At 38.1% G+C, this 144,179-nt stretch overlaps 1 protein-coding gene across 1 annotated transcript; it reads right to left on the reverse strand.

Moving 5' to 3' along the window:
• Window positions 1–33,591: 33,591 nt before the first annotated feature.
• Window positions 33,592–117,746, reverse strand: LOC117403006 (ephrin type-A receptor 7-like). Its single transcript, XM_034004814.3, has 17 exons — window positions 117,568–117,746; window positions 115,530–115,591; window positions 112,885–113,554; window positions 91,804–91,959; window positions 86,381–86,716; window positions 59,268–59,392; window positions 56,325–56,493; window positions 51,995–52,103; window positions 51,328–51,383; window positions 49,201–49,326; window positions 48,574–48,759; window positions 47,778–47,839; window positions 47,267–47,476; window positions 46,867–47,016; window positions 43,532–43,725; window positions 37,208–37,363; window positions 33,592–36,385 (listed from the first exon to the last, which is right to left on the reverse strand). Exons 1-17 carry the CDS (start codon window positions 117,659–117,661, stop codon window positions 36,271–36,273), a joined length of 2,976 nt encoding a protein of 991 aa, XP_033860705.1. The 5' UTR covers window positions 117,662–117,746; the 3' UTR covers window positions 33,592–36,270.
• Window positions 117,747–144,179: the final 26,433 nt, after the last annotated feature.

Consider the following 144,179-nt stretch of genomic DNA (forward strand, 5'->3'; position numbering starts at 1 on the left):
ACATCTGCGCAGCCGAAACGCTGTATTTAAATGAACAATTAAACATAAAATGAAAAGCTATAATAAAATAAACATTTAAAAAGAAACGAGTGTGTAAACAGGTTAAACAGGTATATGTACAGACAAAACTGTAAAAATGAAAGTAGTTTTTAATTTAAAATGAAAGTAACATATGTTTTCTCGTGTGTGTGCTTTGCAGTTTTGTCATCAAAATCTTTCCGCTGAAGCGCTGTGGCTAGCTTAAAGATGAAATCTCTCCTACTGATATTTTCCCTGGTGCATTCCTTGTACAAAATGAAAGAATTGATGGCTGTCAGGTCCAGTAGCGATAACAACAGGCTTGTATATAAAAATAAAATAGAATACTGTAGGTTATATTTAAAATAAAAAGATGTATTGTAAAAGGCAGTCAAAATTACGGCTTTGGCGGTTCTAGGCGGATGGGATTATAACTTCCTTATTTTCATGATCCTGTCTTTCAAGTGCCCTCAACCACATAACTATCAGACACGCAGAGTAATTTTAAATTTTAAAACCTCAAACTGTCAAAATGACTGCCGTGGCAGTTCTAGTGTTAAGAGAGGTAATTTCTCAAACAACCTATGGTGCATGGCGTATGGTTTTTGAAAAATCGTGATAATAAATGAGGCATGATATTAAGCGTGGTGATATAAAACGGGTTCATCTGTGTGTGTCTGTGTACATTATATATATATATATATATATATATATATTATTGTAATAAGGTGTGTGGAATGGTGTTGGAAAGTAGGTATATCAGCTTGAGAATGAAGAGGGCACTGTTCCCAGAAAGCCCCTGATCTTAAAACTATTTAAAAAGAAAGGATTATGTGTAGAATGTCCACTAGGGGGTCGAGAGCCAGTTCTCTCTCTCAAATGCTTAACTAGCTGATTAGTTGGAGCAGCAGAAGTCAAGCTGTCTCCAATTAAGCTAATCAGGCAGAGATATAACCTAATCAGGCAGAGATATAAGCTAATCAGGCAGAGATATAAGCTGTCTCCTGGTCAGTGCTCAGTGATTGTGAGTGGAGAGAGTGTGGAAGACTAAGGGCAAGTAAAATTGGTCTGTGAAAAGGGGGAAATCCCTTACTAAAGAAAACATCCCTGTGTTTGGTTACGGTTTGATAATTGTTTTGTTTGTTGGATAAGCGGCTTATCTGTTCCAGCCGTAGTTTAGGAAAGCCTGTGTTTAGTTAGTGCTCAGAGCTAGGCCTTTTCTTTTGTGCCCTGTGAGGTGCCGTGTTCTTTTTGTTTGGCCTGTGATTAATTAAAACCTCTTCATAGGAGGAAAAATAGATTTAACTATTGCCCTAGCATCCTTACCCATCGGTCAATAGTCTTGGTCTGTCATGTGATTGGTTCACATCACTGTCAGTTCTGCCCCTTTTCAAAGGAATGCCTTTCTCCCCTGCACTTTTCACAAGAGAAAATGGCTGAACACAGATTCTGTGAGTTAACAGAAAATTAATTACAAAACCTTCTGCAAAAGAAAGATGCTCCAAACACTAAAATGGTGATTAAAACGTCTCTGTCACTGTTTTTTGACTCTGAAATTCAAACAAATTCAACTCGATGATGTAAACAAATATGACAGGTGGGACTGGATTATGCAGTAGTCTGCAAAACAGACTGAGATGGAAAAAAAAAAACTTAACTATACAGTATGAATTGTATGTAAATCCCTAATGAAAACCTGGGGATTGTGTGAGACAGTGGGTTGTGTTTGCAGAGCCTTACAGACAATGCCACACCTGCTTGCTGCCCATTTGCTCCCCAGTGTGCAGCAACAGATTTGGCTTCTCCTACACCAATGGTCCTCAAAGTGGTGCCCATGGGCAAATTCGTGCCAGCGAAGCCAGGCCATTGTGCCCGCGGCAGCTGTTCTTAAATTATGGGTTGTGAACACATTTCTGGCGGGTCGTAGTGTGGGAAAATAAATAAAGCTTTAAACACATTTTCCAACAAAAGCATCACAGCAGTCTGTTGACAGTGCTGCTCGCTTATGCTGTGCTTGTATGTACTCTACATATATATATATTTTTTTTTTCCTGAAGGGCCTCTGCTATACGATCAACCAATTGAATATCTGCATTTTCTCTGTGGTAGCCCAATCATAAGTTAGCTCGGTGGGACATAAACTGTGTCTGTTTCAGTTGCAGGTACTGACAGTAAGTTTAACCAATAGAAGAGTCAAATATCTGGCAAAAGTTTTATGCAGCTGTCCAATCATAAGCAAGCAGAGGTCGTTCACGTTATTCTGCATGAAAATTGAAGGCGAGTGAGTAGCCAATGGGAACGTGAAAGATCTGACAGCTGTCCAATCATTCGTGAGCAAAGGCGGGGTGTTAATATCCCGGGTAAGCACTGAATTTCGCCGACTGTTATTGAGAATTAATACATTTCAGTATTAGAATTACATTTTCTCTATATATATATTTTAATTTCTCATTAAAGATGAGCGATCTTTAAAAAAAAGAGTAGTGTTGGCACATTTGCCAAATTGAAACAAAGCGAGACGCTATCTATCCTCTTTTATTTTAGGCTATTCACGGTTATCTGTGTAAACATACTATTTAAAAATATTTGCATTGCGTATTTTATATAAATTATTTAAAGAATAAGCGCAGCATGCACAATTACCTTCTGAGACTTGGCCTTATCAGAGTGAGCCAAGTGTGTGGTCCAGTGGTTAATGAAAAGGGCTTGTAACCAGGAGGTTCCTGGTTCAAATCCCACCTCAACCACTGACTCATTGTGTGACTCTGAGCAAGTCACTTAACCTCCTTGTGCTCAGTCTTTCGGGTGAGACGTAATTGTAAGTGACTCTGCAGCGGATGCATAGTTCACACACCCTAGTATCTGTAAGTCGCCTTGGATAAAGGCGTCTGCTAAATAAACAAATATATAAACGTTATACTCTCTGTGATTTGAATGTGTATGTTTTTAATACATATATATATATATGTATATATATATATATATATATATATACACACACACACACACACACACTGTATATGTCGCGGGAAGGCAGTGTTTAAGATAAGAACCTATGCAATAGTCAGCATGCCCGCAGCAACCAAGTAAGATCAATATATGCCCGTGCCCAAATTACTTTAAGGACCACTGCTCTACACCTAGGGCAGTAGCATGTACAGAATTCTGGGAACTATCCATGTAGTTGGTGCCAGAGACTCGACGAAGAAGTATTAACTACAGTATGAACTTAAACATTTTCTGTTATTTATTTATGTTATTTATGTATGCTGCATCTGCTATATGATTGTGTGATTTCTATTGTTTTTGGTATCTTTAAACAGCTTGTTCAGTATTAACAACACACTGGATACTGAAGTAAACTGCAGCTACGCTTCAACATGAATGTGACAGTGCACCTCGTTCAACCTTCACCTCTGTACACCAGAAGCAGTTTTATTGAACAAGTATGTTTATGTAAATTGAAAGCAAAATTGCCTGTGCTGATGATCATATATGATAAGTGTATTGATTTGGTGTGATGGGGTGCCAGCTCGCCTCTATAATTTGTGTTTCATTATTATTATTTTTACTGTTTTCATCATTAGTTTTTTATTATAATTCTTGTTTGGTTTGGATCGGCAGGGAGGGGGTTAAATTCCTCCCTGCTAAATTACATGTGAGAATGTGGCTGGAGCCTTAAGTGCGTAATTGTTAATTATTGGTTAATTGGGCTCCAGCCACAGACTATAAAAAACAGCTGAAACCCTTTGTTTGAGGAGTGGTTTGGGTTAGAGAGACTCACAGAGTAAGTGGTGTCTGTAAAAATATGTATAGATACCTGTTTATTTTGAGTTATTTTGTTCCAGTGTTTTGTTTGAAACCTTTTGTTTTGTGTTTATAACTTTTGTTTGGCCCTCGTGCTTGTTTATTTGTGTTTTTGTCAATTAAAATATTTTGTTTCACTGCATTTTCGGTCTGAGTCTTCCCTCTGCGGCTATCCTGACGCATTTGGTTATCAAACAAACAAAAAAAGCCTTGCATGTTTTTTTTGCCTCACCCCAAGTGTAAAACTAAAAATTCTCCACCAGCTTTGAAAATGTGTGTTATTCCACAGCAAACTGATTCCTAGGATCCCTGCTTATAACCAATACAAAGACAAGGATTATTCTGTTTGAAACCATGTGAAATTCATGTAAAACCAAAAGAATCATTTGCTAGCAATTCTGATTCCAATGCTCTTGTTCCTTGTACACTCCCTGTTTACACTACTTCTTAACTGCTTCTCATTACTCTATTCTTCACTCGCCTGTTTGTTAAATGTCTGGTGTAGATTTAGACTGAGCAAATTGTTCCCAGCCTTCTTTAGCCTTGGGTCATGAGAAAACATCACTGCCAAAACAAAGTCATGTTATTGAGGTTTATCACTGTGTAATTAAATGGTATTAATTAATTGTAAGTAGAAGAACATGGCACGTAATACATGTAAATGATTAGAACCATACAGCTTAATTTGCTTTCAATTTTATGAGAACAAGCTTGAATATTCCTGTGTTTGAAAGCCTTCAGAGTGAAACGCTAGGGCGTGGTTTTAGAAACAGAGAAAACACTGCTTCAGACAAGACATTCCAATCCTAGCTGCAATGCCATTTATAACAATATTCACTGGTAACAAAAAGCATATTCTTCACAGAGGAGTAGTTCAGTTATTTTACTCAAATAAAGTCAACAAATACACAGAGCTCAGTACGTATTTTCTCATTTGTGTCCAAATACCCCTTTTATAATGACTTTATGAAGACTTGACTGATTGATTCTTTTCTTTAAAATAAACAACTGTAGCCGTGCATTTTCATTTGGTAATTTTCAAAGTTAGTACCTCTTATGTGATGAATGCATTATTTTATTTTATCCCACAATTAGTCAACTAACCACAAACCGTAATCTGACATGGTGTCTCTCCTTTACATTTTTGCACTCTAGACAGCATGTTTTGAGTAACTGAACACCCCGACTTAAATAGTCATGCTAGTCAGTTACAATCTTGTCATTTCTGAATGTAATGACTATATGTGTGTCCCTGCTTGCTTCAGATATTTATTTTGGCTGATCCCACAGGTTTTTGCTTCAGGATACTGTTTCAGCGACTAAGGAAAGTGCAGTGGTTAGCAAGGGCAGCAGGTAGCATGAGACTGAGATCAAAGGCACGGAAGATAACATAGCTAACAGACTATGCTTGAAGGCAAGTCAGTTAACACTAGTGTAATATTAATATTGAATAGATTGGTTTCCCTTTGATGTGCTTTCACACTTATTTTAAAGTAAAGTTGTCTGCTCATTTATCATTATAACTAATAAAAGCGGGGGCTCCCGAATGGCGCATCCAGTAAAGGCGCTCTGCGTGGAATGCAGGATGCACCCTATAGCCTGGAGATCGCAGGTTCGAATTCAGGCTATGTCATTGCCAACCGTGGCCAGGGGTTCCTGGGGGCAGTGCACAATTGGCCGAGCGCCGCCCGGGTAGGGAAGGATTAGGTCGGCAGGGGAATCTACGGTTCACCACGCACCAGCGACCCCTGTGGCTGATTGGGTGCCTGTGGGTCTGCAGTGGAGCCATTCAGATCTGTGTTGTCCTCCAGCACTATAGGTCTGGTGGCTTCGCTGTGGATCCGCAATGAGAAAAATGATGGATGGGCAGGAACATGTTTCAGAGGACACGTGTTTCAGCCTCCGTTTCCCAAGTTGCCAGGGGGTTGCAGCGGTGAACCGGGATAAAAACAATAATTGGGCATTCCAAAGGGTAGAAAAGCAGGGTAAAAACCATTGGAGATGACTAAATTAAAAAAAAACAAAAAACAAACTAATAAAAGCAATATATACATACAAAAAAAACAATGTTTATACGATGCTGACTGTATCTACTCTGAGGTAGCATGGAGGACATACTGTATGCACTGTTTTAAAAAGTCACCAGGATGTGGTGATGAAAACGGGAAGTGAATCTAAACAAGAACAATACATTAGTTAAAATAATCCTACACCCAGGGGTTCATTTGTAAACAAAAAGACAGCATTTTTGTTTCTAGACCTAATGTACAAACCTTGATTTGCAGTAGCTTCCTTATATGCTTCAAGTTCTCATCTGGTTGTTGGTTTCGTGCCTTATTGTTGGTGTCGGTAGCTGCATGACAACCTTTGCCTAGCTGTGTTTTAACATAATCTTCAGGTCTGAACAATACCAGTGGTGGGCCGACTAATCTGATGAACAGGAGTGACAACACTGTTAAGGCGCTTTGTTGTTTGGGTTGTAAAAATAACTAGAAATGTTCTTACTCTTTTAGATGTTGGATCCTAAAATATGTTACAATACACCTTTGTAATTCAATTCATGGAATTCATAGATTATTATTGCCTGTAAGTCTGACAAAAAGGTACCAGATATGGGATCCTGTGCGATCCAGCACGAATTGCATTAAATTGACCCCTTCTCTTACCTATACCAAGTTGCTCTTTAAGGGACTAAGTTGTGTACCACAGTGTTTGAGGAAGATCACACAATGGACTTTTTAGCTCTGCTCAGTGCTGGCCATTGCTGGAATTTCCAATGGGCGGTCTCAACGTGCCCTCCCCTGTTCAGTAAATAATCACTGTAACTAAAATCACTGTAGCTCTCAGCACTCCCTAACTAATCAAATAGAGAAATTGTACTGAAGCTGAACTTAGTTACAGGCACTTTATAAATGAGTGACATTCATAGTTATAACAATATCCTAACAATGCTAGATGTTACATAGAAATTGGTAAAGATTTTAAACAAACCATGTATATGGGCTTATGTAATTATATTGATCAATACAATGAGAACTGGAAAATGTCAGTTCTGATATTATTTGGCAACAATGGTGGTATTGTTAAAACATCCTCAGGGTGGCACAAACCAAATAACCAGTGTGTGATGTAATTCATAAAGAACTATCTAGAAGACCTGCTAAATGGTGATGCAGGCTATTACCCACAGAGACAAAGTGAATCAATAATTGTGACAAATTACAGCATCCCGTTTGTGTGAAGGAAATACATTATTTACCCAAGTTCCAGTACTTGGTCTTTTTGTTTAATAATTCTGTATAAACCCCTACTACTTTGTGGCATGTCATTCACATGCAGTAGCATTAAGTACATGATAATGCCAGATTATATGATATTTTAGCATTGATTTGGTACCAAACAAAAACCAAAGATACTGATAAAGTGCATGTATTAGGGATTCTAAATCTGTATATGCAAGTGACATTGCAGTGTACTCCTTTCCCCCACGATTATGAAGACATGTACACATTTTCAAATCAATCCAGCAAGTCATCCAAGAAAAGCTGTATACGAAGTATGTGAGCAGCAAGCTTACAGTCTTAATAACACTGGCTGTACGGTCCTACTATAATATACACCTCAGGTCAGTAGACATTGTCTGGACTGACCTTATCAATGAAACCTCAGATCATAGCACAGCTCTGGGTTTCTGCCTGTGGTGTGGTGTTTAAACGTTTTCTATAGCGCTCTCTGTCAGCAGGATTTCCATTCAGATGCCGTAATGTGTGTGTGTTTTTTTTCCCCCTAGAAAGGATCCTTCCAAGAATCATAATACACAGGAATACAGGAAACACAGAGATTCTTCAGCTAATTATCTCAAACCATGGATTTGTAGGCTTGCTTGTGATCTTCTCATGTACTTTATTTGGTTCCTTCATAGCTCAGTAAGTAAACCTGGGATTAAAAGCAACAGAAAGGAAAAGATTGAGTTGGGGGGCCCTACAAGCAAGCGCTGCTGTGCATTATCATTGGGTGAATGGAGATTCCTGGGATAATAACTGCTGCTGGGATGAAAAAGGTCTTGCCAGTGGTCACCCATTGTCCCCGCTTTTGTCAGAGGAAGAGTTAGAAAACGATTGTCTATCGGGGCCTAGCCTGTGAGGATAGCTGAGTGGAATGTGGTAAGAATCCCACTGAGTGATGTCTTCGTTGACCTGACCCTTTTCCATTCACATTCCTGCGAGGCCTGGCAGGAGAGTGAAGCTCTGATGCAGAAAGGGCAGCTTCTGAAACAACTAAGCTCCCCAGTAATGAGCAAGGGTGTCATTCTATTACATGAATGCACTTTTATTGCCATGGTAGAGCTAATAGAGTTGTGATGACTTCACACCTGCTGCAGCCAGACGAGAAAAGCCACAGTAAAATCTCCCAGAGGGCCCTCAGCTGTCTATGGGCAAGAGTGTGCCTGACAGATGAAGCATTTGACAATGACATATTACTTTTTAAACACCAATAAAAATGACTTGAGTTTTAAACCATAATCTTGCTCTCTCTCGCTCCCTCCCTCTCTCTAGCTTGCTCTAAAAATATGTGATACATTAAGAGACTGCAAATGAATAGATCAACCCAATTATATGCAGCTCTATCATTTCATAGTTGATGAAGGAAAGTTAGTAAACCCTTTGGAGATTCATCTCTCTGGGTTTCCTCTTTTTTTTCCTCTGGAATCAGATTTTTTTTAATTCTTGGTTGACTAAATGTGTTCAAATATTACAAAAACCCACCTCTGTGCTATCCATGCTTCAACAAATCATTCATTATTTGGTGTAGTTTCAGGAACAATGACAAAAAATACTCTTCTAGTCAAAACTTCAATTCAGCATTGATTTTATTTACTTACATGTCACAGTCCAAACAGTCCATCATCAATGTTTATGTAACTAGCAAACCATTTTCATGACGGTACCAAGTGTTGGGCCCTGTCATTATTATTTAAAGTGCCAGTGTATATATATATATATATATATATATATATATATATATATATATATATATATATATATATATCTTAAAACATAACATGCTTAAACATAGAAACTGAAATGAATTGGCATCTCAGTCCATTGAACTGAATGAAAAGGCAAGGACTGGATGAATGTCTTCCCATTCAAGTAAAGAGCCAAATCTGCAGTCGAGAGGTAAGTACAGGTCTGATGCTGATGTCAGTATTATTAACTCGTCAGCTGCTAGGATAATTAGTTACTTCACACATTTGTATTGTATGTAGGATTGGGATTATTGTTTTTTCAAGTAATATTACATTAACTGGAACTGCATAAAATAACAATAACCCAAACATAAGAAACTGGCATATAAACATTGTATTTCTTGCAACAAGAACTAAAATAAATACCATGGCAACTAAATGAGTTTTATTTTTTCATAAACTCAAACAGTGACCTTAGGGGCTTATCTGAAAAGTGCTTGTGGTAAACCATGTAACATCAGCTCTTTGCAGGGATATTTAGAAAATATGAAATGTCTAAACTATGTTGGTTTTTAGTCACCTTTAAACATATAGCAGATATTTAACCATTGTGGATGTTTCTATTTTAAAACATAAATTACAGGTGAAGCTGCTAAGCAGGTTATGTAAAGAAAATTGGAAGTTTAAATAGGGAAAGGTTTGAATAAAAAAGATTTGAGACACACTGAAGAAACAACAGCCACAGCACAGGGCTGGATCCTACTCTTCCTGTTGTTGAAGCTGACACCATGGGGTCCTTCAAGAAGCTGCTTGATTCTGGGATCAATAAGCTACTAATAACCAAACGAGCTAGATGGGCCGAATGGCCTCCTCTCGTTTGTAAATTTTCTTATGTTCTTTTCTAGCAGGCCACATTTTTTTTTTTTTTTTTTGAATAAAAAGAATAATTATATCAGTAAGGTTCATTTAAAGTAACTTTAACCAAGAAGTAATCAGTTTGAAATTAATTTAATCCCCAATCCCCAGAGTGAATATCTACTCAAAATATTGTCATAACCCCCACTGACATAATCTGGCTAATCTGTTTCTGTGAAAGTAGCCGTCAATGCTTTGAGATGAGTCATCATGGGTGCCCAGGAGACTGCTTCTAAACAAACCAGAGGAGGAATACGTAACTTTCCTCAAGGACTCATTTTCGAGACTCTTCCTATTGAAGTTTTTCACTTCTCAACCAGTTCAGAACACCGAATTTGATTCACACATTTCAATACAAATACCACAAACCTCGCTGCATGAGTGGTTTAAAGAGTATATCAGAGCCAAGCTTGTGCAAGGAAGGTACTGGCTTGTAGTACTGTTGTTTATGTTCTGGCCTTCACATACACTACTTTGTTTTCTTACTTACAAACTATTTAATTCTGTATTAAAAGTACCTCTGAGGATTAGATCATTTGATTTGAGTATTATTATTATTTATTATTATTTATTTCTTAGCAGAAGACCTTATCCAGGGTGACTTGCAATTGTTACAAGATATCACATTATATATATATATATATATATCTTTTTTTTTTTTTACATACAATTACCCATTTATACAGTTGGGTTTTTACTAGAGCAATCTAGGTAAAGTACCTTGCTCAAGAGTACAGCAGCAGTGTCCCTCACCTGGGATTGAACCTCCGGTCAAGAGTCCAGAGCGCTAACCACTACTCCACACTGCTACACTGGGGTTAAATCTGATCCCTGCCAACAATCATAGGTGTGGTCATTCCCCAATTAGGTAACTGAGTGGTCATCTGTATAAAGGGGTACAGAAATCCTTTTTGGGGGAGCGTGTTAGGTGAGTGTTTTTGACCTGTGTGTAGATGTTACTGAACCGTATAGTGAAGGTGAATGCCCAGCCTATATTGTATTGTTTTTGTAAGCTGTTTGTTTTGGCCCACGTGCCCTGTTTATTTTGTTCCTGTTTTTGTGTTTAATAAATGTGCTCTTTGTGCAAAAGGATTGTCCCTAGTTGCTTCTTTATTCAGCCCTATGTGAAAACAATACATTTAATTCAATTGAAGATATATTACAAACATTCATATTTTTAAAATTCAGCCAAGAAACGGAAAAAAACACAAAAAGAACCAGTATCTACAGTATAATATAATAATAATAATAATAATAATAATAATAATAATAATAATAATAATAATAATAATAGTATCTTTATTTTTATATAGCGCCTTTCATAGTGGACCACGATCACAAAGCGCTTTACAGAGGTAGGCTGTGAACTGTGCATTATACGCAGAGTCACTTCCATTAGGACATTGTATACAGCATATTATTTCATTTTAGTACTATAGGACTTCACCCAGTCTAACTTGCAACAATGGTGGTACTGTCTTATTCTTAATAAAATCAAAGTAACTTGTTAATGCAACTTGTTTTAGTCTAATTAGTCGTATTATCTGCATCTGGGTGGCCATTCAAAAAAATAACAGTGAAGCCTGAATCTCCTGAAACAAAAGAAGCCAAACTGCATATCAAAAGGGAACAGGGATGCTTTCAAAATAAAGAAATGTAATTAAAGGCAGATGAAAACCCAACAAATATATAATTATGTTATACTCAGGAGGCAGAAGTAACCCTCCTCCCCCCTACACAGTGCTTCCGATGACAATAGATCAGATGAAAATCTTTGTGTTCAAACAAACAGTGGTAGAGTGCTGATAAAGACTGGCCAGCCTTTAAAGGTGCTGTATGCTTATGTACACATATCAATGTTCTATCGTCATCCACTAGTGATTTGTTATTAAATTATTGTAGTCTTTTTAGATAGATAATCATCGTCTTGTGGACAGAGGTTCTAAGATTGGTCATCTACACAGATTACACTATCTATAGTGCACACATATGAAAAATCTTGCTTATGTTACGGGTCTCGGGCAGAGAGTCCATAAACAGAAGATAAAGTGTTTAATCTGTTAAAATAGGAAAAGTAAAGACAGGACTAAATCAGTTGTTGCTTGCAGTCTCTCGGTTTTACTACTGAAAGAAAGCACGATATCACTACTAACTGATAGCGCTGTCCTGCATTTAGACTGCTCCACCTAGTGGCTGTATCAAATAGTGCAGTTTACTAGGCTTTTCCTTTAGGTTCAAGGAGGACTTGACGTGTTCCTATTTTAAAGGTACAGGTAAGTGAAAAAAAAATAAAGTGTCCATACTTTTTCATGTATGAATTCTCACTTTTTGTGTGCGTCACACGCTCCCTGACAAAAATAAATGGCTCCTGACATTACTGAACAGTTTAAACTTATTTACAAATCTTATAGTGAAAAAGAGAAACTGAAAATTGCTGATGCTTTTAGCTTACTTTAGTATACACAAATAGGAAATGGAACTGATACCAGTGTATTGTAATAGCGTGTTTGGTATGGTGCAGTTCCCCAAACAGGTAGGGATGGAACAGTGTAGTGAGCTAGACCCATGGCATTAACCATGGTTTGTGGCTGAAATGATGGCTGTCCCAAATGATTGTAAGTGAAGACTTGTCTAGGTCTTCTTTCCCTAGTGGATCTTCTTACTTGATCAGTTGGACAATTTCCATGTGGAGACAATGGCACTGGTCTGCTTTGCCTGTCTTCTGGGGACTTGGGCCTTCCCTCGTGATCATGGTCACTTCCTGCATCTAACAGTTCAGGTTGAGCTGGGAAGTCCTCTCCATCAGACTGTCCTTCCTGTTCTGGTTCTGCCTCTTTCATCTCTGCATTGTACCTTTCTTGTAATGACGCTCTCCTCACCAGGTTTTCTCTGGACATGATGCTTCCATGTTCATTCATTTTCTGAGTCCTATTACCTTGCGGTGCTTGATCTCTTCGAAACCTCAGCCAGTATTGAGTGTTCGTGTCTTCCTCATCATCAGATGTGTCAGTACTCGGTGTCAGTTTTCTCGCTTCTTGATTTCCTCTATCTCTTATTTTCCTTCTCCGTTGTTCAGTCAGTGGTTTCTGTGTTTGCTGTGATGGTAACTCTACAGGAAGATCATTCACTAGTAATAACAGGTTCCGATGTAAAATCCGGATCCGGGGTTCACCAGACTCTGGCTGGATTTTATACACTGGGCTGTCATTGATCTGTTCTTTTACTTTGTAAATTGTTTTCTCCCAATAGGATCTTAATTTTCCTGGGCCACCTCTCTCACTCAGGTTTCGCACAAGCACTCTGTCTCCAGGCTTAAGGACTACTCCCCTCACCTGCCGGTCATAGTATTTCTTGCCCTTTGCATTTGAGTGTCTGCTATTTTCAGAAGCGATCTGATATGCCTCTGTCATCCTTTTAGCCCACTTTTCTGCATAACCCTGTGCCGAATCCTGTTCTTCTCTTGTCCCTAATCCGAACAGCAGATCAATTGGTAGACGGGGGTGTCGACCATACAACAAGTAGAATGGGGAATAACCAGTTGCCTCATGTCTGGTACAGTTATAGGCATGGACAACCTGTGGAAGATGGTCTTTCCACCGGTCCTTCTCTTTCTCCTCAAGCGTCCTCAGCATCTGTAGCAGCGTCCGGTTGAATCTTTCAGCCGGATTGCCTTGCGGGTGATATGGTGTTGTTCTTGAATGTCCCACACCGGAAAGCTGACGTAAAGTTCGGAATAGTTCATTTTCAAACTCACGTCCCTGGTCGTGGTGTAATTTAGATGGATATCCAAAGCGTGGAATAAAGTCACTGAAAATTCTCTCTGCTGCAGTTTTGCCTGACTTGTTTTTAGTAGGATAAGCCTGTGCAAATCGCGTAAAGTGATCCACTACTACCAAGATGTATTCAAACCCTCCTTTGCTAGGTTCTAAGTGGAGGTAATCAATCGAAACAAGCTCGAAGGGTGAAGTGGTAGTGATACTTCTCATAGGTGCTTTCACATGGGTGGTAGGCTTTTTCTGTTTAATACAGGAACATCTTCTTGTCACATACTCTTCAATGTCATTCTTCATATATGGCCAATAGAACCTGTCCCTGGCCAGACTTATGACCCTTTCTGTCCCGACATGACCCATGTCATCATGAAGATGCTTCAAGACCATCTGTTTGAACCTTCCTGGCAAGACTAGTTGTTTTCTCAGGTTGGTCTTTCGATATAAAAGTCCATCTTCAATGTGGAGCTTGCCCCACTCATGCAAGAGTTTCTTAGTAGTGCTGCTCACACCACGTCTTGTTTCACCCATCAGAGTCCTGCTCGTCTCTTTGAGCCGGAGTACTTCTCCAATAGCAGTATCTTCTCTCTGGGCAGTTCTCAGTTCACCTGGATCGATGGCTGACAGTGATCCACTGATACAGGGTCCTTCAGGTTGACTTGGGGATGTCATATTAATGACTGCAACCCACGGGACTTCCTTCCCTTGTGCCATGTGATGCCCTTGCCATGCTGCATGGATGACTTCAGGTGACAGCTCCTCTGTACATCCTGCCACATACCTGTTTATATCAAGAGGACACCGGGACAGTGTGTCTGCATCCACATTGACTTTTCCAGGGCGATATTTTATGTCAAATCTAAAATCAGCTAACTCCCCTACCCAGCGGTGACCAACAGCATTTAGCTTTGCTGTGCTTAGGATGTAGGTTAAGGGGTTATTATCGGTATAGATAGTGAAGTGGGGAGCATAAAACAAGTAGTCCCTGAATTTCTCACAGACCGCCCACTTCAAAGCTAGGAACTCAAGTTTTCCTGAGTGGAGGTGGTAGTTTTTTTCGGCTGGTGTTAGCGTCCGAGACCCATAGGCGATGACCCTCAACTTCCCGTTTTTCCGTTGGTATAGCACAGCTCCCAGACCGTCATTTGATGCATCGGTGTGCAATACGAAAGGCAAGCTGAAGTCTGGATATGCCAAAATAGGAGAGTTGACTAACATATCTACCAATCTTTCCACCACACTCTGATGTTCTTCGACCCATCCAACAGGGGCTCTTGATGAGAGTTGGCTTCCTTTCTTCTTTCCTTGGAGAGAGCCTCTTGTTGGAGTTTCAGGCTTGGTTGTTTTCACTTGAAGTAGTTCATACAGTGGTTTTGCAATTTTGGAGAAGTCTTGAATATAGGTACGGTAGTAACTCAGAAACCCAAGGAGCTGGCGGACTTCACCTACTGTGCTGGGCCTCTTATCTTTCAAACTAAGAACCGCTTCCAGATCTTTAGGGTCTATCCGTACTCCCTCCGCTGAGACTAACCGTCCTACATATCGAATTTCTCGCTTGAACAGCTCACATTTTGTTGGCCTCAGCTTGACACCATGGCTCATCAGTGATTTCAGCACCCGACGAACTCCAGCCACGTGATCTTCAAAACTTTTGGCATAACACAGAACATCATCCAGGTAGGGTAAGCAACACTCATCCCGTAAAGTGCTGAGCATCTCCTCCATGCCCCTCTGAAATGCCGCTGGAGCATTAGTCAATCCAAAGGGGATCCTTATCCACTCATACAGCCCCCAAGGAGTGATGAATGCGGTCAGGTGTCGAGAGCCCTCCACCATGAATCCCTGGTGGTAGGCTTTGCCCTGGTCTAAGATAGAAAACCAGCTGTAACCGCCTAAGGTGTCCGTAAGATCCTGAATCCGAGGCAGTGGATGTCGATCTGGCACCGTCTTCTGATTTAGCTGCCTGTAATCAATACATAGCCTCAACGTTCCGTCCTTCTTACGGACGCAGACAACTGGAGATGAATAAGAAGATTTGGACTTGACTATCCACCCTCTTGCCAACAGATCCTGTATGTAATCCTTCACTTCTTTATAAAGTGGTTTTGGTATGGATGCATACGTTCGCTGCACAGGGATGTCATCCTTCAAGTTGATCTCCATCTGTAAGCTTGGTATACATCCAATGTCATCTTCATCACGTGCAAAGGCTGCAGATTCCTCATACAGCATTTGGCGGACCATTTCTTTCTGTTCTTCGTCGAGGTGACTTAGATCTACAGGAGGGTTCCATAGAGTCATTGCTGAAACAGTGTCATCATCCCCAAAATTTGCTTTTGAGTCCATACCAATGGTATTTACATCAGCTTTGCAATCATTAACCTGGGCATCGGTCTGAGGCAGCATAGAGATAGGCTGGATACTCCCAATTACTGTTCGGCGAGGCAATGTTATATCGTGTCTAGTATAGTTGCCAATTGGCACCTCAATATAGGGGGCTTCTACATTGTGGATTTCAACAAGACCATCAACAATGTCTAATTGTTCTAGATGCATACCCTCGTCTTTAGGCTCAAACAACACGGCAGTCTTGTCGGTCTCTGGCTTAAAAGGCACTCTGCATTTAACATAGACAACTTGGCCTTGTGGAATCACAACATTCTGTCTCCCTATTTTTACCAAAGCGCACTCCTCATCTACAGTGCACCTGTTCTGTACAACATTTACTATAACACTGGCTGCTGCTTCTTGAATTCCCATAGCTCTGCTAAGGAGGTTGGCTAGCATTGTCATGGCTTTCTGTGTTCCCCCTGCATGTCTTCTAATCACTTCCTCGATTACATTGAATCCTAACAGTGGCCTTTCTAGCACCATGCGACTCACTAGAAAAGGTACCCGAATTGACGGATTGGAGTGGCCATCTCCTGGCAGGTCCACTTGCACCTCGATCCAACCATCAAACGGTATCGCTTCCCCGTTCACAGCAACCACATCAAGGCCTCTCTCGGCTCCCATCAGTTCCACCAACGGTCTTACTTTATGGTTAGGCAGGTATCTCTCCCTCCACGCATGATCCAGAATGCTAACTTGGGCCCCTGTATCAAGTAATACACTTACAGCATAGCCATTCATGTAGCATTTTAGCAGACATTTGCCACCAACAAGTTGAGCTATACTGTCGGGACACATCTGTGCTTCTACTGGGAAGACTTCAGCTACAGTATTACCACAGACTTGGTCATGTGTCCAAGCATAAGCACGTTCACACTGGAAAGAGCAATAAAGCAAAACCTTACACCTGGGGCACACCTTCAGCCTTGGTTGATACTGACAGAAAACACACAGCTGGGACTTCTCAACTATTCCGATCACTGTTTGTCCCGCCGCAGTGACCGGCTCCCGTTTCCCGATTTGCCTGGTGATTTGAGGCAACCAACCGCTCTGTGTCCCTCTTCTCCACAGGCGAAACAGTGGTTACAATTAGTGGTGCCTTGTTTCACACAATTTGGACAAACTCTACGGCTCTCCTTCTTCAGGGTTTGTAAAGTACTGGCGTTACACTGACATGAGTGTCCCGATTGTTGTGAATTTTTCAAGGTGTCTATCATGCTTGCCAAGGCTGCGACCTGAGCACTCAATTCTTCAATAGTTCTACCGGTCCTTTTGGAATCTACAGCTTCCTTCCCTACCTTTTCAGCATTACCCTCTAATTGAGCACTATGTGCATGTGCCATCTTGTTGCGAGAGACTTGGCCAAGCCTCCGCTGCCTTTCACTTTCCTCACTTGTAATCTTAATTACATGCCTCAATAGTGCTTCATCAGGAACGGCAACATCAGACAGAAGAGGTTTTAAATCTCTTCGTATATCGTTATGTTTTGTACCCAGCCCCTGGTAGATAGTGTGCAAAAACACGCCCTGGACTGTGGTGTTATCATACCTAATGTCTGTGTCAGCTTGTCTGGAAGCGAAAATGATCTTTTGTTTCAACCCAATCATTCTGTACAGAAATTGTTGGGGAGTTTCATGGTCATACTGCTTAGCGCACATCAGCTCCTGGAAAAGTTCAGTGCTATTCTTTTCTCTTAAGTGTGATAGGAGAAAGCTTTTCAGTTCAGTAAGTGTCATGTCATCTTTGTTTATCAGCATGTCTTTAAAGTTTCCTGGTTTGATAATACGAAAGACACTCCTAATGATCTCACTCTCACTGTAATGCTCTTTAACGCCCTCTCCTATTTGTTTACATAAGTTGTTGAAACTAATATCAGAGGTAGTGTCACCTATTTGACCCCCGTGTATCTTAAATTCCCTACGCTGCAGGAATGGGACCTCTTTTGCATACACAGTATTTTCACTCCTAGTATGTTGGTAATGTTCATTGCTGGGACTACTATCCATACTAGTGCGCTCCCTTGTAGTAGGGCGAACTGTTGTGAGTGTTGCTGTAGTAGTTTTGTACTGCTCCAATTTTCTACCTAGTTCTTCATAACTAGCTACCATTTGTTGAAGCTCAACACCATGAGACATTTCAGTGGCATCACCAGCTAGATCAATTGGTAAGGATGGCATTTGCTGGTTTTCGTTTAGCCCCTCAATCCCTTTAGTAGGTTGGATAATTTCTGGGCTTTTCTCACGGTTTGCGATCAAATCATGTATCAAATCTTTTAGAAAAAGCAATTGTGCCACTCCTTGATCCTCTTGGTCTAGCAATGCTTTGCTACATACATGACCATACACATATTCCAAACAACTTTCCTCATTGTTTTTATCTAGCTCATACAGGTTTCTGTCTGGTACCTGACCAATGTTTTCTGCAAGCTGATAGAGTTCATTGGCAGTCAGTCTGTGTAAGTCCTTCCGGATCGTCCACACCAACTCTATTCTTTCAGGATCGGCCATGTTGCGGTTCTTCAACAGCTTGGGTCTAGTAGCAGCGCTGCGTCTCTGGAGCCAGGGTCCCCTTTCACCTCGACGTTCTGCCAGTCAGGTCCTGATTGGTCCCCCCTCGCCGTCTGGATGCACACTGCTGCCACCCGCGTTGGTCTCGCTGTCTCGGTTTCTTCAAATCACTGAATCAGTTCCGCCAGGCGTTGGAGACTGATCCCGGACGAGCCCCCATGATTCTGTTACGGGTCTCGGGCAGAGAGTCCATAAACAGAAGATAAAGTGTTTAATCTGTTAAAATAGGAAAAGTAAAGACAGGACTAAATCAGTTGTTGCTTGCAGTCTCTCGGTTTTACTACTGAAAGAAAGCACGATATCACTACTAACTGATAGCGCTGTCCTGCATTTAGACTGCTCCACCTAGTGGCTGTATCAAATAGTGCAGTTTACTAGGCTTTTCCTTTAGGTTCAAGGAGGACTTGACGTGTTCCTATTTTAAAGGTACAGGTAAGTGAAAAAAAAAATAAAGTGTCCATACTTTTTCATGTATGAATTCTCACTTTTTGTGTGCGTCACACTTAACCAAACCAAGCCAGACATTATTCCTGTCACAGCTTGGATAACACCAACACTAAGCATTGGACCAGGTATTTTTTTTACTCTGGACTTGAATTCATGAAAGGACATGTACTTCCTGTATTTCCAACGGAATGGAATTCTAAAGCTTGGGAGTTGTGACGGTTGGGTCCCCCAGCGGGTTCAGGGTCAGGATCAGTCCGAGGCCAAGGAGTAGTTCCCAATCAACATGTTACACATAACTTGGGTTTGCAGTAATTAGCTGCCTGCTCACATACAGGATATTTGTATAGGCCTTTCAGTTATGAGATCGTCTGATTCCCTATGTGAGGTGAGGCCTGTCGCCTGATTCCCGATGTGAGGTGAGGCCTGTGGCCTGATTCCCTATGTGAGGTGAGGCCTGTCGCCTGATTCCCTATGTGAGGTGAGGCCTGTGGCCTGATTCCCTATGTGAGGTGAGGCCTGTCACCTGATTCCCTATGTGAGGTGAGGCCTGTCGCCTGATTCCCTATGTGAGGTGAGGCCTGTGGCCTGATTCCCTATGTGAGGTGAGGCCTGTGGCCTGATTCCCTATGTGAGGTGATGCCTGTGGCCTGATTCCCTATGTGAGGTGAGGCCTGTGGCCTGATTCCCTATGTGAGGTGAGGCCTGTGGCCTGATTCCCTATGTGAGGTGAGGCCTGTGGCCTGATTCCCTATGTGAGGTGATGCCTGTCGCCTGATTCCCTATGTGAGGTGAGGCCTGTCGCCTGATTCCCTATGTGAGGTGAGGCCTGTGGCCTGATTCCCTATGTGAGGTGAGGCCTGTGGCCTGATTCCCTATGTGAGGTGATGCCTGTCGCCTGATTCCCTATGTGAGGTGAGGCCTGTCGCCTGATTCCCTATGTAAGGCGAGGCCTGTCGCCTGATTCCCTATGTGAGGTGAGGCCTGCATACATGTAGCCTTGCTCTGGTCAGTTTACTCTCCCACTCTAGACTGTTATAGAGTAAACCACGGAGTGGAGCGTAAGCTTCACCATTAGGCAGTGATACAGAGTTTACAACAACAACAACTTTGATTTATATATAGCGCCTTATCTCAAGGCGCTTGTGGCAGGGCGATTGCCCTGCACAATGGGAAATTAGTGTTGGTGTAACTTGTATGGGAAAATGAGTTTTTGTGTGTGCTTAAATTATTGTTTACAGACGGGCACTCAGATGAGACATGCTGCCTGCTAGGTTTGGTTGAGAGGAAGGGCAGCGAGTGATTGGTCCTCAATCAGCAGGTGGGCGGGCCTCGACTTCCTGTCCGTCAGCATAAAAACATCTGGTGGGGATAACTCTTAAGAACTTTTTTAAACCTATCAACTGACTGGCAGGTCCTGAAGTCAGCAGGGAGGTCATTCCACAGCACAGGAGCCAGGTGGCTAAAGGAACGACCTCCAAGACCAACCTGTTTCACATCAAGAACAACCAGCAGGCCAGCCTGGGAGGATCTAACGGTACGAACCGGCTGGTAAGGACAAAGTAATTCAGTCAGGTAGCAATTGCTTTGGATGGAAGGCCTGCAAATGGGGAGTTACAATAGTCAAGCCTAGAGGTTACAAATGCATGGATCAAAATCTCAGCATCAGTGAGACAGAAAATGTTGAACAAAGACAATCTTCGTAAATGGAAAAAAAGACAACAGAAAAAATATGTGCCTCAAAAGACATGTGGCATCTAAGTGTACCCCAAGGCTCTTTATAGAAGCTGAAGGCTGCAGTAGATAGTTACCATAAGTAAGCTGAAAAGAAGTGAAAGATTTCAATTGTGTCTTAGAGCCAGTAAGCAGTAGTGTAGTTAAAGGAGTGAAATCATCACAGTGTGTTGCATAAAAAAAACATTGCTGAACAGATCAGACATTGAGGAAACCAGCACCCATAAATATAAGGTTGTGCCTTGAATATAACAAGCGACCAAGCCATTGAGACATGCTGGAACTCAAGGAACATCCTAAAAGTTGAACCATTGACTCAGAGTTGTATAATCTCTATGTCATTCAAAAAGAGGGCTATAATTAACAGTGCTCATAATTCATGTAAACTAGGGGTGGTCAGAATATGAATTGCTAAAGTCAAAACTGAAACCACATTTTGCAAAGCACTGATAGAAAGATTTGCTATAATCCAATGCACAAACCAGATATACTGAACGAAGGATGAAGCTTTGTGGTTTCTTTAGGAGACATTACTGTAAGTCATGTAAACAGACCTGATACACACATGACTATCAAAAGACAGTATATGAAAAGTTTGTTGTTGTTGTTGATGTGTACAGTTTATCTCCAGCATTGTTGGGCTGATGCTAATGCACATCCAGATTGGCATTCTTGTTTTGCTTTGTAAATGACTGTACCATCTTTATCTTAACCAGCTGGCTAGAACTCAAAACAAGATTCCAATCTAATCCTTCTGAGGTTTAGCCGTTCTTAATTGACATGTATTTGAAACGTGGCTCTTGGGGCCTTTAAATCTTTTCCAAACCTCTATTAACAGGCTACAAGTTGATTTATGACTATATTTTAATTACACATTAAAATGTAATTAGCATTTATTATAGGAACACAAACGGATGTCCCTCCAGTATACCAAGTCATGGCCTAAAACCTCAGAGGCCTGCCTCAGAATGCAAGACAAATGAAAGTCCCCTTGAGTCTTTAAAATATTCAGAAGGTACTGCTTACTGTTTTTGTTTCAAATGATTTTTTAATGCTGTTTTTTTTTTTGTTTTTTTTTGTCGAAAACAAAACATTTATGACTTGTATTAATCATTATTTTTTAGCTAAAGGAAAGGTTAGGGTTAGGGTTTAGGGTTTAGGGTTAGGGTTAACATAAAAAAACATGACAAACATAACAACAATGACTCAAACAAACCTAAACTGCTAACAGAACACAATTACTAAACATTTACAGATCATGTGAGCTTAAAAAATTTAAACAATTCTTTAAGTGGGATTCTCTAGGAATATTCCTTCAATCACAATAATTCTAACGAATGTACTGGAGATTCCTGCAACATCTTCCTATTAAATATTTTCTTACCTTTTCTTTTGGGTTTTGAAATTTAACAATCTGTTGCCCCCCCCCCCCCCCCAAAAAAAAAACAGTTTATTCTGCCCCTATATTCATCAGTGAAACCTTATCCTTGAAAACATTTTGCTTGAAGAGGAATTGTAATCAATGAGCAAATTAAAAGTCTTAAAAATAATAATAAATAAAACAACATATTCCTGTTATATATCTTGTTTATCGTATACAGAACACAACCTGTTGTTTGTTCACATTAGCCACAGACTGTTTAAAGTGACAATTAGGCCATACATTAATAATGGGATGCCTAGAATATTGATTCAATTTAAAGATGCTTGTCAAAATTAATAGTAGTTCCATCAGAGATCTATTGGCTAGGGCAAAAGGAGATAACATAATTAATAATCCGATTACCATTTTTATAGAGGTGGTTGAACTTTATAGATGTTATTCGAAGTACTGTACATGCCTCTGAAATATGGGTGAAGATTATTCCATTTTAATTTGTTTCAATATGACCCTAATAGCACTCTGTTTTTCTGATTTTGCTGACCCTATGTGAAATGCTCTGTGTATGACATGGCATGTGGAGGTATGTAATTACATTTTTTTTTTTTTTTTTTAGCAACCATTAGACCGTAAGGAACAATATTAGAATCTAGACGTACTGCTTAAAATCCAACAGGATTGCTCAGGCACTGAATGATACAAGTCATTAAGTTCTAAATGATCTCTGAGATGATTCTACTTTTTAGTTCCATTCCCAACAGCTTTTGACAGTACCATATAACAGTCACACACACACGCACACACACACATATCATATATCAAGCAAAAAAAATCAAAAACCTTTTCTTACAGGAATAGAACTAGTGTCTTGCTAGTTTCATACAGTTAATATTATTAAACAAACAAACAAAAAACATAATGAAATATGGACAGGATGAATTCATAACGGCTATTTTTTTTTTTTTTTTACTATTTTCTTATTTTTTTTTCAGTTTTAATCAGATTCCCTCTATTTAAATACAAATAAAAAATATTTAAATGACTTACCTGTGTTGTCTCTCCTGTGTGGATCTAGATAAAGAACCTGAAAAGAGAAACAGCAAAGGATAATGGTAAATGGTAAGATATTCTCTACAGTCCCTGCTGTGTTTGGTGGGAAGTATTTTTCCCTCCATAATTTAACGGGACCTGGTGCCTGTAGTTTCTCCACCAGTCTGGCTTTAAGTGGTGACATAATGAAAATATATATGACGTAGTATTTGTTGTCTAAGCTTTAATAAACATTGTTCTCTATCGTATGAGTTTTTCTGACTGAAACAGAGAGCGGTGCATTGGCTCTAATACTGGCGTTGGTAGGAAAGCAAAATCGTGACTGAATAGTCTCACCATGCTACAGTGGCCCCTACTAGCCAGGTACCCTGCGAGCTGAAGTAGGCACCTGCAGGGCTGGCCTCTGTTCTCCAGGGGCCGACATCCACTGTCAAGCTGTAAAGAGGCAGTTAGCTTGGCAGTGGGACTGGATGAATCCCATTGATCTTCAGGTGTCCTGAGCTGTTTAGGGGGAGTGAGGAAACATAAGTGGACAGTCTAAATTGGAGGTGAAAAACAGGGGCAAATATTTGGGCACTATGAATTTATATTATATCTTCCAAAAAAAAAAATCTAATTGTGAAGCATTCACATAGTCTCTTAATTGTTCTTTTGATGTTAGAAAACATAAATCAAGTCAATTGTCAGTTCCCTTTGCATTTTTTTTTTCAGTTTAGTCTTCCTCTAGAAATATCTGCACCGAACTACGTCTGAATCAATATAAACTCCATTAGGCACTCCATTGGGGGTGGGCTTCAGCATCAATATGCTTGTCCTGTCTGCTGGCTAGTTTCCTAAGCCATGTACAACTCATTTATCAAGGATGCAGTCCAGATTGTCAGCTGTGAATCCTTCAAGCATATTTTCTTCCATGCAATTTCTCATTTATTTTGGCATTTAAAGGTCATTTTGCGACTTGATAGCGACTTGATTGCACTCAAAATATTACAATCACTGTTGGCTTTTGTTAACTGTTCATTAGCTTTTCGAAGTGTTGGGCATGGCAACTACTCTGGAATCAATTACCAGACTTTCACTTCAAATTGCTGTTGTCATTGTGGTTTCTAGAATCATATTTACATGTTAATCATTAGTTAAAACTATTGTATATTGTAAAAGCATTGAACATGCTGTAAATGATGCCAAATCCATTGTACTTATTAGTATGCCTATAAGGAAGTTGATACACAGGTATTTTCTCCCCGGAGGCTTCTTCCTTGTATTTTGTTTTCTTTTCTCATTTATGTGCTTTTGCTTGATTTGCAAACCCATTATCTTGCTTATTTGATGTCTTGGATACAATTTACTATTCTTTTATAGTGAACAGGTTGCTGGAGAGGGGTAACACTTTTATGTATGGATCTGCTAAGAAATAAATAATATTACATACATAGAAAATGTATTTTAAAAAAAACAAACAAGTGTGAGAATGCCTAATTATCTTATGTTACAGCTATTTCAAAATATGATGGGGTATTAGTTTTAAATTCTCTATTTTCCTCCAGCCAAAGCAGACTCTTTTTTTCCCAGGATGGAGTATGTTCCATTATTATACTTATATAATGCTATACTGAGAAGTTCAGAAAGTACAGGCTATATGTTTTACTGGATTTAAGCAAGCATAATATTGTTCTACCTGACTTTAGATGGTGGCTTGAGATCAGTGGGTGGGGTAATGTAGTTTTGCACCAGTAGTCTTTATACTGTATTGAAATAGCACATTGACCTTAGTATACCAAATCATTTACCAAATGGATCTATACAAACTGGTTACATAAACATCAACAGAGGCTTACAATTAGAACATACTTTACTTGGTACAGGATTTTGTAATTTTTGTAATTTCTGCAGCACAGGTAGATCCTTTCTATGTCTATCTCTCATTATATTAGTAATAAATAAACCCATCAGTTTGGATTGGAAGCCTATAGGTGTAAACCTAATAAAAAAGAAGAGCAACACCATCCCGGTTTTGTCAGCAGGCATTTCCAAGGGGCTTTGTCAGGGCATGCACTAACATTTATTTTAGCAGCTTTTCTATATAGAAATTCCTGAAGAATAAGTACTATTACATGCTGAGATACAGACTGGAACAAAACATTGCATAGTCAGTTATAGGAACAAATGATTTGGCATTGCAGGTCTTTACTTATTAATACTTGTTCTTACAGTTTGTCACAAAATATTTAAATTACAGAAAGTATCACAAGAATCCTACTCTATGCTCTTTCTGTAAAAAACAAAAAACAAAAACAAAAACACTAGTCCAGATAATCAACACATTTTATTAGTAGATGTGGATGTGCCTCAGTCAATAGCCTAATTAGATAACATGTATAATTTAGGAGAATTTGGAATTATACATGTAATGTTTCTTTTCTTTAGAACTTTTATTTTTCATGAAGAATGATGTTTAGAACATTTAAAAAGATAACAGAAAAGCTAATTAAATGTGCTTTTCATAATACTCATAATGTTTAACGTTTTGCTGTACATCATTTCATTTTGCAGACTCAGATAAAGCCCATTTATCCAGCCATGCCTCAAGAGAAGACATTTGAGATTGACATTTGCTCTATATAGCAAGTAGTTTCCAGGAAGTGACATCATTTTCCTGAGATATTGTATTTAAATTGGAATCTGGGGCTGTGAATGCATTATATGAATTTATTCGAAAACAGACATTTTCTCATACTGCTTCGTGAAGTGACTGAAATGAAATTCAGTGGGGCAATTTCTAATCAAATTCCACATTTGAGCCAAGAACCCTCTTCCAATCTTCATGTTTTAGAATAGGGTAATATAGGAGGAAATCAATATTTTCTATTAAGAAGTAACATTTCCCAATCTTTTATGGGGTTGTAAACCTAACTGATATCTTTCTTGATCTAATTGGGAATATGAAAGACTGCTGGCTGGCATTTAAAGTAAGCCTTTCAAATCATGTGAACTTGCCTTGCATAGTGCTGCTGGAGCTATATTTGTACCAGTGTTTGTAAGCTAAAACTTCATTACCAGTCTGTTAAAATGTAGTTGGTATTGCATGCAAGAGATTTAATTTTGATGGAACTTGATTGCAGCCAAAAAAAAACGGATCACGTATTGAGTCTTTTCCATTGTATGTTTAATGTCTAATAAAGTTATGTTAAAGGAGTCCTTTACAATGGATACAGGACTACCTTCTCAGCTGTAAAAGTGTTAACGCAAAGGGCCTCATTTTCTAAGCAGCGGTAATTTGGCCAGAATTGCGGGAGGAAATTGAGATGAGATGTGCATGGAATTTCCCAGTGTCACGCCTTATTTACTTAACTAATTAGAAGCAGAAATACCAGCTGGAAAAATTCTAATTAGCATACAAATTGTGGGTGACAACAGGTATGCTGAAATAATTTAGTATCTATGCGTCCTACAACAATGTGAAGCCTACAACACATCAGCATGGTTTGTTTTGTACTTTATTACATGTAGGATAGACTTAAAAAAAAAAAAAAGCCTGCTAGGTATTCATTTAATTGTACTACTGTACTGTTTAAGCCTATTGTACATATAAGAACATAAGAACATAAGAAAGTTTACAAACGAGAGGAGGCCATTCAGCCCATCTTGCTCGTTTGGTTGTTAGTAGCTTACTGATCCCAGAATCTCATCAAGCAGCTTCTTGAAGGATCCCAGGGTGTCAGCTTCAACAACATTACTGGGGAGTTGGTTCCAGACCCTCACAATTCTCTGTGTAAAAAAGTGCCTCCTATTTTCTGTTCTGAATGCCCCTTTATCTAATCTCCATTTGTGACCCCTGGTCCTTGTTTCTTTTTTCAGGTCAAAGAAGTCCCCTGGGTTGACATTGTCTATACCTTTTAGGATTTTGAATGTTTGAATCAGATCGCCACGTAGTCTTCTTTGTTCAAGACTGAATAGATTCAATTCTTTTAGCCTGTCTGCATATGACATGCCTTTTAAAACCGGGATAATTCTGGTTGCTCTTCTTTGCACTCTTTCTAGAGCAGCAATATCCTTTTTGTAACGAGGTGACCAGAACTGAACACAATATTCTAGGTGAGGTCTTATTAATGCATTGTAGAGTTTTAACATTACTTCCCTTGATTTAAATTCAACACTTCTCACAATATATCCGAGCATCTTGTTAGCCTTTTTTATAGCTTCCCCACATTGTCTAGATGAAGACATTTCTGAGTCAACATAAACTCCTAGGTCTTTTTCATAGTTCCCTTCTTCAATTTCACTATCTCCCATATGATATTTATAATGCACATTTTTAATGCCCGCATGCAATACTTTACACTTTTCTCTATTAAATTCCATTTGCCATGTGTCTGCCCAATTCTGAATGCTGTCTAGATCATTTTGAATGACCTTTGCTGCTTCAACAGTGTTTGCCACTCCTCCTATTTTTGTGTCGTCTGCAAATTTAACGAGTTTACTTACTATACCAGAATCTAAATCATTAATGTAGATTAGGAATAGCAGAGGACCTAATACTGATCCCTGTGGTACACCACTGGTTACCTCACTCCATTTTGAGGTTTCTCCTCTAATCAGTACTTTCTGTTTTCTACCTGTTAACCACTCCCTAATCCATGTGCATGCATTTCCTTGAATCCCTACTGCGTTCAGTTTGAGAATTAATCTTTTATGTGGGACTTTGTCAAAAGCTTTCTGGAAATCTAAATAAACCTATATCTATATTTTTACATAATGTAATGTGTACAGAGAACACATTAATGTTATTTTAATATGCCCTCATATGTATTAAGCTATTCATATTATTATTATTATTATTATTATTATTATTATTATTATTATTATTATTATTATTATTATTTTACTAAAAAACATAAATAGATTGAAAATTAATTAATGTCAAAATAAATAAATATACAAATAACAAAAATACAGATAAATGCGCTTGGGGTCAGCGAACGTAATGCAGAAACAAATTAAAAAGCACTGTTGGGGGGGTACCTATAAGAGTAAAGTCAAATACAAGATACAGGAAGTAGTTATAATTAAGAGCAGTAGTAGAATTCAGCAAGGTATGGAGCAGTTCAGTGCAAGTACAAGCTGATGCAAGTACTTATACAATTGGGTGCCATATAGTCCAGTATAGTCGAGAGTTGTTAGGTTTACAGATGCTGTCTGAACAGGTGTGTCTTGATGAGCTGCCGGAAGTTGGTCAGGGACTGAGCAGTCCTGATATCCATGGGTAGGTCGTTCCACCACTGAGAGGCAAGGATTGAGAAGGAGCGGGCTCTGGAGGCAGGGGAGCGGAGGGGGGTACAGCTAATTTGCCAGGGGTGGAGGAGTGGAGGGGGTGAGAGAGGGTGTAGGGAGAAATTATAGTCTGGAGACAGGAGGGAGCAGAAAGGTCAAGACAGCGATAGGTGAGTACAATAGTTTTTAAGCAGCGATGTAGCGTGCAAGAATTGAGCAAGGGAAAAGACAAGCGAGCAGCAGAGTTTTGGATGAGCTGGAGCAGATGGATGGCAGAGGCAGGGAGGCCGGCCAGGAGGGAGTTGCAGTAGTCAAGGCGGGACAGTACCAGGGCTTGAACTAGGAGCTGTGTGGAGTAGTCGGTGAGGAAGGGGTGAATTCTGCATATGTTGCTGAGGAAGAAGTGACAGGAGCGTGCCAGAGTAGAGATGTGCTGAGAGTAGGAGAGGGAGGGGTTGAGGGTGACACAGAGATTCTTAGTGGATGAGGAGGGAGAGAGGGTTGTGGATTCAAGAGGAATAGAGAAGAGGGATCAGCGGTGGGGGAAGAAGAGGAGGGAAGGAAAGAAAATCTGACTTGGAGAGGTTGAGTTTGAGATGATGTGAGTGCATCCAGGAGGAGATGGCCAAGAGGCAGGCCGAGATACAGGAGGAAACAACAGAGTCAGAGGAGGGAAAGGAGAAGATCTGGGCATCATCAGCATAGAAATGATACGAGAAGCCATCGGAGGAGGGGGCCCAGGGAGTAGGTGTAGAAAACAGGAGGGGTCCCAGGACTGAGCCCTGGGGGACACCTGTCGAAAGAGAGCAAGAGACAGAGGGTGAGCTATGCCAGGACAGCCAATATGTGCGATTAGTGAGGTAGGAGGAGAACCAGGCAAGAGCAGTGCCGGAGTGTCCCAGGTCAACGAGGGATGACAGGAGAATAGAGTGATCGATCGTGTCAAAGGCTGCAGAGAGGTCAAGGAGAATTAGGACAGAGGAGAGGGAGGCGGCACGGGCAGAGAGTAGAGAGTTAGTGACAGAGAGAAGAGCAGTTTCAGTGGAGGGTGCTGGGCAAAAACCAGATTGGAGGGGGTCGAGAAGAGAATGTGTTGACAGGAAAGCAGAGAGCTGGTGATGTACTGCGTGCTCAATGCTTTTAGAGAGGAATGGGAGAAGGGAGATAGGATGGTAGTTCTGGAGGAATGAGGGATCAATTGAGGGTTTTTTAAGATGGGGGTGATGCAGGCTGGTTTGAAGGCAGAGGGGAAACAGCCAGAGAGGAGAGGAGATGAAAAGGAGGTGAGTGGGGTGGGGGTCCAAAACACACATGGTTGGTTTATGGCTGTGAAGCAAGGAGCAAAGATCAGGGTCCGAGAGGGGCGAGAATGAAGGTAGAATAGTAGGGGTTGCAGAGGATGATGGGGAGTGGGTAAGCAGAGGACATGGGGTGGGTGGGGAAGGAAGTGAGGCAGTGAAGAGTTTGAGGATGTCTGCGATTTTGGAGGAGAAGAAGGAGGCAAAGTCATCAGCCGAGATAGAGGAAGCTGTAGAGAACAATGAGGAGGAGGCGACAAGGGGAGGTGATTTCAACAGCATGAAACTCAAAGGTGCTAACACCCCATCCAGAGGGGCGAGGAGAGTGGGAGAGGACATAAAAAGAGGAAAGGGCATCTGGAATTGCAATGTTATCAGGGGAGATCCATACAACTCAAGTCATTGTATTTTATCTTGCTCTTAATTGTATTAATACTTGTACTGTGATTCTTGAAATGTATTTTTTGTTTACGACTGTAAGTCACCCTGGATAAGGGCGTCTGCTAAGAAATAAATAATAATAATAATAATAATAATAATAATAATAATAATAATAATACAGGTTTCAGTGAGAGCTCGGAAGTCAAGAGATAGGTGAGTATTAAAGTTAGACATGGTAGGGAGCAGTAGAGGAAAGGAAGTAGAAATGGCTACAGGAGAAGGTGATGCCGAAAGGGAGGCGAAAACAGACAGGTACAGGAGGAGTGAGAGCATTTAATAATAAAGAGAAAAGAAAAAAGAAAAAAATGTATGCAAACCTGGTCTGGAGTTGGAGCCTTCAGTTCGATGCTTGGATATAAAATTTTGCAGCCGGTCCTTGTTGGCCTGTCCTCATGTAGACTACCACAGTGTAGACTACTGGCCCTTTGGTGGTGAGGCCCTTCTGTGACTACCACTGTGTAGACTACCGGCCCTTTGGTGGTGAGGCCCTTCTGTGACTACCACTGTGTAGACTACCGGCCCTTTGGTGGTAAGGCCCTTCTGTGACTACCACAGTGTAGACTACCGGCCCTTTGGTGGTAAGGCTCTTCTGTGACTACAACAGTGTAGACTACCGGCCCTTTGGTGGTAAGGCTCTTCTGTGACTACAACTGTGTAGACTACCTGCCCTTTGGTGGTAAGGCCCTTCTGTGAGCTGGTGCTGAGTACTGGCGCACTACCTTAGCATCAGTGCTTATATAATGCCCTAGGTGCTGCAGACAATTGGTTGCAAATTATTATAAATCCAGTCAGCTGCACTCTGTGTGAGTTGGTAGATTGTTACACCAACACAACTTGCTCACGTTACAACCTCAACTGGCAATCATTCACGTTATAAATTCAATATTATTTACTTACAGAGCAAACTGATCGGTCGACTGCTAGACTTCTTGCAGTGTAGCTACAGCAGACCTCGACAGTTGCTGGGGTATAAATAGGTCCTAGCTTCAAACAGTTAAAATAACATTAATACTAGAACGACCATGGCGGTCAATTTGACCGTTTTTGGAATTTAAATTGCTCTGTGTGTGTTTAAGATAAGGAGCTGTGCTTTGCTGACTTTTCTTAAATATATGTACTAATTCCCCTGACAAAGAAAGAATTGCGTAGCTGCAAAAATTAGCGAGATAAAATACTGTCATACCTATTTTGACCAGGCGCAGTCAAATTGACCAATACATATTATAACAATGAAATGTTGCTGTTAATGTACATTTAGGTTTTTTATACATGACCTAGCTAAAATCACGCCCCCTTTAATATGTGATTTCTTTGTTTTAGTTCTTAGAGATTTTTTGTGTAATGTTCTCAAAGAGAAATAAGGCTTCAGTTTTTCAGCTCAGTTTGCTTTCATCACAGTCAGCCTTTAAAGTTGTATTTTTATTTAAAATATGCATATAAATAACTACTGTGTCTCTGACAATTCCTACAATAAATACATTATTTCTCATGAATAAACTTTTTCAGCACTATGTCCTGTGCTTCGTATTGTAGCACTTTATTCAAAATGAGCTTGATACACATGAGGCGTAGTTGGTTATTATATTATTGTGTTATTATGATTGTTTAACAATTTAATACAACATATTAACCACACATGTTAAGACTTTGCATCGATAACGCTCCATACTGTATTGTTAATGTTCCATGGTTCATTGCTCACAGTAGAATAATGATAGTCCTGCTCTCAGTGGATATGTGTATCCCACTGTACTGTTATAATATACAGTGAATTGATAAATTGGTAAAAAGACGATTCAGTCACTGTGGAACACCAAAGACCTATTCTGGATTCATACTGCAACAGAGGCAAAAGGTGTCATATCCCATTGCCAACCCACCTGAGCTTCTGCCTCTGCATAAGTTATCTGTGAAACAGTATTATAATTGTTCCATACCTGCCATTTGTAAAACTTAATGCACCCGGTCTTAACCCCCAAATGAAATCTTCTTCCTCACCATTCCTCAGAATTAGTAGTCTCATTAATGCTGTTACCTTGGGATCGGTCATGATAAATAGCACAGTGCCTAGTCAATTACAGCTATGGGATTGTTTTTCCTGTGCTGTGCCACAGCATTATGCATTTGCCCCCCCCCCAATCTGATTGCTTTAGATATGCCTCGGAACAGGACTATGTCAACACACTGTTCTTTTCTTAACTGCCTAGATGCGTATCAGGTATATGACACACAAGGCTACAAATTCTACATCTTATTTTCCAGTGATTCTTCATTGTCTTAGGGATCTGCTCCACACCCCTGTATATTTGAACAGGGCACTCTTCTTTAGGTTAACCAATAGGCTGACCAATAAGTCTGTGTATTTTTGATGGCCAGTAATGTTCACGTTTCAAATGTTCAGCTGTACACCTAAGTAGGGCAGAAACATGAGCTTTCTCTGTCATGCTCTGAAACAGCAGCATACAGTAATAATAACAATGCCATTATTAGACACATCATGTCCATCATTACCTGCACAAAAGCTAAATTATCAATGATGCACTAGTACAAATCATATTACTCATACTTTTGTTTCCTGCTGGTTGTTGGTAAGCATCTGTCATTGTGGTCTGGAGTTGTTTTCCTGGAGTACAGGCCATCTGGTAGCAAAGATAATATTGCTGTGCTTGCCTATTGAACCTCTGAATAAGTAGATGAGCAGAGTGGTTTGTGTGGTCCCAATATTGGTGAAAGGTGTAGGTCTGGAAACAATTGTACCTGGAACTGGGTTATATATAAAATCCCATTCTGTGAAAACTTTTCTAGGATTAATAGCTGCTGATTTTCTTTTATAAAAATGCCCTTGAACACATGTGGATGTCTATTAAAAATAATAGAAAGGTGTGAAAAGATTTAGCGTAAGAGAAATGAACACATGCATTCAGTGCATCAAAGGAGTTGAAACAGTCCTTATGCAAAAAAGTGTAACTCTTGAATGAATAGCCATACTGTGCCTACTGTCTCTGTTCAATGATAAATCATTCTTGGGTTTCTTAGTCTATTGCATCGACTTCATATTTTTGCGATGTTCCCAATGATTGTTATAGTTGTAAAAGAGCAAAATACACAATGATTTAGTAAATGTACATGTTTTGTTTTGAATTAAAACTTTTTTTTTTCGACAGTCTTTGTTTTGTCCTAAAATAATTTATTTTCAGTAGCAGAACATTATACTAGCAGAAAGGATAATGGTGATTAAATCACACTGCTGGCAACTATCAGATAGAAACAGACAGTAGAGGTCAAAATGACTCCACTATCCTTCTAAGATTTTTTGATTGTTCTAGTGTTAATCGGGGGAAGCCTCATTTTTGTAATAAGCACATAATAAATATATATATATATATATAGGCAGTTTGTTTTCTGTAGAGATAGTATTATATTTTCAAAAATATATTTACAGTCTATTACAAAGGTTACAAAGCAAAAATGTCTATGCAAACAAGAAATGAACTGAGAATATGATACTGTTAAAAAAGAAAAAAAAAAAAAACTTGGCCAGTGAAAATAATCAAATATTCTAATCCAACACAAATAAATAATACATTGACAAAATATAACACTGTACAACACACAACAAAAACAGCAATAAACAGCAATAAACAAAACAAGTAACCGATAGCCGTCTTTGGTCCTAAATGAGAGTAACTATGTACACCTGAAAATACATGGGTGAAGATAATCTGCAAGTGAGATAGAAAAATATAGTGCATTTCCAATGTATTCAGAGCTCACTACAGAGAAATGTGTGTACAAAAATGACAATATAAATAAAATGTACAAGTTTTACACAGGAACATTTACACATTTCCCTTTGATCCCGAAGGTCTTTCTGACACACTAAATTCTAAATTCTTTGGAATCATCAGCCACTCTTCAAGGGGGCAGTCCACCATGTTCTATATTTAGCTTTTACTTGTGCTCAAAATACACCATTATTGATCTCAATTTAATAAGTCTGTGAGGTTAAACATCAGATTTGGGGTCAATTCCATTTTTTCAATTCCAATTCAGATTCCTATTCCAATCATTTTACAACAAAGGCTTTATTGAGCAAACAAATACAGTATACAACTTAATGAACTTGTCAGGTAACCTGATGAAGCCAATGGCATAAACCCCAGTAAAGACTATGCCTTAAAACGTATAAAAGGGAACTGGGAACTGGGGTTGGAAATGGAATTGGAATTGAAAAAATTGAATTGACCCCAACTCTGTAAATAAACATAAAAAGTGCCCATTTAAGGTAAAAACCTTTTTTTAAAGATATACATTTAAAAAAAGATTAATTAATTTGTTATACAGATAATGAATGTGTTATTTCTGAATGATCTAAACAGACCTACCACCACTTAAGTTTGCATACCTGCTCTGCCACACACCTCTTTCCACCATATTTTGGGAGTTTAATAAGTAACCACCAGATGGACTGATTAAAACACAGCCATATTTAGATCATTAAAATGTACCCTGTGATCTTTTGTTGGAAGTAATGAATATAATTTTGACTACGTATTTAAGTGAGTAATGCAGTTTTACATGTGGTACACTATGGACAAACTGTGACTGAATACAGGGTGGGGCTTATTATTCTGATTTCTCTTGTGAAAATGGTTCCTTTATTCGCTACAGGTCAGACCAAATGCTGAAATACGTAAAAGGATGAAGTATTTGCATTCAATAGTGGGCACTGAGATTAGAAACAGGTGGTAAAGGGACAAACAATAGAACCGAATGTTTTGTCACACGACAAGGCCAAGCCACATATGATACTTATGGTTTTAGACAAATCTTCAACATGTGAACATTTTGGAGCAGCCCCTTTTTAAAATCCTATTATAAATCCTTGTCTTTACAATATACTGCAATCTGCAGCATGCCTAAGAAAGCAATGATAAAACATTCATTCCTTGTATAAATGGGAACAAATGGCACCAGTAACTGGCTGACAGCATGAGATTACAGAACACGTGTTTCATCATAGAGCCCTGTTAAACCAATAAACATCAGAAAGAACAAAAAGGATACGTTATAATTTTAATGGGTCGGAAAATCTGATAATGCAAAACAACTCTGTGACCACCAGCTGCTTCAATAACTCACAAATTCTCTCTCTTTCTGTTTTTATCACACCAGTGACTGAAGTTTTCCAAAGTATGGTCAGAACACTAAAGCACATCTATGAAACATAGAACGTTGACATTCTGAAAGATGCCATGTTCCATCAGGAGTAATTATTGCTTAAGTAAAATCATTGCAACTTTTAAGAAAGATATAACTGCAAACACATATAATAAAAAAGATTACCAGTACACTACGGTTATCCCTACAGGACAGAAATTTCAAAGTATGATTACGTACCTTTAATTGCTAAGCTTACGGAGGTCTATCTGCGAGCTTTATTCATGTTCCAGAATACAAAGTTTAAACCTTCAAAATATACTTTGATCAATTATTTAAAATATTGCAAGCAGTAAACATTATAAACAATTTGAAATAAATGAATCCCAGGCTCACTCAGACTGATTTAGTAACTCCACACTGCTACTGACTGGAAATTCATTAATATTGTCTCTGCTTCATCACACATTGGTAATTGTTCCTAATTACACCTGCTTGAAAACATTTTTAAAAAGACATTTCAAGATCACTGATTGCCTTTCCCTTTACCCTGTTCTCCGCTAATAAAAAAGGAAAATAATACACCACACATGAGCATAGTGTTTGGGATAAACTAACATAACTTTAACGAATACTGAATCAACCACTCCAAGGAATAATTATTCTATAAAGATAATTATTTTTCAGGAAATAGTTATCCAGAATAATGAGGAAAAATGCTTTACATATTTTAATGAGCAAAAAGGAGGAAGGTACAACCCCCCCCCCCCCCCCCCCCGACATTCTCAGTCACTCTATAATACACAGTTAAGAGTTCCTCAGAGGTTTCAGAGGTTTTGTATGTGCCAGGTAGTATTTCTTGACATCTTCTTAGCTGCTGATAATGGACCCTGCGTTAGCTCCTCCCACCTCTGGAAGGCGGCACTAAGGAATAAGGAATGTGTTTATCCCATGAGTCTTGATGCAAGAAGCAGCGCATTCAATGATTATCCTTAGTAAACGTCTCATTGTAGTTTGTAGAAGCCTGTTGCCTCCTAACTGGAGGAAGTGTTGCTTGTCACACCTGGACACCGGTGCCATGTAAGTGCAGCATCTGTGCTCTCATAGTCTGTATGCTGCTCATTATTTTCTTCTGATGGCCCACTAATGTGATCCCTAAGCTCAACACGTCCCTGGAAAAGACAGAATTACTTGTTACAAACAACAGCAACAGACTTAGGAAACCGTAAAGTGAGACAGAAAGATAGATATATTCATTTCCTCTCTCTCTCTCTCTCTCTCTCTCTCTCTCTCTCTCTCTCTCTCTCTCTCTCTCTTTCTAGAGACAGAGAGAAAGAGAGAGAATCTTTATATCACTTTACATAAAACGTATATATACAATTTACACCTTTATATGTGGCAATGTTGTACTGCAGTGTTTCAGATTCTCTGTAAAATAACACAACAGCCACTTACTTTTTGGACACAACAGCCAAATACCTTTTGGACTGTACACTGGTTCAGTATGACTGGATGAAACAATTCAACACAGTGTGTGTCAATTCAACGCAGTGTGGAGTAGTGGTTAGGGCTCTGGACTCCTAACCAGAGGGTCATGGGTTCAATCCCCAGTGAGGGACACTGCTGTTGTACCCTTGAGCAAGGTACTTTACCTAGATTGCTCCAGTAAAAACCCAACTGTTTAAATGGGTAATTGTATGTAAAAATAATGTGATATCTTGTAATAATTGTAAGTCGCCCTGGATAAGGGCGTCTGCTAAGAAATAAATAAATAATAATAATAATAATAAGAATAAGCAAACACTATAAATGGGTGTAATAAAGGAGGTATTGGCCAATGCAAGAGTAAATATCAAAAGATTTTTCAATCAATACACATTCAAGCCTCAGTAGTATTTCAGCTCGCTTCTGCAGTATGTACACAGCAGATACGCTCTATAAACACACACACACACAGAGACACACCATTCAATGACATAATGAAACAAACTTACTCAATAGTCATCCTGGCCACTGATTCCAATGAGCTGTACCCTGCTGCTGTGAAGTTATCATTGTACCTTTCCATCTTGATTGCTTCCAACCAGTCTCCCACTGAGCGGAAAGTAGTGAAATCTGGAGTGTTCTGATCTAAAAGTGGGCTAATTGGTCTGCAGAACAAACAAACGTCAAATAAAAATGTTAGTACATTACATCTGACACACAAAAATCATCTGGAATGAAAGCGCAAGGTATTGCTATACTCTAGCTACTGTTGAAATCCAAGGTTGTGAGCAATTAGCACAAAGAGTCAAACAGCTGGTACTATAATCCTCTTGCCCTGTATTTATAGAAAATTAAAATAATACATGGATTTTACCCTTTTTTGATAAAAGGTACTGCATTTTGTTCCAGCACCTAAAATTAGATCTAATGCGTCAAAAGCAGTTTTAAAAAACTTTGTATAGCTGCCCTTAGAGGAGGGCTGGATTTTCTGAAATGGAGACCTGTGAAGAGGCTGTGGTTCAGCTAAGGCCCAGTTGAAATGTCCCACCTTGTTCTGATAGTAAATAGATTTTGATTTGAAACATGTCCCAGTGGGGTTCTCTGTGCTAGGAGGATCACATTAATGTAACAGGCTTTTCTGTATTGAGTCACGTAATATATCTATTAGTTAGAGCCAGGCAAGAAGAGCCCTTCACCACACCCTCAAATAAATTATATGCATTGTTAAATACATTTACAATTTAGTCATTTTGATATGTAACATATCAATTGCTATATATATATAAATACATGGATGAAGGCTATATTTTCATCCTGAGCCATTCGAATAAAAAGGCATAATACCACAGTAGTGACGTCAGAAAGTGATAATTCCTCTAGAGGAAAATATACTCGAATTTTGACCCATTCGACTCCTTGAGACCATCACTTTCAATTCAAACAAAGAATGTCCCGTTTTCAATCACTCGACAACACACACAGTACAGAAATGTTCATTAATGACCAACAAAATGAGAATACGTTAAAAATAATGATGTAAAGCTGGTACATTCGTATCTCAGAGAAACTGGAGAGGAACGGGAAATTAAAACAAGGTAAAGGCAATCATCCAGATAAAGCTGAAGCACTAACAGATAACGACAGAGAATGTCTGTACAGCACTGAAACACGACATTTAAAAGAACCCAACTGTACTGCTGAACCTCGTCTTCTTTAATATTAGCATCACAGGGGTATCCATGTATTATTAAAAATAATAGATGGGCCTCTTCAGTGAGTTACAGGAAAACAATTCAATCTCAGGTTTCTGTGACAGTCACAGAAACACTAGATGAAATTATTTTTGTCTAACTCACTGAAGCTCATATATATATATATATATATATATATATATATATATATATATATATATATATATATATATATATATATATACACTGTAAAACTTCAAATAATTGCCTGTCTCCAATAAGCGGCGAGTCTGCTGGCAAATATTGTAAATAAACGCCAGGTTTCTATTAAATGCTGGGTCTCTGTCATTGCCATTGAAGCTGAGGAAGATGAGCTTGAACGTAATGAAGTGACAGCGATGAAAGTGACTCTCAGGATTAATAAATAATAAAAATAGAAAATGTATTTTCAGGTAGGCCAACATGTAATGCATATTTGTTTAATGCAGTTATTACGTTATTACAATTTTTGATAATTTTAAGCGTGCTGAAAGTAGGCCAGATATAAACCTTTTGGTGTATTTTAACATGTTTTGCTGTATTAACAAGTTTGTTGTGTACAAGTTTGAGATTAAACAATACATTATTTTTGATAATGATACTTATTGCTTTTATTGTTCATTTTAAAAAACATTTTAGATGTTTGTATTATTATTATTATTATTATTATTATTATTATTATTATTATTATTATTATTATTATTATTATTAACAACAATGTTAGATCTAATTCCATTTTTAAATATACTGAGCATCAAAAGAAACTTATCACTTATATTTGAGCATCAAAAGAAACGTATCACTTATATTTGGATAAAATTCACTAGATGAGTTTGAAAAATGACAAACTCTGTTTTAGAGCAGGTGCAGTGACTTTTTATTGTGCTGATTTAACAATTGACATCACAAAGAAGCTGCAAAATGATCTGTCGATCTTGGGCAGGTGTTGTGACTCTTGGTCTCCCAGTTCGTGGCCTGTCATTGACAGAGTTTGTCTGGTTATACCGTTTCGCCAGGTTTGAAATTGCTGGCTGTGAGCACCCAAGACGGCGAGCCACAGTGCGCTGCCCCAGTCCAGCCTCCATGTGGCAGTCTGGCTCGCAGTGGTGAGGGTGATGACGTCACGGACCAGGAAGTAACTGAATCACAAACAGTGGATGGGCGGGTGAAGCTGAGTGCAGTAGCACTCAGCGTATTTATTAACAAACAAAATATTAAACAAACCAACAAAACACAAAACAAAAGGGCACGAGGGCCAAACGAATGAACAAACAAACAAACAAGTAAGTGATGTGCTGGGTAATCCAGCACGTTTTAGCAATTGTTTTTCAAATGTGGCTTTCTCTCTCCGCTCTCCCGTACTCTCCTCTACACTCTCAACCTCAAATGCAGAGAGCTGCAGGTTTATATACTCTGGCCGAGGGATTAACTAGTTGGTAATTATCTTATTATCCCTCGGCCAGAGTCTGCACGCGTTTGGTAAGGATGCATGACTGTCAGCTAGTTAAATAATCAGTAGCTGATCAGCCATGCATCCTCACGGGGTTTTTAAATATAATAATAAAAGACGCGGCGCTTTTACCCACGCCGCTAACAAAAATACAAATAATAATAAATAGGGGCGGGACACTCCGCCACACTCCAACATGCTGATTGCACGAAGGCGCTGCTCTCTTGACTGACGTGGCATTTTTTTTTTCTGTGATTTTCTTTATTGCTTTTATTCAAGCTTACAATTCAACAGCTGAAATCACTCCATATCCTGTGTCCAATCAACTGCCTCGCTAATTAGATGATTAAGTGCATATACTTCAGTCATAGTCACTCAAGCGTGTCTTGGTCAAGGATGAATGATCGAGTGATTAAAAAGAAACCAAAAACATTTCGTCAATGTCCAACATTTATATACTTTTTTTTCCAAAAATAAATGTGTTATAATAGTGATATGTTTCTTTTGATGCTTGGTATACAAATTCGTACTTCTGCTTGTTCATTTTCAAATGTTTTGCATACTGTATCCTTGTTAACCAGTGCATATAAAAATACTGTAAAAATACTTTCGCTTCATACTTCAGGGTGTACAATACAATGTAATTTTGTTATAAAACAAACCTGCTACTTAGTTCCCACTGACACAACTTTAACAAAGTTGCTGGAATGTTTAAATTTAGTTATGATGTTGCTACAAGGTTGTGTGTTAGCAGCTTCTCAATGACCACATGAAGCATGTGAAGCTAGAGATCTAATATAAATGCTGATCTCAAATAATCACCGGTCTCCAATATGCACCCGGTCTGCTGGTAAATATTGTAAATAAACGCCAGAGGCGTTTAATTGAAGTTTTATGGTATATATAAAATGGAATGTTCAGATGCTGCACAATGATTGGTTGTTGAGGACTTTTAATGGTGCAGATATATAGCACAATGCAGGGCAGAACTTATTTAAGTACAGTTCGATTAATAAATGAACAATACACGCCATATTAAACTCGCAATAAATATACACATTGTTGTGAGAGGTCTTTTAAAGATTTTCAAAATGAGAGACATCCCTTTCTTCACATTTGATCTTTTCAGATTCATGACAGTAGACAAGTGTCTAGAATTACAAGAAAAACCTCAGCTGATCTAACAAGTCAACAACTTAATGAAAACAAAGAAAACAAAAATACAGCCTCATGTTAATGCAACACAATGCACACCCTGTCGTGTGTTATCCCTTATATATATATATATATATATATATATATATATATATATATATATATATTAGCTCAAAGAGCCAGCTGCCCAACGTTTCGATATGTTGTACATATCTTTCTCAAGGGAGCCTGTGTTTGAATCAAAACATTGGAGGTATATATATATATATATATATACATACATACAGTGCCTTGCATAAGTATTCACCCCCCTTGGACTTTTCCACATTTTGTAGTGTTACAACCTGGAATTAAAATGGATTTAATTATGATTTTTTGTCACTGATCTACACAAAATAGTCCATAATGTCGAAGTGGGGAAAAAAATCTACATATTTTTCAAAATTATTTACAAATAAAAAACTGAAACATCTTGATTGCATAAGTATTCACCCCCTTTGCTGTGACACCCCTAAATAAGCTCTGGTGCAACCAATTGCCTTCAGAAGTCACATAATTAGTTGAATGGAGTCCACCTGTGTGCAATTAAAGTGTCACATGATCTCAGATTAAATACACCTGTTTCTGGAAGGCCCCAGAGTTTGTTAGAGAGCATATCTAAACAAATAGCATCATGAAGACCAAGGAGCTATCAAAACAAGTTCGGGATAAAGTTCTGGAGAAGTACCAATCAGGGTTGGGTTATAAAAAAATATCCCAAACTTTGAACATCCCCCGGAGCACCGTTAAATCCATTATTAAAAAATGGAAAGAATATGGCACAACCGCGACTCTGCCTAGAGAAGGCCGTCCACCAAAACTCAGTGACCAGGTAAGGAGGGCATTAGTCAGAGAAGCAACCAAGAGGCCAATGGTAACTCTGAAGGAGCTGGAGAGAGCCACAGCTGAGATGGTAGAAACTGTCCATGGGACAAGTATAACCCGGGCGCTCCACAAAGCTGGGCTTTACGGAAGAGTGGCGAGAAGAAAGCCATTGCTGAAAAAAACCCATATCAAATCCTGTTTGGATTTTGCCAAAAGGCATGTGGGAGACACAGCAAACATGTGGAAAAAGGTTCTGTGGTCTGATGAGACCAAAATTTAACTTTTTGGCCTTAGCGCAAAACGCTATGTGTGGCGCAAAGCCAACACTGCTCATCACCCTGAGAACACCATCCCCACGGTGAAGCATGGTGGTGGCAGCATCATGTTATGGGGATGCTTTTCATTGGCAGGGACTGGGAAACTGGTCAGGATTGAGGGCAAGATGGATGGAGCCAAATACAGGGAAATTCTAGAGGAAAACCTGTTTCAGTCTGCAAGAGACCTGGGACTGGGGCAGAGGTTCACCTTCCAGTAGGACAATGACCCTAAACACACAGCCATTGCTGTTCACCAACGGTCCCCATCCAACTTGACAGAGCTTGAGCAATTTTGCCAAGAAGAATGGGCAAAAATTGCAGGATCCAGATGTGCAAAGCTGGTAGAGACTTACCCAAAAAGACTCACAGCTATAATTGCTGCCAAAGGTGCTTCTACCAAGTATTGACTCAGGGGGGTGAATACTTATGCAACCAACAAATGTCTTTTTTTTTGTTTAATTAACTTTTGTGTCACAATAAAAAATATTTTGCACCTTCAAAGTGTTAAGTATGTTGTGTAAATCAAATGGTAAAAATCCCAATTAAATCCATTTTAATTCCAGGTTGTAACACTACAACATGTGGAAAAGTCCAAGGGGGGTGAATACTCTTTGAGCTAAAATATATATATATATATACACCTCCAAGCGTTTCCTAGTTCCAACACACAGGAAGTGGATTTAAAATATGCGGTTGCGCTATTTATTTATGCACCAAAATAAATAAAACAAAACACAAACCTAGCTCCATTTTAGAGCACTAAACAGGTTTCCTAACTATGCAATCGGACGGCTAAGCTGTTTCCCGATTAAAACACAAACATGTTTTACACACAAAACGAAACAAAACAGTACACACAGTACCTTTTTCGTTGATACGATTGATTACACTCAGAGTCGGGCTCTTCACACAGCAGCCCTTAAGAGACCAGCTGCTCTCCTTTTAATACCCTGCACCTGGCTCCAATTTACAATAATATCCAGGTGCAAGTGATAATTAATAATTAAATAAATTAACAAATAATAATTACATTTGGCATGGTGATCTTAACCACTTTCCTGCCAAAACCACACATTCTGTGTTACAATATATACAGAGAGATTTCGATATGACCTACAATTTGTAGTTTTAGAAGAAATAACATCAGATAATGTACAAAATGCACATGAATAAATTTAAACAGATGTGAGTGTAGTTACCATGGCATCAAAAGCTTATTGGTACCTGCAGGTTTGTTTTCAAACACACTTTCCCTTGACAAAGGTATGTTAAACATACCGAAAAGTTGGCTTCTGACCATATCAAAGCAGTCCTTACCTACTACAGTGGCCTAGGGGAGTCTTTAATGTATTGGGGTTCCGAATCATTTTATCAAGGATGCCAACTATTTGGTCGAACTTTGGCCTTTCGCCCCGTTCCTTTTGCCAGCAGTCAAGCATAAGTTGGTGAAGACCAGGTGGACAGTCCATAGGCGCTGGGAGACGGTAGCCTTCCTCGATAGCTTTGATTACCTTGAGGGGACAAAACCAGGCAAGGTGAGCTTTCTGTACAACTGCAGTTCTTTAGTTATTATTATTTATTTCTTAGCAGACGCCCTTATCCAGGGCGACTTACAATTGTTACAAGATATCACATTATTTTTTACATACAATTACCCATTTATACAGTTGGGTTTTTACTGGAGCAATCTAGGTAAAGTACCTTGCTCAAGGGTACAGCAGCAGTGTCCCCTACCAGGGATTGAACCCACGACCCTCCAGTCAAGAGTCCAGAGCCCTAACCACTACTCCACACTGCTTTCCATTGGTGAGCGTCTTTCCATTTTTAGCACATGATATCTGATAATCCACCATGTTTTAAAAATGTATTCACTGGATAATTGTGCATGGCTGGCTGTCATATGTTTTAAAGGATAAGCAGACTACCCTGGTGCATCTGCTGGTTGTCAGCATATAACAAATTATTTTAAGCACAAGGTCACAGTGTCCAAGTGTTAATGAGACAGGTGTCTGCAACAATAAAAATGAGTCCTTATACTAGAGTTTTCAAATACACCAGACAATTAGACAAATACACCAGACAATTAGACAAATACACCAGACAGCAATAGTATATTTCAAACCAGACTTCTACTAACCAATAGTAAAAGACAGAGCAACTGCTATAAACAACCTCAGTGCTATAATGCTTAAGATTCTGTTAAATGAACAAGTTTGCCTTGACTTCTTTTAACTTTCTGATATGTGAAAAAATGTGCTGCTTCTTCCCTTCGTAGTCATAGTAAATTCTCGTCAGGCCAATTTAAATGTGAATAAAGTGTCAAAACACTGGAACTGTCTAGAAAATGTAAATATCTATTTTTGCGTTCCCCAATGTATTTGTTTTTCTACATCCTGACAGACCATAAACTCTTTGACATTGAAACCTGTCAAATATTAACCATTTTGCACGTCACTAAAATGACTTGTCATTCGGTTTTGTCTTTTTTAATCTTTGATGTCTATCATTCAACCAGCAAAGCTTAAAGGTTTAACTGTGATGTGAATGTTAAATGATACGTAGCCTTGTACGTGTATGCAGGGTTATCTGTTATGAATAGTTTCTCTATTTCCTAATATGGGAAAGTGCTCCCACAGACACAGGGCATCAGCCAGACACCTTCCAGACAAGACCTATTGAACTCTGCTGGATTAAAATTCTTTATTTCATGTTGCCCATCACTGCTTGCATGGAATTTGAATTCAGCCATACCCTAATAAAGCCACTTTTGTTAACAGAGCAATGAATAGCATCATAATTGTCATCCATCCCGAAATGAACCAAAAGAGCACTGTCGCTGTAACACTGAATAATTGCATGACTGGGTAAAATTCTCTGGTATGTAACAGTCATGCTCTGTTTCTGAAATGGTCATTTTTTTTGTAAAAATGTCCTGAAATTATGGTAGTGTTCTGAATCATACAAATACACTCCATTTCCTTTTCTGCAAAATTCAAGGCCAGTTTCATGAATATCAAACCTAACTTATTTATTTGAAAGCTATTCTCTAGAATGGTTCATATTATACATTTATATAAATAAATAACACAGAGGAGGGAAGTGAACAAAAAATAATCGGCACTGCCAGCCATGTTTAAATCTGTATGCTGTGGATTTTCACTGCCTGATTACACCGTAACAAATTTTTTATTTTATTTTGGTTCCTGGGTAGTAAGTGTTATTTCCTAATTGCTTATGCCTCAAAAGTGTAGAAAATGGCTATTATTCCCCACAAACTTTGCTTTTGTGACCAGGACAGTGATATTTTGAAATTTACCTATTATCCAGAACATTCCAGATAGATTCAGTGCTGAGTAAACTTGGAGTAACTTCTAGAACTTTCTAGAACTTTCCAGTAATATAAATAGTAGTATAAATACAGGGGCCTTAAGCCCAGCAGTTCAGTTTAGTTCCAGCTGCCTAAGTGGATACATATCTGCATTTTTCTGAGATGGCATCAAGGTCATAGGAGACTTCAAAATGGTGGCATTCCTGATGGGTCTCCAAGGCGGTTGTACCAAGTTTCCCTGCTATCTTTGCCTTTGGGACAGCAGGGACACCAAGGTGCACTACCACAGGCGGGACTGGCCACAGCGGACCGAGTTCTCTGTGGGGAGGAACAACGTCAAGTGGGAGCCACTGGTGGACCCCCGGAAGGTGCTGATGCCACCACTGCACATCAAATTGGGCCTTATGAAACAATTTGTCAGAGCTCTAGATAAGGAGTTGGCAGCCTTCAAGTACCTTCAAGACTTCTTCCCTAAGCTGTCTGAGGCAAAGGTCAAAGCCGGTGTCTTCGTCGGACCACAGATAAAGAAGATCCTGGAGTGCAATGAATTCCCCAAGAAGCTCACTAGTAAGGAGAAAGCGACTTGGAACAGCTTTGTCGCAGTGGTTTGGGGCTTCCTGGGCAATCACAAGGCCGAAAACTATGTGGAGCTGGTTGAGACTCTGGTGAAGAACTATGGCACAATGGGCTGTAGGATGTCCCTCAAAGTCCATATCCTTGATGCTCATCTTGATAAATTCAAGGAGAACATGGGAGCGTACTCGGAGGAGCAAGGCGAGCGCTTCCACCAGGATATACTAGACTTTGAACGCCGCTACCAAGGACAGTATAATGAGAACATGATGGGAGACTACATTTGGGGGCTGATTCGTGAAAGTGATTTACAGTATAATCGTAAATCTCGAAAAACTACTCACTTCTAAATCTTTTGTAGTCATTTTTGTATTACTTTAGTATAAATACATGTTAATTTGGATTCATATGTTGTTTTTTTCTGACTTTATGTGAACGAAAAGACACAGATTCGCCCGTTTTCTCATTGGAAATAGGTAAATTTCAAAATATCACTGTCCTGGTCACAAAAGCAAAGTTTGTGGGGAATAATAGCCATTTTCTATACTTTTGAGGCATAAGCAATTAGGAAATAACACTTACTACCCAGGAACAAAAATTGTGTTACATAGTGTTACTGGAATTTATAATACTGAGGAACAAATCAGCTGTAAGTATTGGTCTATTCAGTCAAACCTTCTATATCTTTGACTGAATTCCATTTAAACATTGTACTTATAAGTGTAACAGAATACATAAATAAATAACTTACATCCTGATTGGACATGTCCCAGTAAGGTCGCTCCCCATAGGACATGACTTCCCACATTACAATTCCGTAACTCCAAACGTCACTGGCGGAAGTAAACTTTCGGTACTGTATGGCTTCTGGGGCTGTCCATCGGACCGGAATCTTTCCGCCCTGTTCATTAAAACTTGCATCAGTCATGGGAGTAAATCTTAAGACCATGAAATCCTGTTTTATTCCCTAAAACTTATTATTGTTGCTTAAAGAGAAAAGACAGCAAAGATATGGTAACAGAAATGTTATACATGTTAGATATTATATTACATTTTCACAAGACTTGTTCTTAACATTGGTATTCAATTTTTGTTTCTAAAGTTACAGTAAAGGTCAAGAGTATTAAAGAAATACAGACAAGCTTGCTTACCGTTGTGGTGTAGACAGCTTCGTGATCATCTTCTATTACTCTCGACAGGCCAAAGTCACACACTTTACATACAAGATTGCTGTTGACTAGAATGTTACGTGCTGCCAAATCTCTATGAACATATCCCATATCGGAAAGGTATCTCATCCCAGCTGCGATCCCACGCAGCATTCCCACAAGCTGGATAACTGTAAACTGGCCATCGTGTTTCTGTACACAGAGACAAGAAATCAGGTAAAAGTGGAGATTCTAAAGGAGTTAGTGGTGTACAAATGTGACGCATCACTTCTTAAACAGTGGCACTGTCCTAGTAAATGGGGATTTTACATTACCTTTAGGAGACCCTCAACCCCTTTATGGGCTTCCATATTTCCAAAGGAAAAAGTACATGCCAATAAAATAAAAAAAATAAAGACAGTCTGACTCCTATGAATTATTTCCTTGGGATTTATACAGACAACTAGAACTGTGTTTAAAATGTCATGCTAAAGGTAACAGTAGGGGTACTCACTCTAAGAAATGCATCCAGCGCCCCATTCTCCATGTATTCTATCACAATCATAACTGGTTTTCCTGCAGAAAAGAAAAAAAGCTTAAAAATGGCTTCTTATTAAATTTTTTATTTTTTTTGCACGAGACCCTTTAATAAATGGTCTTTCGTGAAGCATTTACGTGAGCTAAACATCCTCAATGTTTTAAATCACAAAAAATAATAAAATAAAAACCCTAGTGATAGAGAATGTATTCTACAGAGATAGCCTATATTGGTAATGCTTCAAATCTGACTGACTGTAACAAATAAAGAGTAAACAGCTTGTTTAGATAAAGTGAAATGAAAATACTTCACTGGTCTTTAACTTTTGTTTACTTCCCAAGAAGAGTTATAAAGCATACAATCTACCTCAGTTTTCCCTTTCCTTTTAACCCTGGCTACATGTTGCTTCTTTCTTTCACTTGTAATTTAAGCATGTGCTCTTGTGGCAGTGTGCTCCGCCCCTGTGTGCATTTCTGTGTTGTATGTTACGTGTTGTGTGTAAATGTTGGTGTTTATGTATAAAATACACAGGATATAATATGGGTTACGAGCACGAGTGTTTAAAAATGTAGATTTGTAGCACGAGGATGGCACAAATCACTTCACGTAACATATAAACACACTACGCACAAGGGCGTGGCCACATTGCCACAGCTCTTTATAGCAGTCATGAGCTGTTTATCTGAGAATGTGACCCCCCAATGCTCTGGGAAAGCAAAAACATTTTGTTATTATCTTCCCATTATGCTCAAGCAAACTGAACACTGCTTACCCCTTGTAACAACTCCTTCCAGATGAACCACATTTGGATGGTCAAACTGCCCCATGATGCTGGCTTCACCAAGAAAATCTCTTCTTTGTTTTTCTGTATAGCCAACTTTCAAAGTTTTGATAGCAACTGACAGGTCTCTTTTTCCTGGGAGCTTTAGACGTCCACTACATACTTCTCCAAACTCCCCTGGAAAAAAACAAATGGTTGTGTCACCTACAGAAGACCTGGTGGCTAGTATGTGACAAACTGGTAAACGCAATAGCATATTATTATGACGGATGTCAGTACTGCCACTAAAAGACAGTGGCATCACTCTGTAACCATGTTACATACAACAACTGTGATGATTGAATCAGATAATAACAAACAGCCTTACAGGCTTACAGAGCAGCATTTTTTAAAATCAGGGAAAACAAGTAATTTATCTGAATTCTGAACATATATTGTTATTTTCTTGGTCTACAAGATGAAAATCACATCTTAATTGCAGGTTTTTTTTTTCTTCGGTGTCAGTAAATAGAGAAAGAAATAGCATCACCACTCAAGGTATAAATATTTTGCTGTCGTTGTGATGCATGGGTTTATATTCCAGCTAAATAGAACAGACCAGAAAAGCAGCTGCCTTACCTGCTCCGATTACTCGCTCAATCTTAATGCACGAGGCGTCCAGCTCCTTGGCAAATTGATGGACAGCCCTATTCGGGTCCTCATAGGTTTCAGGGTCAACATATGTTTTGGTGCCTGGAAATTTAACTGTAAGAAGAATAAGAAATGGCTACAGTTCCCATTACGTAAGCACACCACGCAGCCAACACTTGACTGGTACACAATTACAAAGAGCTCTATTCAATATGCATTACTTGAATACAGGCTGATGAAAATGAATTAAGTCAAGAGGTTGGTTAAAAGTTACAAGCAAGAGTTCCCTCTCTTCAACAGCTAAACTACTTTTCCTACAGGCTGTTGGTATTAAACACTGATTACAGCTATATTCTGCATTGCAGCTTCAGATAAATTGAACTTGCCATCAGGATAGGGAACATACTGCTTTTAATGTGTGACTGGCAGCAATATGGTGCAGTTCATTGTCTGGGGGACTATTGATTCTTCCATGGAAGTCCATGAGTGAATCAGGAAAAAGTTAATAACTCCCTATAGTTCACACAGACAACACTTAATGATTCAATTCTTCACTATTGTTGCAACAAGCTTGCACTGAGATAGCCTTATGCATCCCTAAAAAGCCCTGAATAATTCCTTATTCAAGCTGCCTCACAGATTCTGACAGACCAGTCCTAATACAGCATACAGACATCAAACAGCAGTGACGAATGATCTCACACAAGCCTGGAAACATGGTAAGGTGGAAATAAACAGAATGGACTCGCTCCACTGACTTTCTGGTAGATACTGTCTGCACTGTTCAAAATGGAACTGCAGTACAAGAAGTTCTAGAGACAGGCTTTAAAAAAGAAAGTCACAGACATGAAGTTACCTTGCAATATGGCTGTTGTTTCCCCAATGAAATGTAATGTGTGTACTTTCTTTGGAAATTCTTCAGCAACAACACCAATACAGCTTTATATATAGTGTGATTTAAATTACATTTTTGTTTTTATTCGTATTGCTGGTGAGATAACAAATAAATACAACATAGCTTTATAGTTTTGTTTTGTATTTAAAACACACTTACAAACAACCTAGATGTCAAAAAGCATTTTTTTAAATTAATGACTATGATACAATATGAATTGTACTAGGATCTTGAAGACTAGGATCTCGGATCTATACATTAATTTGTATTAAGTATCCTGCCCTACCTGGATTCCCTCAAAGCCACATCAGTTGATACAATGTCACAAATAAAAATGAGTTCTGACATTATATTGTCTACTTTTACATGCCTTTCACTTCCAAACAGGGAGTGATGCCAAATGAAATTCTCTCCACTCTCATTTATAATTGCTTCATACGTCCAAGCTGTCTCAGAATCTGATAGGAAATGTCTTCCTGCAATCTCCCATGCAACGCACAAGATAAATTGGGCCTGCAAACCCGATTCTATATGGTATCTATCATCTGTCAGCCTGCAGCATTTCTTAATTTAATATTGCTGCACCAGTACTTTTATAATCTTAAACAGCAAAAAAAAAAGAAAAAAAGAAAAGAAAAATCTACGTTGTGAATGCATCTGTTCTCAAATAGTTGATCTAACAGGTATTTAGTAACACTCGCTGTGCTCTCTCTCTGTGGCAGCCAGCTCTCTGCAGCACTGCCATGTGACACCCTGACCCTTTGTTTCCTGATCAGCAGTTTGCCTATGGCCCAGATCAGCACAGGTTGGCTATGAAACTATCTGCAACTGCATCTCCAGGGGGATCATTAGGACGGTGTGAAACACTTAATGGAAAGGTAGCCAAAGAAGAGAACCTTGGAACAGTATGACCATACATTATACAGTAGATACAGCAAATGAAGATGTACAGGATGATAAATGTTAGCTTAAAATGTGTTCCAGTTTTATATATTTACATGGCATGATGTTTTTGTAAATTTAGCCTGATTTACTTTCAAGTGCTCCCCCCCCCCTCGCCCGCTCGCCTATTAGTACTCAAACAGCTGTCAGAATGACAGCTAAAACAGAGTGTTTTTTTTAAAGTGTGTAATCAAAATTGAATCAACCTAAAATGATTGTATTTTTTCTTCTCTGGCAATGCAAATATGAAATGCTAATACAGTCCATGAGCCACTTACATTGAAAGTAAAGCTCCTCATCTCCTTCCTGGTCTGCTTTGCTGTAGCCGCAGTGCCTTAATAAGCAAACAACAAATACGTGAAAAATGAATACATTCATGTTTTTGGATTTTAAAAAAGAATGCATCCACAACAGTGAGAGACAATGTTTATGTGCAAATAACAAATGCTACAAAAGCCTCTGTGGTCTGTCTAGTATTACAGCTGAGAACCAGGATGTTATTGTTTTACCCTCCATTGAAACAGACCTGTTTTTTGTACAGTATTTAGAAAGTCATGCAAGCGATCCTCCATTTATACTATCAAATCAAATATATGGATAACTGGGTTCTGCCTCCTGTGCTGTCAGTAACTTTTCACTCTATGAGGTTGTTTTTCAATATTTGTAATTCCCATTCATGAATATCAAACTCTATTTTAAAGAACAGCTAGATTTGAAACATGAAATATTTGTCTGCCCAGTCGACCACAGGGAATACACTGAAAATGAGACGTTGACTCTCACCAGAACTTTCTTGCAATTAATGTAATTGTGTTCCCGTTAGTAAGAAACTGAATGTAATCCGTCAGACAAAATTGTCACCTCATTTGATGGGGTGACTGAAAGCCTAATTCACAAACATCGTCTCACCGCAGTGGAAGGTCAGAAGGGCCTGCGAGTGCATACCTTCTTCCAATAATGAATCCAAACACCATGAAGACGAGGATGATGGTCCCTGCCACAGCGACTACAGCTATGATAATGACGGGGTTCTGTTCGCTGGTGACGGCTGTGGCTGAAAGAATGTTATATTACAAGGAACAATTAGTGTCAGACTCACAGGCAGTTAACAGATCACATGCAAGATATCAGAAAGGCACATTTTGGTTAAATCAATGGGCATCTCCTCCAAAAATGTGTATTTACCCTGTCTTTATAAATATTTAATAACATCATTTCAATAAAGAGTTTTTTATTGGTGTATCAATATGACTCATAGGCAATTACAATAGAAATAATAACAAATACAATAGCAATTTAGGAGCTAAAGGCTCAAAGCTGCAAAATATATATATATATCAAACTACGGAGATATACCCCAGGGGTGCCCGAGAGGGGGGGAGGATGAGCACCCCAGTCGGACGGACCAAAGGATATTGACACTTTGCAATGGACTAACGACGACGAGTATGGAATGTGTTTGCGGTAAGGTCTGCAAGAACCCGCGTGGCCTGAAGATCCACCAGGCCAGGATGAAATGCGTGCAGGTGGCGCATGCGACACAGCGCACAGGAATCATTCCTGGTGAGACGCAGGAGGAGCCAGGCCCGGAGTCACCCCACAGTGCCCGGAACCTCCATGTGATGCAAGCTCCAACCTCACGCACAGCATAAGAACAGCGGCGGGTCAAGTGGCCTCTAGCCAACAAGGAGAAAGAGTGGTTCCAGTTCGATGAAGATGCTGACACAGTCCTTGAAGTAACAGCCAAAGGTGAAGCAGACAGACGTCTCCAGACAATGACGACAATCATTGTTAGCCTGGCTGCAGAGAGGTTTGGCATGGAGGAGAAGAAAACAGTGAAGGCCCCATACAACATGAGCAAGAGAGCGGCAAAGATCCACCAGATAAGGCAGGAGTTGAGAACCGTGAGACGACAGTTTAAGGAGGCGAGTGAGGAAGAGAGCGGAGCCCTGTTAGAGCTACGCAACATCCTCAGGAAGAAGCTCATAACCTTGCGGAGAGCCGAGTGGCATAGAAGGCGCAATAAAGAGAGGGCCAGGAAGCGGGCTGCCTTTTTAGCAAATCCATTTGGATTCACCAAACAGTTGCTAGGGCAGAAGCGAAGTGGCCACCTTACCTGCTCCAAAGATGAGATCGACAACCATCTCCATAGCACCTATAGCGACATGGCCAGAGAGAAAGAGCTGGAGCACTGCAAGGCCTTGATAGTTCCACCAGTACCAACCACAGAGTTCGACGAGAAGGAGCCCAGTTGGAAGGAGGTACAGGAGGTTGTCAAGAGGGCAAGAGCAAGCTCAGCCCCTGGACCAAGTGGTGTGCCCTACAAGGTCTACAAACGCTGCCTGAAGCTACCACATCGGCTCTGGAGAATCTTGAAGGTGATCTGGAGGAAGGGCAAAGTCGCTCAACAGTGGAGATGTGCAGAAAGTGTATGGATTCCGAAGGAGGAGAACTCGAAGGACATCGACCAGTTCAGAACCATCTCGCTGCTCAGTGTTGAAGGAAAGATATTCTTCAGCGTTATGGCCAGGTGTCTGACAGACTACCTCCTGAAGAACTTCTACATTGACACATCAGTCCAGAAAGGAGGGATCCCAAAGGAGCCAGGGTGCCTGGAGCACACAGACGTGGTCACGCAGCTAATCAGGGAAGCCCGGGAGAACAGAGGAGACCTTGCTGTGCTGTGGTTGGACCTCACGAACGCCTATGGCTGCATACCCCACAAACTGGTTGAAGTGGCTTTGGATCGGCACCATGTCCCAGGCAAGATCAGGGATCTCATACTGGACTATTACAACAGTTTCAGTTTGAGAGTCACCTCAAGGTCCATAACATCGGAATGGCACATGTTTGAGAAGGGAATCATCACTGGCTGCACCATTTCAGTGATCCTGTTTGCCCTTGCCATGAACATGCTGGTGAAGTCAGCTGAGGTGGAATGCAGAGGCCCGTTGACCAAGTCTGGTGTGCGACAACCTCGTACCAGAGACTTCATGGACGACCTGACCGTGACAACAACAATATCTGTCCCAGGAAGTAGGTGGATTCTGAAGGGGTTGGAAAAGCTTGTCACCTGGGCACAGATGAGCTTCAAGCCAGAGAAGTCCAGATCCCTGGTGCTGAAGAGGGGGAAGACGGTGGACAAGTTCCGCTTTGCCATTGGAGACGCACAGATTCCATCCATCACAGAGAAACAGAGACACGGTAAAGAGTCTGGGCAAGATGTTTGACAGCAGCCTGAGGGATACAGCATCCATCCAGATGACCAACCAGGAGCTGGAAGCGTGGTTGGCTGCAGTGGACAAGTCAGGTCTACCTGGTAAGTTCAAGGCCTGGATATACCAACATGGTGTCCTCCCACGGATCCTCTGGCCCCTCCTCGTTTACGAGGTCCCGATTTCCACAGTCGAGGGATTCGAGAGAAGGGTCAATAGCTACCTTCGCAAGTGGTTGGGATTACCGCGAAGCCTGAGCAGCATCGCCCTGTACGGTCAGAAGAACAAGCTAAAGCTACCCATCAGCAGCCTGAATGAGGAATTCATGGTGACCCGTACAAGGGAGGTGCTGTAATACAGGGAGTCAAGCAACCCAAAAGTCTCCCAAGCCGGTATAGAGGTGAGGACAGGGAGAAAGTGGAGGGCTCAGGATGCAGTGGAGCAGGCTGAGTCACGGCTATGGCACAGCGTGCTGGTGGGCACGGTGACTCCCGGAAGAGCTGGCCTTGGTAGCATTATAACGCCACGCTACGACAAGGCCCAAGGGAAAGACAGACGGAAGCTAGTGCAGGAGGAAGTGCGAGCAGCAGTCGAGGAGGAGCGAGCCAGCAGGATGGTTGGAATGCGGCAACAAGGAGCCTGGACAAGATGGGAGCAAGCGGTGGAGCGAAAGGTCACATGGTCTGAGCTTTGGAAGGCCGAGCCCCATCGCATCAAGTTTATCATTCAGGCAGTCTACGATCCATCCAACCTGTTCTGTTGGGGCAAGGTCGATTCACCATCATGCCCTCTGTGCCTGAAGAAAGGAACCCTTGAGCACATCCTCAGCTGCTGCTCAAAAGCCCTAGGCGAAGGTCGCTATCGCTGGCACCACGACCAGGTGCTCAGAGCCATAGCAGATGCCATCTGCAGTGGAATTAGCCACTGCAAGCTCTTCCGACCAGCGAAGCAGGCCATCACTTTTGTCAGAGCTGGGGAAAAGCCAACACCAGCTGCTAGAACCTCCACAGGTCTTCTCGCAACAGCTCAAGACTGGGAGTTGAAAGTTGACCTGGGAAAGCAGCTTAAGTTCCCAGACACCATCACAGTGACGACACTGAGGCTAGACATTGTGCTGCTTTCTGAAACCTCCAAGCAAGTAATTTTACTTGAGCTCACCGTCCCTTGGGAGGATCGCATTGAGGAGGCCAACGAAAGAAAGAGGGCCTGGTGGAGCAGTGCCGCAGTCAGGGGTGGAGAGGAAGGTGTGAGCCCATTGAAGTGGGCTGCAGAAGGTTCGCTGGACAATCCCTCTACAGGGCCTATAGCCTACTGGGCATCACAGGGGCCAACAGGAGGAAGGCCATTAAGACCGCCACAGAGGCGAAAAACACCCGATGACCTCAGGTTACATCACTGATGATGTGTCCAAGTGCATCATAAGATGTGTATTTTCAAATATATATATATATATATATATATATATATATATATATATATATATATAATTAAAAAAATTACCAAAAAAAAAATCATAATGTCACACAAATCCTGTTCTCTGACACAGTGTAAATGTTTCACTTATTGTGTTTGATGAATATAAATCAGAATGTAAGGTTTGCTCTACAGAGTTTATTTAGTGCTGATAGTTTTCTTTATTAAGTCTTCGTTTTGTTTAACATGGAGTATCGTGTTTTTTCTTTTTAGTTAAAGGACTCTTACTATGGGTACTTGTGTGTTGCGTTTTAAGTTGGTGTTTAAGAGGTGTGTTCATAACCAAACCTGTTTAAAACTGTAGGTTTACTTTGGGACCCCCAAAGGTACCAGTTTATCCACAATTAGGAAAGAACAGCTTACTATTATGTTTTTGTATAAGTTGTTTATTTGTAAGGTAGTGATTTTAAACAGGAATTCTAAAGTAGTATTGTGTACAATACCTGGATACTGATCACTGCCTTCGTTACTGTAATGCTGACAATGAGTTTTATCTATACAGTTTTTTATTCCAATACACTCTTTAATAAATGAGATGCATTAGCATTAGGGCAGTCCTTGTAAAATTGGTAATATCAGTGTATTACCTGTAGCTTCCTCCTGTGTTATGACCTCTAGTCTTGGACCATAGGTGCCGTAGCCTGCAGCAGTAAAAGCTCGAATCTGAAACACATATGCTGTGCTTGGTTTCAGGTTATTGACAGTGGCTGATGTAGACTTTGTTTTCACAGTTGAATAAGTGCGGTCCCTTTGATCCTTTAAAGAAAGAAAAAAAAAGACAAAGAAAAAAGTCATCAGAGTAAGGAAAATAGGCCCTTCATAATTTAATTTCTCATAAAATCTACCATAAAGGGAAGCTAACAGAGTGACATAATAAAATATGCAACTGTGAATACCGAACTTTGAGGGCTGAGTGAGAAAGTGGACTACAGCAGCGGGAGATGAAGCGATCCCACCAGAGACATGTAGTGAGGCTAGGGGTGCAACCAGGGGGGGCTCAGGGGGCTTATAGACTCAATTACAATTGTGTTTATGTTCTGTATTATTATCGACTACAAATTCATGATACAGTCGTATACATGTACTGTACGGAAGCAGTGATTGTGGCATAATTTCCCTTCCACCCAATGAAACCATTTACACAGATGACCAAATGCGACCAATGAAAACCACACGTACAAAGGCTAGCTGACAAAATGCAACCAATTCAAACTATGTAAGTAGGTGATACCAACGTTTTCCAATTTAGAAAAATACATGGTTTGCTTCTAGTTGAAATTAAATATGATGAAAAATAAAATAACACTAACATAATTAGCCTTATTAGAAAGTTAAACATTTGATTTGGCGGTTGAATTTTCTTTCGAGCTCAACACTGGTTACTGCTGAGTACATCATTACTGGGTAAAAAAAAAAAAAAGCTATTGATCGAGTCAAAAGTGGGGCTAAACCACTGTATTTAAAAGTTGGCAAATGCGAATCAATTGTGAGAGGCTGGATAAAAGCGTTTTGTCCCAACATCCGTGTAAACAAGAAAAACAAGCAGAAAAAAAGGAACTGAAAGTACCCTGTTGAACACTGCCTGACTGACTAACAAGTAAGGCACTGGTAATATTTTTATTTGTATTTATTTTAATAGGCAGTGCTTAATTTGTAAAGAAAGAGGTGCCGGGGTGCAAGCGATGACAATAATACCGTCCTTAAGAAGCGCACGTTCAAAATCAGAGCACGTTTATTTGAAAGAGTATTGTACTAGTGTTAAGATGTTTACAATCACATACTCTACATCATATACAAAGTAGTAGTATGTGCTGAAAAATTAATTAAAGGCAACCACTGGACAAATAATAAATAAATTAAAATAAAACTGTATACATGTTATGTTATGGTTTTGCATTTAAATGGTTAAAAAAAAAATTAAAAGGCATTCAGAGGACTCCAGAAGGATAACGATTGATTAAAAAAAAAATACGCACCCGAACACGAGCCACTGTCTGCACGACATGTATGCAACAGAAGCCACTGGTAGATTACAAAAACGATTCATTAAACTTACGCTAGGTAGTTGTTATCTTAGTATGTTTTTATTCTCTATTAATTAAATTACATTCATTGAAAAAGGCAAGCGAGAACCACATTGTTATTATTTTGTATTGTTTTGGTTTAATATAATATACCAGGCTAATGTTCCTATTAAAGTAGGCTACAATATATTTTTTTTCATTAAAAATGTGTCGTTGTTCATAGTTGAAATTGATGTAGTGTAAGAAGTTGCTTGTATCGTTCATGACGTTTTTTTAAATCAAGTAAGCTTAATTGTGTATAAAAAAACGACAACAGAGTTGCAGCCAGTGTCATCTTACTTAAAGGCACTCAAGCTGAAAAGTAAAGTAATTTAAAGCAGGCTACAAATGTGGCAGCGGACTGTCTCTCTTTAGCGCGCACACAAGAACTTGCAGACTTGATACAACTGTGTTGAGAATTTAAAAAGAAAGCATTTTATGAGAGGTACCGGGAATATGACTGCACTCCCAGAGGTTCCCCGGCACAAATTAGCAAGACTGCATAATTGAAAAGCTTATATTAAGTTTATAATATGATGTACTGTATTATTAGACTCCTATTTCTATGTGTTTCTGGGTGTATTGCTGCCTCGTTTATAATATCTCAGAACGTTCCGTAACGTTTTCTATTGAATGACCTGTTACAAAAAAGCGCTCTGTAACGTTAGCTAACACTCTCAGAAGTTGACTGTGGGCGTGTCAAAATGCATTAACAGTGTCTACTATTTGAGTTCACTGCTGTCACAGCCGCTAACGCTGCAATATTCGTTGCTGAGTATACTGTCATGCATGCATGATGCTGTCTATCTTCCAGTACTCCTGCAAAACTAACGCCATTGCAACTTTGTCTGCCATTTTGTGAAATCGTTCGCTAACATACTGTTCAATAAGACCTAACTTCCACCTCATAGCGCCACAAAAAAGCACGCTCGGCTTATTGAACGCAGCCCAGGATCTCCAGTTTAAGTCACTTACACAATGACTCCTTTAGTTATTAAAGCACAATATTCATCTAACACCCAGGGTAAAGATGCAGCTTGCATACTGTATTAGTAAAGATTTTTAAAAAAATCTATGTAATGTAATTCATTTTTGTTCCCTGCCCTAATTTTTTAGCAGTACTGTGAAAAACAGTACTGCTAAAAAGAAGATACAATTGTAGATACAAAAAGAAGTAGTAGCAGACAATCTTATATATATATATAGAGAGAGAGAGAGAGAGAGAGAGAGAGAGAGAGAGAGAGAGAGAGATAGATTGATTTTAAAGTAAATTACATGTGGATTCCTCTGTTCTATCAGGGTTATTGTATCAGACCTCATAGACAATAAATAAGTAGATCTGGTTACTCTGCCCTACGGGCATAGCTTCCTAGGTTCAGAAATAAACAGAAAGCTTGACAAAAACAGATCCAAAGAGTGTATTTCATGTTGCGTTACCAGTGGTACGGTTCTGCTCTCGACACTTACCTTCTCATAATACTTGATTTCATATTCTGTGATGACCCCGTTGGGAAGCTCTGGCTCCTGCCAGGAAAGCTGAATGCTCCTCTGCCTCACTCTCTCCTTGATGACTTCACCAACCTGCGAGGGAGCTGTTTGAACAAGACATTTCAATAAACACTAGGCAAACTCACTCCACGTCTGTAACCAAACCTCAGAACCAAATCATTCATTATCATATAAAAGGACAATATTGCATTTTTTTGTATTACAGACGCTAATGAATATTCAAACAGTTGCTTGTTAATGTTTACACTGTAATAGAAATGTAAATGAAAGTGCAAACAGCGGAAGATAGCATTATCCCAGTCAGTAGAAATCGGGAATTGATGGGTTATGAATAACAATTAGGCAAATTAATTCAAAATTAAGTAAGAAAAAAAGCCATTGGTTTTCTCCTGGTAACAAAGAAAGACACAACAATAATTTAATAAAGTTGTTCTATAAAATCTAAACAACACAGTCATTAATTTGTCTATATTGTAACTCATGGAGATCATTACATAAGCATTATGACAATAAGATTTGCTTTTTTCTTTTGTTTTAAATACATGCTGTTTATTTTTTATTATGGGGGTAAGAATACAGAAATGCATCCAGTGAATTGAAATGTGTGCTGTAATAAGCAGCATTATGATCACCATTGTTAGAATCTTGAGAGATTTAACTAATTCATTAGTTTTATCCATACATGTGTTATCAAGTGTTGATAATATTAACTAGACTTTATCTTCTAATTAATTTTAAGGAAATACTGAATTCTACTTCCAGCACAAAATTGTTGGTTTATAAATGCACAGTGGATGCCTAATAATACAATTTTGACATTATATTTTGCTACTTTTGCAATGGCATTTAAACAAAAAAATTTTCTTGTAATGTTCTAAATAAATTCATTATTAATTTATAAAATAAAAAATATTACACAATTTACAGTTGTGTCATGTCTCATGTCTGTACACTGCACACACACTGTACAATACAGTAAACCAAAATATTATTCTAAAAAGCTTAAGACACCTTCTTGTGCCCCACGCTGCATAGGCAAGGGCTTTTAACCTTTACAAACAGCAGTCGATGAGTTATTTAAAACTTGTGCTTTAACTGTAATATTTATCACTAAGCATAGTGAGTTTTTTTTTTTAAAAAACCAAAAAAAAACCTTACCAAGATCCCAAAAGACAAGTACTTTGAAACAAAAAAGGAAGAACAAACTTATGCACTTGCTAAAGGATTGTAAAGCAAAGCAAATAAAAAGTGCTGACTCTTTTCTGTCATGTTATGTGATCAGGGGTACCAAAGGTCTCTGGTTGTAGCATTTGCTAACCCCTGATATATCCTCAAGCTGCCACCCTTAGTAGCCAGGCTGTGGGGGATTCCATGCCAGCATCAATCACCTTCAAGTGATGCTGAGCCTTGACACTGAGGAGCCACACAGCACTCACAAAGTGTCCCGCAATGAATGAGTTTTGACACGCCACAACTGCTCTGAAATAAATACTGCGGAAATATAGAGCTTCGGTTTCATACTGTCACTGTGGTTTGGTGAATGAAGCTGATGGTGTTTATTATTTATTTGGCTGTTTTTTCTTTCTTATCTTTATTGTTCTCTAAATCTTTTGTATGCAAACACATGCCTCCTGCTTAGCTAATACAGACATATCCCACATGCATTTGAGTTGGTAAATGACTCACATTGGCACACCATATTGTCTTCCCCAGCATCATTTGTATCTGCTTTCCACTCTCTTTTGCATTGCTTCGTCGGCAACAAGTATCAATTACGTGCAAAAGATTTATAAGGTGAAATACAATTTAAAAGCATTTCCTGTTCAAGAACCCAGGTGTGTGTGGCTGTAACTGAATCTCTTGCAGTTAACTATTCATTACTTGTATACATAACAGTGAAGCTGATTCCTTAAAAAAAAAGGTTTTAGTTAAATACATGCCATTTCCAAATTGTTTAGCATTAAATGGAGTCCTCCTGACAGCAATTATTTAACCAACATGATGTAGGGATGCACAGGTTTCACTTCCAGTGCTTGTACATGGTTTTATAGTTAGATATGACTCTGGCACAAAGAGGCGATGACTTGCCCCCTGGATCACACAGTGACTCAGAGGTGAACCTCTGCTAAGGTCTACCTAACTGCTGCTCTGACAGAAGTCAAATGCTGGCTGGTACACTTCCAGAGCCTTAGCAGAGAAGCACAGGGCTGGCTGTCTGCTCATCATGTTGGTTAGCCTGGTCCTGTGCTTTCAATGATACCTGAATAACCAAAACCCCTTTAGCTGTGCTGAAATGCGATTGTAGGAAAGTAGTAATAAAGACATTGATTGTGACAGCACTGTGCCCACAGAGGTGGCTTGCTCTTCTGTATAAATGCAAGGCTCTTCCCCTGACACTTTTTATATATTATTAGGAACTCCACAGAAGCCAGTTATGCCATAAAAGCCGACAAGATCCAGTTAGGCACTCGAAGACTTCAACATACCTGAGGGGCTTAGTGTACCAGAAAATTATTAAATTGTTCTGCCTGACTTAAAGTGACTGTTTGCCAGTTCATTTTTGCAATCATTCTGAGATATTAAAGAACATATTTGTGACCTCGGCTCCAAAAGAAAGGTTAATTCATTTCCAATTTATATCATGTCCTGTTCTTGAATACATTCCAAAAAAAAAAAAAAAAACACCACCTGTGGGAATTGCGTTTTTTTTTTTTTCCTCCACGGGTGGTTAGTTCCACTATTAAAATGGTGGCAACAGTGAAATGCCACTTCATTATAAAATGTATTTTCTCTATTCGTAGGCTGGGCTTATGAAGCATTTCTGGGCTATAAGCTAATATTTTAATTACTGAACTATTTCAGCCAGCCCTTAAAGCTTAGAGAATCATTCTATCCTATCATCTATGGATAATATGGGAATACTCAGTGGCTTAAATGTGCTTCAAAATGGATTACCTGTGTATCTTGGAATTGTGCAGCTTGGGCAGTGTCATCTCAAGCATCAAACTACAACATGTATTCTGATTTTATGAAAACAGCTAAGAACTACAACATTAAAGATAATAGGACAGCTGTAAGGTCATCTTGGGTCATTTATCTGCACTGCTTAAGTGCTAAACTGAGAAGAGAGGGTAAGCTAAAAGTTATCTCCCGTTACTACTGCTGGTGTTTAAAGTTTAAAGCTTTTTGTCTTAAACGGTGCAGCAGTACAGGAGATTGACGTGATCCTTTCCCCATATTGCAGCCTCTTAATGAAGTACTTCTTAATGAAGTTGCTGCAGCACCAGTGTTGCTGGGACACATTGTAGTCTTGCAGTGAAGGGCATTCAACCAATCAGCAGGCTGCACACACAAAGCACACATTAAAAAAAAAAGAAAAAAGAAGTAAAAAAAAAAAAATCACTTTTTGTTCCATCCAGTCAGCAGTGGTTCAGTGAGTCAGAAAATGCAATCTGAGATGACGATAGGGCCTAGCTTTGATGAATGTGAGGGAAGCTGTCCAAGTTGGTTTGACAAGGTTTCAGCCCACAGATTCAGTGTGGGCCTGTGAGATGAGCCGGACCAGTAAGTACACTTCTCAAGGAACAACCTCTGCAGACTTTCTTATGTTCAGGTTAAATGGATGGGCACAAAATAGAAATTGAAAGTGAATAATAGAAATGTTCAGGTCTATAATAATCTTGCTCCTACAAGAATGTACATACAGTATCTGGTTGGAATCCTTTTGGCAGAATATAACATGGATACACGGCTCCCCATATCTGAACATTGTTTATAAGCATTATTTTGTTTACACTGATAGCACTAACTGTATTAGTTTTAAATAATAGTTTTATACAGAATCATTTAAATAATATCTCGAACCAACAAAAAACTGTACAACACTCAAGGTACTCCATTTGACTTAAAATGAAAATAAAAACTTGCTATGCACAAGTGCATTACTTATGTTCAAATAAGCTGTTTAAATATTTAGAAAAAAACTAAACAAAAAAGGTGTCTGATCAATACTTACATTTGTTGTTGAATTTGCATTTATTTATGTAAGTTACCTAAATCCACCTAATAGCATTGCATATAGAACATAAAGCAGCTAAAGTGGACATTTGAGTTTATTATGTTATCACTTTGAGCCAAGTCATAATGACAGGCCGTGCAGTTCCCATGATATATACCACGCCTGGGGTGGTAATATACATCGGCCCGAAGTGGTTTATACCGCCTATAAAACCAGAAACTTTTTATTATGTATACATCTGCAGTGTAATATAGTCCCAAATGTAATTTAATTTCATGTATTGTCCACTTATTAAAAATAAATTGTCCGTTTATTGCACATGTCCGTTTATTGTGAGTTTTTGCATTGAAAGTGGCTAGAAACTAGAGGACTAATCACAAGCTGATGAAGGGCGGAGTTTCCAATGACACCGAGGAAGGCAGGAGCAGCTGCGCTGAAGCCGGATTTTGAGGTGAGTTTGTGTCCTCGTTATGTGAGGCACACATATTCATGTCTGTTTTCATCCTTTTGGATCTCAAAAGATGTTCTTGTTAGTTGTCGGACACCCTCGCGTCCAAGTCGTGCCAGATTAAGTTGATGATTGAACCAGACTTTACACCCCAGTCCGACCGCGGTGTCAGGGGACAGTGCCTCAGTTTCCCGCACCCAATATATATATATATATATATATATATATATATATATATATATATATATATATATCCTCTTTTGCATACAACACAGTAAAGATGTCTGTGAGGCACATGGTATGGGAGGGGCCTCACGTAATTGAGGCATTGAGGCACAGTGAAATCTACAGGTTCATTCTAACCAGTTATTGCAACATTTAATGCACTGTGAACTCAATAATAATTGCTAACGGTATTCATAGGGTAACAGATGCTAAAATCATTGGTTAGCTGTGCTATATAATTGTTTACACAGCAGGGTCCCCACTTATTTAAAACCAGTCAACTGTTCTGTGTCAGTGTCCAAATTGTGAACTGACTGTGGCCAGGCAACTATCAGCAATTGTTTACTCACATCCAGAATTCTTCCCACACCATTAAATCTTTTACCAATGGCAAACCAACATGCAATCACAAATGCAATCTAAGTTAAGTGAACTGAAAACTGGAATAAATAACACACAGTTTGCTTAGGAAAAAGAGCTTGTTGGAAACTTGTAATATCAACTTAATTATTTAAAAAAATTAAAGAAAAACTCAACAGTGACATTTCAGCCAATGCTGCTCAATTAACATCTCTTACTATAATTAAAGTAAACAGGCTTAATGATTCTAAATTAGGTCCAGGTTTTGTTCCTTTCAGAAAACTCCCTCATTTCACTGACTCCCGTGCCTTACTGAAGATGCCAGCTTCGAGTGACTCCTGGGCTTACCTGTTGGCCATATTAAGATTATCAGATTTCTGATAATAATATTGATATAAATAAACAATATTCTACAAACATCAGTGGTAATTGCATTATGACCATAAACTAAAACTTAATTAGGAAACATTTGGGTCTATTCAGTTGATTGAAACGTTGGTGGATCTAAATAATTCTAATGCTAATTAAAATTCGGACCTTGGGACCAAGGTTTTGAATTTAGTATATTTCTGTTTGTATTTATTTTTTATTTTTAAATACCAGGGAGGGTTCTATTTGAAGGATTTTAATGACCATGTTATCATAATCTCTACAATTTAGTTCCCCTGATGTGATTTTCTACCTGGAAAACTAAACTATTTCATATGTGGACAAAGCATATACTGCATTGTACTATTTCAGGCCCTGTATTTTCTAAATCATTCTGCAAATCTGTGACAAACAATCCTCAGTAATCCCCCGTATTCTCAATGCAGATAATAAACATTTCATTTAAAGACAGCTGACAAGCCAAAGACCACAGGACTAGCTCTGGACAAGCAGACTGTGAGAATACCTTCATTGAGCAGTGTAACAACTGTTCTCATGGCAGGGAGAGCTGATTTAGGCAAAGTCAATTTTGTCAGGCAGAAGTTTCAGAATAAGAGAAAATTATTTTGTGGTCAAGTGCTTAGAAACCTAAGAGAGGAAAGCATTCCAAACTCTCTCTCTCTCTCTCTCTCTCTCTCTCTCTCTCTCTCTCTCTCTCTCTCTATATATATATATATATATATATATATATATATATATTTTAGCTCAAAGAGCCAGCTGCCCAACGTTTCGATATGTTGTACATATCTTTCTCAAGGGAGCCTGTGTTTGAATCAAAACATTGGAGGTATTTATAGGTTTTTGACGGCATGACAACTACTTGTTATTGTTTACATTCAAATCCATGATTTATTCTTACATGATGTAATGGTGTTCTATATATTGTGACATCATTTTTACTTCTATCTTTGAATCTGTATTAATTCTAATTAACACTACTTTATATAAACTTATATTTTTATTATATCATGCAATGCTGGCTCTGAGGATCAGTCTAGATTTGGCTTCCCCAGCGCATCAGCATGCACAACTTTTGAATGAATTTTGTTTATTTATTTAAATGTTATATTATATATTTATTGAAGTTAATTAGTTCATTCTTTTCTGTTGAGTCCCGCTGGCATAATCGTGTTCAGTCTATTTATCCATTTACTTTCTTTTATTCTTCTATATGTCGCATTGTCTAAATTGAGCTGTTCTAATACTACAAACTTTATTTTTTCGAAGTCTCTTTTAATATCTGATTTACATTTAATCTTTCTGCTTCACTAGTCTTCATGTTTACGCTTAGTTTTATTTTAAAGCCAGTTGGAACTACTGCATTATCTATACAAGTATCTATAAAGTTTTGATGAGAACGATACTAATATATATATATATATATATATATATATATATATATATATATATATATATTATACTATAATAATATATATATATATATATATATATATATATATATATATATATATATATAGATATAGATATAGATATATATTATTTTAGCTCCTTATAAAGCTCCATGTAAAACAATAAGTAAACACACTCCTGTGATTAAAATACAAAACACATAACAAACCTTTCTGTTATCCATTTGCTAACACTTATCCTCCTCTGCTCAGGCAACTTCAGTCCAATGGTACATGGCCTTTCTAATTTTACTTTAGTCAGTAAATCTAAAATAACATACAGTATTAGGTGTGTTCAATACTTAGCTACAATTTTATTTACATGATTCACTCTTTGAGGGTGAGGGGGCCTGGTCATTAACCCTAATGTTAAAAAAAGGGAAAGTTGGGAAGTCAAAGGGCAAATGAAGACATGCAGCATAACTAATCTGCCTGGGGTTAGCTGTGACAGTGAAGCCACTAACCAGCCTAAAGGGCTGAAGGATTCTTGAACATTACGTTATTGCCTGAGGCAGCTTACAGAAATCACTGAACACAAATCCTTGTTACATTGCTGTCTTAAAGCAACATGTAATGAGTTGGCTTTTGTTGAACTTGTAAACCAGTTCCAAAAAAAAGTCTATGATGTATGATTGTTTGTTTTCTTCTCATTCTGTACAGGGTCTATTAGCAGTGTATAAGATAATCACTGCAATATTTTGATTATAAATTGACCAGTGGTATCTGACTCAGTAAGGAGCTAGAGCACAAGGCAAACAATACTGGTCATTACATTTACTTTTTGAATTCTAGCAGGCTCGTGATACTATAGATAACTTGTTCTGATAAACCAGATACTGTATTTTCTGTACAAACTGAAACAAATTACAAATCATGCTTAGTTTGTACCGTTCTCAATTAAATCAAGTTTTCAACCTTTTTATACCTTTACTAAGTTTATTTTACTATTACACAAGATCTTATGGTTTAAGTCACAGATGGTCATCGTGCATAGCTTCAAGACTGGCAGACTTGCCCTTTAAAACCAGCCAATCGGGCTTCTTCAATACAGACACAAACATTTCTGAAATTGTAGCCAGGGATCTCCCAAAGGACCTGCTGTAACCACTGTGGCATGTGGTTGGTCATTGCCGTCTATCAGTGCTGTTAAATTCACAGAATGAGAAAGAGCTGATTAGCCTGGGCCCAGACAAGAATGCCCTTTTTTCTCAGTGGAAACAGTTGCTGAACAGAAACGTCTCAGCCCTAAGCCCCACTGAGTGATGTGTTACCTGATAAGACAAAGCCCTCTCTCAAGACAACCCAGCCCAACCCAAAAGCGCAGACACTTTCCCAATCTACAAAGGCCGACCTGCCTCTGAGTGCTGCCCTGGATCAGCCTGCACAAGACCTGCCTCTGAGCGCTGCCCTGGATCAGCCTGCACAAGACCTGCCTCTGAGCGCTGCCCTGGATCAGCCTGCACAAGACCTGCCTCTGAGCGCTGCCCTGGATCAGCCTGCACAAGACCTGCCTCTGAGCGCTGCCCTGGATCAGCCTGCACAAGACCTGTCTCTGAGCGTTGCCCTGGATCAGCCTGCACAAGACCTGCCTCTGAGCGCTGCCCTGGATCAGCCTGCACAAGACCTGTCCCTGAGCGCTGCCCTGGATCAGCCTGCACAAGACCTGTCTCTGAGCGCTGCCCTGGATCAGCCTGCACAAGACCTGCCTCTGAGCGCTGCCCTGGATCAGCCTGCACAAGACCTGCCTCTGAGCGCTGCCCTGGATCAGCCTGCACAAGACCTGTCTCTGAGCGCTGCCCTGGATCAGCCTGCACAAGACCTGTCTCTGAGCACTGCCCTGGATCAGCCTGCACAAGACCTGTCTCTGAGCGCTGCCCTGGATCAGCCTGCACAAGACCTGCCTCTGAGCGCTGCCCTGGATCAGCCTGCACAAGACCTGTCTCTGAGCGCTGCCCTGGATCAGCCTGCACAAGACCTGTCTCTGAGCGCTGCCCTGGATCAGCCTGCACAAGACCTGCCTCTGAGCGCTGCCCTGGATCAGCCTGCACAAGACCTGCCTCTGAGCACTGCCCTGGATCAGCCTGCACAAGACCTGCCTCTGAGCTGTGCCCTGGATCAGCCTGCACAAGACCTGTCTCTGAGCGCTGCCCTGGATCCAGTATGCCGCGATCAGCTCCACTCTTTTAAAAGCAGCCCTTGAAAATCTTGTCGTAGCTAAGCCTGCCCCCATGTTAATTCCCAGATAATAAAGGAGTAAGTTCCATTTTTGTAAATCGTTCCCTAATCCTCTTTCGCAGTGTTTTTATAAAAACCATACAAAGCTCACAGCTGGTGGAATGTGGGCATGTGGATTAATGGAACTAATATGTAATAAATTCAGGGTGTGATCCCCTCTGATCTCATCTGAAGTTACTTGATAAATTCACCCTAGTCATTCAATAACACAATGATTTGACTACCCCCCTGCCCCTTCCCCAGCACACCAAAGAGATTACATTTAGAAAAGCTTTGATTTCTTAAATTCTTTAATATGCTGTCTCAAAATGGAAAATCAGCTTGAACTCTGTAGTGGGACAAATAAAGGAATGAAAGGAGACAACACCAGGGACAAAGAGAAGGGTGATTTGACAAGACTGCTTCTCAAAGATTACCTTGTAAAGCCTATTCCTTTTGCTTTTAATTTGCATGCCTCTACCGAGTGTGTGTCTGTACTGTATTGTATATACAAGCTGCGGTTACAAGGTATTATGCGTGAACAACAGGTGTGCACTTTACACATTTTAAAAGGTTCTATTAAAACCTGACCTACTATATAATCCCCCAAGTGAACATGCACAGTTATATTACCCATTTTTAAGATCCATTAATGTTTTCAAACACAGTATAAAGACTGCACAGTATAAAAAAGAGTTCAATCTGATGGAGGAGTTAATACTGTAGAAAAATTATGTTTTTTTTCTGTTTCTAAGACAATACAATAGAAGAGAACAGAATATTCTGACTGTAAAAGAGGTAAAACATGTACGTTGTGGGTTAGGGGGTCTGCATGAGGTAACACTTTAAATACGTTTCAATAGTTTCTGTGCAGATTATTTCACGTATGAATCCTCTGGAGAAATCCTTACTTAATGCTTTAAGAAATGCTTGTTATTTACACTGTTTGTGAATACTGAAAGTTAAACATTTTAAGACGTTTCAAAGGCACAATAAAGCAACATAAGTAGCTTGCAGATCACTTTAACTGAGGTCAAAGATTAAGAATACATGGCCAGGAATGTTTTAGTAGTTCTAACAATTTACCATGATAAGCTTTAAACACTACTTCCACTACCAACCCTTACAATGAATAAATACAGTGGTGTGCGCAACACACACTTTGTTATTTTGAAATCCTTCAAAACATTCTTATAATTGCCCCTATTTATAGAAGAATGTTGTGTAATTTAGGATCAAAGCGAGACTGGATGGTGAAGTTATTTTAAATGACATTTCCAGGATATGGTCTAATAAAAATCAGTTATGTTCGGTTTAAATGAAACACTGCCTCACCGCATAGGAAAAGTACATAGCGAATGGAAGGAAGGGCTTGAAATGCAAGAGGAATAGGGAGGCTGTGCACAACCTTTGAAGTTAGGAGTCTCTGATTAAAGCTTGACTTGCTGCCAAATACATAAACCCCCACTCCATTTTGTTCAGTATTTATTCGTATATATAAGAGTAGATGTGAACAGGAGCTTCTACTTAGAATGCCCTTTCTTTTTAAAAAAATGTTTAAAATAATGTGAATTAATCTCTTACAAATGGAGTATGCATGCTTCCAGTCAAACTATTTCTTGGGCTCCCCATGCAACTAATCTCTGGTCGATGCCTTGAATCTAATTTATTATTTTGTCTCTTAAAAATGTCTGGCCTAATACAATTGCCATTAATCAAAGAGCATAATTAAAAAGCTGGCATGGCCTGGTAAGTTGTTTTGTGGTATTATACATTGATTTGCCACTAATCTATATTATTCTACTAAAGAACGGCCCTAGCAATGCCCCCCCTTTTTCTTTTTCTTTTTTCAGTACAATGACTGCTCGATACTAAGGACCACCATCAAAGTAATTAAACTGGCAACATAACATGTAATGTAGTTGTTCATGTTCGAATCAGTGACCACTGATGTAGGTAATTGCAATTTGATTCTAGCCTGGGGAATTGTGGGGTGAACTACAGGGAAATCCCACCTGGAATAATTGCCATTAGGGAATAATTTAGCAAAAAAAAAGTTGTTTTGTTCCATTTTCTAACTAACTAAATACTGAACAATGGCGCTGGTGTTCTGTTGTTCTTACAACAGTGTCTATGGTTATGTATGCAATAAGGCCCGACAGGGTGTCCATATACGTCCAATAAACTGATGCTTCGAGGCGTTGTGCACCACGAGGCAAAGCAACATTCGCAACAAGCCTAAAGCAAGTTTAACATACTACAGAGGTGTTAATAAAATATTTATTCCAAACAGATTACAGTACTTTGGAATGTAATCTATATAGAGATTTATTCAGTGACAGCTGCAGCATTATGCATTGCATCTTGTTAATACTGTACCACCTAACCTTCACTATCTGTGAAACACTCAATACAGAAATCCCTGCCTAAAACATAATAATAATAATAATAATAATAATAATAATAATAATAATAATAATAACACATGTTTTTAACATTATTGAATATTGTTAAATATTCATTATATAGCAGTTCATTTGAAACTCCAAAGAAGCGCAAACAATATACAGTCAATATACAGCACAATTTATTTACACGCTGTTTGCTAGGAATATAAGCCTGTGACTGTGCCCTAGATTCAAGGTGGCGCACTTTTAATTTGGTTTATATTGAACATACAGAGGGGCGTACTTACTAAGCAAGTAGGATGGGACCAGCAAATCAGCTGCTAGTGCAACATGAGCAGGAAGAGTAGCCCACTGCTTCTCTAGCAGAAATACTGTAAATAGCTATTTCTGTTGATAAACTTAAATAATGTTATTTACTATACATGTTACAAAAATGTAATTATTGAATCGATTATCTAGTATTTATATCAATGTACATAATGATTAATTGAATTTCGAAAAATTGATTTTCGATTTAAAAGTAGCAGCCCTAGTTTAGATACAGGTGGAGCTTGGTGCATTCATATTTGTAACGTGTAGAAAGAGAGATGTGGCTAACTGAACTGAAGCTAGAGTGTTCTCTCTCTCTCTCATATTCTGGTATTACAGTAATGTATTGCAATATCAGCCTAGTGCCAGTCGATTGTGTTCCATCACAACTAGCATCATTTGACAGGATTTAGGCTGATATACTGTTCATGATGACCACTGTCCAAACCGCGGTAAAGAGGAATAACATTTGCCACTGGCTAGAGGCACAGATATAACTCTTCAAACTCATTTTCAAAATGCAGTGAATGCTATTTGCTTATTAAATGCCAACTTGTATCAAATGTGGCTTTTCCAAATGCAAACTTTTATAAAGGCATTGAAACAGCACAACAGATTTACATTTGTCAACCTACAAAGTGCCACCACCCTGAAATGCTTTGTAGTTTCCATCCATGCAGGTAGATCAGTCAAATGTATAGTAAAAATGAATACAGACGCACAATAAGTACTAATAATACTTAGTATTAAGATTCATTTTCAAAGAGTCACGCTTAAGAGAAACTTATTGTGAATCAAAGGGTTCTTGATGCATGCAATTGGGGACAATTGACCTTTAATAATGAATGGGGTTTAGCTTGTATTCTAACATGAATGTGTTTTAATTGAAAATCAAGCACACAATGATTTGATTTAACATGCATTTGGTACACATGGTCTATTAATCTATTTATGCTATAAAATGCAAGTACTTTGATCCCAAGAAAACAGAATATTATTCTATGGTAAGAGGTATACTTAGCCATATATCAAACCCATAGAAAAATCCTTTTTGTTTATTTTTGAATCTTCAGTATTCTTATGTATTTATCCCCAAATATAGAATTGATATAGTACTTTTATGTAGACATTAGTTGTCCTATTTTGAAGCAAGTTGAAAACAGAGTCTAAAGAATGTTGGTATTACTAATAATATTTAATGTTTTAAAATAAAATAAGATGATCAAAGTTAAACCACTGAGACACTGAGACAGGTTAGACCTTCAGCTCACCTGCATTCACTAACACATAAACCAGCAAGCAGGAAATTGTTTGAGGGCAAAGTAAGGACCACTTTTATTAGTCACCTCGTTTGCTATTAAAAGATATAAAACCGTTCATAGTAAATCCTTTGAGATCTATGATCTGCCTAAATTGTTCCTCATGTTAAAAACAATTTAATTTGTCCAAACGATACTGATTTCATTTTGACTTGACATTGTCAAAGAAACATTTTTACTTTCAGACCTTATCATTTACTGAACTGAATGAGGTTGTTTCATAAATTTCCAAAATAAAAGTGCTTCCTTATTTTTTCAATTACCTTATGCATAAGCATGAAAGCCTTGCAATAAATCTAATCTACAACATGTCAAACTGGAGACCTGGGTAAAGGAACTATGCAGCTGAAGTTATTTTAGCTCAGTCTTTATGTTTATACTGGACATGTTACACTAAATCTTGTATTGTAGTAATCATTGAAATTCTTGCTTGGATTAATTTTATTGTAATTCATTGAAAAAAATTAAACTTGTTGTTTGCATGTCTACAGCTATGTCCAAAAGTTTTGCATGACCCTATAAAAATGTTGCTTCATAAAGTGAAATGAAACCTACTGAATAATGTTATGTTAACATACTGAATTAGATACCGCTTTGTAGTTTTCCACACTTCGAAATCTAACATGAAATACTGTACTACTATTTTGGCTTCCGGGTAGACTTTTGCGATATAATTTTGTAGTTTCTTTGATTACGTGATTTTAAATAAAAGATCTAAATTATGTTCATATAGTTTTATTTTTGATTAGGTCTCAATCATAAAATTCTAGATGATGCAAAACCTTTGGCCATAGATGTATATGTTCTGCACAGCAGCATAATCCACATGACAAATGGACACAGTACTGCCGGAATCCTACAGTTCCCCTAATGAATGCTTCAGGATATTTGGCAGTACATATTTTTCATTTTGGTGGTGGTAACCAGATTTTTGACAGGGCATATGGATTTCATTACCCATTTACTTTCCAGGAGGATGTATACTGTAAATTGAAATCTTTGTCCTCAATGTTACTATGTTACTATTTTCAGACAACTAACTTTTCTGCAATTCAATTAACTTTTCCGCAAAACAAAAGGTCAATTATAAATTCATTTTTAGATTGAATTCAGGTTAATATCCTGGATTTAGCAGGGAGTCTGGTTTTTGTATTAATTAAACTCTGGGTTTTTAGAAGCAACTTTTGTTGACGCCAAACAAAAAATACTACTCGAATGAAGTCGACAAAGCCCAACAAAAGTTTAGATAGCTTTATAACAATGTGTTTAACCAATGTGGGGAGGCTGATCTGAAAATACAGTCAGCACTCGGATATATGACACTCAGATACACATCAGTGTGTGTGTATATATATATATATATACATATTACTGGATCCAATACCCAGCTTTGCTCTTTTGAGTTTTCATGTTCTTTTGGGGATTGCCTTATAAATGCCTCTTTGTTAGTCCACAGCTTAGGTGTTCAACTTGTCTCAAAGCTTTTATTTGAAAAACATATCTCTTCTGTGGTAAAAACAGGGTTTTATTACTTAAAGAACATTACCAGAGTGTGTCGTTTTCTGCCCCCTTGGGATGCTGAGATTCTAGTTCACGCATGTGATGTCTTGTTTGGATCATTGTAATGCTCTTTTTGTTAATCTTCCTGCTCGCTTTTTGCATCGATTGCAGATGGTGCAAAATGCAGCAGCAAGGGTTATTACCGGTACCAAGCGGACAGAACACATTACCCCTGTCCTTAAGTGTTTGCATTGGCTTCCTATCCAGTCCCATGTTTTCTTTACAATATTGCTGTTGACCTGCAAGGCTTTGTACGGTCAGGGTCCTAGTTATATAATGGACCTTCTTAGCCCTTACATCCCTGGGAGGCAGCTTAGATCCTCTAACTCTGGACTGTTAAAATGCATGCTTCCAAAACGTGTTGCTCCTTTTCTTTAGAACTCACTACCAACTTTTATTACAGAATCCACAACAGTAGCCAAATTTAAAAAATCCCTTAAGACGCACTTATTTTCCACTGCTTTTTCTTAAACTCTTTCTTTACAGCAGTCTGCAATGTTTTTTTTATAATATATTGTAATTTTATGATTATTTTTATATTTATCTATTTTATTGTATTTTATTTATTTATGTATTTATAGAATTTATTTTTTGTTGATTGTTTTGTACAGCGCCTTGAGACACCTTGGTGTGAAAGGCGCTATAATAAATTAAATGTGTGTGTATATATATATATATATATATATATATATATATATATATATAACAATGTAACAAATTAATGCACTTACCCATCACACGCGATTTCCAACTCCGTCACTAGTTTTCTGATACAAAGCCCATCTCTTCAATAAACAAATGAATTGTAACATCCGTCACAGACCGCTTTCTTTTTTTTCTCACATGCATAAATCAGTCTGTCTTTATTTGTGCAGTTAGACAGCGCTTCCTCAAGTTTCACCTGACAAAAATGCAGCAAAAACAAAACAGACAAGACCAGCTACTGTAATGTAAAATAGTTAATCATTAAACAGTTTTAGACACTGTGATGTATTTTTCTTTAGGGCCTTATCGAGCACTACATTCTGCAATTTTGAATACTGACTTTGGATACTGTTTTAATTCTCGAAACTGTGTTTTTTTTATCTTTTGCTAAATTGCGTTTTACACATTTCTATGCATTGGTAACATTTTGATTTAATTTTGCTGTTTGGTTGTTAATGGGGAATTTTACATACTGCTCCAATACGTACCGGATTTAAAAGTATGTACTGTATTACAGTCCACGTATCGCCTCTTTTGGCAAGTGATATTTTCAGAATCATATAGTACTGAATTAAAATACTTCTTCTGTTGAAAATATAGTACTATACCAACAAAACCAACTACAGTACATCTAAATGGAAGACTTATTTTAAAAGTCCTTTCAGTTACGTATTTTTGACCTTGTATCTTTTTTGTGTTCCCTGAAAAACGGACAAGGGTTGGAACGGGCCAAAATGAAATAATCAGATATACGTCACACGCGTTTAACCGTCACTGAAGTCAAAATTTTATAGGGTCGGATATGTGAGTGCTGACTGTAGTTAAGTATGCAAAAACCAAAGAAACTAAAAGAGTGTTCCTTGAAGACCCCAGAGAATTACCCTACTCAGCTCAGTCCAGACGATTGTCATGCTGATGCGCTAGGGAGGCAGCACTGTGATTGATCCCTGGAGCCAGCATTGCAGTTGTTGTGTGTGTTGATGCGCCAAAGAGGTAAAATAAACTGATCCCTGGAGCCTGCATTAAACTTCAGCCATCAACACCAGGCAGAAGGATATCTACATCATCAGATGGAAGGAAATGCAGATGGATCACATTCATTTACAGTAAAAGAAGCTATGTCTTAGTTGGTGCTTATCTTGGTGAGAGCTGAGTCCAGTATCAGCATGAAGTTTGAACTCCTACTCTCATGTAATGGAAATCATAATGGCAGCAGTAAGTAAGTTTTAAATGCACTCGAACTTTCTAAGAATGATTCATCTGCACCCTGGGTATCGTTCACCAGACCAGATGTGACTCCATCTGCTTAGGTAAACATTCTCATATCCTCTCTGTGGAAACCATAATCGTTTTGGTGTTGGTTTTTGTTGAATTATTAAAGTCTCAGTACCAGATGGCCTTCCTACACTTTGCTAAAAAGGTATTAGTTGTAAGCTGATGTATCTTGGAGAGGTGAGATATGCAGCTGAGAAACGGAACAGGTGCACTGGCTGGATTTAAGTAAGGGAGATGCTATTAAATTCTTAGAGACAACGGCTTTAGGGTTCCTAAGGTTACTAATAATCGGAGGTGCCAATTCAGAAGTTTAAAGGTTACTGCATTGCCATTCTACAAGTGGCACTTTCTCAATTGAATTCTCAAAGAAGGTCTTTGTTTCCAAGAAGAAAAGCAATAATCTGAAGTAGGTATATCACTGTTTAATATTAACTTTTTCCACTTACTGGCCTTTAAATTTGGAAATGTATGTACAATGCAACGCCTCTGAAAGTCTTACTGTACATGTATATATTTTTATTATTGTTTTTCATTTTTTGTATTTATTTAGTTTAATTTAGGGTTCTCAATTATGTTACCTCACAGCAATTCTCCACACAGCTCAGGAGAAGTGAAGGTCCAGTGGGCCCATGACCAAGCCAGGTTCCTCTTTAACACCCAGGAACTCGAGAGCGGACTTCAGAGAGCTACTGGAGGACAATGGCCAGCCCTGCAGGTGTCCATCTGAGCTCACTGGGTGCCTGGCCGGTGGTTTGGCTATCGTGCGATGAAGAGAAAAAGTCCCTTCTGGTTTTTGCCAGAACCAATGCAACTCTCCCTCTGGAATCCCCAGTGAAGAATGTCAACTTGGCACAGCCAGAAAGCAAATCTGCACACCTTTTACCAGGTGAGCCACTCGGGGACCCCCAGCATGTATATATTTTTAGACACAAAATTGATATTGAGATAAGTAAATATGTGTGATTCAATGACAAATCTGGGATCTTAATTCTGCCACACTAAAATCAACCTTATGTTTCACAGTCATCAACTCAATTTAGTTTTTATTTTATTTATTAATAAGTAGGTCAATAAATCCCCCATGGAAAAAACCCAGCTGGATCTATCTAGAGTTAAAGAGGTGGTTTTGATCATTACAATAGACAGTCATTAAAACATAGCTTTAATACTCCTGCCTAATGATCAATATACTGAAACACTCAAACTGGCGATGCTGAAAATAAACACTGTCAACTGACGTTTATCTATCTGTTGATTATATGTGACCCAGCTCTCATATAAAATAAATACAACTCATGTTTAAACTTAATATAAATATTGGCAATATTCTTGGTTAAACAGATGTTTTTGCTGCTGTTTGTTAAATGAAACCACTTGTGCACAATTGTTACTTAACATGTTCATTTGATAAAATAGTAACAACCCTATACTTACAGTAGTCATTACCTCCAATGTTAAATGAGTAACTTATAAAAGCCAAATTACTTTACTGCTGTCTCAAGTAGACGTTTTTTTACCTCCTGTCAAACTAGGTAAGATTGTCTGTTTCAACAATGTTACTGGAAAGCCCTGATATACCCCAAGCAGTGCAGAGGAAATGTATTTCTTTACCTCATGAGAACAAGGTCTTGAGATAGTGGCACCATATAGGAGGTGACTGTTCAATCCCATTGACTGTTAAAATGGATTTCTCCATTATCAAACACTTAGAACATGCATCAGCATTGGGGTTTTATGGCGGCTGTCTTTGTTCTCCTTCAGGAAATGAAACACTTTTAATACCCTGACAACTACTTCAAACTGATGCAATGTTTTCTACAATGAGTCAGTTATTTCTTTTTTTTTTGCATTTGGAGCAGATGTTCTGAATAAACAGAGCAAGTGAGTCACAGGTAGAGTGTTGTACAAGCAATGGAAATGGTATTGTGTGGTACTTCAATTATCTATCAGAAAGAACGATGTAATTGCACATCACACCAGCGACAGGCCATGAAGGTGGCCATGGTAATAAGCATGGTTAACTGTGGAAATGCGAGGGAACCGAAATAATAAAGCTCATATTGTACTTTTGGAAATTGTATCACTAGTGAAACTGTATATCAACATATCCAAGTCATTATTAGCACAGCTTTTCAGAAAGAAAAAAACCACATAATAAAATTAACAAACCTGAATTGAAAAAAAAAATACAGGGGCTTACAAATAATCTTAAACTGCACATATTTAGAACAGTTTGTTTAAAAGAAACACAGGCAATTCATGTCATACACAAATTCTGGTTGATAGACACATATCTGGTTGATATGATAAATATAATGACATATCATATGTAATCTCTTTGCTGAGTGGCAACAAATCTAAAAACTAAAATAAAAACACAAACAGATGTTTTGTTTATTCTGGGCAGGCTGTATCTATTATGCATACATTGCTAATTAAAAAACAGCTGTGTTGAACTCCTGTTGTTTTTATAATTGTTATTGCTATTGTAAATGTTATAATGCAGGGAAAAAACAAGAATGCCTTTTAAATTACAGGCATGATTGACAGACAGCCTACCCCTTCTTTTAGTTAATTTAAAACAAGTGAATGCGTTCTGCAACTATTGGAATGATTAAAATCGGAATCGTATTTTGTCATACTTGAATTGTATTTTATCATATACTTGTACTTGCTAGAACCGAAGTCATTGTATTTTATCTTGCTCTTAATTGTATTAATACTTGTACTGTGATTATTGAAATGTATTTTTGTTTACGACTGTAAGTCGTCCTGGATAAGGGCGTCTGCTAAGAAATAAATAATAATAATAATAATAATAATAATAATAATAATAATAATAATAATAATAATAATAATAATAATAATATATAATAAATATTTTCTACAATAATAAATATTTTCAGAGGAAGATCATTAAATAGCTGTATGTACAAAAATCATTGTTCTACTCTCCTTGTAGCCAAATATATAATCTGTTAGCCGTTTCATTCATTAAGATTTGCAGTGAAAAACAAATACTGTTCAGAAGTAACCTCATTTACCTCTAAAATTGAAAGTTTATTGCACAGATGAAGACAAATGTTTCTGTACTTGACTTAGTTGCGTGGTTGATGCATTTTACATATTAGTTACATATTTAGGACAGGGTATTGTTTAGAATGTTCCTGTTCTACTTTAAATGTCCCTTTCTGCTCATCAAAGAAACCATAGAATTTGAAATATGTGCTTCATACTTTGTATTCTCCTGCCTCTAACAAAGTAAAAAAGCAATCTCATTACCATTTATCATATCAGTTCAATCAGTCATCTTCCTCATAACCTGTAAAGAGGTCATCCACTGCGGACCGGCCCAGAGATAACTACTGCAATTAGTATTCATCAGCCAAAAAAAAAAAAAAGGATTTCAAAGGATGATTATTAGAGTGCTGCATTCTCTTGCTTCTTGTCATTCTCCTTTGGGAGGATGAGGCCATAATTTTCCCTAATAGGCCATTTATTTTACACCTGAGAGCTCCCAACTTTGTTTCACCCACTTCAATAATATAAATAAATAAATAAATAAATAAATAAATAAATAAATAAATACAAATGATTAAATTTGAGTAAGTATTATAATGAAACAATAAAAGTAGGTATATGTAAATGGCACTTACACAGTGTGTACTGTTGATCACAGAGGTATTGCATTATTTAGGCAATTCACCTCACCAAAATTGACAGGGAAAGGCTGAGAATGGAACGCAGTGTCTAAGTACCGTAATCAATGACTGGTGCAAGAATCTGCCTAGGACTGAAGGAAGCATTTTGAGAGAGGGCAAGATTTTGAGCCCAGATCTCCCCAATCCTGGATTTACCAAAGCCTATCTAAACCTGAACGATACAATAGGCACTGGTGCTACAGACTGGACAAAAAATCTATCTTGTACTTGGAATTACTGAGTGAAGGGGAGAAATCCCAGTTGGCATCACAAAAAAGTATCTCCTACTTAAGAACTAATGAGTACCTTTTATAGATTAACATTTTCTCAAGATACGATAGGGACAGCCCCTTCACAACATTATATCCATAGAAGTGATCCATAGAAGACAAAGGAGAGAAGGATGAAGAGAAGGCGTTGGGGCTGTCAGTGTGCCACCTTTCATAAGCACTAACACAAGGGAAAAAAAGAACAGGGGCTATACTGAACCTGTGCCCACTCAAGCACAGTGACTCAGTGGGATCTATGGGGGCTTGTCTGCCAGCAATAAAAGGCTGAAACAGGACACTTGGAGAGATTAATTACCTAGATAGGGCACGATAATGCAATTTAAATGGGAAAGTAATTAAAATGCACCTTCCATGAAAATTATTCATTGCTGACAGATTGGGTGACAGACAAATCAGAAGGCATTTACAAAGTAAGTGCTACAGGTTAAGTGTGGCAGGCCTTTTCCTTGTGAGACCGCCACAATTTCTTTGAGCTGTTGAATCGAACCTCCCTGCCCAGCTCTCATCAAATTACTGCATGTGAAGAAAAGAAGGGTAAAAAGGAAATAAAAGGCTCCCAGGTAATGTAAAACTGGGACACATGCTACAAAAGAGAATCCACTTAACTATAAAATTACACCACATGCCAGCGCTCAGCTGGGAATCTCCGGATTCAATCAATCCATACCATTTAATGCCATAATGGCAAGTGAGACCATAAAAAGCAGCAAGTGATCAATCAATAACCTTATCGCTCCCTAGAGTGTTATCCTTACAAATGTACTGGACAATATATCTTTTGTAGTGATAAAGTGACGATAAATTACCAGTCATGAGAACTTCCCTGTGCTAGCATTTAACTTTCCCTTGGCTTGAATTCAAATTATTTTTGGAATTGTCATTATTAACACAAGACGCATATTGTATAATATCATTATCAGTCATTTCATAAAAGTTCATTGTTATAAATAAAGACAAAGAGCATCCAAAATGCACCCCAGGGGCCTGATCGAGTATCTTTACACAAAAGTGCAATTTGTATGTTAAATAAAAATCATTATAAATAAAATAAAACAGCTACAAGCATCTCAGAACTTGAATTTAAGACTGGTTGCTAGGACAACCACCTTTTCTAACATTCTGTTGTTTGGCCTTTTGCTGTGCATAGTTGTACCTTCACTCCGTGCAGAAAGAAGATTTCCCGGAAACATTACATTATTATTATTTGTTTATTTAGCAGACGCCTTTATCCAAGGCGACTTACAGAGACTAGGGTGTGTGAACTATGCATAGGCTGCAGAGTCACTTACAACAACATCTCACCCGAATGACGGAGCACAAGGAGGTTAAGTGACTTGCTCAGGGTCACACAATGAGTCAGTGGCTGAGGTGGGATTTGAACCGGGTACCTCCTGGTTTCAAGCCCTTTTCCTTTAACCACTGGACCACACAGCCTCCTATGCTGCGTGTGGTCTGGTTACTGCTGATAGCAGGTATTACTTAAAATGTAAAGACTCGCTATACCATGTAGCTGCAAGGTTTTATAAAATATAGTGACAATACAGTTTCCTGTTTAGTGATCGTTTCCAAAATTATGGTTTCAGAATAGTAAAAAGAAAACACTGATCAGACGTTTATTTATGTATGTTATGTTGATAATGATGTACATATGATATTGATTAATATGCTTTTTGAGATTTCATGGGTATATAAAAGATATAGTAGACTATCTTTCAGCTTACTGATGAAAACGAATAATAATGTTTTTGTGTGCAATACAATTTGTGTGCAATGCAACAAAAGTCACAGCGCAATATCTTTTTTTTTTTTTTTTGCATTGTCACGTCTAAAAAGTCAGTTGCAAATCTTAAGGTAAATTGAAGCTGTGTGTTTTCAGCTAGTCAAGTCAGTCTTAAACATAAATCCAGCCTACTCCGTGGTCTGTTTTCCATAGACACCTACAATATGCTAGCCTTCGGGCCATTTGGTATGTCAAGAATAATTTTAATCGTCATGTGTAAAGCATAAACAAGATTAACACTGGACTTCCTATCCTTTGATACTTTACACTTTTAAGTATTTCCATGTAGCTAAAGTATAAAGGCTACGCCACAGGTTGTGAAGCCCATTTTACACTGAATCTTTGAGTCAAACAAAGTAGAGAACCAATGGGTGGCCTTTTTGTCTCCTCAGATCAACCTCACTTGAAACTGGCAGCAGTGCTGGGAAAATACATAGAGAAGCAGGAATTGGAGCAAAAAAGGCATGGCTCATGATCTGCACTGTGGTTTAAACAAAAAATGCTGATCAAAGGGTAAAGGAAAAACCACATAAATCCGCAAATTAGCAACATTTTTAAACTGGGTAGGAACATGTGTATTGAGTCGCAAGGTTGTGGGAGGCTTCAGTGAGGAGACTACAGATTGTGTTGCACTAGTTTAGGTGGCAGATCATGTAAATAATGGCTTGTTGTTCAGTTCAGAGAAGCTTCCTGTGCTTCTGTGTCAATGCATTCTAATACATAGGGTAATATTTGCAAAGGCTATGGGTTCCATTTTAAAATAGCACACGGGCATGAAAGCTCAAAGTAATCCAATGCACTTTTCTATGAAAATATTTTTCATGCACATTTTTTTATTTCCATAGATAATATACAGGGCAACATTATGCAGTTGGATACCCACATTCCTTTTATGATTCTAACATGCAATGCAGAAACAACTCAAGAAATGTTGTTTTTTATAGTGTTGTAAAACACTTTTATTTGGCAATCTCCACAGAATGCTGCAGTCAGCAGAACACTTGATTTTCACAGTTTTTTTTTTTTTGGTTTCCTTTTATTATCCTATATTTCTTACCACGTGTTCTTTGTGCAGAAGCAACACCCACTTGCTGTTTCCATGGTAATTATATATTGTAGAACTGCACCAGCAAACTTGAAGTTTTAGCATTCAGTGGCCTGCCTCAATCAGTTTGTTTAGTTTTGGTGCGGTTCCCATAACCAATTCTAATTCTAGTTCTGTATGAGTTTCCCTAGTTTTGGTGCGGTTCCCATAACCAATTCTAATTCTAGTTCTGTATGAGTTTCCCTGAGAAAATATTCTGGCTCATGGATATGTATGCAGTGTTCTCCCTTGAATAAATATTAATAGTTTTTCTTTATAACTTACTCTCACTTACAAGCTTCTGTAAGAATACACAGGCTTGTTTACAAGATTTTTTTTTAAAGAGTCTTTGAGGGCTACTTCTGTCTGGTTTACAGGTTTCAACTGTGCTCTTTGCGATATTCTCTGAAGCAAATTGTCAGCAATAAGAGGGAAAGAGTTAATATAACTCATGTTTGTTGCCATTTGCCAAAGTGTTCTGGCAGAAACTGGATATCAAATGGTTAAACTCAGCTGCGGTTAAAAATGAATTAACTGCACTGCAGAATAAAGATTAGGTTAGGAGGCTCAATACCAATTCAACACCATCCAGAAGCTAACACAATTTTCTTTTTTTATTACAACTAAGACAGTTTTCTGTGGTATAATTAGTTGAAATGTAAAACCTCCATCTGCTGTGGGATCACTAACCGTATGCGCGCACATGCACACGCACATGCACATGCACACAATGCATGTTCCCATGCTCTCCTGTTAGGGGTTGTGATTAAATTGAGAAACATGAATTTTAAAATGGGTCAGAAGCAGTAACCAAAAACATCTGAATGTGTCACATTTAAAAACCCCATAATCACTGGTCTAAATCATAATAATAATAATAAAACAATAATAATAATAATAATAATAATAATAATAATAATAATAATAATAATAATAATAATAATAATAATAATAATAATAGTAAAAAAAAAATGAATTCTCACTTTTGTACAACCATGCCGTATGGGTCTAATTTTGGCCAATATTTCTTCATTTCAACAAAAACAGTAAACCACCTGTGTTTTAAAGCCTTCCAATTTCACCACATTGTAGTTTACAGATAAATGCCTCTCCACCATCTTCTGCCTTTATTGCAGTTAATGACTAAATATTGTTAAAATTGGGACACTAATTGTCTGGTGTCGACGTGCCACGGGCAATTATGAATCGCTCACACCGAAGCCTTGCTAATTGTTTTTCACAGGTCTCCTTGGTGTGTCCTTGTGTCCTTGATGAGACAAGCCACAACAGGCTGATACGTACATCTCTGACACGTACCTTGTCACTGAACATACATCATCCCATTCGGCTCATCCCAGATTCATTTTGCTGGCTAGTAGCAATTACCTCTCTCTTTGTGCCTGACCTCTCGACAGATGGAGTGCAGGATGGTTACATGGTTTTCTTTTTCCATTTTAGTTAATTGACCCCCCTCTGTCTGACCACAACATCTTTACAGGTTTTAGTTAATGACTATACACCCACAACTAAAGAGGCAATGTCTTTACCCTTCTGGCCTTAAGTAATACAAATAAAAATAAATACACAGTAACTGCTTGGCATTATGAGGTAAATGGCAGCCAGGACCATATAATGAGGTAGTACTTTTATATGCACCTGACTATACCTGCACAGACAAATACTGTAGGAGTTTACAGTTGTAGCATGTAATGCAGTACCTAATGTGCAACATTATAAAAAGTGGTGAAGCCTTATCTTCCTTCCAGCATGGTTTAGGCATGTATATTTAATGTTTAGCTCAGTTTGTTCTGCATGCCTGATTATAGTCTGTTTATACAGAACAAACGCTATTTGGCTGAAGAACAGAGCTTGTGAATGAATGCATTAGCTAACACAGTTTTAAGAAAATGATGCTATGTGGTTACTCAAGCATAGAAACAATAGCTTTTTTTCATTCAATCATTTAAAGGTTAAAGATCTCACGTGTCAGGCTGTGATTTGCCACTGAAGATCCATGACCCTGAATTGCAGTAAATTCCTCTGAGACCACACTACATGCACTGCTACTTATGATGCTTCACTGTAGAAGAGCGCAATGAGAGCTAATAATGTTTGCCTTAATAACCCCATAAAGTATAATTATTAGAGCACATTTAATTAGTATAAAGGAACACCAATAAATCTGGATTACATTTAGCTTATTTACTTTTTGTACAACAATGTAAATCAATATTCCATTCTCCTTTTTTTTAATTAATAAAAAAACATCACATTTAGAATGGGAGAATACAATTGCAATGGGCATCATATGCTGAAACTCTTTCCATAGAAGCTGTTTCCATGGTAACAGCAAGTGTACATTATTAATGGAGTTATATATACCGGATTTTGCACTGGTTTCACCCCCCCCCCCCCCCTTCCCATTTTAGCTGAAAATAAAAAATGTTCAAGTTCGGCGGTTTCAAATCAGATGATACAGACTCCGCAGTCTGATTGACTATGCTTTCCTATTATTATTATTATTCATTTCTCAGCAGTTTCTCGTCTGTAAACTTTCTTATGTTCTTCTGTTCTTTTGTAATGATTCAGGGTTAGGTTTAGGGTTATCTTTGGTTCAGATGACGAAGACGTGGAGTTCAGTGGTTTCAAATCAGACACTACAAGAACTCCTAACAGGCATTTTCTGTTATTGCACATTTTAATCCTATAGTGCTACTTTGGATGCTACGTTAATTTATTATTTCATGTTGTATTTTCATACTGGACACTCCAATTACTTACTTACAGAGATTATGTAAAGCCATTTGTTTTAGTGGACTGAACATGTCACATAAAATAAATATAAATAAAATATTTTGTATATACACACATGATTTGAAATTAAATATAAGATGCCCAATTAAAAAGTGTCTGGTAGCCAACACAGTATATCACATACTGTAATACCTTTGCATTGACAGTATTGTTCCGTCATGAGGAAATACTCTTAAGACCCTCATTGGACCAACTCATGAATCACGACTGTTTGACAAACCAGATGTGAATGTAACTAATTACTCAGCTGTCAAAACTCATTGGTCATCAAACCCCTAAACTATAATGAGCAAACTACATAGAAAACATTACCCATTAAACCATTTGTAGGTCTATGAAGAACTTGTTTGAAAAGAACAACAGAAATACACACTCAACTCAAGTGTCCATCCATTTATAAAGTAGAGTGAGAGTATGGTTCTTTAATCTGGCTTTTGCATGTCTTTTTACTGAATTGTTCATAAACAAATTATTATTAATCTTTGACTTCCCTGCTCTATTACTATACATTTGTTGGGGTGTCCTCCCTTAAACACTCCTATTTAGGAAAGTTGCACTGATATGCAGTTTGGGTCTGTGAATTAATAATACATTCAAATGTTGTTCTCTTTATTTTAAATAAACAAAACATTTACATTACTTTAGTTTCTGCTTGTTTCCGGTGCTGATGCAGTATTCCTTGCCTAAGACCCTTTAAAAAATAAAACTTCCAAACAATCTTACCTGCTTGGCTGGTCGCAACGCTGACTGCGGCAAAGAGCCTCTGGGTGCGACTGAGGTCTGAGACTCCATTCACAGCTTCAACCTCAAAGGTGTAGTTGGTGTGGGAGAGCAGGTCCACGATGGTGGCATAGGTATCGACTAGTCCAGATTGCTGGGGTACAAATCCAACGATATTGCCGCAGGGTGCACACTCTCCCTGCTCCCAGCTGCATTTCCTGCACATAATCCTGTAGGTAACGTCACTCCGGCCCCCGTTGTCTGCAGGGGGGCTCCACTCCAGGGTCACAGTGGTCTGGTTGATATTGTAAATCAGGTTCTGTGGTGCAGACGGGGGTCCTTATGTAGGGAAAATAAGAAAGTTGCAGAAAAGTTGTTTTTTTTTTTTTTTCGCCAAGTGGTAAATAGTGACAGTAAAGCTTTGTTTTTAAGTTTATGTATTCATAAATAATAACAACAAAAAAAAGATTGTTACTCAGCTACTAAAATTAGACTAATTTGATCTTTGATTCACCAAATACTAAATTTAACCTTTAACTCAACCTTAAACTGTGAACGCTGATAGTTTCATAAAGCAGCGTCCAAACCCTATTTCTGTTGCAGTAACTAAGTCAATTAATGAGCTAGTGACCCACAGTTTCAAGAGCAGTTAATAAAAAATAGTGGTGCCTTCACTGTGATGGGGAAAAAAGGAAACACACAAGCTTTTAAAATGTGGTACCTTGATCAGGTTCTAAACAGAGAAGAGAGGGTGGTGCACAGACAAGAATGGTGTGAATGTAGCTGGGGTCCCCAATAGTTACTCACCTCTTCCAGGTCCACTTGAGGCACAAATGCTTCAGATATGTTTTTTATTCGATTTATTATTCAAGCGGTTTTAATGCTGCCTTAGTTACCATTTCATTCACTTTATTCATTCTGACTTCACACACATTGGTGCCTAAAGAGGGACCAAGCATGCTGCTTGACAGTTTTTGGGCTGATGTCATAGAGACCTCACTGCTTTACAAGAGTTATCAGAAGTCCTAGACGTCGATTCTTTGATAGGCTACCAAAATGTGCGATTTACAATTACTACAGCTGGCAAACACCAAAAGTTTCATTTATGAAGAAAATTGTTATTGCTTTTAAGATGTTCATTTAAAAAAACTGTCAATCAGTCTTTTTACACAGAGATATAAATTCACAACCAATTTCTATTCACTGTGATACTATTTAACATCTATACCAAAGTAATCTGACAAAGGATTTTACTGTCCCTGAAGTTGTATGTATAGTCACACAGAATTAATCCAGTGTTGATATATAATTAAAAAGTGCAGAGAGCCTACAAGACCAGGAAAGAAAAAAGGTAAAATTAATTTAGTCTTCTGCTGGTAGTCTTGCCAGGCTTAATTAAATTACTATCCAAGTTTTTTCCCCTTTTACTTCTATGTGCTTTTGTATCAAATGTCTTGGTTTTAAAGACACAATAGAACCAGAGTCAAAAGGTTATTCTGTTTGATTAAATTTGAGCTCACAGAGCTAAAACCTTAATTAATTGAAAGAATTGATTGTGCCTAAAATCTAGCATAGTATACACATAGTATATATTAGGTCTGTCAATTAATCGCAGTTAACCTTTGCGATTAACACGTTTATTTTGGGGGAGATTTTTTTTTTACGCAACTTAATCACACTCCTGTCTTGTCCCTCTTAGCATACTGTAATTCATTTCCTGCAGCATCATTTTAGTGCATGCTAGGATTGAATGAGTGTAGTCATCGCTTGAATATAAAATTAGTCACAGAACTGCATTATGTAGCAAAGCACTTAAACTGAAGGACTTGTGAATGGGACTTCTATTTTTTTTTTTTACTTTCTGACAGTTCATTGGATATAAAAGAGAGTTGTCAAAGTCAGTTCCTTTCACTTCCCAAAATACACTTTCTAGTGGTATTGTGACTCCGCCCCCTTTCTGGATGGCCGACTTCTGCCAGACTCTCTATACAGCAAAGACAGTTTACGTGTTTTCAGGGTATTGGCACAGCAAAAGTAAATCAGCAAAAAGCACCAATTAACTTTTAATGTGCAGTTTCCCAACACTCTTAGGTGAAATGCAGAACAAAAAAAAGTTAATACCTGTCATACAGTATACAGTAAGAGAAATAAGTCGCCAAAGTAAGGTAAAATGTCCTCCTTCTTTTTCTCTCTTTTTTCTCTTCTTTTTTTGCAGATTTGTATATTACAGGACATCCCAGTTTAATGACAATTAACTTGTTTTGTCAACACGGAAATATACTAGGGAATGCACTTATTTTGACATCTATATCATATATATTAAGTGATTTATTTATGTTTAAAATTGAACATTTGCCTGCAAAAAATATATTTTTTTATATTATATAAATATAAAAAAGGTCTAACACGCGTGGGATTTGAAACTATAACCTTCAGCTTGCAAGCGTTTTGTGTTATAGTGTTAGTGCTATATACACGATTAGTTGAGAAAACAAGCAGTATTTTGAAAGATGAAGTCAGCCAGCTGAGAATTCTCGGGACACTTATTTTTTACATTTTGGAGATTTCTTTTTCGAGTCATCTCATCATTCTGAGATTCTGATCTTGATCTCTGAAAAATGTTGGTTTCCTGTCAGTGTAACGTTCATTGTGGTCCCTACTGGAATGAGGAAGTACGGTTTCCCCTCAATACTGGTTGATGAGAGTAACGCTATTTGTGGTCCCCACTGGTTAAAAAGGAAAGTTAATTTCTGAGAATTAGCTATGCTAAAGGATAGCCTATATATTTGGTAAAAGTAAAACATAAATAAATAAATACATTAATAAATACTGAAATAAATCAATACATAGACATTTATTTCTTTCTTTATCTGTCTTGATACTTATTTCTTTTTCACTATCAGATATAAACACTGCTATTTAATACTGTCTGAAACTAAAATAAATACTCAACAGTTATTGTTCAGTTATATATTAGTGAAGATTTTTATACATAAAGATTGTCATGCTTTCATATATTTTTACTTTCAAATTAAAAAATATATTGTAAAGACCAGGACATTTGCTTTGTTGCAGGACTTGTTGTCTGTTCACTTGTTGTGTCTTACGTTACACATATTGTAAGGGGAATGGATCACGCCGTTACTTAGCATGGGAAGGGGGAGTGAGTGAATGAGTGGGAAGAATGTGTGTTGCTGTTTTCATGGATGTGGCTGGTTGATGAGCCCGACAGCGGCAGGAAACGACGGGAGGTTATATAAGGGGGTGCATGAGACTTGAGACAGTCCAGCGCTGAACTTGAATGAAAAACTGGGTACAACTGAGCGAGCGTGTGAGCTGTGACCGGAGGGAATATGCAGTGAAAGTGCCAAGACTAAAACGTAGGGTTATTATTTTGGTGTTGTGAATTCCGTCCTGACAGGGATTCTCTGTAGTTTCAAATAAAACAAACAATTCAAGACAGTCTCCGAGTACTACTTCCTAAACATGAAGACGTTACAATATACTAAATGAGCGGCTCAAGCTTATTATGATGGTTTGCAAAATCAGATGAAAGCGTTCAGTACAATCGTGATAATACATAATCATTATTTACAAATTCTTTTTTGTCTCGTTACTTGTTAAAAACTGTAACTTTACTGCTATAGTACCTGCAAATGTTGTAAAAGGGAAGGAAGGGCAAACTTTGTGGTGTGAAAACGAGGGTGTCTGCATGGCAAGCTGCATTGGAAGCATGTCTTGGGTTCAATGAAAGCGAGGGTGTCTGCATGGCAAGCTGCATTGGAAGCATGTCTTGGGTTCAATGAAAGCGAGGGTGTCTGCATGGCAAGCTGCATTGGAAGCATGTCTTGGGTTCAATGAAAGCGAGGGTGTCTGCATGGCAAGCTGCATTGGAAGCATGTCTTGGGTTCAATGAAAGCGAGGGTGTCTGCATGGCAAGCTGCATTGGAAGCATGTCTTGGGTTCAATGAAAGCGAGGGTGTCTGCATGGCAAGCTGCATTGGAAGCATGTCTTGGGTTCAATGAAAGCTAGGGCATCTGCATTGCAAGCTGCATTGGAAGCATGTCTTGGGTTCGAGTCCCACACAGGGTTTATATTGCAAACTTAAAAAAAATGTAATGTATTTTATTTATGTGTAACAAACACATCTTTTATGTGAAATAAATGTTGAATGACACTTTCATTGAACATACATACTTCTGCATACATAACTTTAACGTGCATCTATATATATATATATATATATATATATATATATATATATATATATATATATATATATATATATATATCCATTAAGTGAAAAAATAAGTGATATCTGAAACAAGTTATCAAAGATGCCTAGCCATTTAAAGTGGAGATATCAAAAACACAAGCTTTTTGAAGAAACAAGTTTGTAACACAAGTTTGAAGAAACAATTGGGGCAACCTTGGCCATCACCAAGCAAATAGGCACAACTGTAAAAGTGGTGAGGGTCAAGGTTGCCCCAATGGTTTCTTGAAACTTGGCTTGGCAGATAGTCCCATTTAAGTCTCAGGTTGTATTCCCAGCCGGTACCTAGAACTGTAAAAAATTCCTTTCAAAGAAGAAGAATACTTAACACTGTTGTAATCCGTTGTTAATGGAGTAAGTCATGCTCCACCTTTAAAAGCTTTACCTTCCTTCAGTCTGATTTGTAGTTTTTTAATGTCCAATTGTTTTTCTCCTCATCGCAGCGAGTCCCCACACAGAAAAGACGTTTTGAGGGCTTGTGAGCGTCCTCCAGAATCGCTTTTACGCTGAGCAATCCAGGGCAGAGGTGGGCTGGCTACTGATTCTGGAGAACAGAGATCAGCCCTGCTTTTTTATCCACTCTGAATGTGCTCGGTGTCTGGCCAGTAGGGTTCGCTGTTGCACGATGAGAAGAAGCAATCCCAGCACCCCGGGAGCATCACAGCCAATGTGATGCCCCCTTTAGGGTTTCCAAGAAAGTTCAACCTCTTTGCACAGCCCGGACGTGAACTGGCGCCGTCCAAGCTGTGTGACTCACCCTGCTCTCCCAGCGGCAGCACTTTAACTGGATGAGCCACTCGGGGACCCCGAATTTACTTTTTGTTAAGTACATGCAGGCCCCTCACGTTAAATTCGAAACACCATTAAAGAAGTCTGTAACCAATGCCATCTAATTGCAACAACCAACAGGAGAGATTGGAAAGGAGCAACTGTGAGATCTCCCACCACAGTCACAGCCCGTCAGCCCCTACTAATTATAATCATAAGCAACACCCTAACTATCACGATTAAGATCCATAACCTGACTTAGAATGTAAGAATGCCTGAGCCCACTGAGCCAACACATGAGTTGTAGCTTCTGCGAGCTGGTGAACATAACCTTAGCCTATATGGTTAATTATCTCGTTTCCCTTCCCATTCTGCTAAACTCACTTGTGCATGATGCAGATGGTGGGTCTGAGGCTGCTCTGTAATATCCGTCGTCACAGTCACATTGGGAAGAGCCTTCTCTGTCAGTGAAGCTGTGAGCAGGGCAGCGGGAGCACTGGAGGTCTTGGGAGGATGATTTATAGAATCCACGGCCACAGGCTGGAACAGAAAGAAACATATTTACACTTGAATGAACAGCAAAACCCTGGCTGTGCAGGATCAAAAAAGAAAATTAGTCATGTGTTCACATTCCAATACATAGAGGACAACTGCTGTTCCGATTAGGCCAGTTCTTAAAGGTGAATACTTTCGTACTTTAATCTACTTTTCTTCCAGTGCTGCTGCAAAAAAAATAATAATAATCACACACCAAATGCACACATTATGGAAATCTGTTCTGCCAATCCTTCCAACAATGCAGAAATAGGTTGTTTAGTTTACTTGGTATAGCACTTTAAAGTGGTCTTTCAAGAAATGGGGACTGCCAACTCTCTCTACTCTAGTACACATCATTGAAGGGAGATTTAGAGACTTTTACTACATTTTAAACATAATTGGCTTAACATTTTGTACTTCAGTATGCATTGTCTCTTTAAAATACTCCAAAGATGGTACTGTTCCTCTTTGTAAATAACTATATGATCACATTGCTTCTAATCTTGTTGTTTATTAAGTAGTTGTTTTTGCAAAGTTGCTGCAGCAAGCCAGTTATTATATCATCTACCCCCTAACCACGCAATCTTGCTCCCTGTCAGTACTGATGGATTTTTGCCCAGAGAGATGAAAGGTGGTATCAGGCTGCACAAAGAGAGATGCCACAAGGCCTAAATGGATTATGAATGTGCATGATCACGAGGTCAGAGAAACCTACTTGTCCAAATGGCAACAGGGGATCAAAGAAACACAGCACTGGACCTTGTAACCACAAGTTATTAAACACAGCTTCTTGCAAACCTCTGCTAGCATTAAACTGGTTTGCATTGTGCATAATCAAAGATAATTGCTAGAAAACTAAAGAAGGCTAAAGGCCTAACTAGATACAAATTAGTCCAACTATAAAAAATATATATTATTGAACCTTTTTCTCTTTGTCAACAATCTAATTAATACTTGGCAAACCATAACTGGGAACTCAAGAGAGTACATTAAAACATCATTAATGATTTGCTGTTACTAACTTGGAAAGCATTGTTTTTTTTAAGGGCCAAACCTCCTTGTTTCAACAGCAAAGGAAAAAGGCTTTGTGTCGGAAAACAACCATCACTTTTTTTTTTTAATTAGTGACACAAAAATGTAACAAACTAAATGTAATCCTGGACTGGATCTTAGTGGGAATAGTGAGTCACTGTGCAGCCTTTGCTACTTGCACCGGAATGCAGTTCATCCATTTTCAATACAGCCCACTGTGGATAGCCATTCCTAAAATGTCTTAATTAAATGCTTCAATCAATATCTCTTTCAACTTTTAGCTAGTCATTATTGCATTCATTTGCTCTGCACTTGCTTAACTATCTAAATGTTCTGCATGATGCAGTGCTGAATAAGAAGTGAAAGAAGAATGATAAGATTCAGACAAACCAAAAGTGATGACTAGACATGTCTGGTATTATCTGCTGGTATCAGTGGCACCAGGCCATGTTTTGTCCTCAGTTTCTCAATCTTGTGCTGAGTCAAAAAGTAGTCATGAAAACTCAATGTTCTAAAAATGCTTTGTCTGTTAAACTCTGCAGAACGCCAACAAAGTTAAGCAGATTATAATCATAAAAGGTCTAAGATCAAATGTGCTGACAACATTACAGTGCAACAGCTTTTTAATGTCAATTGCTGATTGATTAATCCTGCAGTTTAACATTTCCATACCAAGAACCACTCAGAGAAACAGTGGACAAAATTATTTAAGCAGAGAAAGATGATAACATCAATTTATCTTTTCTCTGAAAATGTCAAATCACCAAATTCATCCTATATGGCTCTGTACTGAATAATTTCCGGCAACAGTAGTAATACATTTTCAGAAAAGTGTCTTTTAACAGACTTTACCTCTAAGTAGCCTGATCATTCTTTCCCATAAAGCAAACATATCTTTATAGATTGGTTACAAATGTTTTACACGCTACTGTATATAATGTCATATTACATTTAATCAGCACTACAAGGTGTTTTACTCAATTGCCAAGGGCCAGCTGGCCTAAGTTAACAACACTAAGCCAGATGCTCGGACTCTGACATTCAGTTGACTATCAGAGCCTGACTGACTAAAAGCTCAATGTATTTTCATGTTTAGTGTAGGGTTGGAACAATAATCGATTATCGTGATATTATCGATAATGTTTTTGCATCGATAATTGTATTGCGTTGAAAAATAATTATCGATAATCATTTTATCGTCCGTTACCCACTATGATATGCTTGTGTGTAACAGTAACTCTGCATTGAAGCATTAAGACAGGACTTAACTGTCTGCGTGAGGCGCAACACGTGATCTGTGCGCGCTGCGTAGTGGGAAGTTGTAACATGTGACGTAAGATTCACGGAGTAAAGGCAAACTTTTGAGCTAATGGCGATGGCAACTGCAGAAACTACGAAACCTTCTGAAAAGATTTTAGAAAAAAGAAACAGCATCAGTCCTGTGTGGCAGTTTTTTGGAGTGACAGAAAGTGATCCGCAAGGTAATAAGCCCGTCTGTAGGCAGTATGGAAAAGCTGATATTTTTTAATCGCAATTTATAATTTGTTTGTTTGGTTTTTTTTAAACACTTTTTTTAATAAGTAGCCTATATTTCAAAAGTTTAAAAGATACCAAAGATTTGGTTATATTTAGGGGTCTACTTAAATCGCGGTAAATTTACGTATTTCACGGGTATGTTGCGGAATAAAATTAGGATTTCGAGGTCATTTCGCGGACCTGTTTAAACATTAAATAAACCCAAGTAGACAGTATTTCAGAACACTATAAAGCCTAAAAATAGTGGTACTTGCTTCATTTCTAAAACAGAGTGCTGGCATTTGTTAAAGGCGAGTATGCAGCATCACCTGCAGTTGACTTGCCCATACATTGAGACTGCACGTCTGCATCCACTGAATTGGAAGTTAAGGCAAAGCTTTGTCAAGTTATACAGATGTGGAAATCAATTAGAAACAGCCCAAAAACTCGGTTACACAAGGGCATCTGGCATACTTTAATAAAGGCAATGTATGCAGCACGTTCGTTGTCATGTTATTTGTCCCATCCAATCATTTATTTTATTAGTACCGAGTCAAAACAAAGAAGACGTGGCTATTCGGGTCTAAAATTCCAACTGTAATGTAAGCAGCAGGTTGAAGCGAGGTGGCTGTGCTGGATCGTTTTAGTACTGATTTAACTTGCAGACAGGAATACTTCTTGTCTGTGCAGACTTTCCAGTTTGGTTTCTGAAAGCTGTTTATTTTACGTTCTGTTCAGCAGCCTCTGAAGTAGCCGTTTGTTTAATGCGTGATTTTGAAACTATATAGCAATCGATCGTACTTTCTCCAAATTCACATTAAGATATGGAAAACAATTACCTCAGTCTGCATGTAGTTTCTTTGTGAAATATCTTTAAACGATCATCAGCCGAAATATACTTTGCTTTTTTTGTCGTCCATATCTACTATTTTCCCTCCAATGCTGAAAACTAGATTTTAGCAACCTAAATGAAAACAATGCAGCACCTTTGTCCCGCCCTCTCCTGCACAGTACAGATCACATAAAATCAGTAAAGACGCACTGATAGGCTGAAAACTTTGTCATTTGAATAGTAAACAAGAACGTTAACTGCTTTGGAGAAATTATTTTGTAAATGTTACTTGTGGACATTTTTTTTTTTTTTTGCTTAAGTGCAATGCACACGGGACGACGAAGGAATAAAAATGGGCTATCTACAGAAGGAAGATACATAGTTTGCATCGCTTGTGTTGTGCAGTAGTTCATTTAAACAAGTTTTCTTTTTTTTTCCTCACCGTACTTGTTTGTATGCATTGGCCCCTAAGAGGTGAATTTTGCGGTGACCCCTCAATTTCACGATTTCCGCGAAATCGCGAATTACTTAGGTCCCTAGTTATATTATTTGTGCTTTTTTGTAACCAACCATTGTTTCATAACTTTTATTAAAGATGCTGGTTTTATTTCTTCTAAACTCGTAGAGGCAGTTGTCATATATAGCTTTAAATTTGATAAATTCCAAGACATTTTACATGTTATTTTTTCAGCCGATAATCATGATTATCGTGATAATTTACAGCCGATAATCGATAACTGAAAATGTCATTATCGTCCAACCCTAGTTTAGTGGCCAGCTATTTGTGCCCACGCACAAATAATTACTTACCGCACTGCTACTTCGACTGAGCACATTTTCTTTGTTTACAGAAAATCTTAGCCCCTGGTTTAAATTGTATTTCTTTTCCACTGCTCTGCACATTGATGCTTATAACACAAGAGCATGCTATTCCATTGGGATACAGTATATAACTGGCACTTAGTGTGATAATACTGTAATGTAATCATATGTACATACTGTAGATAGATAACTTTTAACTGGTCCCCACGTCTGGGTTCACAGTCCCTGATTAGCAATAATGTTACACATCATTACCTAAGGTAACGTTAGGTAATCTAAGATCAGTGTTAATCTGGGACTGTGAAACCAGCTGATAGATTCATTCATGTTCACAACACTTCAGTCTATTTCTGTTGGTAAAAATGGCAATTAGCAATGAGTGAAAAAAAACAAGCTGAAAATATATAAATATAAAAATCTTGTCCAATGTTTACACGCAGGGAGTAAATGCAGGTTCCATGCTGACGCGAGACTAAACATTTCCGCCACATTTTCACATGTGTGCTAAAGAGGAGATCTTGTTTATTTTATTTTTTTTTCGTGTTTTGTGATCAAACCTTGTTTATTGTTGTGTCTGTAAAACTGCAGTGTTTTGTTTTTCTTGTGGTGTTTATGTAATGACATGGCGCTAACAAGGCTCAATCAAACAGTTTTTTTGTGTCCATTGCAGGCCCCAACCTTTCACTGCAGCTCCTGCTCTAGTGTGAATGGTTTATATATATATATATAAACACAGTGATCCTGTGAACACATTCCAACCCAAGCATAGCATCTGCTCCTGGTTGGCAATAACCTCCCCCTTGGCTCCATTACCCTAACACACTTTCACATATACAGCTCAGTACATTTGTAATGGGTTCTTTTCAATGTCACTTCACCCATCAATGCGCTGAAAAAAATATCAACCAATTAAACTCAAGCAACATGTCTTGTTGATAGGAGTATTATAGCACCGCTAACAAGCCTTGTGCTGTTCAAAACTGACCGTCTGTTTTTTGGTTTTTTTGGCAAAATAAAAAATGAATTAGAGTACTGAGGCCTTTCAAGAAATACAATTAAAAGTATAACTTTGAATTCTGTATCTGTTATAAGTCACGTAAAGTAACATCGATTTACATAAAAGCTTTGACTACTCTGCTTTGGAAACAAGCTAGGTTCCACCTGAAGTGAAATCCTTTGAAACATAACATACTGTAGAAGTTCAAACCAGAGCTGGAAATTTTACTACACCCCTTAAGTAAGCCTGATTCTATAATTTGCTGCAGGAGAGATTATATTGCTGGAAAAGGTAAAACAATAGTCTGCACTCAGCAGTAAAATGAAACCCTCAGTAAAGACCTAATGAACGGAATATAGAATGACCCCAGGCTTGTGTTCCTGAAAATAAATAAATCGCAATTCTCATTGTGGAGCTACAGGTAAAACAAAGAAATACTATCTCAATTAGAAAAAAAGTGGGTTTAGACACTAGTTTACTGCTGGGCTAATTAACATTCTTGAGCTATGTCCAAGCTTTTAAAATGTTTGTTGATTAAATAACCATCTCGAGAAAGGCCAAAAAAACAGAGAGATGGATGAAATTGTGAACCTAAGCTGACATTCTGTGACAGTCTGACATGCCATTTCCTTTGGTCATGGCAGAGCTGATAATTATTACTCACACAGGGTGTGATGCTGCAGCATGAAAACTGTTTTTCTTTCAGTTAACATACCATGATGAACGGCTCATATTTAATTGGAACCCTTGAAGCTAGTGTTACCGTTGCTGAGGAACAGTCTTTTGAGTCGGCAACTTTTTAAATAGGTACCCTCTCATTAACCTTTACATTAAACCAAGTCAAATATCTCTCTAGTCCAGACCATCAAGGGCAGCCTGAGATTGAAGCCAATAGTGATAAAGGCTGATCTTGTATTATTCTATAATAAATGCTGGAACTCTTGTGGAATGCTTCAGGAATAAAGAGGTACTGAAACTGCAACCAACTTAAGAGTCTGTCTCCTCCGAATGTGCACTGCTCCGGCCAGGTTCATCCCCCTGGCTGATTATGTGTTAAATCCTCCATGCTGTCACTGTGGATATGGAAAAAAATGCACCACTGTAAGCAGCAGAGAGAAAATGCAAAGTAACTTAGAGATAGCACCCCATTAGAGTGATAAAGGAGGTACAAGGGAAGAGCAGATGACAGGATGTGGAGGCAGTACCAGTGCTGATGAAGACCAGGTGGAACGGGTCAAACATGATAAAAGAAGCAGTTTATTTCCTTATTTCAAACACCGCCTTCTTGTCTAAACGTTTACCAGACAACTGATAGCGAGATGGGTTTATAAATGCTAACTTTAAACACAACTACAATGATTTGGCACGTAGCCCTTCCTCATCAAGATGTCAAAAGGCCGCTATGTCTATTTTAAATCTTACTGCTTTTTTACAATGTGGGTGGCTCCTGTCCTGTTTCATTCCCTAAAGGAGCTTTAACAGAGATGTTTTTAAACAGAAACAAAAAATATATTCCTGAATTCAATTTTGTTTTTATTCCAGGCCAAGGTCCAACTAAATGTGTTCTGCAAAAAAGTCACGGTTGACTGTTTAAAATGTTCCTTGTTTACATGTTTCAATCAAGCTAAGGATCAGTGTGTTTTTTTTTTCTCAAACCTGTTTGGTTCAATGAGCACAAAAGGGTCTATGCAGATTTACATTTGTCTGTGGCTCAACAGAGCTGCTATTGCACACAGGTATTATGTTCACATTCTCTGCAAGCTGCTCAGTGCTGTGCTAGTGCTCTAGCGGAGCAGCATTTGAAAGACACATTGCACATAAGCAGAGAGCACCATGTCCCGCTTTTACCAAGCAAAGTATTGCTAATGCATTTTGATGTGGGAGCTCAGGGTTCAGCACTTAGATTAAAAAAAAAAAACTATATCAAATGTAATATCGACCATTTCATGCTGTACCATACTCTACTTTTCATAAGCAACAAGATTACTGTGTACTCTTAACACAACAGGTGTTGGCTGGATTTTCCTAGGAGCTTTTTCTTCTATAATTAATTAACTACCAGATGCCCAGCACATCGTGAAACGCACAAAAAGGCTCCTTTACAGTGAGGATCTGTAATATATCCCCAGACATTTTAATCTTCCACCTTTTAAAAGGAAGGCGCCTATACAGACGAAAGGAAAGAAATCCTGCTGGCAAGCTCTGCTCTGGGTGGGATTGTGTTTCAGATAGCCTGGGCCTTCCAAACAAGGTGCTTTCAGACTCTTACACCTTCGCCTGGGTATAAAGAGAGCTGGGACGAAGTAGCAGCCACCAAAAAAGAAAATCTCAGACAGGTAGATTAAAAGTCTTAGAAATACCACGTCAAAAGGTAACAATGATCATATTTTCCTTTATCCGCCTAGAGCCCGCACATTGCTTCAATTGAGCTGGCTGACTTGCTGGGGTTTAGAACATACAGACAACTGTTTCATTCATCTTTCGCACCTGTGCTTAGGAGATGATAAGTAGCTTTCCAGTAAAAACATTGAAAAGCTTAGCATTCTATTACACTTTACTGGGAAGGTTTAACTGACACAGTTTTAACCCCCTTTTAAATAATACAGTAGGCGCCGCCTAATCGGGATTGCTGCTTAAATGGGATACAACTCTGGGAGACGGTTCTTCCCAGTGCTATTTATGTCGTTTAATTGGGACATCACTTCTTTTAATTGGGATACAGTATTTTCAAATGATGAACGAACATCGCTTTTCACAGCAAGACTTCAGCTTTATTTAGCTGCATTGAATAATCCCCCCCAAGCTGGACAGCAACCGGAACTGTACTGCAGTAAAACAAACACTGTAGTTAGAAGCAGCTAAAATAGTGCAGAATTAATTCTAGGATCCACAACCATTTCTTTAGTGTTCTACCTGGGGGGGGTGGGGGGTGTTTCCATAGAAATTGATCTTGCTTGATACAGTATGTTGTTTATTTTGGAAGATATAAACCATAGCAATAATTAATTAGCCAGTTGACATTTACCGTTTATTACAAGGGCACATCCAAACTGGATTCAGGCCACATCACATGCAATTTGATGAAAAACTACAGGGTTTGAATGCATATATGGGTATGATAAGGGATAAAACTGACATTCCTGAAACTGAGAACTGAGTAACTGATCTAGGTATTGAAAAGTAAACCTTAATATCAAAATCATTGTCATCATAAGAAAATAATTTTATATAATGAATCTTTTTCGTGCTTTACCTTGTAACTGATGGGATTAAGAAGGAGAGTTTACACTATGAATATGTGAAGCAAAAACCATTCTGTTCTTCACAAGCTGAACACTGAAGCTTTCATAATGAATGAACATTGAAAATTGTAATGCCTAATTTCTTTTCATTTAGTTCATTTGACCGAGTAAAAAACAATCACACTGCATCAATGCTGACAATGTCACTGGGGGATGTGGCATTTTCCACCCAAGACTTTTTCTGTAAAGGCGTACATTGAGAAAAAGGCCAAAAACAATCTATTATTTCAAAGATAATGGTGGCAGGCTTTAGGGTCTACAGAAGCCCTTGCCCCCCCTACCACTGAGACTATCAGCAGTAAAAATGTTCTGGCTCCCCGAGAGAATGTCATCTCCCAATTCCCTGCACGCTCCTCCGTCCCGCTACCGTGACAGGAACAGCTGGGCAGGACGACAATGTCAAACCAGCTGCTGGCATTGCTTCTGCCGCCTCTGCCCTCAGAGAGCAACACAAGGAGAACAGCATCCCCTCAGTCACCCACAGCTCACAGCAAGAGGTGTCACCGTGTACCCAATGTATCTTACAGTGCCTGAAGAGGCGTCCAAAACAGAAAATTAAAAAAAGAAAAGTTACAAGAGATAGACAAGCATATAACTGCTATCAATACTGGACTTGAAAAGCCACAAATGCTTCAATAAATTACAAGGTTCTCATAAAAAGTATCCTATAACAATGCACCTTTTACGATAATAGCTAAGGGTGTGTGGTCCAGTGGTTAAAGAAAACGGCTTGTAACCAGGAGGTCCCCGGTGCAAATCCCACCTCAGCCACTGACTCATTGTGTGACCCTGAGCAAGTCACTTAACCTCCTTGTGCTCTGTCTTTCGGGTGAGATGTAATTGTAAGTGACTATGCTGCTGATGCACTGTTCACACACCGAGTCTCTGTAAGTCGCCTTGGATAAAAGGCGTCTGCTAAAATAAACAAATAATAATAATAAATAATAAACATTGAATGTTTAAACAGGATTATTTGTGTAAACACACCCATAAACTTTTTCATGTAAACTAAAACTGTCGACTACTAGTGCCACAAAAAAACCCAAAATAATTATTACCTGAGACCATTAGCTATTTTCTTATCAATTGTTTACACTTTAATCAACTTTGAGATTATAACTACTCCTTATTACCAGACTACATAATGTCTTTGGCGATGCTGCCTTTTCTAAACAAGTGTTAATGTATTTAATTTGTGCAAATCAACTTGGCCAATGAGGTGGAAAAGAAATCAATCTCTTTTCTTAAAAACACTGAAAGTTAATTTACTTAAATGTCAAATATCAATACAATCAATGTACCAAACCCCATTTTGAAGGAGCGGAATCATTTCGTTAAAGTGGAAGTTACTCGATACTCATAGAAGCATATGTATGAACTGAGGAATGAAAGCTATGCTTTTGAGCAATTACATTTACAAATAAAAAACAGCCAGGTGAAAACATATGTAATGGCCTCCAAGCCAGTGTCTAGGTTAAATAAATGCAAAGGTCTTCTTTGGGGATTACCTAGCCATATAAAAAATACTGAGCGAGCAAGCATGTAAATGGGTGACAGTTAAAATACTGTAGCGTGCACGGGGGAAGGCAGCAGTAGGGCTGGTAGGTGACATAATCACACACAAATACATAAGCCCGATATACGCTCCTTGCAAGGGAGCCGGCTCTTTTGTACAGCGGTATTGGCGCTATGCTTCAGTGCGAGAGGTCCCGGGTTCGCGCCCGCCCTCCACCTGTGTGTGGATTGTCTCGCCCTGTGTGATGCGCCTGCCTGCGGGAACCGAGATCGCTACAATACAAAACAAATTGTGAGTGAGCTGTTTTCTGCAAAGACAGAAGAACAAATGCATTGGAGAACAGAAGTTTACCGACTACTGAGGCTTTCTTAGAACATGCTGTTTCGGAATCGTGGAAAACTCTAAAGCCTGGTTCATACTTCTGTTGCAGATGAATGTGATACGTCAGGCGCAGACAGCTATAAAAGCTGTGCAGCTTCACTATCTGCACGAAGGACGAATCGTGTCGCAGCCCTTTTGACTGTGGTGGTCGCAGCTGTTGTTCATTCTTTAAATACAGACTGCATTCGCGAAATTGGATAAATTGACATTTAAATACATGTGCTGAGTTATACAAGAGGTTTAAAAAAAAAATCAAAAGCGTTGGTGCATCCGTCCTCTCAACCAACAGAGAACCCGAAAGGGAGAATTTCAAACATTATTTAGAGAGATGCAAGTATGTGACAGTGAAAGGTGAAAGGTTTAACCATCTGTTAACACTAGAACCACCAAGATTTCGGACTACATACAACCGCCACACCCGCAAAATGTGTGGCTCCAGGGCTCCCGAGTGGCGCATCCAGTAAAAGCACTCGCTAGAGTGCAGGATGTGCTCTATAGCCTGGACGTCGCCGGTTCGAGTCCAGGCTATTCCACAGCCGACGGTGGACGGGAGCTCCCAGGGGGCGGCGCTCAATTGGCCGAGCGTCGTCCGGGGGGAGGGAGGGTTAGGTCGGCCAGGGTGTCCTCGGCTCACCGCGCACCAGCGACCCCTGTAGTCTGGCCGGACGCCTACGGGCTTGCCTGTAAGCTGCCCAGAGCTGCGTTGTCCTCCGACGCTGTAGCTCTGCGGCGGCTGCACGGTGAGTCTGCAGAGTGTAAAGAAGCGGGCGGCTGACAGCACACGCTTCGGAGGACAGCGTGTGTTCATCTTCGCCCCTCCCGAGTCAGCGCAGGGGTGGTAGTGGTGAGCTGAGCCTAAAAATAATTGGGCATTTCAAATTGGGGAGAAAATAATATAAAAAAAACAACAAAAAAAAAAACTAATTGGCAACGACTAAATAAAAAAAAAAAAAAAAAAAAAATGTGCGGCTCCATTTTAAAACGGCTTCGATATGAAAATGAAAAACAAACAATCGGATACAACTTAATATTTTTTATTTATGAACATCATACATAACATTTTCAGATCAGAAACAACACCGTATTTACATTGAAAATTTAACTTTTTTTCTTATTTTTTTCAGAAAGAGCACATATACATAAACATGAAAAACTGTAATAAAATAGACTTTACGCAATAAACTTCTGTGTAAACAAGTGTAGACAACTGTATGCACATATAAAATTATAAAAAATAAATAACTACTTATAAAAACAGCATAAAACTAAAATATAACATAACTTATGCAACGTGAAAGTGCTTTGAGTGAAACAGAGTTCAAAAGCTCTGTTCAGAGTTCTATTACAGCTTTCGAAGTACAATCTACTCAGAAAACACGCTTTTCAACTGTACCAGTGTATTTGCCACAGACTGCCTTTTCACAACAGGCGCAGACATCAAAAGTTCTGTTTTTATTGCATTTAGCAACCTGGCATTGTCTTTTATTCCGCGTGCCAGTGGGCGCAGCGCTGGCTGAAGGTTGAGGGGCATTTCCCAGCCAGCTTTTGAGTCTCTTATCAAAATGTTTCTGCCGTAGCTCCAGGGCTAGCTGCAAAATGAAGTCCCTCTGAGTGATTGTGTTGCCGGTGCACTCCTTGTATAAAACAAAAGCCAGGTCCAAAACATTAGAAAAAAAACAGCCACAGGCCACCTGCACGTACCACTTTTGACAGAATATAGCCATGCCATTTGATCCAGTATATCCACACCATACTTCGTTGTGTTGTAAAATGCAACAGTCTCTGGGTTTCGTTTAGCATCAGTCCCGATGGTCACTGATTTGTGCAGAGAGCTTAAAATAACCAATTTATTTTTTTTATTTTTTACACCACACACTCAGGGTGGCACAGTCGTTCTGCCTGAGGAGTGCAGTGGAGTGTGGGGGGGGGCTCGTACGTATGAGCTGTTGGTGGTAACTCTATTCAGAGGACAGGCAGACGAGAGTACTATATCACACTGTGTTGTGATTCAATGTGTATATTTTGTGACAACTGCTAATAAAATAAATAATAATAATAATAATAATAATAATAATAATAATAATAATAATAATAATAATATGATGTGTAGAATGACTTTCATTAGTGTTTCAGCACTCGACAGGAGTATATAATACGTTCTTTCACAATGCGTAGTTCCGACCTGTCGCACAGGGTCGGAGACCCGAAATGATAGCGGAGTGTGAAATGTGTACTGTAAGTAGTGTACTCTAAACTAACATTTAAACTGGTCAGAAGTCAAAACAAATATATATTATTGGTTTTGGTGTACTGTTTAAAAGCTCTTGTGTATGTTGATGTAGCTAAAACTACACTATTTGATGAGCTTTCCGTGAATTCTTGTTTTTTTGCCCGGGAAATGTACTAAAAATTACTGTGCCAAAATCATAGCCTTAACTATACTGAATACTGCAGAGAACTTTTGTAAACTATGTTTTGGCCACTACTATAGAATACTACAGTATCTGTATGGAACTACTGTACTTACTCAATAGGAACTGAACTTCAGCCAGTACACCTATTTTCAATATATACATACTGTATACACTGTCAGTATTAATTTTAGTTCCACTTACAAGTAGCTCAAGGATACCTAGTTTGGGCACAGCTGTTCCATTATTCATACTCACGTTGCTTGCTCTGATAGTGTAGAGCAGTATAGTAATCATAATGAAACACTATTTTATCAGAGCATCTCAGCCATCTTTGTTAGGGAAACATATGCACTGGAAATATTGGTAACTGATAAACAGATACGTCCACTACACCCAGATGACATTTTGACTTCTACCCTATTCATGAGGTTTATCTGGCACACTGCTTGTAAGGTTGCTGGAACTAACTCATGTGTGTATAAATATGAGACACTGGATTAGAAGAATAATCCACTTTAGTGGCCTAAATATAAATATAACATACCATTCCTTCCATTGTATAAACATACGTCCTGTACAGTGTGTCTGTATATATGAATGTGCATGTGTTTTATATCACGCACATATTCAAAATAAATTAGAACACTAGACCTTTTGCAGAAGTATCCAAATGCATTTTATTTTTCAGATTTCATATCTATCTCTATATAATTGAACACAGTTCAAATAATACATTCAGATTCAATACCAAGATGAATTTAAAAACAGCTTCAAGCTAGCAACCATTACATGGTCAGCAAAAAAACACAAACAACCAGCAGCATTTGCTATTCAGTGTCTGATAGCATTATTTCCAAGATGACACCGGGGCCCTCATTGGCTATGCATAAAGTCAGTGAATATTAACTTCATTTACACTTGGCTGAGAATAGTCTGGTGTTAACAATGGAGCCCTGCCTCTTCTGCTCAGCATTGTGAACCCAGACCTGACAGAAGACTGCCATAGCGGAAGATGGATGATAGTACTAGTTGACCCTGGTCCCCTGAAGCGTCACAGCATCGGCCTCCTCCTTTTCGACAACAAAGGACCTCTCGCAGCTTCTCAACAGTAGTCATCTTTATTTGTGCTAACAGGTCTAGACATTTCTATCGATCCGGGTTCTATACTTCTTATACTCTTAAGCTTGGTCTCTTTAGCTATCTAAACCTTGGCACAGATGTCTTTTTTGTAATTGCTTGCTACTGTCTGTTGGGAAGGATACAATTGGACATGCGAATATTGTGTCAGTGAAGACAATGTCTTGCCATAAAGCTCAGATTCTCTCTGGCATTTCTGGGAAAGTGATATGTGACTATCCTTGAGGCATAACCCTCTCACTCCCGGAAGGGTGAGGTGTGTGTGTGTGGGCTTGTTACCAATGCAAGCTTCTGAAGGACTGCATAGCCATGACTATGCACTTCAATCTTCTCTTGAACAAAAATCAATAGCTTACTACATAACCTGCCCTCCCTTCCAGGACCAGTGGAGGTCTTTTCAAAACGGTATAAAAGAGCTCTGTACCATGAAAAAACGTTTTGTTTTCAGTGAATTTCTACCTGGAAATTACACCATGCCTTCAAATAAAGAACTATTTATGCCTTTTATTCAAAACAAAAAGTTATAATTTTATAGAAGAACAATGTTGGTAATAATAATATATTTAAATCTAATTGGATTGCACATTTAAGACTAGGGGGTTAATGATTTGTAGAGACTCAAACAGGACTTGACCTTATTAAAATTACAGTTGCATTCAATATAAGAATGCTAATTGTAAAGTCATTGAAAAAAGCAAACTAAGGCTGTGTTCACACTGGGTCTGTTTAGAGGGTTTGGTCCGCACTTGGTACTGTTCAGTACGTTTGGTGTGAAGTGTGAACAACAAAGTCCACTTAGGAAACTAACCGTACCGAGTCCACCTAAAGAGGCGGTCTCGGTCCGTTTGGCAAACGCACGAGTCTGGTTCACTTGCTAAACCTCAATGTGAACAGTTGGACTCGGTCATTCTGCACATGGGAAGAGAACTATACAACCTGACTAGGAAGTAAACAGTAGTGCAAAAAACAACACATTTCTTGGGGAACTACATTAGGGTTACCAGACATCTTGGGAAAATTGAGATTGTCACAGTTTTCAGCCTTAATTTTTTGTCCCGGTCGGAAACAGTAAAATTGTTATTTGTCCCGGTTTTGCTATTGTATATTTTTTAAGTACAAAACGGTATCACTGTGCTCAGCAGGTTAATAGCAGAGTAATATATTAGGTTGTGTTCATGCCATTCTAAATTAAAATAAACAATCGTATGGATTATTTGTTTAATCATTCTGATTACGTGTATACCATATGTTTAAATAGTAATATCGGATCTTTTTTTAAAATCTGGATTTTTGTACATTTAAGATGTTTTGACTAGATGACAATATAAAGAAAATAATGAGTTGTTATCATCTGCAATAAATTCACCCGATGTTTACTTTTGAAACTATTATTGTGTTATTTTATATACTGCTATTTTTGTTAACGGCTTCAGAGTTGCTACAGGCTCAGTGAATTGAAGAAAAAAATACCCCCCATTTTTCACTTTGGAAATCTGGTAATCCTAATATATATGGACAGTATGAGAAACTGAAGCTCTGGTAGAAAATTTGACCAGACACAAAAATCCAAGCCAAACTGGACAAAACTCACAAAAAGTAAATGTATATAGTCTTTTCTCAAATTACATTGTTTAATGCTGACACTAGGAGGACCGTGCAGAATTGCGTAAACTGCATTCTATTGTAGGCATTCAAGAAATGTATTAATTAAATTAGCAAAGTGCTCCCCCAGTGCTTTTTTTCACAGCAATATGTAAGAATCTAAAACATGCTATATTAAAAACCGGAGCAATACATCAATAGCTGCCATCTTTCAATATGCCTTGTAGGATTTATTTGTTTATTTAGCAGATGCCTCTATCCAATGTGACTTACAGAGGCTAGGATGTGTGAACTATGCATCCACTGCAGAGTCACTTCAACAGCAACTCACCCGAAAGACAGAGCACAAGGAGGTTAAGTGACTTGCTCAGGGTCACACAATCAGTCAATGGCGGAGTTGGGATTTGAACTGGGGACTTCCTGGTTACAAGCCCTTTTCTTTAACCACTGGGCCACACAGCCTCCCAGGATATTGTAAACACCTGGTTAACACGCCATATAAATGATCCGAGTACGCTTGCAAACTGCATTGTGAACACAAACGAAAAAAACAGAAAGGGACCAAAAAAAGTTTGCATCCAAACAAACTTGGTCCCTTTGCTTGCAGATGAGTGTGAACAGCAAGCACATTGATACAATGTTTCAAACGAGCTCGGTCCCTTTGCTCGTGGATAAGTGCAAACAAAATGAACCAGACCAAGTCAGTTTGAAACTGACCCAGTGTGAATGCAGCCTTACATACTGTCATACTTTCAGTTTAACACGACTATATAACCATTTTCATTACAGACCCTTTTAACAAATCAGTTTGTTTGTTTATTTGGCAAAACTATATAACCATTTTCATTACAGGCCCTTTTAAAAATGTGCATTATAAATATCATTTGGGAGATACTGAAATTGAAGAAGGGAACTATGAAAAAGACCTAGGAGTTTATGTTGACTCAGAAATGTCTTCATCTAGACAATGTGGGGAAGCTATAAAAAAGGCCAACAAGATGCTCGGATATATTGTGAGAAGTGTTGAATTTAAATCAAGGGAAGTAATGTTAAAACTTTACAATGCATTAGTAAGACTTCATCTAGAATATTGTGTTCAGTTCTGGTCACCTCGTTATTGCTATAGGATATTGCTGCTCTAGAAAGAGTGCAAAGAAGAGCAACCAGAATTATCCTGGGTTTAAAAGGCATGTCGTATGCAGACAGGCTAAAATAACTGAATCTGTTCAGTCTTGAACAAAGAAGACTACGCGGCGATCTGATTCAAACATTAAAAATCCTAAAAGGTATAGACAATGTCGACCCAGGGGACTTTTTTGACCTGAAAAAAGAAACAAGGACCCGGGGTCACAAATGGAGATTAGATAAAGGGGCATTCAGAACTGAAAATAGGAGGCACTTTTTTACACAGAGAATTGTGAGGGTCTGGAACCAACTCCCCAGTAATGTTGTTGAAGCTGACACCCTGGGATCCTTCAAGAAGCTGCTTGATGAGATTCTGGGATCAATAAGCTACCAAACAACCAAACGAGCAAGATGGGCTGAATGGCCTCCTCTCGTTTGTAAACTTTCTTATGTTCTTATGTTCTTCTTAAAACAAATCATCTACCCAATAGTCTTAAAATACTGACTTTAGATTAATTTATTGTATCTAAACAAGTATTAATTTGTTTAATTTGTACAAATCAGCTTCAAATTCAACTTAAAAAAGATAATAATCTAGTTTCAAAACTGTCCTTGACCCTCTGTGACAGGGAAATCACATCTCACAGTGACAGCAGCATGAACCCAATCCATCAAGGAATTACTTTAATGTTAAGTGATTAAACTGGAGCCTCCCCTGAGGACTGGCATGTTCAGTATTTACATAATTAAGCTTAGTAACACTTGTAATGGATGACATGACCATTTGGAACACAAATACACACCTTATCAATCAAGTGAATGTCAACATGTATGAGGACTTTTCATGGCATTTGAAATGCAAAGGAGGCCTAGTATGGGACTGCTGGTGCCTCTTTTGCCCAACTGTGCATACACCTTGGCTGCCTCACAGCCTTTCTGAATCCCCAGACCTTCCCTCCTGTTGGTCTGAGTCATCAATCACTGCCCCTATGTTACTTTTACTAAAGCTTCTGACAGCCAGAGATAGAATTAGTATGGTTCATATAGAAACAAAGACTCAATACACACTAGTAGGCAGTCAGTTAAGAAATAGCTGTTCCAGATATATTGAACAAATAAGGCTTTAGCATAGATGCCAATGTCTATCCTGAGAAACTCCTACTATTAACTCAGGAGAGGATTCAAAGGAATCCCTTCAGCAATAGGTTTCCTCTTAGCTAGATTTGGTGCTGAATACCAGCTTATTATATATGGTTCCTATAGGAAGAAAAGCTCTCTGAATTGCATAACAAGCATTTTTTTGTTTTAACACAGATAGCATCAACTGTCCAAGGGATGAAAGCTCGGCTTTTAGTGTGGATGATCAGTACATGAAGAGTTAAAAAAAAGAAGTGAAAGACAAGCTGTCCCCCTCTATCCCTCTCTCGGCAGTGATGAATGACTTGATCACAACACATTTTAGAGAAAGCTCATGCAAGCACAGATGGGGGCTTCTCAAATGACATGACTGACAGCTCGTCTCATTTACTCCCCCGCTCCTTTCCACTTCATGTTTTATACAAGCCCTTTTACACTTGTGTTATTCTGTGTTGGGGCCAGAATAAACCATTCTGTCTTGCCACAGATATTTTAAAAAGACCCTGGGGAAATAGTGGCTTTAAGGACTAAAGCCACACTCTGCAGACAGCAACTCAGGACACTTTGTTACTTAACACCGAATTATATTATGTATTTATTTATTTATTTATGTATGTATTGCTCTGCTGGTGATTTTTGCTTCAATTAATGATATACTGTAATTTACAAGACAATATTCACTGGGGAAATACTGATATGAAAAATGTAATGTCATAGTAATGACAAAGCATTGCAAATCTGCATAGCTGATTATTGCACAGTAAAATGCCACCCATATGTAACTAATTAAACACCTATTTAGCACCACGCAAACATATGGTTTATGGTCAATAACATTGCTAGGGCAAAGTTGTTGTTGTTTTTTTTTTACTTATGTTGTTTAAAAATATTTAAAAATATTTAAACAACACAGGTAACCCTAATGACAGTATATATTTTTTTTTTCAATTTACAAGACAGTTTGTTAACAAATTAGAATTTATAATGTAATAATATGAGCAGGTATTTTTTTTATTTATTGTTTGTTTCCAACTCCCCTTTTTCATTTAAATTACCACAGCACTACTGTACACCTAAATTAAACAGAAGCTGTCAGTTTGTAATTGTAAGGGTGATAAAGCACTTCTTATTGGGTCTCACATTTGACTGTGTCGTTATAAATGAGATAGGAGCTGGAGTCCTACATACACATTACATGAAGGGAATTCATACGAATAGTCATGTTAGAGTTTCCAGTGCTGGGATTTTAAGGCTGATCTGAACGACTCAATGAAACAGGTGTTAATAATTTTTTTGTTCTGATTATTCTACATTTTTCCTTCCAATTATTATTATTATTATTATTATTATTTATTTCTTATCAGACGTCTGTTTTTTTCAACCACACTATCCTAAATGAATTATTTGCCTCATTGTAATAATTAATTTAATTCAATACAACTTAGTAAGTAAACAGAAAGCTCTTGTAGTCCAAAACCATTACCCTATACTGTAGCTGAAACCTAAATATCTAACTCTGTATCAAATCACTACTTTAAATACTGTACATAGACTACAATCCGGTGATCTACCTTTATATTTGGCAAAAGCCCTGTTACAATGTCACAAAATGGCGTGTTATTTGTTTTCCAACTATATTAGGATAATCAAAAGAGGGATATTGAAAACAAGCTGTTGGATCCGCTCCAGAGAAATATATTCAGAAGTGATTGCCTTGGTGTGCTGCCAGAATGGGAAGTGCTCTTGCAGCTGAACGCAGAGCTCGACTCGAGAGCAAGTTATCATTTAATCCCAGTGTCAACATAACTACAGTTATAAATGAAGGGTCTGGTTATCAAACAATTAACATGGGTTCCAATTTTAATACCTCGGATTTGTTTTTGCTTCCTTAACTTTATCCTGAATAATATTTTTGCAAACATGCAAAGCAAATTATGTTTGCTATCGGGCATTGCTAATGTGACCTTTTTTGTCACTTGCAAGTTCAACGGAATTAACAAGGCTGCCGAATTAGCAAGTCAAATGTGCCACAAAATTGACAAATCACGTCAGGTTTGTGATGTGAGAACTAATTTGCAGAGATAGCTCTGATTATGTGTCTGCTTGTACACTAATGGGGGGGGGGTTACTTCAATTAGACTGCAGAACAGATTTTTAGGAAATTCCAGTCAGGCCTGATTAGTTTTTAAAAATGAAAAGGAGTTGCTACTATCAGCTTTACATATAATGCAAGCCTCTAGGAGTGATCAAGCATATCACATTATGACGTTGTATAAAGAATAATACATCATATATTCCCAGAGTGGTATACAACGATTCCCTACCTATGCTGAACAACAGGAAACTCTCTGTCAGAAAATGTTACAAAATGTATTCTCCTCCTAATGTACAGCTATGGCCAAATGTTTTGCATCACGTAGAATTTTAGGATTGAGATATACTTTAAAAAACATAATTTAGACATTTTATTTGACATCATATAATCAAAGAAACTACAAAATGATATCCCAAAAAGTCTACCGGAAGCCATAATAATAGTACAGTATTTCATGTTAGATTTCAAAATGTCAATTTTTTAAATTTTTTGTCACTTTTTTGATAAGTTTATGGAAAACTACAAAGCGGTATGTAATTCAATTTGTTAATGTAACATTATTCAGCAGGTTTCATTCGACTTTATGAAGCAAAATTAGTTCATTCAATAGGGTGATGCAAAACTTTTGACCATAGCTGTATAGAGCCACTATGACCGCGGTGCTAAATGCTTTTAGGATTGCCTCAATTCAATTTTTTTTTTCAAGAAAACTTTAGCTCCAGAACAGGATGAATTGTTTTTATTATGACAGCACTCAATCTATAATCTCTCAGTTCAAAGGAGAATGTTTTACCAGTTGGATTCACCATCCATAGCACTCTATGCCGCATTTTCTGCTTTTTTGTAATGTGAAGCAGCAATGAACAGTGAGTTCTGAGAACTACATCAAGCCACAATTACAACTGAAAGCTTCTAAAAGCCTGTTTTTTAGTAATTTTAAATATAGGAAATGTGTAGTTTTTTTTTTTTGTAGTGTGCTAAAAGGGTAAAAATATGACTTTTGGAAAACAGCTGTACTTACGCTCACAGGCATCTCCTTTCTGATGAAATCCTGATTTGCAGATACACTTTCCAATAGGCACCAGCCATTCACCCTCAGCACTGCAGTGCATCTTGGGAGAATTCTCTGCCTCCTCTTCTGCGTCACTCACACATGTTCCGCTCACTTCGACCAGGGAGGAAAACTCGGACCCTGTGACTGTGTCCGGGAAAATAGCTAAGTTCTCAATAATAGACCAGCACTTCTTATAGTAGACTTTGACAGATACCAAAGCTATGCAGGCCCCTACATCCTGAAAAGCCAGATAAAATCCTTTTCTAGACAGAGGCCCGATTTCCCGCACTTCAGTATTCAGCTTCATCTTACGTTCCCCGAGGTCTCCCTGGGTAAAGCTTTCATCTGCTGCAATGGTGTCTATTTTTACATACTGGCTTTCTTGTATATTCCTCCTATAGTCAGAGTCTGTCTCTTGGTAATACAGATTGAACGTTTCCTTACAAGTCCCCAGCACACCTGGCAGACTATTACAATCCCTCAGTGTGAACTTCAGTTCTACAAAAATCCTCTGAGCATTGCCCTTCTCAATCCAGTTAGTTCGCAGCCAGTTGTTCTGGTTGGGCTCCATTACCTGGCACACCTGGTAAGTCCGAATAGGTGTGTAGTTCTCATCAAGTCCACTGATTTCTTCCCACTGAAAGATAACAAGAAAAGTATGTCATCTTATAGGTCACACTAGTTGCCTTTAATGTGTTTTTGGGGGAAATAAAATCTATAACAATGGATCTAACAGCTAAAGGCATTTTATAGGCAAGCTTCTCTTGCTAAGACCCTACTTGTCTAAACTGGATTTGTGAAGCTATAAAGAAAAGCACAGAGAAAACGAAGGAGTTAAAAAACATTGATTAGTTACAACTTTTTTTTTTACCTGAAGAAGGGATTTAGAAATGTGTTTTTTTCTTCTATTCAAGCTGGTGAGACCCAAATCAGAGCTTTGGGATTCAAGCATGTATCCATTGTGATCGTGATAATTATGCCTCAGAGCCCTTTAATAACATTGTCATACTAGAATTTGTAGTAAAAGGAAAAGGCCATAAAAAGTCATGTACATAGATGAGGGTGGCAACTGAAATAGACCATCCCTGTTAGAATGGCTACAGTTATACTGCAAACGAAAGGCTGCACCTGTGGCTTACGAAAAGATAACTGATGTGTCAATATTTGGAAATCCAAATGTTTAAAATAAAAAAAAGTAAAATGAACCTCTCAACAGTCCTTAAAGTAAATATGGAATCTCATTACATGTTCCTTTGTTTATTAAACTCGTAACCATGGAAACATTGTCTGCGTGTTTATTGTTCGAGATAACTACTGAGATCAAACTTTTTTTTTTAAATGGGCAATGGTTTTAGATCAAATAAATAAATGAATTATTATAACTGATCATTGGATACAGGTTTTGTAACATCAAATGAAATGTAGATTCAACAGAAATCCAACACAAAACCGGGGAAGAAAAACAAACAAACAGGGCATATAGGGTAGAAGAAAGAAGGGCAGTGGAATAATACACACAGTAGTTTAAAGACATTAACTGGGATGAAGGGATCTGCTATGTATCCTTACTAGACTCTAAACTGCTGTTTGTTTGGAATGTGGAGATTACAGGGCAACGCCAGGTTTTTTTTCTTACTAAGGTCCACACACTTCTCTCTGAACAGGATTTAAAGCAGGATTTTAAAGATACCTGACAGCGTGTTTGAAGTCAATGTATTAACAAAAACTACAATAGAAGGTTTTTTCTGAGTATGCAGGAAGCTGTATCACAAGCCCAAGTATAATTATCCTCAAATGATTTATAAATAAAAAAAGGGTTTCTGTTAACTGAATGAGGAACCACCCAATAGCATACCACCCACTACACTTCTGGAATTGCTTTTCCATGTACTTCATTCCCAGAAATTCCTGCAAATGGAATTGGGAATCCAAACGTTTCTGTTGCTAGTGACCCAAATGCAGAATTGCTAATGTGTGTGCATTTTTTTTCATTGATCAATAAGATGGTTTAAGTTCCGATTTTTTTTATTATTATTATTTTTTAGCTTTTTTTTAATACCATCCAAAAATGATTTTTCTGTCTGGTTTTAAAGTTATACTTGAACATTTGTAAAAAAAAAAAAAAAAAAAAAAAAAAAAAAAAAAATTATACAAATAGTAATACTATACACAGATACAAACAAATGACAATGGTGAGAATAACAACGGTAATGTAAAATGCTGCCTGTAATACAGCTACAGTCCCTCGTTGTTTGAATACTTCGTACAACACAGTTTAACACTATGGTATGAACTCATTAGTGCTGTAGAATGTAAGGAATGTTTGCGTTAGGTTGGTAATTGCTAAATTCTATTTCTAATTGCTTTCCCAGCGGACAAAAAAGCACAATAGATAATTGTGAGAGGGAAGCCGTTCCCTGTAATTAGCAACTGCTTTTATCTAAGAAGGCTATTAAAGTAGAAGCATTGAGTGCACCTAATCATCAAAAATATACCGGAGGGCGATCTTAAGGTCTACGTTTCCTGAAATTGGGATGCGGAATAGTTGTGTATTGAGTAATAAAAATAGTATGTGGACATGATTTAACCAGCAGCAATAGAGAGGACCTTACCCCGCCAGAAGGAGAGGATATCCACTCCAGTTCCGTCTGCACTTTAGAATCCAGCAACATTACTGTAAAGCAAACATGATACAATTGCATGTTATGCACAAAACCAAACAAAACAACACATCGTCTTCTGATATAGGCTAGTTAATTAATTTTCCTTTGCCTGAAGTCACAGAGTCAATATTCCGATTTAACGTTTTCTTGTGAATAACAATAATAACCAGAGCAAATAATAATAATAATAATAATAATAATAATAATAATAATAATAATAATAATAGAAATTGCTTACAATCTGTCCGTAGAGCAGGTGCATGGACTATATTGATTTTCAGGCAAACAGAAAATAAACCATAGTTTGTTCTTTTGTATACGATGTTTTAATAAAATAAAATAAAATAAAAATACAAAATAAACGGCACTGTGCTTGTTATCTGATAGAAAATATTTCACAGTTTACAAAAGCAAAAAAAAACCCAAAAACATTAAACGAAGCACAAATGGTTAACACAACGAAATACCTTCAGACATGTATCATGCAACTATTGTGATAATTCAGACATAACACTAACAGACGCTTGATTTTCACAAGTTAATTGCGAAGATACATTGAGTCACAGGAGCCCGTATGTTGCTTGCTGCATATTGTCTACTGTTTATTGACATGAATGTGTTTTTTGTACAGTCTTGTATTCTTAATTAAGGTATGTAGCTATTACAATTTAGGACTACAAACTGAAGCCCTGTTTTGTCCTTATTTGAGCACTTCTTGTTTCCTGAACAAAATGAAACTGCTTCTCGCAACTCGGCGGCGAGAAAAGTGGCAAAAGAAGATGCATTTCGCCTCCAAGCGACTGAGATTACATTTTCACTTTTATTAACTACTGAAGAAAAACAGAAGGTCGAGTTTAAACAAGTAACCAAAAAATGTAACCCACAAGTGGTTACAATACTTTATTTCTGACTCGACGTGCATTTTATAGCCTGCACTGTGTAATATCAAAGACCACTATTTATTTATATGTACGTTTTTTGTGATGATTTTTATTTATTTATTTATTTATTTATTTATTTATTTATTTATTTAACGTTGCAATGCCGGGTGTGACTGCAGATAAACACAAACAGATTGATAGATACTGTATACTAATTTAACATTTATAATGACATTCATACATTATAGACGGTTTTTTCAAAGTTATATTTAAAAAAGTACTCTGTTAAATCGTTTTGTCTATTTGTGCCTCCCTTGTACTTAACTGGCTGTTCACAAAATATATTAATAGTGTTAAACTGTATTATGTAGAAAACAAACACTTTTGTTACTGGAGTGGACCTGTTTGTAAAGCATTCTAACACTTCTGTAAACCACTGTATCTTTCAATATTCTGAAACTGAAGCATGTATGCTGCTGTGCTTATTACAAAAGGGAAATTCGGGTTAATCCATTCGATAATAGCGCTTTAATTTCCCGTGTAAACTACTGATCAATAAATCGACATTGCATTTTTTTCACTTGTCTAGGCTATTGACAGAGTTAGGTAAAATTCTAATTTAATAAAATAAAAATGTACGAATTGCATTTGGTACCACGGTATCCCTAGTTAAACTGCATGTACTGTAGTGTTATTTTTTTCAGGTAAATCAGAACGGCTGGGGAGCGGTACAGATGCAGACTGCATAAACTTTCCGTCTTCTGCAGCAGACTTTCTAATCCGATATTATATTTGTGACCAATTTGTATTAACACCTAAAACACAACACAAATTTATATTTAATACATTGTTTATTTTCACATATGCCAGTACAGCATGACAAATGTCCCAATGTAGTAATGCCATTAGCCTTTACAGTCTGACTCGATGTTCTTTTGTTTTCCTGACCTTGTAGTTATGCACCTCACATTAATATTGAAACCCATGCAGAAACTACCATTCCCTTGCTTGGTAAACACTTCATAGTTCATAACACTGCCATTGCAATTTTCAAGATGAAGATGTGAAGAGCACAATAAAAAAATCAAACTTTCTGTGACGCTTACCTTCCTTTACATTTTGTGCTATTCCAGTGTGCGTGTGATGAAACAAAACAAAGCAAAATATAATCCACGGACAAGGCATCGCTGTAGAAATCATGGTGCAAGCTGTGAAGTTTGCTAGCCAGTGCGTTGTTTCCAACGATGCTCTGTTCCCTTGGACAGCGAAAGACCAGCTCTGAATGTTACCTCCACTCGTCTCGCACTCAAATACCATCAACAGCATCTGGGAGGAGCCCGGGGAGCACGCGTGCCGGTCAGGGCGATTGACAGCACACGCATCCACTTAGAAAATGGCATAGCCTGAAAAGTGAACAATTGCTAACAAATGAACGCAAAGCAGAGGAGGAGTTAGCGCTGAATAAAAACACGGAGACGGTGTACAGCAGTTCAAGCATTCAAAATTCAGAGTGAAGACAGTGGAGAAGATAAACTAAACAAACTATGTGCTATTGGCGTAACCAGTAGCCTGTTGCAACATGTTAAACATAAGCAGCTATGCGCCAGATTAATTTATTATTGTTATAAAACCAGTCAAAACAACTATTTGATCATTTTATATATGTTATCGACGTCAAAGTAAGTTCTAGGTATAAAGTCGTTCAGCTAAAATACAGTAAATAAAGTCTAGTAAATAATAGCACTATAAAATGTGATGCTTTGGGCAACAACAGACACAGACAGCATTTAGAGAATTATTTAGATAGATAATGATAGAATTTGGTAATATTATAATGTAACTACAACTGTTGAAATTTGACAGATTTATTGAATTATATTGAATGATATACATTTGTATTTTCTAGGAAACGTCATCTCAGTTGCCCTGAAGTCATTTGTCACAGACGTCAAACACCATGTTTCTGTATACTAACTCCAATACAAGCGCATACGTTTGTTTTTAAATTTACATTCACCGAAATAGTGTGTTGCTGTTAGTGCTCAGCCGAGATACTGAATGTTTTGATAAGCTGTAAAACAGTTTTCTACACTGAAGAACAGGTATTGTGTAAAATCAATGTACTTTTATATATTTAAAATGCATATATCATTTTGGAAGCTGCGCCCTTCCAGAGATCACTGTTAAAATGGCATTATGAGTCCAAACACCAATCTTGCTTTTGTTTATTTGTCACATAACAGAGGTGACAAGCTTAGCCTGTAATGGGCTCTATTTAGCCACAAGTGCAAGGGCAAAGGCACATTTTCTGAAAGTAATAAAAGCATTCTTTATACCATTAAATTGCTTTATATTAAACACATGACACATGCACAGTATGTTGTTTGCATCACATTTTAAATGGTATACAATATCATGTAAGAGGTACATATTCCATGTGGGAACTACAACTAAAATAGAGAAAGAATGTGTTCATGGCTTGTGGAAGGCAGTGGTTTTTTTCCCCAAGTGAAGCAAATAGAATCTAAATGAACATAAAACATAATTAAAAAGTGGAAACTTAATTTTAAAAAACATTCACTTGACTTGGCAATACACTGACTGATACATTAAACTGTTAATGAAAAATAATGCATTACCCTCCTTCATATACTCCATTTGTTGTAGGTCACTTATTAATCTTCATTACCTTGTACAACTAAAAAACAACTGTAATTATGCCTACGAATATTGATTAATAAACAATGTACATCACAATGGGTGGATAAAAGCAGAAGTGTGTTTGCTTCAAGGTTTATTTAAATCAGTATTTTTGTTTAGTATGTTTATTTATGCAGATTTTTTGTAATTCTCTTTACCCTTGACTCGACTTTGGTTATAAAACACATTTAATTATGAGGGATTATTTAACCAATATGCTGATGTTTGTATGTTTTGGTTTGTACTGTACTTGGTTCTGAGTATACATGGCATATTTTTAACATTTTTATCAGATTTAGTGTTCCGGACAAATATCTAAGGGACCATATGGTTCTATATTAAGCCCCCATTTTGTGGTACCAGGACATGATACATTTTTGAAAAACAGCACATAACTGGTTCTTTTTAAAAATTAAAATATAGGTCCTTTAAAAGCAGGACCTCTGACATAATAGCCCAAACCAGAAGATGCATCGAGTTTATTATTATTTATTTCTTAGCAGACGCCCTTATCCAGGGCAACTTACAATTGTTACAAGATATCACATTATACATGATTTCACATTATACAGATATCATATTATTTTTACATACAATTACCCATTTATACAGTTGGGTTTTTACTAAAGCAATCTAGGTAATGTACCTTGCTCAAGGGTACAACAGCAGTGTCCCCCACTGGGGATTGAACCCATGACACTCCAGTCAAGAGTCCAGAGCACTAACCACTACTCCACACTGCTGCCCATGAGACACAAAGACCTTGGCTCTACCTCGGATATAATTTACTCAGAAGATATGCTTGAAGACGATGTACCCTGTAGTTATTGTTACATTTTATTTGCATGCTGTCAAAGCACAATATCATACTAAGAACATTTAACTTGTGTTAGTCTAGTTCAGCAAAATCTAGTACTGATTCGTTCTATTCTAATTTTACAAGGCATTCTGAAACATTTTTTAATGAGTAGAATTATAACAATTAAAAATGTTCAATACATGTTTTCCATAAATCAAATCTAATAAGCTAGTGAGTGCCCATATTTTCCAGATGTTGTGCAATAAATGAGCATTTGGATGTTTACAACACGAACACGTACAACATTGGATGTTGCTGTTGTTATACGTTATGAGGTCTTTGTAACAAACAAGTTGTTTACATGACTGCATTTATATTCAGCTACGATTACACTACAAATTGTTCTTTGCACTAAATTCACTAGTCCCAACATCCAAAAAAATTAAAATAATGCATACATCTATGTATATGCATGTACCTTCATTCGGAAAAGTGCTGACAAGCAAGTTATCAGGTTAGCCATCCATGAGCCCAGTGTGAGGTGTGGATGAAGTGTTCCTCCAAGCTGTAACATAACAGCACTGCAGTGGTGGAATAGACTTCATTTAACACTCCTAGGGAGACCAAACTAATGGCTTAAAGTAAAACAAAATAGATTAGCAGGAAAGCTTTAAAAGGGCAATCATAAAGCATTGCATTGTAGTACTGATCAGTACATCTACCAGCAAGCAAGCCGGTGCTTTTTGAATAGAACCTCTTGTGTGGATTCTACAGGATTTGAAGTTCATTGCTTCACCTTCTCAATGACACCTTCAACAATGACAGACTTGCCGCAAGCTAAAATCCTGCCCACATCACGCACACACACACACACGCACACACACAAACACAGTGACAGACAGACAGACACACACACACACAGTGACAGACAGACACACAGACAGACAGACACACACACGCACACACACAGTGACAGACAGACAGACAGACAGACACACACACACACAGTGACAGACAGACAGACAGACACACACACAGTGACAGACAGACAGACAGACACACACACACACACAGTGACAGACAGACAGACAGGCAGACAAATACACACACACAGTGACAGACAGACAGACAGACACACACACAGTGACAGACAGACAGACACACACACACAGTGACAGACAGACAGACACACACACAGTGACAGACAGACAGACACACACACACAGACACACAGTGACAGACAGACAGACACATACACACAGTGACAGACAGACACACACACACATACACACACACACAGAGACAGACAGACACACACATAGACAGACACACACACACACACGCAGACACACACACACACAGACAGACAGACACACGCACACACACACATGCAGACACATCCACACACACACACACACACACACACACACACAGACAGACACACACTCAGATGCACCAACTGTTAATCTGGCTCCGGCATAACAAATAAACAGCTTCTATACAAAATACAAAGTCAATGTAATCATCTCATTTCCAAGCTGCAACTGGATGTTACTAAAATATGTTACATATAAACATTACTGAAAGAAAAATTAAACACAATCAGGTTTTTAAGATCCACATGCAGCCCCAGCAACACTAATGGGCCTGTTGACAGGGATATAACCATCCACACAACAACTGGTACGAGACAGGAAAATCCACTTAACGCTGTAGACCTACAAAAGACTAACAGCACTCAAAACTTTCAAACAGTCCACAGCTGAGGGAGATCATCACCACACACGTGATCACAGCAACACACATAACAGAAACACTTTTTTAATATTATAAAGCCATCAAAACGCCACTGCTGTGCTCCATGCTCTTTACCTTGAGCGCCCCCAGTATAGCAGAGGCATCAGTCTCTGCAGGGAGTCATTCATAGCTGTGTCCATTACTGGCCCACAGTGTTTTTTTCATGTATCGTGTAGGTGGTTCAAAATTGTATGGCTAGTAGTTGCTAAAGGGTCATTTAAAATTATGTTTAATTTTATTTTAGGATGTGCCAACTTAGTGAGAATATCATGAAGCAAACATGTCCGAATCATATGTAAGGATGATATGTAAGGGTGTGTTAATGTATCTAATTATGTTATACACACCCATCCACATATATATATATATATATATATATATATATATATATATATATATATATATATATATATATATATATATATATATATATATATATATTGTATGTACACACACACACATTTCTTCTAACAATACATCTTTTCCAAAAGAGCCTGGTAAATGTCTTTTATAAATTCTACTTTTTAAATTGATTTTAAATTAAAACCCTTTTCTTTAGCAGTGCCATACTCTATAAATAATACCCTGCTGTCAAAACATAATTTAGTAGCTCACTGGGAAAACCAGAGAAATGTATTTGTATATGACGTGTAAAGACATGAGACTGTATAAACAGTTTGGCAGGTCATTCTGGGATGTGTTTCGAAAATGCTGCAACAAGAAATGACTTCTTATTCCTTCCAAAAAGTCTCCATATTTAGAGTATCATCCATGTTTTGCATGCAGAAGATGACCTTTGTTTTTCCCAGTGGGACACAGGCAGTTTGCATCTGTCTACTGCATACATACTTAGATTAGGATATAGAATTCATGTTCAATAGTGCAAAATATCCTGCACGACAGCACGCAGATCTATATGCAATCTCCGTTGGAAAGTTAAAATGTTATAAATGCAACAGGAAGACAGCTTAAAGTTACAATGATATCACACATGTGGCTGCAGGACTCAAACGGACGATACTTTTGTGTTTGGTGCTCAAACAAAACCCTCCCTATTGACATTTACTGCTCTGACTCCTGCAGTCCTGCTAGGGGTAGTGCAGGGTGATTGTACTATACATTGCACTTAGCTTTTCTTCCTAAAAATGTAATTAAATCATTTAAATATTGTATTTTTAGTTTTTAAAGATATTTCTTGCTTGCTTTTCCTGTAAAAGAATATATACTGTCTATTAGTATTCATTTTAAAACACGCTATGTCATACCATTGTAAAGATGTCCAGTAATGAATGAAAACAATACAGAAAACATTCAAAGAAGGAAGTGTTTAGACTTACCATAATAAGAGCGCTGTAGCACATGTTTCTGTTTAGCTCACTATTTATGCTTTTTTTTTCAAAAAATGTAGCACACTATTTGCATGGTGAAATACCATAATATTTTAAGGAGTATTAGAGATACATGGCTTTGCTTATGTCTTATAGATACTGTGGGTGTGGTTATCTCATGGCAACAAATACCCTTGGGTGCTTTATTGATTAACATTCCAAAATAAAAAGCAATTTACTCAATTCTCCATGTAAATGCATTGCCTGGGGAGTATTGATTGCTTTCAATTTATTGTAGTATAATGGGGGTTTACAACATATCAAGGTGTTTGAATATTTAACTTTGATGATACTTGTTAAGATTCACATACATTACAAAAAATATATAAAATTTGAGATTTAGAACAAATAAAACAAGAACAGTTTCTAAAATGGCAGTATATTCTCTAAAAACAAGCACCGCTAATTACCAACAATAATAGAAGGATGTTTTTAAGCAGTGGTTAATTTTGAAGGAAGCATAGTGAAAGTGTAATTGTCATCTCTACTTTTGTTTGGACTCGCCCCTATTTCAGTAGGCAGGGGTCCTTTCTCACTCTGTGGCATGCTTAGTAGTTAAATGTAAGTGACGAAAGAAACACTGATGATCCATACAAGGGCCTGGCTGCAGGGACGCTCATTAATCTTCCCTAGTTTATGCTTGTCATTTCCCCTTAAAGCTCTCTGCATGACTCAGTGACTGGCAGGTGAAAAGGCAATGGCACTTACAGCCCCTTCTGAAGCCTTTTAAACACTTGAGTTAGTCATTTAAGAATATGTGTTGAAGCTGATGATGTGACGTGATTACTATACCATTCCAATGTGAAACAGCTGAAGATGCTTTTGCAATATATTAGGGTCCTATTCACAAAAAGGGCTGCTTTAAGGAAGGTTTTGTTAAGGACTGTTTTTGTAATGCCCATTACATTTTTTTCAGCTGTTTTAGAGACAGTTTATTTATTTATTCTCAAAGCACTGTTTGACCTAAGTGAATTTTTACAAACAATTAAAACAAATATTCCTTAAAACCGTCCTTAAAGTTTTCTGAATATGGCTGCTAGATAAAGTTGGTCTCTCCAAACATTTATTGAAAGGAATTATGTTTGACACATTTTATGTTGTGTGAATCTTCAGAAAGTAATATTAAATATTAAATCCTACAGCACCAATATTAAGGAAACCCTACATTTAATTTAAATATATATTTTTAACAGCTACCCTGGTAAATGCGTGGTGTGATTGAAAGAAGACATAGTACAGTGATTGTGTCACTTATTTCCAAATAAGAATGCATACATGTTATACCAGCTGAAATTGTTCCTAGGATCTTCTTTAAATTCTGCACTATAGATTTATTTTGACCCCCATTACCCGTAAATTACTAAACAGAAATGAAAGGTAGATACATGAAGGATCCAGACGAAAATTGTATTTTTCACAATAAATAAATTAAATATATATATATATTTGGAAACAATGGGACATTTCAACAGGGAAAAATAACATTAGTTATGCTATGGTCCATTTGACTAGTTTATGTGTGTTTACAATTGCAACACTTTTTTTAAGTGCAATGACATTTGAGTGACAAATTGATACCCCGATATTTCCCTTTCCAAGTTTACATACTTTCAAGTGGCCACATCATTATTATCATCGAACGATTATAAACAGAAACTCAATTCCTTCTTTAATATTTTCAGTAACTGTGCTGAAGTAAAGTAATTTCATAGCCACGCAGTTATATAAACAACATGGTACATATTGACAATGTAACCAAAACTTTTTATAAAATGCAATACTTTTAAAGCATTTTATCCTGAATGTTGAACCTTTGCTCGGATTCCATGCCGAATTACTTTGAAAAGCAGTCGAAACCAGGAAGTCTGCATAGGGAAGCTGTGTAGACACTTGAATTATAACCAAACCGACTTGTTTTAAACGATCCCAGAAACAGAAGGTTTTAGTGTTTTCACTGCAGCTGCTGTATTTGATACCTTATAGAGAGGTTTAAACTATTTTCTCATGTCACAGTTGCTGGGGTGCTGAAACAGACTGATTGAATTAAGTATAACCCCCCCCTGTACCTAAAGCCCCTTTCACACTGGCATGCTCTAACCAGGTTGGAACCTACTCGGGTCAGGACCCATTGTCATGCTGGGTTGACCTGGATGACAGACGCAAGTACACAATGCGCATATCAATGCCCAGGAAGCAGCTTGTTACAGACGCTTCCATCCAAGCTTCTCTGCATTGAACCATTGAAATGTTTCTTCATCCCTGCTGCAATCTGGCTCATGGTGTGTCTCAAGCAGCGGGACCCGGGTAGGAGTGCCAGTGTGAAAGGGGCTTAATTTGATCATGGCTGGTTCAGGTTTGGAGTACTAAATGTACTATGCATGTTCTGCTCATCATTTGCCAGTATGATTCTGATGAAAAGAAGCAATCAGCTTATTTTTCATAGTAGAGAAGCGTGGGTTTCACAAAAAATATAGCATCCTGACAACTTTTTACACTTATAACTTTAAAGTCTGTTTCAAAAGCTCCAGTGCACTGGGGTTTGAGATCTGTCCTCTAAATCGGTGGCTCCCAAACCGGTCCTGGGGACCCACTGTGTCTGTTGGTTTTCATTCCAACTGAGCTCTCAATTACTTAACTAGACCCTTAAATGAATTGACAATTTCGTGAATTAGACCATTTTAATTGTTTTTGGCTCTGTGTTACCTGTTTGACAATGTGGGCAATGATCCTTAGACCATCAGTACACTATAGCGGACATTTTGAAAAGAGCTTTGAAACAGACTTAAAAGTGTAAAAAGTTGTCAGGATGTTAATGAAAAGAAAAATGACAGGTACGTTATTTAACAGTTGTAGCAACACATGTAATACTGTATTTTTTTTGGAACCCACTACTTAATCTTTAAGGTATGCTTACACAAACTAAAAACGTGAACGGGATACCAAGATAGAAATAAACAGCATAGTTAACCGTAGGAGCTAAATTTAGAAAAGATAAACATGATCTAAATTTGATCATAAAATATATTCATCAATCCCCCATGTGACAGTCTGGCTCGCTGTGGTGACGTCACGGACCAGGAAGTAGAAACCAAAACAATGGATGGGCGGTTGAAGCTGAGTGCAACGGCACTCAGCGTATTTATTAATAAACAACAAAACACAAAAGATTTAACAAAACGCAAAACAAAAGGGCAAGAGGGCCAAACGAATGAACAAACAAACAAGTAAGTGATGTGCTGGGTAATCCAGCACGTTTTAGCAATTGTTTTTTAAAATGTTGCTTTCTCTCTCCACTCTCCTCTACACTCAGCCCCGAGTGCAGAGAGCTGCAGGTTTATATACTCTGGCCGAGGGATTAACTAGTAGTTAATTATCTTATTATCCCTCGGCCAGAGTCTGCACGCGTTTGGTAAGGATGCATGACTGTCAGCTAGTTAAATAATCAGTAGCTGATCAGCCATGCATCCTCACTGGGTTTTTAAATATAATAATAAAAGACGCGACGCTTTTATCCGCGCCGCTAACAAAAATACAAATAATAATAAATAGGGGCGGGACACTCCGCCACACCCCATTAATAATCATACAATTGTATCTCAATAAAGCCACTTCTAAACAAAAGGAAAAGTTAAAATACTGAATCAAATCCTAAAAAATGAACACTTTTTTCAGTAATTCCTATTAACTGTCTTGGGGAAAATGGAGGACAAAGTAACATGTGATTTAGCTTTCTGCCTTAGTTTTAAGAACTAGAATATAGTCCCTGAACATAACTGGAGTACAGCAGCAAGGTGTATCACCTTACTGTTTCTACAGCTGCCTAGTATTAAATGCTGATTGCACCCAATCTGTGACCTGTGGACTGTGTCTAACCACACACCCAGCCAAGTGTGAGATCCTGCACTGGGAGAGAGCAACTCAGCTTCCTCTCTGTGGCCTGATGGGTCCTGATACATGAATGTCCTCATGCTCTCCAATTATCTGCTCATCAACCCAGAGCATGACTTATTGACCATTTCTAATTCTGTCATGCCCTTTTGCACATTGTAAGAGTATCCTTTTTTGTACTGAGCTAAGCTGTTTTTTTAAAAAGTTTTTTTTAGAGTGTTCACCAACAAAGACAGCATTCTGAAAAGGGATTTGCTAACCTGCAGTTTTTTAGGACAATGTGTCTGGGAAGTTTTGAGATATTCTGTATTTCCAGATGACTGGGACCAGGTGTGAAGGACTACAAGTGAATAGCAGGATGATGTAAATAGTTAAGAGGTCCTGTTTTAGCAGATGAGGAAGGTGGCCCCTAATTCTTACCTTGAGAGTGCTTCTGATCATCATTCAGGCCTTCTTTCAGTTTTAAGAAACAGATATAACATGTGTGACCAATCAGACAGGTATTGCAGCGCTCTATTTAAAGTCCTTTTTCCTCGTAATTATTTTGCAATTACTTAGCTAATCGTTATAACAGAATTTGGGTTCATTATACAGTGTACATATGTTCTGATTAGCTTTAGCTGTACTGTGTAATGGACTAAAAAAAAAAAAACAGCTTGAAATTAACAAAGGTTTTTTTCGTAAATCTCCAGTTCTCTTCCCCAGTATATGACTTCCCCTCCTGTTCCCTTTTTGGATTTTGTAAACTAGTGATGTATAATGCAATGTTTGCCTTTCCTCCCACAGCTCTGCAGTCTACCACCAATCCACTAAGCTGTACTGGGCCACTCCCAAACCTATTTAATATTATGTAAGCTTGTTTCAAACTCAGGCCTCCAGACTTAAACGACACAATAGGCTAGCAAATGATCCTTCTGTTACAGCTAGCCCTAAACGCACACACCTGCATATTACTGTATAGTATAAAAAGCACTGGTTAAGGATACAAAGAAATAAACCCACTCCCAAGTGGATAAACACCCTAACCTTGTTAAGGACTATTTATAATCTTCATTCAGGACACAGGATGTTGTTTGCATCAACAAAAGAGTATATGCTGAGCTGGAAGTAAAAAATGTATATCATTCTTGAACTTTTACTGCTTGAACCCAGAGTGAACAACTTTGTCCATCTCCACAAATTTTCATCAGGATATAACGTTATAAGTTGCCATATCAGAACACTACTCAGGAATATCTGCCTTTTACTTACTTAAGGAACTATTATATATATTTTTTTATTTATTATTTATTAGCAGACACCCTTATCCAGGGTGACTTACAATTGTTACAAGATATCACATTATACAGATATCACATTATTTTACATACAATTACCCATATATACAGTTGGTTTTTTTTTTTTTTTTTTTTTTTTTTTTTTTTACTGGAGCAATCTAGGTAAAGTACCTTGCTCAAGGGTACAACAGCAGTGTCCCCCACTAGGGATTGAACCCACAACCCTCCGGTCCAGAGTCCAGAGCCCTAACCACTACTCCACACTGCTGCCCTATATATCCAGCACCACACTTAACAAGACTAGACTGTGGTACTGTATCTGTAGTTATACATTGTATAGGAGCTGCTATTGTTAAGGAAAAAAGGGATCACATTCATTGCAATTGTATACACAATAATCAGTCGGCTGGCAACTGGTTAATTACTTGACGTGTATATCTGACAAGTGATACAGGATGTCAAGTAACTGGATTAATGCGGGGTGTATGCGGTTAGTATTTGTTTTGGATCATTCAATAGACCCATAACCAACGTCCTTGAAATTCTTATTTTTATAATCAAATAGCTCGGGATGCTGAGAAATTTCAGCTATCAGTAGCTCCTCCATGTTGATCGATATTCAAGTTCATCAAGACATGACATATCCCACACCATGGACCTGATTGGCTAGAGCCAGATTTGCCGTTGCGGGAAAATGTTTGAGCAGCAAAATATCACTAAATTCTGCCGCTGAGACACTTCAGCAACGTCATTTTTTCTTCAATGTGTGTTCACTCTAATTGAAATAAAAGGTGAGCGATATGTGCAGAATTTTGCTGCTCCCCGCTAGTGGTGCCGTGCCACTCATGTGTGTCCTAGGCTTGAGACACACATGTTTATTTGTGTGCTGGTCTCCCCTGTTTTTAAATGCTTTTAATGCTTTCTTTTGTGTTATTGGTGTTTAGTAGGGTGAACAGTCAGGAAAGGAGACTGATCGTTTCGGTTCACGTGAGGTAATGTGTGGTTTGTTTTCTTTTGGTTTTAAATGATTTTAGGCAGTTTACTTGTTTTTAATCTTGCGAATGACCTGTTAACAAAAAACAAGACAGGGCTTTATTATCGAGAAGATGCCATGTTGTTGCAAAGTTGCAAATGGGCGGAGCACCCAATCCTGTATTTAAGCAGGAAGCTTCTTCCCAGAGAAAAGAACTATGCGACTATAGAAAAGGAGTGTTTGGCTATAAAATGGGCAGTAGAGGTTCTAAGGTACCACCTCTGGTACCTTAGAACAATGGATGTATAGGCAGAAAGACAAAAACGCACGGATAACGGGGTGGTTTTTGGCTTTACAGCCATATTTAACCTGCAACATAGAAAAGGGAATGCTGATTTTTTGTGAAGGTTTCCACAACCGACCGACAACACAGGATCGTACAGAGGGGTAGGTATGTGATGGAGTGTATGTTCCTAACTAGCATTTGCAGGCTTTAGGACCCTGGGGCTGAGGAATGTACACTATCATGTTGAAGGGTGCTGTGAGAGGAGGCCATCTTGGTTTATAGTTAATTGTTTGATTGCTGTGATTAATTATGGGCCATTTAAAAGCAGTAAATGGTTGGTGGCTATACACAGAGAGGGTGTAGGAGTGTGGAGAGAGAGAGAGAAAGGGTGTGAATTGAAAATAAATAGTGTTTTGGTTGGGTTAAGCAGGGACGGGCAGACAGTGACGGTATTCTGCTTAGTTTAGGACTCTTTGGGAAAAGTTAGTTTTGTTTTGTTTGTATTGTTTTGTGTTACACAAATAAACACACACAACAGCGTTTTCATTTATCCACACGATAACAGTGTTTGTGAGCACTCTCCCCTTGATAGCCCAAAGAATAAGGGACAGCTTCTTCACTATATATATATATATATATATATATATATATATATATATATATATATATATATATATATATATATATATATTTGTTTTCATTGGAACGTATCAAAAGACTATCCGGTTGACTTAAACTGTAATGATACATCACCTACATTGTAAAAAGGGTAACGTCCAAATCACACAGCATTATCTGCTTCTCTGAACCATTCTTCTTGCTTAGGTTTACATTCTAGGCACTCCTTTGTCCTCCTAGGACAAAAGCTGTTATCTTCAAAATTCTTTCTTGAGGTACCTATTTACCAGACTTTAGATAACTCCCTGAACTAACATCATATATGAAGTGAAAGGTATCTATCGTATCCTCCACAGATTCAGAATGAGCAGCACAGGGATTGTGTGGCAATGATTAATGATGAATAAAGTCCTGTAGCAGGCTTATTTATTTCTGTTCATTATGAAAAATGCAACTAAAAACATACATTCTACGGTGCTAATTCCTTACATAAGCAAGGTGTGCATACTGTAATAGGCATGCTTTAATTGCCATGAGCTTCTTATGAAGGTTGAACTAAAGGCTGTTGTTTTATAAGCACATGGACTTTTGACTTCAGATTTAGTTATTATTTTTCTTAAGGGAAACAAAGGGATTATGTAAGCTTTTGGAGAGCGATCCAAACATATACCACAGTTCCTCTGGTCTTTTATCTCCTGATTCCATTAATTCCTCACCAGGGTAACGGAGAAGTCAGAAGTGCTGAGTTCTGCATAGCTTTGAAGCCAGCCTTGCTGCACCAGTGAGCTGATCATACTGACTAAAAGCAGAAATAGATGAGCCACTTCACAACTGAGACTTTCCTTCCATGCACAGCAATGCCTTTGCCATCTATGAGCTGCCAGCCATGAAAATCCAAGTCTCAAGCAAGTTAAAATGTGTTACACTCTAAGATGCTGAAGTTATAAACTGGAAAATTAAAGCAAAGCACAAGGGGGCCAGACTTACTAAGCTTTTCGAAAACTAGATATAAAAAGCATATTACTTGATTAATTAGCTCCAAGGTAAAGGCGTTAGTTTTGAAACTAATTTCACTTCACAAACCTAGATAATACGTGATTATAGCATGCTAAAAACCACATGATTACCATTTACTTATATTCACACCAAGGTTTTAAAAATGTGATGACTAATGATGTGGCATATCTTAACTATATAATTGAAATGGTGGTTTTTATAGTCTACAAGCCCAGTATTTTGGTTGGGGGGGGGGAGGATTTATGGCTTTGTCTGACCTAGCGTGCGTTTTCCCGTTTTTGACCTCAACAGAACCAAGTTAAGCGACCTTTGACGAAGAACCTGTGAACATAACAACGCAAGAACGGACCCGGTCATTAAGAATGGCAGAGGCTGAAAATGTAGTCGGAGCAGTTAACCAACAGGTTGGTTATGTATATAACGCAGACTAATGTCACTGATATGTCTGTCAGTTCTATACCAATAAATAATTTCAGATGTCTCTCGGCAAACGGGTTAGAGCGATGGTGTAGTGGTAAATAAAAAATTGTCTAAATGCCCCTGTTTGGCAGAGTTGAACAGATAGATTAAACAGATAAACATGAACAGATACATTGTTACTTGCCCTGAGCCAACCAGAGCCCCCATACAGTTATTTCCCCTCTCAGGTGATGTTCGAGTGTGAACAGTCACAGACCCTATGGTCCCGTGTGCCTAACAACAGAACATTAACAGAACATAAACAACCAATCACAGAACACTCTCTTCTCTCTCTCTCTCTCTCTCTCTCTCTCTCTCTCGCTCTCTCTCTCTCTCTCTCTCTCTCTCTCTCTCTCTCTCTCTCACACACACACACACACGTGCACCAGGGTATTTTTAGAAACATTTGTTGTTCACCAAAATGTTGTAATTTTGAAACGTATCCACATCAAGACAGCACATAGAAATAGTCGTGAACTGTAACTACCAAAGTTAGTCCACTTGATGTGTCTAACTAGTGGATTAAGCAGGTTTAGTCCACTTGCTTGGACTAAAGTTAGTACACTTGTTAATCCTGATTGCAGTGTACCAAACGACACTCACCACAGGTCGATCATCCGCTAAAGCGGACTACACAAGATCCTGATTGCAACGTACCAAATTGGACATGAGTTGATCCTGTTCAGGTGGACTAACTTAGTACTATGAAGTATAAGACTAAGTTAGTACGCTTGCGCGTCTGAAGTGCCAGAGACAGACAGCCATATTTTCCCTAAATGGCTACATCCGAAAACTACATTTCATACATTTCGTATAAATATAATTAAATTAACTTTTTTTATGCACGTATATTTGATAAGTTAAGGCAATACAATTTCAGTTTAATATGCATTGACTAATTTACCATTGTCAAATAAGTCAGAATATAAACTTCTGAGTCAAGTATGACCAGCCAGTTTCATGTGCACAAAAATACCGGGCGCCAAACGTGTGTGTGTATAGATAGGAAAAAATTATGTGATGTAGATTACATTAGATCAGGCAGCGGATGGGGGACACCAATTAAAATAATAAGCTAGTATTCACATTGGAAATGAAATTAAATATATTTATACTTTAATATGTTTGTAAGAATCACACTGATGTAATAAAAATCTAGCTTTTTGTACAGGGATCCCTTTATATATTTATCTGATACTGAATTCTGTATCAGTGTGATAGAGTCCTGGTATACTTGCCTCAGGTGGCTGAGGAGAACACAGAAGAGACTGAGGTAGAGATTGACGTTGACACAGGCGCACGGGATTTAATCAATAAACATAAACAAAAAGTAAACAATAATGTCATGTGACGCTACCAGCGATGGTAGCGCACAGAGGACGATACACGACTGTACAAACACTCAAAATAAAACACAATACAACAAACTATAAATCAAAGGGCCTTGCAGCAGCCCCGATCATAGTGATCTCTATGTTTTTATACTAACGCTCTGCCGAGACGCACCCACCTGCCTGCTGGAACAGCTCATTGCTTTCAGCTGCTGCTCCACACAGACAGGTAATCGTCCACGGCGGAGCGCAACATCAATTAAACAGTTAATTAAATCAATTTACAACAAATAATGCAAAAATATACAATAAAACTACATATTTCCCAATGTGTAGGGCTTCCGCCCTGCCACAATCAGGTATCAGATTAGTAAAGAAGGGGTGAGAAGACATATTGGCATCCTTAAACCCACTATACGGTCAAGATTTCACTAGGGAAGTCCTTACAACCCTTCACTATTACGCTACTGGGTCATGTGTACGTGTAGTTGGAGATTTAAAGAACAGTTTGTCGCATTGTATATAAAATTACAAAATCTATTGCTGCACTTCATACAAGATATACAGTATAACTATGCCAAAGGATGAAGAAAGGCAGGACATCACAACGTCTTTTTATATGTTATCTAGAATGCCTGGAATTGTAGGTGCTATGGATTGCACACACATGTGATTTATTCCATGTGGGCAAAGAGGTGAAGACGTTTTCATAAACAGACACGGATACAGATCCTTGAACATTTAAATGGTATGTGACAATAATTTTAGGATAAGGAATATTGTGGCTCGATGGCCAGGAAGCACCCATGATGCTCGGATCTTCAGCAATTCCAAACTAGAAGACGATTTCGAAGACAGTGTTTTATTGGGCAGTCTAGTAGGTGACAGTGCGTATCCAGCAAAATGTTATCTGTTAACTCCTGTTCGCAACCCCACAACAATACCTGAGCAATTGTACAACAGGTCTTTGAATAAAGCACGAAATTGTTTTGAACGGACATTTGGAGCTTTAAAACAAAGATTTAGCTGCTTATACTATGGGCTTAGAACATCTTCTCTTCATGCAAGTTACATTGTAGTGGTATGCGCAGTGCTACGCATCCTTACTACAGACTGGGGTGAACCACCATTCGTTGTACCCTGAGAAAACCCTGCTAATGCCTTTACAGGCTCACTGGAAAGACTATAATACAATAATAAGCAACCACTTTCATGTAAATGGTAAGCTTTGTTTAAATGTATACACAGTATTTTATTCAGAACACATTACTTACAAACTAATTTACATTTATTTCATTTTCCCCTTTAGGATGAACTGTCTCTGTTCTGCAGACCCCTCCTCAGAAGTCTAAGCTTCTCTTGGTAGTATATTGCTTTTACATTATATGCTTTTTTTTTTGGCTTTGCATGCTAAATCTTATAAAGGTCTTTTTCCATTCTTGTTTTTTCTACCATGATTTGTCTCCTGTCTTCTTGTTCTTCCCGTGCCATCTCCTCCATTCTTCACTCAAATTGAGGGAGAGCCCTTTGGTGAACATGTCTTGTCATCCTGTGTGGCTGTCTTCCCTCTTCAGACTGATGTAGTGCCGGGGTTTCACTTTCACTGTCAGTGGTCAGTGAACAGGTGTGTTTTCAGGAGTTAACTGAGGGGATGGTACACATTCGTGGATAACATTGTGTTCAGGTTGAGAATGATGAGGGACTGCTGCTGATGTAGGTGTGGCAGATTCAATTTCTGATGCGGCCCTTGTGGATGAGGTAGATGTGTGTGTGTGTGTGTGTGTGTGTGTGTGTGTGTGTGTGTGTGTGTGTGTGTGTGTTACCTGTACATGTCTTTTATGAGCAGGCAAATGTGCATTTAATGTTTTTCTCCAGGTTGTGCATATTGAGAATCATGGAGCCCGGTCATGTTGTCGACTGCGGTGGACGGTTTTTCTTGACACTCTAGAAGATTGAAGAAGATTACAACATTTTGTGTTAAAATAATAACAATAATAAAAAGTCAATTTTAAAATTACATGGTTTTTTTTTTCTGAATCGGTTTATAGAGGATGAGGAATGGTTTAAAGTGTGTTTAAATGCTGGGAGAAAAAGGAGAGGGTGGAACATGTATCAGTGTTTGATCTCTGGACGCTGCAACAGCTAAAAAGAGAATACACAGAATACCTGTAATATGTTATTTGCATTATGAAAATATGTATCTTAGCACAAATAAACAACAAAAACTACTGTAATGTTTTCAATTTATTCGCCACATATATATATATATATATATATATATATATATATATATATATATATATATATATATATATATATATACACATAGCAACAAATAAATCTAAATTTTATTTACTTGGTTTACAAAAGTAGTTGTATGGGGAAAAAGGAAATCATTTACTAGAAGTGGACGCTTCAGCCAGGTCGCTGTTGATTGCTTCTTAAAAGTAGGTACAGTCATATGCACAAGTTTGTCCAACTCCGACAGACCTTGGACAGCCATGTTATCAGTAGCTTTCAGGTTTTTCTTATAGTTAGCTGTTCAATGTTTTTCCAGGCCATGCTGCGGTATACAACTTTTTGTAGTCAGTGTCATCAAGGCAGTTTTTCATGAGATCTATTAAATACATCTTTTCCTCTGTAGTAATGTTCGGAACCATTTTAGAAGCCATTATTGTTCTATTTAAGTGTAGTCTACGGTACGCTATATGTCTTCTTTAAACTGAGAACGTGATTTCTCATCTGACTTATAGGTTAGTCCAGATTACCTGTCTAATTTGTTCCACTTGTTCAGACTAGCTAAACCAATTTACAAGATTAGCAGTTTGGTACGCTGCAATCAGGACTAATTTAGTACAGAACTGCAGGATTTGCTAGACTGCTTTTTAGTCCACTTGATACGGACTAAATCACTGGTAAGCTGCAATCGACCCAATGTGAACGTTGTACCATCACATACCACAAAACAAACAGGAAAGTAAAGATTTAAAAAAAAAAATAGGATTTTCACAAAAATGTTGTCCCTTCTCTGTGAATTCGACATCTTTGTAGATTCGCCTGCACTTTTTAAGATGACACTGACTTGCATTTTTGGGCCACCGTAAAATCATCAGTAAATCACAATTACAAAGCTCTGAATCTCTTGTTAAAATGTGACATTTTCCAAACACTTCTCCCGCTGCCTTCTCCAACCAGTGACGTCACAGGAGTCATTTCCAGCAATGGCGGATTACAGTTTGATAGACCGCGGAATTTAAACAGATCGTTTGACATATAGCGATCAAAAACAATCAAAGCAAACCAGAGATTACATTGCTTTCCCATCTATTTTATCATTTACAAACAAACTAAAGAGTGTTTCCTATCCCGTTTAAACTCAAAATTTAAGCATCTACTGTGTGCGTTTATTTATTTTTGATGATTTCTTTTTCTGGGCGGGAGGGATACATTGCACCCAGGGCAACATATCATGATGTCTTAAGCTTGCATTGTCTGTTGTATAAAAAGCCTTTGTTCTACATAAAGAAAACACTTGCAAGACAACACTATTGACCCAAGTGGACCTACTATACAGCAACAAACGTAATAATATGCTGCTGTGTTTGTCATCTATTGATTGTGTAATCTTGGTTTCAGGGCTTCTTCTTTTATATGTTATACAGTTTATAGTACCAGTGTTTAAATAAGCAATAGGCAGAGATATTAGTACCCATCGGACATTGAGAAAGACATTATGACTTATAATGACATCTAATTAATTACCGATTTATCACTGCAGACTGTAACACGAACAGCCACAATGAAAAATGAATCCGTCAATTGGTAATATCAGGAAAAAATAAATAAATAAACTAAGTGGGTGGTTTTTTTAAGCGCTTTTAAATCACTCTAATCAAATTTACCAAAAAGTAAGCAAAAGAGGAAATTATTTTCTCTTCACTGGGTCAGGTTACAGTACTTTTTTTCCCCTTGGCCATTCTTTGCAGATTACTGTGGTGCATCTGTGAAAAATTCTCTCACAGCTCTATTTCTACAATCACAACTGTCAAGTTTAGACTTTCAATTGGATCAGAAGTAAAAACCTTGACAACATTCTTTATTCAAAAGAGGATTCACATAGCAAGGATCAGCTCATGTCCTAGGTAGTAATGTAACAGGGTTAAACTTTCTTTGCACTATTTTATATTTATAATTTAAGACGTGTCATTTTTCTATTGCACTTTGATTATTTTATATTGATATGTTTTTTTAAAGCATGTGTGAATGTGTGTAGGCAAATCACGTTGATAGCTGAATACTTTATAAAGCTTCATTAAGAAGAACGAGGGGAGAGCTGGGAGGGGACGTTCAGGATAATGAGCAGTTCGTGTGTGCATGGGTGCCGGGCTGGGAAGTAGGAGCAGCAGTAGGGGTTTTTGAGAAACTGCTATTTTGTGTGTTAAGTTTGTGAACTGTAGCGTATACTGGCAGGGGTCTGTATCCGCATATACCACTTGTAGCTCATGTGTTGCCTCTGCTGCTACATTCTTAGCCCGGCACTGGCTCTGTCTGTAGTGAGAGGGGTAGGGGGAGATCTAGAAAGGCTCCTATGTGATTATTTAGCTTGTAAAATGAAAATCCATTTATTTTCTTTGATAGCTGTGAGAATGGGATTTTTTAACCAATGGAATAAGTGCCCGATGCTCTGTATCTGAACTCCATTGGAAGTGAGACTGAGGATTTGCTAGGTTTCGTTTAGATGGAGCCCCGAGTTATTTTGATTGGAATACACTTTGTTGACTGAGTCCTCAACCACATCTCCAATTCACCAATGTAACTAACTGGAACGTTTTATTCTGCTTAGGTGCCTTTCAGTGCTTTACAAATTGTGATGCTGATTTGTGAACGATGGTGTCTAATTTGTGCAGCTGATAACTAATATGCCTCTGATTTTACGAAGCCCTGGAAAAAAAGGATCCATTTGATATATTTTATTTTTGTAAACATGAAAAGCATATTTTATCTTAATACAAACATTGAACTCCATCTTTGCTTGCTCTCTGCTTATCTTGTGGTCCATGCATTGCTCTTTCCGAATAAAAGAACCTGGTACGGTGGTGGCTTAGCCTGAGCGTAGTTGCGCACCCTCTACTGGTTGGGCTTCGTTGCCTCCGCCCCCATTACAGTAATGACCGACTACATAGCTGGTTTCCCAAGGAAATACTCTGGGCCAAAGTCATTATTGCTATTACAAGCTATTTTAAATAAAACAATTGTTTTACCCATGTTTAATGTTCAGTTCATGAGCTCACTCTGTGATTTATTCTGTACCGGACTATAGACTTAGTGACCTGTGCAGTAACAAATGTTTCAGTTTCCAGTGTTCGGTCCAACTTAAAATAACTCATCTTTATTAATGTGCTGCCTCTGTAATGTTGTCATTTTCAAGAAAGAATACCATACTTGGGATTAGTGCATATCCTGAATATATAAAAGAATGAAGCAAATCAAAAAAAGATCTTCAGCAAAATATGAGGGTAGTTGCTGGTGCAAAAAAAGCAAGAAAATATATTTTCAAGCCTTGGCTAATTGGTGGTGTGGTAAATGCTGTAAAATCCTTTTTAAATGACAGTAATAACACCGATTTATATCTGACAGAACAGACAGGTAGCAAGGCAGGAAAGAAGCTCAGATTGTTTAGCCGGATTGACAAATTGGAGTTTGATTGGAACAACGTACCTCCTGTAATGTTATCAAATAATTAAATCAAGAAACAATTGTGCATGTACATCTTCTCAAAGTTGAGAGTTGACTTGTGCAATTCAAAACAGCATTGAAAGCTGTAAACCCATGACCATGAATAGACAAGGATTAGTTTCAGAAATGCTAAATGCTCCGAATTACGTTCACTGACAAGTGTCTGAGGATTACGGACCTTTGAGTTATCAAGAATAAGATCAGCAATCCATCCCGAGTCCTAATGTTTGTCTTAATGATAACAACAAATCCACAAAGCAACTTCAAGATCACATTATTCTTGTATAATGCAACAAAGCTATGGCTACGTTTTCTCATTAAGTTTAAATCACATTCTCTAAAAAAAAAAAAAAAAGATATGGGGCTTGAAAAAAAGATAATATGTGAGTTTTATATATTTTAGCTAAGGAGCCTTTGTTGATAGTATTAGGTTTTTAACACATGATCCCCTTGGCAGTGCAGCAGACACCACTACATGTGTAATGTTTTTTTGGTATAATTTGTGAATGCCGTTCAAAGAGAGGGAATCAGCCATACTCCCTTTTTAGTGTGAAACAGTTGTTTTTGAAAGCTGCAATAGATAGGACAACCCAATTAGCACGAGAGTTTATATTCTCTCCACTGTAGTCTACTATGCATATATTTGACAAAATTTCCATTACACATGTCTCATTTAACATTGGTTTCCATTTGCTTTTTTTAACAAATGTTGGCCAAACTTTTCCAAGCAGCCACCCAGCTGCTGAATGGGAAACAGAAACCATCCAGTTGAGCATGTTAGCTGCTAGAGCAGGGGTGTCCAATCCTGGTCCTAGAGTGCCAGTGTCCCTCCTGATTTTTGTTCTAACTGTACCCTAAAGTAATTAATTTGACCATTTAAGTTTCTAATAAATAAACCAGGAGGGACAGCGGCCCTCCAGGACCAGGATTGGACACCTCGGTGAGATCTAAGTGGGTTTATGCAGCACACGAAAGCAATTCTGGAACTAAACCAGGAAGAATGATTACATGGTATATATGTACATGTGCCAGTTAAAATATCAAAAAGCAAAATGGCAGATTGTGTTTTATATTTCCTGCCTATTGGTGGAGAGGCTGATCAGCATGTCTCTAGTGGGGGTTCTCATCTGCAGTGGGAGAGAGTTGTGTGGGTAACAATTTACATCAGGCGTCTCTAATTACTGTGTATCTACATAGTAGTTACATAGTAAAATCACGTGTACTTACACATGTTATTATGCATTATTACAATGTATTTGATGTGTAAACCTTTTTGCACAATATATGCACACAATTATTTCAGAAAAGAGTTAGGGTTAGGGTTAGGTAAGGGTTAGTATGGAAAGGCAGAAGCCTTGCTGCTATAAATAGTCTGGCAGGTGTGGCCATTCCCCAATTAGGTAATTGATGCTAATGTGAGTGTTTGTGCTGTGGTTTTTGTATTGTTTGTCAGTGTGGTAGTGAAGGCTAATACCCAGTTATTATTTCATTTAAACCTTTTATTTTGGCCCTCGTGCCATGTTTTTTTTTTTTTTGTTCCTGTGTTTTGTGTTATTTAGTTCAATAAACATGGGCATACGTGCTTAAAACTACAGCTTTCTGTCTAATTCTAATTCCTGCCTGTAGCCAGCCTGGGCCGTGACACTACCCTGTCACAGTTAGGATTACAGTTAGGGTTAGGGTCAGGATATATCATGCAAAAAAAAATGTACACATAAAGTACACTGTAACTATGCATAATAACATTGTAATTATGTGTAAGTACACATGTATTTACTAAGTAACTAATATGTAAATGCACAGTAATTAGAGACACAGTGTAAAGTGTTACCATGGTGTGTGGCCTCCGGACATAGAACTAGCCTGCACTCAAGGTGGAGAGAGCATGGACTGACATAAGAAATAGGCTAGATGGTGCAATACTTGAATGGCAAGAGGTGTTAAAGTCAAAGAAACCCAGAAAGCTAGATCATGAATAAACATTACCTGAAAACAAATCCATCCAGATATTCTACAATCTTTTTGTTATTCAAGCAAGAGAAGGGAAAGCTCTCCCATGTCTGTGTGCTGGTATAATGTCTATTCATTGTGTAGCTATACATTGTATCCGACAAGTAAAAATGTACTGTACCAAATACAATTACATTCTTAGAGTTACACATTTTTTGGTTGGTTTGTTGTACAAATATGTTTTATTCATTTTGTTTTGTTGTTTTAGAGTTTGAATGTATTATTTTGTTCTAATACCTAGAAAAACACAATATTCAGAGCCATTTTGGCACTTCACTGATAATTGATCTGGTTACACAGACACCCCTGAGGTAATTACTTATTCAAATGTGGATTGTTTCAAATATGTTTGTGCTATTTTGCTTTGAAAAATGCTCTCATCTTCCTCTGAAAAAAAGAAATTGATATTGGCAGGCCTTTGTTCACAGTGGCATCTTCAATGGTGATAGTACTTAGCCATTAAAAGACTACAGCTTTGAAGTATGAAGTATTAGCAGGTATTATAGGTACAATGTAGTCTTTATTGGGTCTTTGCTGGATGTAGTTACAGTAGTTCAATTAAATAAGCAGCATTCTATAATGGTTCCAAATGATGTACCTGGAGGGGTGTGGGAATCTGAGGTTACACATGCCATACAGGAAGTCATGTCACATATACATAAATAGCCTTTTTGTTAACCTGACAAGCCAAGCACCAAAGCAACTGCAAACTCACATCTGTCACATAATGGCTTCTTAATTGACAAAAAAAACAAGACAAAAAAACTCCCAGTGACCTTGATAGAAGATAAAATCTTGTCTCAACTTTCACGGTTTATGATAGTGATCACTTCTTGAATATCAAAAGGAGTTATTTTACCTGGTCCACTACCTTGAGATGTTTCAAATGGCTGTTTATAAATTGGAGGGACATGGCTTGTTAAGGTTAAGCTGTACAATCAAGAGTTCACTTTTTTTTTTCTAGTTTTTTTTCCAATAAAGACCTTTTAGTTAAATGTGATCCTTATGGCACAATGAATCCCATGGTGACACAAGCCACACTCAATAAATCACCGTCCAAACGTTTCTGAATCAGAAACAATGGTCTTTACATTGAAACTCAGTCCCCAGCTGTTCTTAACAGGTTCTTATTTCTTAAAATCAGGACCACATGATGATCTGACGACCAATTATATGAAGTCCATGTAAAATTAGGTCAATGTATATTTAATCATATTTTAAATAAAACATTTGTTTTCACAATGGCAAATTATATATTACAGATACATATTATATAGCTTTTTTTGGAATTTTTCATTACTATCGAGTTAATTGTTTTAAGTTTATTATTCACATGATGATGATTGTAGCATGATGGTTATCTGCTTGTACTACAGTATGCGTTTATCAGTCTTTGTCATGTTTTCTTAAACATGCTTATATTACTTACACTTCTCTGTATTTATATTTCATTTGCCATACAGAACTTGCATGTGCATTACCCTGCTTTGAATGCTCTACTTCACTTTGATACACCCAGTATACCACAAAGTTGTTCAGGGTTATTTGGAGAAAGTGTGGTCTACATTTTGAATTTTGTAGAATTGGCTAAGGTCTACATTTTGAATTTTGTAGAATTGGCTAAATCCAGCATTTTTTAAAGTTTGCAGATTATTCAGTTAAGAGTATTTGTTATTTTTTGTTGTTTTTTTTCTTGCGGAGAAATAAGACTGATATTTATTTCACAGTATACATTTTCAGTGAAACCCTGACACGGTGTATTCCTTGAAGTGTTATGCTTTACAATATCCTGGAAATATAAATAAATAAAGAGAAAACTTCTTTGCAGGAGTGCACAGTGTACCTGTGTCTATAGTCCTGTGGCTTCTACAGCTTTTTAATCAGCAGTCAAGACCAATGGTGGAGGAATAGTCGCTGCAGCCAGGGCAATTGCCCAGGGGCCCATGCACTCAGAGGGCCCTAGAGGGGTCCGAAAGTTTGGAGAAAAAAAAAAAAACCACTTAACAGTGATAATATCCTTCACATTTATATTTGCAGATGTTACCTTATGATAAAATGATATTCATATCATTTTAGCTACCAATGCCAGTAATTACGTTTTTATTCTCCCTCATTTCATCAGGTAATGCTATTCTCTTAATTATATTTAAAAAAATGGTTGAATTAAAATTAGCTTCCTAATTTTTTTTTTCTTCCTCGTAATTGTCTTTGCATGGAGGCTGGTATGAGGCATTGTTTCATGTTTTATCGCTTTTTCAAACTCCGCGACCACTTGTTCTTTAGCCTAGTGATTTCCTACTGTCTTTGTGGAAGGGTTTGGGGTACTGTTCAGCAGTCTTTTGAAGTTACAATCTGTGTGCACAATTCATCCTGTAGTTTAGGCGGAAGCTGTTAATGGGTGGAAAAAAATAAAAATAATTTCTGTGAATTTCTGTGGAATCCTGGAGGGACTGGTGATTAAACTTGTTAGCTTGTGATTAAAGAGTGTGTAGTATTGGAAGTAAAGCTGCACACAAAATGCAATTCAAGTCGGTGAGTAAAAAAAGCTTCTTCTTGCATGTAGTCGTATACTGTTTCATACATGCTAACATTCTGAGAATAAAATATTGTTAAATATGAACACTTGACTTGGCATGTTTTATGTTTATAAAAGTATTACATAAAGGTCGGGCCCCACAACAAGGTCCTGCACCGGGGCCCGTCTTTCTCTTCCTCCGCCACTGGTCAAGATGTCTGGTTATCGAGGAAATCAAAAGGAAAAGGGTTGACTGAAGATGTTAAGGATACTTTTTAAATTTCACAGCTCACACTATAATGTAGCTGAAATATATAAATATTCACATTCAGTTTATGTTTTAATTTGCATCAGATGAAACCTATTTCACGCTTTCTAAAGGATTACAAGGTGGAAGGGAGAATGATGAATTCATATTTTTAATACAGCTTGAGCACCATCTGTTGTAAATGATTTCAATTCATATAAGAGATAAAAAGGGGTGACTATTAAGACAGCTGGGGATCTGGTTATAAACAGCTGTGATGTCATGGTGACATTTCATCTAAACCTAATGGAACGACTTTTTTAATCATGATAATGAATTTGTCCCTAGGTATGTTGGGCACTGATCATAGAAACACAAATTGCAAACTTATGCTCCATCCAGATTTAGCCACTGGCAAGGATACACCAGTTGAGGTACTTTGCATTCAAATGCATTTGTCTAGTTTTCTGCTATGCTGGGAAGAAACTGAGCTTACGAGTTCCCCCAAGCAAACCATGAACTGAGTTTAACCTTAATAAATATACTGCATGATGCTGATTACAAATTGCATGGGATAATGGAAGCTCCAAAATGCAACACTATCTTTCTAATCCTCTCCCAGTTTAACTACATATAAAACCACATATTTTGAACCCTGCACCAAACCTTAGTGTACT

This window comes from Acipenser ruthenus, chromosome 5 (assembly GCF_902713425.1).
Source record: "Acipenser ruthenus chromosome 5, fAciRut3.2 maternal haplotype, whole genome shotgun sequence".
Lineage (NCBI taxonomy): Eukaryota > Metazoa > Chordata > Actinopteri > Acipenseriformes > Acipenseridae > Acipenser > Acipenser ruthenus.

Bases quoted from the DNA above. Each gene is read 5' to 3' on its own strand.
- LOC117403006 (XM_034004814.3), bottom strand. From the start codon at position 117,661: ATGATTTCTACAGCGATGCCTTGTCCGTGGATTATATTTTGCTTTGTT. The intron at 91,960-112,884 runs GTAAGTACAGCT...TTTCTGTTCCAG, and splicing joins GAAAGGAGATGCCTGTGAGC to CCTGTGGCCGTGGATTCTAT. The intron at 36,386-37,207 runs GTAAGTTTGTTT...TGTCTTTTCCAG, and splicing joins GTGGCCAGGATGACTATTGA to GGACGTGTTGAGCTTAGGGA.